Here is a 144,179-nt window from a genome sequence, read left to right as displayed (position 1 = left end):
TATATCTTAATAAAACTGTAGTTTCCTTCCCTTCTTTAAAATAAAAAAAGAAAAAGATGTGGTACACATACATACACACACACACACACACACACACACATACACACTGGAATACTACTCAACCATAAAAAAGGATGAAATAATTCCATTTGCAGCAAAATGGATGAACCTAGAGATTATCATACTATGTGAAATAAGCCAGATAAAGAAAGACAAATATCATATGATATCACTTATATGTGGAATCTTAAAAAAAAAAAGATACAAATGAACTTATGTACAAAACAGAAATAGACCCACAGACATAGAAAACCAAAGGGGAAAGCGGGGGAGAGATAAATTAGAAGTTTGGGGTTAACATATATACACTACTATATATAAAATAGATAATCAACAAGGACCTACTATATAGCACAGGGAACTATACTCAATATTTTGTAATAACCTATAAGGGAAAAGAATCTGAAAAAAAATACATATGTAGGTATAACTGAATCACTTTGCTGTACACCTGAAACTAACACAACATTGTAAATCAACTATACTTAAATAAAAAATTTTTTTAAAAAATCACCCCCCTTTAGAACTCTTTCTGTCCCTTGTATATATATCTGTTATTGCAGTGTCTTGCTGGACTGGATGAATACAGTTACATGATGATGGCCTTGAGAGGAGGGACTTTGTCTTACACATCATATTAGCAAATACTAATCACTTACTACTGTACATGTCAGGCACCGTTCTATTTGCTTAACCTGTATTAGCTCATTGAATCCTCACAGCACTCCTGTAAGATGGGTGCAATTATTATCCCTATTTTACAGTTGAAGAAAGTGAAAGGAGGTGTTATGTACAGATTGAACTAGGAAGCCTGATAGAGTCCCACATGTCTGCTCTCATTGTATCTCCAAACTCTACCGTAGTACAGCCTTAATGCATGTTATTGACCTAAGCCCAAAGTGCGAAAAAGTGCTGATGCTGAGGCTGTGAAGAGATCATACTAAGAGCTCCATAAATACTTGCAAAGGAAATGGCTAGCCATAGGCTCTGCCGAGACGACTGTTTAAAGCTGTGGCCCTAAAACAGAGGCTGCCGCCCACCTGGAGGTTACTCTAGGAAGAGGGAGAAGACCATTCATACCAGCTGCCTCGCCCACTTGTCACTGCAAATCCATCTCTGAGCTTTATCTTGGACCCCTCATTGGGGCATTTGAGTCTGCCCTGACATCATCCTTCCTTCCCATTCCTATTGTCACCACCTCCATTCAATTACTGATTACCTCTCCCTCAATGGGTGAATTAATGACCCCGTTCATCTCCCATCTCTCTAAAAGCCAAACCACCCCATGCATTGCTGCTAATCTTTCTAAAACATAATTCCAATCAAGTGGAAATTTGCGTTAGACAGTGCCTTCCCAATCCAGGCAAAGTCCTCTGCCCAGCGTATTGGCCTTCCACCCCAACACGTGAGGCAGCCTCATCTCCACTCCTCTTCTGACCCTGCGCCCAGGCCACTCCCCCTGCTCCAACCCTCTTTTGCATATTCGTTTCTCATCTCAGGGTTTTCCAACCTAGTGTCCCTGTCTTTAGGTCTCTCTGGCAGAAGAATAGAATGAGAGAAGCACGTTTAAAGTCAGACAGATCTAAGATTTAAACCCCCGTCCTGTCACTGAGAGTTGCGTGAACTTAAGCAACTTATTCAGTCTCTCTGAGTCCTAGATTCCTCAGCAGTGAAAGAAAACAAATCACCACTACCTTGCAGGATTGTTGAGAGATTCGAGTTAATTCATGTGGTCACTTTGACTAGTGTTTGTTGAGCACTTAGTATGTGGCAGGCATCACGGTGAGACTGGAGACACAGCAATGAACAAAACATGAAGCTTGCATTCGAGTGTAGGTGGAGGGGAGACACGAATGAATAAAAACACATATAAAGTGCCCAATGCGTGTCTGGCAGATCGCTGTCTCTCAGTAAATGGTAATCATTTTTCTTTTCAAATATTTCAAAAGGCCTAATAACAGATGTACCCAAGATAGTATGGGACAGAGATGTCTAGTTTCTTTGGTTTCAACTAGAAATCTCAGAAAGTCCCTTGAAGGAGGGCAGTCTCTTATCTATCAATGTATTTCAAGTACCAGGCACAGCACTATACACATAGAAGGTGCTAAATACCTGTTTTGTTGAATAAATGTTGGCTAATAAGTGATGATCAGGAGCTTTAATCGACAGCTTTATTGCTTTAATTATAAATAGGAAAACGTATTACTTAATAAATCTATTGTACTTTGATAGCACAGTCTTTCAAATGTGGGACCATTGCAAAAAGGAAAGTTTAGGCATCACAACTGTAGTTTCTGGAAAGGCCCTCTCAGCTCTCTTCATTCACCGATATCCTCTCCTCCCTCCAAGACCCAGGTCAAGGGGACTTCCCTGGCAGTCCAGTGGTTAAGACTCTGCGCTTCCACTGCAGGGGGCGTGGGTTCGATCCCTGATTGGGGAACTAAGATCCCACAGGCCACGCAACCAAAAAAAAGACCCAGGTCAAATACCTCCTTATCCTTTCTGATTCCTTCCACCACATGCATATCTCTTCATGATGAACCTCCAAAGCACCTCTCTTCAACATGTAAGCCTTATAGCCTAATCATCTGAGAGTTAGTTTTGTGCCACCTCCAGGCCACAAATACTCTGGAGGCCTATATCATCTTTTCACCCCAAAGAGACTAACAAGATATCTTGCTTTTAGAAGACACACTGTCACTGTCACCAGCTTTCTTTTTCCCTCTCCCTCCTTCTGCCCTCATGCACCATGACCTGCTCAGTCTCTTCTCTACATCCATAATGGTCCTCCCCTCCCCCACCAGACGTCTCTCCTCTTAGAACAAGACCACATAGAATCACTCTTACAGCTTCAACAAAGGAGGTGGCTGCTTTTGCAAAGTAACTGCAAAATATCATGGGGGTCAGGATGTAGGCTCTGAGTCTGACTAACAAAGTTCCAACTTTAACTCTACAGGCACACCTCAGCTATTGCGAGTTTGGTTCCAGACCACTGCAATAAAGAGAATACTGCAATAAAGTGAGTCATATGAATTTTTTGTTTCCCGGTACATATAAAACTTATGTTTATTAACCAAAGAGGTGAAAGACCTATATGATGAAAACTGTAAAACACTGATAAAGGAAATTGAAGATGATTCCAAGAAATGGAAAGATATCCTATGCTCTTGGATTGGAATAATTAATATTGTTAAAATGGCCATACTACCCAAAGCAATCTACAGATTTAATGCAATCCCTATCAAAATACCCATGACCCTTTTCACAGAACTAGAAGAAAGAATACTAAAATTTATACGGGATTTAAAAAACCACAAAAGACCTAGAATTGTCAAAGCAATCCTGAGGAAAAAAGAACAAAGCTGGAGGTATAACCCTTCCAGACTTCAGACTATACTACAAAGCTACAGTAATCAAAACAGCATGGTGGGGCTTCCCTGGTGGCGCAGTGGTTGAGAATCTGCCTGCTAATGCAGGGGACACAGGTTTGAGCCCTGGTCTGGGAAGATCCCACATGCCACGGAGCAACTAGGCCCGTGAGCCACAACTACTGAGCCTGCGCGTCTGGAGCCTGTCCTCCGCAACAAGGGAGGCCGCGATAGTGAGAGGCCCACGCACCACGATGAAGAGTGGCCCCCGCTTGCCACAACTAGAGAAAGCCCTCGCACAGAAACGAAGACCCAACACAGCCATAAATAAATAAATAAATAAATAAATAAATAAAAGATTCTTTAAAGAATAAATAAATAAATAAATAAAACCAAAAAAACAGCATGGTACCTGCACAAAAACAGACATATTGATCAATGGAACAGAATAGAGAGCCCAGAAACAAACCCATGCACCTATCATCAATCAGTTTATGATAAAGGAGGCAAGAATATACAATGGAGGAAAGACAGTCTCTCCAAGTGGTATTGGGAAAGCTGGAGAGCTACATGTAAATCAATGAAATTAGAACATTCCCTCACACCATCTACAAAAATAAACTCAAAATGTTTCAAAGATCTAAATATAAGACATGAGGGCTTCCCTGGTGGTGCAGTGGTTAAGAATCCGCCTGCCAATGCAGGGGACATGGGTTCAAGCCCTGGTCCGGGAAGATCCCACATGCTGTGGAGCAACTGAGTCCATGCACCACAACTACTGAGCCTGCGCTCTAGAGCCCGTGTGCCACAACTACTGAAGCCCATGCACCTAGAGCCTGTGCTCCACAACAAGAGAAGCCACCGCAATGAGAAGCCCGCTCACCACAACAGAGTAGCCCCCACTCACCGCAACTAGAGAAAACCTGCGTGCAGCAATGAAAACCCAACTCAGCCAAAAATAAATAATAAAATAAAATAAATAAATTTATTTTTAAAATAAATAAATAAATAAATAAATATAAGACGTGACACCATAAAACTCCTAGAAGAGAACATAGGCAAAACATTCTCAGACATAAATCATAACAATATTTTCTTAATCAGTCTCTCAAGGCAAAAGAAATAAAAGCAAAAATAAACAAATGGGACCTAATCAAAAGCTTTTGCACAGGAAAGGAAACTATCAACAAAACAAAAAGACAACCTACAGAATGGGAGAAAATATTTGCAAATGATGTGACCAACAAGGGGTTAATATCCAAAAAGCTAATAAAACAATATCCAGAAAAAACACAACTCAATCAAAAAAATTGGCAGAGGACCTGAACAGACATTTCTCCAAAGATACAGATTGCCAACAGGAACATGAAAAGATGCTCAACACCACTAATTATTAGAGAAATGCAAATCAAAACTACAATGAGGTATCACCTCACACTGGTCAGAATAGCCATCACCAAAAAGTCTACAAATAATAAATGCTGGAGAGGATGTGGAGAAAAGGGAACCCTCCTACACTGTTGGTGGGAATGTAAATTGGTGCAGCCATTATGAAAAACCGTATGGCGGTTCCTGAAAAAACTAAAAATAGAGCTACCATATGACCCAGCAATACCATATGTATACCCCACTCCTTGGTATACATCCAGAAAAAACAAAAATTCTAATTCAAAAACATACATGCACCCTAATGTTCATAGTAGCACTATTTACAACAGCCATGACATGGAAGCAATCTAAATGTCCATCGACAGATGAATGGATAAAAAAGATGTGGCATAGTTATACAATGGAGTATTACTCAGCCATAAAGAAGAATGAAATAATGCCATTTGCAGCAGCATGGATAGACCTACAGAATATTATATTTCGTGAAGTAAGTCAGACAAATACTATATTATATCACTTATATGTGGAATCTAAAAAATAATACAAATGAATCTATGTACAAAACAAAAACATACTCACAGACATAGAAAACAAAGGTTACCAAAGGGGATGGGGGAGGGACAAATTAGGAGTATGGGATTAACAGATACAAACCACTATACATAAAATGGATAAGCAACATGGATTTACTGTATAACACAGGGAATAATATTCAATATCTTGTAATACCATATAATGGAATATAATCAGAAAAAAAATAACTGAATCACTATGCTGTACCCCTGGAACTAATACAATATTGTAAATCAACTATACTTCAATTTCTTAAAAAGTTATGTTTACACCATACTGTAGTCTATTAAGTATGCAATAGCATTATATCTAAAAAAACACTGTACATACCTCAATTTAAAAATGTGTTATTGCTATTAAATGCTAACCATCATCTGAGTCTTCAGTGAGTCGTAATCTTTTTGCAATAGTAACATCAAAGATTACTCATCACGGATCACCGTAATAAATATAATAATAATGAAAAAGTTTCAGGACTTCCCTGACAGTCCACAGGTTCGATCCCTGGTTGGGGAACTAAGATCCCACAAGCTGTGTGGTGCAGCCAAATAAATAAATAAATAATGGAAAAGTCTGAAATATTGCAAGAATTACCAAAATGTGACATAGAGACACAAAGTGAGCAAATGCTGTTGGAAAAATGGCACCGTTAAACTTGCTTGACACAGGGTTGCCACAAACCTTCAGTTTGTAAAAAAAAAAAAAAAAGAAGAAGAAAAACACCTGCTGCAATTGCAATAAAATGAGGTACACCTGTACCTTCATCTCTTACTGTGATCTTGGGCAATTCGTTTCACCTCTCTGGGCCTCAGTTTCTTCACCTGTAAAATCGAGAAAATAAACAGTAGCACTTATAGGGTTGTTGAAAGGATTAAAGGAGATAAGATATAAAAGTCTTAACATGGTACCTGGTGTATTATAATTACTCAGGAAATGTTACCTATAATCCAAGGGCATCAAAAAGGTCACAAAGCCCAAATGTAATTCCCATGCTAGCTGGTACCTAAACTCTACATTGTTAAGGAGCGTGGGCTGAGGAGCCAGACTGCCTTGGTTCAAGACCTGCTCCCCTAATTACCAGCTGCGTAGCTTTGGGTAAGTTCCCAAATCTGAGAGTCCATTTTTTCATCTTTAAAATGGGGATGATGCTGATAAGGTGCTTCCTCTTAAGGACATTGCGAGGATCAAATAAATAAATACATGTAAACTTCTTAAGATGATGCCTGCTACACAATAAATGCTCAATAAATATTGGAATTCAAGTGCAGTCACCACAGCTCCATCCCATCGCCAGTGGTTCTGTCCATTTGTTCACACCAGGGCAGAGAGGACGTATTTGTTCTGGTCTGCTAATGAACCCACAGTGATAACGACTCTTCAATACCATTCAATCAGATACCCATAGCTGGAGTCTGAACGCAAAGATGACTCAGACATGATTCTTGTCCTTCAGGAATGTCCAATCTGGTCCAGTCGATATGGTCCATAATAGCTAAAAATTATGTAGCAACTTGCAGTTTACGTAGCACTTTCTCGTTTACAATTCTGTGCTTGTTCACAACTCTGGAAGATAGATATTATCAGTCCATTTTGCAATGGAGGAAACAGGTTCATTTAGTGTAAGTGGCTCACAAAGGTCACACAGCTAGGGAGTAGCTGAGTCAGGATTAGAATGTGAGCCATCTTCACGAGGCACGCTTGCAGCCCGCAGAATGGATTTAGACGGGTGGGAGGGGACCAAGACCCGGGATTCCTGAGGGAGCCCAGAGGCAGCTCAGACAGCAGGAAGGAGAGCGCGGATGCAAGTCACAAGTTCCTCTAACTTCATGCACCAGCACTGGAAGGCAAGTGGAATGGCCTCCGGGCAGGTGCTGGAAGAACAAGCAGGGAAAGATTTGTCTGCAGGATTCCCCTCCTCTGATTATGGGCCTTGCCCTCCTTCTTGTCTACCTCATCCTGGTTTTCTCAAAGGGTATTTAAGCCCCTCTCTCCTAACTGTCAGGGAGGCTGCATTTGTCATTCAGGTCTTTTCAGGTCTGCGTTCTCCTCCCTTGTTTGGCAGCTAATGAGTCCTCATCTAATTAGATTTTTACAGTCACCTATAATTAGGCCCCTTCAGTGCTTCTGAATAGGATACCTTTAACCTATTTTGCCTTGTAATTGGAGGCCTCCATCCAGGTGTACACACATGGGAGCAGGCACAGGTGAGGGCAGCGAGTAAGGGGGCTGGGCAGAGGCACACATGCATATATATACATATGCATATACACACATACATATATACATATATGCACATACATAAATGTACATTAAAGCACACATATTCACACACGGGACTCTTGTTGGGTACATGCATGAGGACTCCTGTGCGTACCACAGACGCATGGCTGCCTTCGTGTGCCTAGCTGGGCCTGTGGTACGAGAGAGAGCATTTGCTCTACGTTAACTGTTCAAATGCACCTGTGGAAGGAAGGGGTATGTGTGCAGAGAATTCTAGTTGTGAGTGTGTTAAGGGAGGGGAGTAGGGAATAGTATATTGTTGGTGAGCTCCTACTATCTCTTTCCAAGAAAGGAATTTCTTTTTAATAGATAATATATGGACATGGACTTAAAAAGTACAAAAGATACACAGTAAAAGGAGAGCTCCCTCCCAGCCCCGCCCCCAGCCATCCAGTTCTCTTCCCCAAAGGCAGTCTTTGTTACCAGAGATATTCTATGCCTGTACAGTATATATTTACAACAGTGATAGCTAAGTGGACACATTGTTCTGAACCTTGCTCTTTTCCTTTAAAAATAGATCTGTTGCCTGTTACTATTGGTCAGTGTTCCACATCTATATAGAGAGATTTTTTTCCTATCTTTTTGATGACTATATAAAGTGTTTTGTTTTCATACTATTATCACTTAATTAACAATATGCTTGTGTAAGGATACCAATGAACTTATTTACAAAACAGAAATAGACTCACAGACATAGAAAACAAATTTATGGTTACCAAAGGGGAACGGGGGAGAGGAATAAATTAGGAGTTTGGGATTAACAGATACACACTACTATATATAAAATAGATAAACAACAAAGGCCTACTGTATAGCACAGGGAACTATACTCAATATCTTGTAATAACCTATGTAATACCAATATAATGGAAGAGAATGTAAAAAAGAATATATATATTTATATATATATAACTGAATCACTTTACTGTTCACCTGAAACTAACACAAAACAATAACTCAACTACATTTCAATAAAAATAAAATAAAATAACCTAAACTGGGCAAAAAAGCATGGCCCATATCTAAAACAAACAAACAAACAAAAAAACCAATATGCTTGTGAAGTAAATCTGTTTCTTCCCACTTTAAAAAAAAACAGATTTTTCTCTCATCTTCCTCCTAAGGAAGCTTAGTTTGCTCTTTTTTTAAATTAATTTCTATTGGAGTATAGTTGCTTTACAATGTTGTGTTAGTTTCTACTGTACAGCAAAGTGAATCAGCTATACGTTTACATATATCCCCTCTCTTTTGGATTTCCTTCCCATTCAGGTCACCACAGAACACTGAGTAGAGTTCCCTCCACTATAGAGCAGATTCTCATTAGTTATCTGTTTTATATAAAGTATCAATAGTGTATGTGTGTCAATCTCAATCTCCCTAATCCTCCCACCCCTCCCAATCTTAATCTCCTGATTCATCCCACGTCTCTACAAATAACCCAGTTTCGTCCCTTTTTATCGCGGAGTAATATTCCATTGTACATATGTACCACATCTTCTTTATCCATTCCTCTGTTGATGGGCATTTAGGTTGCTTCCATGTCCCAGCTATTGTAAATAGTGCTGCAATGAACACTGGGCAGCATGTGTCTTTTTTTTTTTTTTTTAATTTATTTTTGGCTGCATTGGTTCTTCGTTGTTGCGTGCAGGTTTTCTCTAGCTGCAGCGAGCAGGGGCTACTCTTCGTTGCGGTGCGTGGGCTTCTCATTGCAGTGGCTTGTCTTTGTTGTGGAGCACAGGCTCTAGGCGTGCAGGCTTCAGTAGTTGTGGCACACGGGTTCAGTAGTTGTGGCTTGAGAGCGCAGGCTCAGTAGTTGTGGTGCAAGGGCTTAGTTGCTCCACAGCATGTGGGATCTTCCGGGACCAGGGCTCGAACCCATGTGCCCTGCATTGGCAAGCAGATTCTTAACCACTGTGCCACCAGGGAAGTCCAGCATGTGTCTTTTTGAATTAAGGTTTTCTCCAGGTATATGCCCAGAAGTGGGATTGCTGGGTCATATGGTAGTTCTAATTTTAGTTTTTTAAGGAACCTCCATACTGTTCTCCATAGTGGCTGCATCAGTTTACATTCCCACCAACAGTGCATGAGGGTCCCCTTTTCTCCACACCCTCTCCACCATTTACTGTTTGTAGATTTTTTGATGATGACCATTCTGACTGGTATGAGGTGATACCACATTGTAGTACTGATTTGCATTTCTCTAATAATTAGTGAGTTGAGCATCTTTTCATGTGTTTGTTGGCCATCTGTGTGTCTTCTTTGGAGAAGTTCAATATCAAAACAAACAACCCGGGCTTCCCTGGTGGCGCAGTGGTTAAGAATTCGCCTGCCAACGCAGGGGACGTGAGTTCGAGCCCTGGTCTGGGAAGATCCCACATGCCGCGGAGCAACTAAGCCTGCGCGCCACAACTACCGAGCCTGCGCTCTAGAGCCCGCGAGCCACAACTACTGAGCCTGTGTGCCACAACTACTGAAGCCCGCGCGCCTAGAGCCCGTGCTCAGCAACAAGAGAAGCCACTGCTATGAGAAGCCCGCGTACCACAACGAAGAGTAGCCCCCACTCAGCGCAACTAGAGAAAGCCTGCATGCAGCAACAAAGACCCAACGCAGCCAAAAATAAAAAATAAATAAATAAATTTATTTTTTTTAAAAAAACAACCCAATCAAAAAATTGGCTTAGCTTACTCTTAAGCTCGCTCACCAGAGCGGCTCGGGCAACTCTAGATCCTGAGAATCCAAGGCAGGAATTCCAAGGAGGGGATGCGGAAGGGCAGGGAATTGGGCAAAAGACCCAGAGGATCTGTCTTTAGGGAGAGTGAGGCTGCCTGCTCGTCTGAACTCTGGGATGCCAGAGAATAAAGGGGCTGAGGTGGCCCACGTGGTGGTCACGCTCTAGGCAGCCAGGCAGTCCCTAGACATTTGCTGCGCACTTACTCCATTAGTGATATTTTGCTGTGTAACAAACTACCCCCAAACTCAGCAGCTTACAGCAACGATAATAATGTCTTGTTTCACGATTTCTGTAAGTCCGGAATCCGCGAGCCGCTGGTTGCGTGCTTCTGCTCAGGATCTCCTGTGAGGCCGCAGTCAGGATGCTGGCTGGGGCTGCACCTGAAGGCTCGTCCCCAGGTGGCAAGTTGACGCTGACGCTGATTGTTACCTGGAGGCCTTAGCTCCGCCCCACGAGGGTCTCTCCACAGTGCTGGCTGAGCGTCTGTATTAGGTGTTTATTGCTGCATAGCAAATTACCACACACTTAGTGGATTAAAACAGCACCCACTTATTATCTCACAGTTCTGTAGTCAAAAATCCAGGCAAGCTCGGCTGGGTTCTCTGCTTAAGGCCTTACAAGGCCGAAATCAAGGTGTCTGCCGGTCTGGGCTCCTATCTGGAGGCTCCGGGGAAGAATCTGCTTCCGATCTCATTCAGGTTGTTGGCAGAATTGTTCCTTGCAGGTGTATAGGACTGAGCTCCCCATTTTCTTGCTGGCTCTCAGCTGACAGCTGCTCCCAGCTTCCAGAGGCCAATTCCAGGCCCAGTTAAGTTGGCGATAATGCATCAAGTCCTTCTCATGCTCTGAATCTCTCTGACACCCTCTTCTGCTACCAGCTGAAGAAAACTCTCTGCTTTTAAAGGACTCATGATTAAATTGAACCCACTCAGATAATCTTTCTGTCGTAAGGTCAGCTGATTAGTAATCTTAGTTACATCTGCAAAATCCCCCTTGCCCTGCAACGTTAAGATAATGAAGGGAAACACTAGAGGGCAGAGTTATGGGGCCAGTAGAGCACTGGAGTGGCTCTGCTTTCCCACACATTTGCTATTGACTGTCTCTCTCATCTCCATCATTCTGGCTCCTGCGTAACAGCCGTCACTCAGCAAACGTTTATCGAGCCCCGCTACTACATGCTGTGCGTAGTGCCTAACAGCACGTCTAGCACGGAGCAGGAGCTCCGTAAACACTTGCTAGCTGATTTTCTAGATGGCGAAGATACAAAACTCAATTAGACAGGGATTCTGCCCTCAAGGAGCTTAAAAATACATATGTAGGGAAAGATTGGTGACCAGCACATAAATAAACACAACGCAGTAAAAAAGCAATAAGAGCCATGAGGAGGGTATGTCAGAAAGCTAGAAGAATTCAGAGGAGAGAGAAAATGTTTTCCAATTTACAGAGGACAAACCAAGGAAAACTTCCGGGAGTAGGTGGTATTTGACAGCGTTTTGTAAGAAGGAATTAGGGTTTAGACACGCAGAGGTGATGGAAAAGGATGGCTGTGGCTACCAAGCAGATAGAAGAGTATGAATAAATTATAGAGTAGCCACAGAACCTCAGACCTAAAAGAAACCTTAATGAAAGATTCTCTAGTTCACAAACTGCAAACTGGTGGCTTTCTGGACACGTTCAATGTCCAAATGTAATTTTGTTTGGTCTACTCAATGTTTTTTAAAAGTTTAAATATGAATGCATTTTAATAGGGCATGCACTTTCCAATTCAGCTTTACTTAGATTTATGTTATCCCTACCCCCACCCCTGGCTCCTGAGGGATTTGTGTTTAAGACCATGGAGTTCAGTAATCCCTCAATTTTACACATAAGAAAACTGAAGTCCAGGACAGCCCAGTGACCCCTTGAGGAGGCGCTGATAGTGGCGGAGTTCCTGCATGAATTCCAGCCTCTTGATGTCCTGGCTACGATTTTTTTGCAGAGAGGCTGACAGACCAAGGCCCTCAGTCACACTTACTGGGAAGGCCCCCGGCAGGTAAACCCATTACAGCTGTTAACTAGTGATAAAAGTTTGTTTTTCCTTGGAGGAAGTTTTAATGAAAGGAAAAGGGAAGGAACCCACGGTTTCTAGGCAGAGACAGGACAGAGACTAAATTGTGGTTCTTGTGTTGTTTTGCCAAGAGCTGAGCTGAAGACCTAAACGGAAAGAAATTTTTTAACTAAATTAAAAATGCAATGAGAATGTCCCTCCCCCTTCTCAGGAATGCAATCACTTCCTACAGCCAAACTCACCACTCCAGAAGCGGACTCTTAAAATGGGACTGCAGTGGACTCTGAGGCGCCACCTGGTGGCCTCCTTCAACTCAAGAGAAAGGAAAGAGGGGTTGAATTAAGAGGTTGATCCAGGTAGAACTGATCCTGGGTATGGAGAACTCCCCATGGATGAAGGTGGTGTGACAGGTATCAAAAGGTTTTACTTGGGCTGAGGCCAAAGCACTGGGGCGTTCAGTGAAGGTGGGCTGGATTGAAATTCAGGACTTTTAAAGCACTTCTCAGAGCATTAAAGAAACAGGAAATAGGGAATTCCCTGGCGGTCCAGTGGTTAGGGCTCCACACTCTCACTGCCAAGGGCCCGGGTTTGATCCCTAGTCGGGGAACTAAGACCCCACAAGCCACGTGGCACGGTCAAAAAATAAATTTAAAAAAAAGGCGATACAGGAGCAGAGAAGGGCATTGGTGAAAGGAGTAGGGCAGGAAGTGATCAGGGTTTGACTCTCCCTACAGAATAACCTGCAGGGATCTCCCTAGGAGTACCTAGCCTCGGAATATTTCTCCAGGCCTTCCGGGTTATGAGAGAGAAACAGTCCATATACACTGTTTTTCAAAATATTTTTACAAATACTATTCATTTTTAAAAACATGTACTGGCTTTATTACAAGTTAATAACGAAACCACAATAAAGGGTGTGAAGAAAAAAAGAATTAACCTAAGTAACTTTAGACAGTAATTTACAATATACACTCTAAGGCTAAAGAGTACACAGTATGGACAGATTCTTAGAAATGCACAACCTGCCAAGACTGAACCAGGAAGAAATAGAAAATATGAACAGACCAATCACAAGCACTGAAATTGAAACTGTGATTAAAAATCTTCCAACACACAAAAGCCCAGGACCAGATGGCTTCACAGGCGAATTCCATCAAACATTTAGAGAAGAGCTAACACCTATCCTTCTCAAACTCTTCCAAAATATTGCAGAGGGAGGAACACTCCCAAACTCATTCTACGAGGCCACCATCACCCTGATACCAAAACCAGACAAAGATGTCACAAAGAAAGAAAACTACAGGCCAATATCACTAATGAACATAGATGCAAAAATCCTCAACAAAATACTAGCAAACAGAATCCAACAGCACATTAAAAGGATTATACACCATGATCAAGTGGGGTTTATTCCAGGAATGCAAGGATTCTTCAATATACGCAAATCAATCAACGTGATACATCATATTAACAAATTGAAGGAGAAAAACCATATGATCATCTCAATAGATGCAGAGAAAGCTTTCGACAAAATTCAACACCCATTTATGATAAAAGCCCTGCAGAAAGTAGGCATAGAGGGAACTTTCCTCAACATAATAAAGGCCATATATGACAAACCCACAGCCAACATTGTCCTCAATGGTGAAAAACTGAAACCATTTCCACTAAGATCAGGAACAAGACAAGGTTGCCCACTCTCACCACTATTATTCAACATAGTTTTGGAAGTGTTAGCCACAGCAATCAGAGAAGAAAAAGAAATAAAAGGAATCCAAATCGGAAAAGAAGAAGTAAAGCTGTCACTGTTTGCAGATAACATGATACTATACATAGAGAATTCTAAAGATGCTACCAGAAAACTACTAGAGCTAATCAATGAATTTGGTAAAGTAGCAGGATACAAAATTAATGCACAGAAATCTCTTGCATTCCTATATACTAATGATGAAAAATCTGAAAGTGAAATTAAGAAAACACTCCCGTTTACCATTGCAACAAAAAGAATAAAATATCTAGGAATAAACCCACCTAAGGAGACAAAAGACCTGTATGCAGAAAATTACAGGACACTGATGAAAGAAATTAAAGATGATACAAATAGATGGAGAGATATACCATGTTCTTGGATTGGAAGAATCAACATTGTGAAAATGACTCTGCTACCCAAAGCAATCTACAGATTCAATGCAATCCCTATCAAACTACCACTGGCATTTTTCACAGAACTAGAACAAAAAATTTCACAATTTGTATGGAAACACAAAAGACCCCGAATAGCCAAAGCAATCTTGAGAACGAAAAATGGAGCTGGAGGAATCAGGCTCCCTGACTTCAGACTATATTACAAAGCTACAGTAATCAAGACAGTTTGGTACTGGCACCAAAACAGAAATATAGATCAATGGAACAGGATAGAAAGCCCAGAGATAAGCCCATGCACATATGGGCACCTTATCTTTGATAAAGGAGGCAAGCATATACAGTAGAGAAAAGACAGCCTCTTCAATAAGTGGTGCTGGGAAAATTGGACAGGTACATGTAGAAGTATGAAATTAGAACACTCCCTGACACCATACACAAAAATAAACTCAAAATGGATTAAAGACCTAAGTGTAAGGCCAGACACTATCAAACTCTTAGAGGAAAACATAGGCAGAACACTCTATGACATAAATCACAGCAAGATCCTTTTTGACCCAGCTCCTAGAGAAATGGAAATAAAAACACAAATAAACAAATGGGACCTAATGAAACTTAAAAGCTTTTGCACAGCAAAGGAAACCATAAACAAGACCAAAAGACAACCCTCAGAATGGGAGAAAATATTTGCAAATGAAGCAACTGACAAAGGATTAATCTCCAAGATTTACAAGCAGCTCATGCAGCTCAATAACAAAAAAACAAACAACCCAATCCAAAAATGGGCAGAAGACCTAAATAGACATTTCTCCAAAGAAGATATACAGATTGCCAACAGACACATGAAAGAATGTTGAACATCATTAATCATTAGAGAAATGCAAATCAAAACTACAATGAGGTATCATCTCACACCGGTCAGAATGGCCATCATCAAAAAATCTAGAAACAATAAATGCTGGAGAGGGTGTGGAGAAAAGGGAACACTCTTGCACTGTTGGTGGGAATGTAAATTGATACAGCCACTATGGAGAACAGTATGGAGGTTCCTTAAAAAACTAAAAATAGAACTACCATATGACCCAGCAATCCCACTACTGGGCATATACCCTGAGAAAACCATAATTCAGAAAGAGTCATGTACCAAAATATTCATTGCAGCTCTGTTTACAATAGCCAGGACATGGAAGCAACCTAGGTGTCCATCATCGGATGAATGGATAAAGAAGATGTGGCACATATATACAATGGAATATTACTCAGCCATAAAAAGAAATGAAATGGAGGTATTTGTAATGAGGTGGATGGAGTTAGAGTCTGTCATACAGAGTGAAGTAAGTCAGAAAGAGAAAAACAAATACAGTATGCTAACACATATATATGGAATCTAAGGGAAAAAAAAAAAAAAGGTCATGAAGAACCTAGTGGCAAGACGGGAATAAAGACACAGACCTACTAGAGAATGGACTTGAGGATATGGGGAGGGGGAGGGGTGAGATGTGACAGGGTGAGAGAGTGTCATGGACATATATACACTACCAGATGTAAAATAGATAGCTAGTGGGAAGCAGCCGCATAGCACAGGGAGATCAGCTCGGTGCTTTGTGACCACCTAGAGGGGTGGGATAGGGAGGGTGGGAGGGAGGGAGATGCAAGAGGGAAGAGATATGGGAACATATGTATATGTATAACTGATTCACTTTGTTATAAAGCAGAAACTAACACACCATTGTAAAGCAATTATACTTCAATAAAGATGTTTAAAAAGAAAAAAAAACAAAAGTGTCAAGGTGATGAAAGATGAAGAAAAACTGAGACACCTTCCCTTCAAGAAACTAAGGAGATGTGACAAAGAAATGAAATGTATGATCCTGGATTGGATCCTAGACCATAAACAGGACAGTAGTGGAACAGTTAATGAAAATCAAATAAGGTGTATAATTAGTTAATATAGTTGCAATGTTAATTTCCTGGTTTTAGCATCGTACTGTGGTTATGTAATATGTTAACATTTGGGGACGTTAGGTAAAGAGTCTATAGGAATTCTTTTTACTATTTTTGTAAGTCTTACATTAATTTGACATGAAAAAAAAAAAACTTCTAACTAAACAAAGATTATTGATCATCTGATATGTATAAAGTACTTTACCAGAACATAAGTTCTTGAGACATGTAACCAGCAAATTAAAGATCTTTTAACATAATATCAAACAATTACCAGAGCACCATTGTTCCACCAGCTAGAAACCCCATGACTCTCCTCTTGTACATCTCACATGTGAGTATCAAAATTAATTAATTGCTTTGTTCATTCATTGATTTTTAAAATTAAAGGACTAGGGACTAAGCCTCACGCTGGGAATACAACCATGAGTAAGCCTGACATAAATCCTTACTTTCAGTGAACTAAAAGTCACATGGAGATAAACAGTCAATTACAAATTGTATAATAGGTGCTGTGATGTATTAAGCAATTGTGGCAGTGTAACATCATCACACACAAACTCTAGGGCTGTATTTTCTGGATTGAAATCCTGGTTCTACCACTAGCTGTGTGACTTTGAGAAAGATACTGAGCCTCTCTGTGCCTCTATTTTCTCATCTGTACAATGAAGGTGATAATACTATATCTGTATCCTATGGTTGTTGTGAAAATTAAATGAGTTAATTTTATAAAGCACTTAGAACCATGCCTGGCACATAGTAAGCTTTATAAAATAAATGGGAACAATGGGTAGGGGGCATTTAACCCAAATACGTAAAGAAGGGGAGTATTTAAGAAAAAAATGTTCCAGAGCGAGTGACATGTAAGCTGAGACCCCAAAAGCAAAATGACTACTAGTCTTTGCAAAGGTAGAGAAATGAGATAGGGCAAAGAAATTCACAAACCTGAAAGAAGATGTAAATGTCTGGAGTTATGAGTGGTGAGTGGTGAGAAATGAGGATAGGGAGATAAATAAGCAAGGACTAGATCATGCAGGGCCTTTTATGCTGGGTTAAAGAGTTTGGACTTGATACCTTTAAAACTATGGAAAAGAAAAAAAAAGAAAAGAAATAAATAACTAAAACGATGGGAAGCCAGGACAAGATTGAGGCAAGAAGCAATGTGACCAGTTTGCCCTTTAGAAAGATTTCCAAGGCAGCAGAGTGGAGATTTACAGAGGATCACACTGGAGCCAGGATAGTCAGTAGGCTTTTGTGGTGATCCAAATAGGAGAGGGTGGCAGGCTGGAGAGAGAAATGGACAGATTTGAAAGATACTTAGTAGGCTGAATTAATTTACTTTTCACTAAGATATGAACACTATGAGAGGAGAACTTTATTTTTAATATTTATTTATTTATTTATTTTTGGCTGCATTGGGTCTTAGTTGTGGCACGCAGAATCTTTGTTGCGGCGCGTGGGCTTCTCTCTAGTTGTGGCATGCAGGTTTTCTCTCTAGTTGCATGGGAGCCCATGGGCTCTAGTTGTGGCACGTGGGCTCCAAAGCATGTGGGCTCTGTAGTTTGCCATATCCGGGCTCTCTAGTTGAGGCACACTGGCTCAGTAGTTGCGGCATGCAGGCTAAGTTGCCCCACGGCATGTGGGATCTTAGTTCCCCGACCAGGGATCGAACCCTCGCCCCCTGCATTGGAAGGCAGATTCTTTACCACTGGACCACCAGGGAAGTCCTGAGAGAACTTTTTAAACATCTTTATTGAGATATAATTCACATACACACAATTCACCCATTTAAAGTGTACAGTTCAATGACTTTTCAAGATGTGCATCCACCACCACAATCAATTTTAGAACATTTTTGTCATCCCATACCCTTTAGCAATCACTCCACGTTTCTCCCCAAACCTCTTCCCAAAACCCCTCCCCCAACCCTAGACAACCACCAGTCTTCTTTCTGTCCCTATAGATTTGCTTATTTTGGATATTTCATATTAATAGAATTATATAATATGTGGTCTTTTGTGACTGGCTTCTTTCACCTAGCACAATGTGTTCAAGGTTCATCGATGTTTTAGCATGTATCAGTACTTCATTCTTTTTATGGCTGAATAATATTCCATTTATGGACATATCACATTTTATTTATCCATTCATCAGTTGATAGATGTTTGAGTTGTTGACACTTCCTGGCTATTATCGATAATACTGCTATGAACATTTGTGTACAGATTTTTGTGTAGACATACATTTTCATTTCTCTTGATCATATAAGTAGGAGTGGAATTCCTGAGTCATATGGTAACTCTGTGTTTACCTTTTTGAGGAACTGCTAAACTGTTTTCGAAAGTGGCCACACCATTTTATGGGAGTTCCCTGGTGGTCTAGTGGCTAGGATTTGGCACTTTCACTGCTGTGGCCCAGGTTCAATCCCTGGTCGGGGAACTGAGATCTCGCAAGCTTCATGGTGTGGCCCAAAACAAAGAAACATACAAAAATGGCTGCACCATTTTACATTCACACCAGTAGTGCATAAGAGTTCCAATTTTTCAACATCCTAGTCAATATGAAATGGTATCTTGTGGATTGGAGTTGTATTTTTCTGATGGCTAATGGTGTTGAACATTTTTCTATGTGCTTCTTGGCCATCTGTACATCTTCTCTGAAGAAATGTCTATTCAGATCTATTCCCCATATTTAAATTGGGCTATTTTTCTTTTAATCACTGAGCTGTAAGAGCTCTTTATGAATTCTTGATACAAATCTCTTATCATATGTATGATTTGTAAAATCTCTCTCCCATTCTTTTGGTTGTCTTTCACTTTCTTGATGATATATTTTAACATGCAAAAGCTTTTAATTTTGATGATGCCCTGTTTGTCTATATTTCTGTTGCTGCTTCTGTTTTTGGTGTTATATCTAAGAAACCATTGACCAAATCCAAGTTCACAAAGATTTACACCTATGTTTTCTTCTAAGAGTTTTATAGTTTTAGCAGTTGCATTTAGAACTTTGATCAATTTTGAGTTGATTTTTGTATATGGTGTGAAGTAGGGGTCTAAATTCTTTATTTTGTATGGGTATCCAGTTGTCCACCTTGATGAGATTTTGATAGGAATTGTTTGGAAATCACTTCCAAGAAGAGTGGGGAGGGAATTCCTTGGCGGTCCAGTGGTCAGGTCTTTGCGCTTTCACTGCTGAGGGCCCAGGTTCGATCCCTGGTCGGGGAACAAAGATCCCACAAGCTGCGCAGTGCGGCCAAATAAAAAAAGGAAGAGTGGGGAATGGAATCTAGGAACGTTCCTCGAGTAACACTATTGGTTAAGGAACAGCAGAGAAATGCTGGCATTTCTGTTATTCTATAGATAGAATACAGAAAACACAGGAGAGCGTGATGTCAGAGAATCCAAGGGCAGAAAAATGTTCGTAGAGAAGAGAGACATAAACAATGTCAAAATTCTCAGAGTTCAAGCAAAATAAGAACTGAGAATATCCACTGACTTTAGTGACCAGGGTCACTGGAAATAAGGAGAGAGCAGTGTTAGTGGAGGGTGGGGTTCAGCAGAGTCGAGAATGAAGGCGAGGAGGAAGGAGAGATGGCAGAAGGAGACAAGTCTCTGAAGTCGTTTGACAAGGATGGATTTGAAAGCCTAAAGTAGAACGACTAGTATTTATCATGCATCTACTATGTGCCAAGAACTTTCATAAATTTCTGTTATTTATTCTCTTCAACCACCCTATTACATCAAGACTTCCTGTGTCTAGAGCATGGCCCTGTTAGATAACAGTCAGAATGGAAATTATACCTCATTCTTAGTGACCCACTATCTTCTTTCAAAGGTATGTCTCCTTTCAAAAATGTCAGAAAACATGTTTTTTTCATGATTTATTCTATAACTTTGCCATGATCAATTTCATTATTGGTCTATAGTTGGCAGAATATATCTTTCCTCTGCCATATTTACCTATTTTTTGCTTTCTGACGTCAATTTTTTTTTCATAATTCTGTAGCCAGGACTGATATTGTTTCTGTGATTAAGTGGATTCAAGAATATAGCTTCAGAAATACACAAGACCTAGAATAAATAGCCTTATGTCCTGCTTTCTTTGCTTCCCATCCTCTATAACTTCTAACCTGTCCCCCGTCAGCTCAAAGAACACAAATGTCACTTCACAGACAACTCTTACAAAAGCTCCCCAGCTTCCTCCTAACATTAAAATACAGCTTGACATTAAACCAAAACCAAGACCAAGAGAAACTGGGCAAATTTTGTTACTCAGTTTTATCCACTGCCTGCCTTCCCATTTCCTTGAGCCTCACTGCCTGGTTTTTAAATGGGGCCCACTCTGATTAGTTTTAGGCATATGGGGCCAGGACTGATTTTCTGAACTTGTTTTCAGCACAATAGGGCATTCTCACTTCAAACAAAAAAAAAAACCGTCATGCTTTCTTCACCTGCTCAAAGATGCAGCCCCGCCATCCCCATCTCCTTAAAAGCTTTCTGCAGCCCACTAAAAATATCCAATGTTGACAGATGCAAACTATCAATACAGAGACTCAAGATCCCAGGGTGAGAAGTGGCCAGAGGTGAAGTCTTGATAAACAGCTCAAATTGGCTCTTACTCCACAGGTGATGCCTAGTTTATCTGGGTAATTGTAAAGGGCATTTTACAGCAAATCAATTAAATGAAAATCTTTTAAACCCTTTTTAAATGGGGGAGGAGGGGGAGGGTGGAAAGGGCCAACCTTTGTAAGCTAACAGGTGATTTTAATTGGAACCAGCAGTGTTATACCATGGATTTGACCCATTCGGTAAAGGCAGAAAAAGAAATCAATAAATTTCCATCAGCATTTGCCCTCCTGGAGTCTTATAAGTAGAATGGAGACACAAACCCCAGTTAATGGCTTCATCAAGCACCTCACTGATTCTCTAACAGAATTAAATAGGTTGCAGGTCTCTCACCACTGTCTTCCACCAATGAGACTCAAAAGGCCCCAGTGTGCTGGGTGCTGCTAGGTGACAGATCGGGTACCATCCTCCTGTTTATAAGCACAGGTTCCCCTGCCCTCCACTAGGCCCAGTCATGGCAGAATCTCCTAAAGCAGCCCCGTGTCAGGGATGTGACATCCACATGCTGATCCTTTATTAAAAGCAAAACACTGACGCTCCAAGTTTCACTCCTGGAAATAGATCCACAGAGAATCCACAGGGCCTGACTGTCAGGAGCGTGACTTCAGCCACACATTAGCTGTGTAACCTTGGGTAAATGACTTAACCTCTCTAACCTCTCTCTAGGCCATTTTCTCATCTTTATAAAGGGAAGTAATGATACCAGCCCCCTACCTCATTGGTGGTTCTGACATTATCACTGTATGTCAATATAATACTTAAAAGTCCATGCGAAGATCTGAACAGGTAGAAAAATGAACACAGTCATCCAATACATGGGAAGACTCACTACCTCACTCATAATAAGGGCAATGCAAAATAAAACTATATTGAGATACTGCTTTACATCTATCAGACTGGCAAAAATCCCAAAGTTCAAGAGTATATTCTATTGATGAAGTGGTGGGGAAACAGGCACTCATTCGATGTTGGGGACTCAAAAAGGCATCACTCTATTAGAAGGGGATTTGTAAATATTTAGAAAAACATGTGCATTAACCCTTTGATCCAGAAATCTCACGACTAGGAATCTACCCCAAAGATACACTAGCAAACATTCAAAACAACTTATATAAAGTTAATCTTTGCAGCATTATGTATAATTGCAAATGATCGGAAACAATTCACAATCCAAATGTCCATGGATGTCTAGTTGAATAAGTATGGTACATGTATGCAATGGATACAGTGAAGCTGTAAAAAGTAATGAGATAGATCCGTATATGCTGATGTAGAGTGATCTCTAGGATACACTAAGTGAAAAAAGCAAGATGTGGAACATATATGTATACAGAATGTCACCTTTTGTGTAAAAAGGGGGAGGAGGAACCAAGTGCAAATATGCATGTGTATTTGCTTATATTTGCAAAAAGAAACACTAAAAAATAGATCAAAAGCTAATAAAAGTGAGGGAGGATTGGCAGGATGATAGTTGGAAGCAAGACTTCTTTAAATATAACATATCAATTTGACTTTGGAAACATATAAATGGTTTATATATTAAAAAATGACAGTATGTATGTTAAAAAGTAATTGCTAAAAGTTAAAGTGAGCAAAATTAACTATAAATCAATTTGATGAATAAACACTCAGAGAAAAGAATTAGTCCAAGTGACTTTAGACCACAGTAATAGAGAAATGTATTCTAAAGGCAAATAAAGCTAGAGAGAAACTTTAAACTTCATTTGGTAGTTCAATTGTTAGCAATAATATTAATGCAATTATTTTAAAACTATTTTATGTATTGTAGAACAATGCTAATAAGTAATTATACTAATGTCAGAAACCAAGATTTTTAATGTAAGAAAAAAGATGTAAAGGGTAAATTTTTAAAAGCTAGTAAAGATCTTGGCAAATACAGATTATGCAATAAATCCTAATTTCTTCTTTTTTTTTTTTTATTTTGGAAAGAGACCCTCCACCTGGATTGGGTATGGACCAAGGGGTCCAGAATACACTGAGTTTCTTCCCTTTGCCTGGGGTTCTCTTATACTGAGTATTCATTACAAGCAACAGACATAGCCTCTGACTGCCTTGAGGGGAAAAAAACCTATTAGCAGGATAGTCACAGGATCAAAGGAAGTGCTGACCAGTCACACTTTGGGGACAGCCCTTCGAGCAGGGTAGGCTGGGAGCTGTTTTATTTTTCTACTGCAGCAGAGCAAACCAGCACAAAACTTAGTGACTTAAAATAATAGCGTACTACTTCTCATTCCCCTTACATGTTGGCTGGAAATAACTTCGGTTGGTTTCTCCTGGACTCACTCATGTGACAACATTTAGCTGGTGGACAGACTGGGGCTGGGCTCAGCTGGGAAGGCTGTGAAGACTGGCCCTCTCTTTCCATGTGATCTTTTATCTTCAAGGAGGCTAAACCGGCCTCTTCACCTGGCGATGGGAAATGCTTCAAGCGGGTGAGAGCGGAGTTGTAAGGCCTGTAACTTCTGTTATGTTCTGTTGGTCGAAGAACCTCACCAGAATAGCCCAGATTCCAGGGTTGAGGAAACAGACTCCACCCCTTAATGGGAAAGACCACAAAATAATTTGTGTCCATTTTTAATCTGCCACAGTCCATCCTTGGGCCACAATTGTTTGCAGCTCCTCCCATCAAGAAATGGAGTTCAGGGACTTCCCTCGTGGTCCAGTGGGTAAGACTCCACACTCCCAATGCAGGGGCCTGGGTTTGATCCCTGGTCAGGGAATTAGATCCCGCATGCATGCCACAACTAAGATCCTGCGTGCCGTGACTAAGACCCGGCACAGCCAAAATAAATAAATATTTTTAAAAAAGAAAAAAAGAAATGGAGTCCATGTCTCCACCCCTTCACTCCAGACTGGCTTGCAGCAGGTTTTGAATGGTAAAACACTGGGGAAGACTTGGGCTGCAGTGTCTTGCCTTTTCCCTCTTGGAACACTGTCTCAGCATGTGAAGAAGCCTGGTCTAGACTTCATGAGGATACAAGACCACATGAAAAGAAAGCCACCCCAGGCTCAGTTCCCAGTCAATCTGCCGCCTGAATGCAGCTGCATGAGTGGGCCCAGAAGAAGAGCTGCCCACCCAGCCAATTCACAGAGTTATGGGAAATCATAAATGTCTATTTTAAGCCACTACACTTTGGAGTATTTGTTACGCAGCAATAGATAACTGCTACAGGGGCTCTCCACAGCAGGAGTGGTGCACAGTCTGAGTTGTCATTATGTGACTGCTCCAAAACCTGGTGTCCAGGTCTCCTGGCTCCAAGTTTGAGTCAGGAGTCTACCTCTGAAGCAACCAGCTGGGAGGTGATGGGCCAAGTCTCCTGGCACAGATGGGTGCCCAGGAGTCACCCAAGTTGAAAATCTCCCATCACCTCCATGGTGTATCCCAAGGAGGTTGCTATCTCTGCTTTTAACCTTCACATCCAAGCCCAGGTAGGATGAGTGTCCTTCCTTGCTTCCCTTTAGCACAACTGAAAAATGCTGAAACTTAAAAAAAAAAAAAATTGCCAAAACCTCAAGAGGAAGCAAAGAGACCAAAATAAAGGGAAATGAGAAGTATCTAATAATGTAAATAACAAGGTGTCTGATGTGCACAGACTAGACATGGCTGTCATGATGAACTCTATCAGTCCTTACATCTCACATGCTGAGAACTGTTCTGTCCCTGTTGCAGATCGGACAGCATATCAATATCTTGACCATGCAATACATGTCTGTAGAACGTGGGTCTATTCCAGAAACTTTTCATTCACAAATTCCACTAGGGGAAGTTTTTTTGGGGGACATGGTATTGCACAGTGTTTAATATTATGGATTTTAAAGAATTAGACTAGTCTTCTCATTTGTAAAATGGGAATAAAATGTATTACCCAAGATTATGGGGCAGACTAAAAGAAAAAAGCATGTACAGGCATCCCTCGGCATCTGCGGGGGATTTGTTCCAAGACCTCCACAGATACCAAAATTCACAGATGCTCAAGTCCCTTATATAAAATGGCCTAGGGTAGCTGGCTCTCCACACCCGCGGATGCAGAACCCCCGGCAAGGGAGGGTTGACTCTTACAGTATTTAGCATAGCTGGCAAACAGAAAGTGCTCAATAAATGCTTACTGTTAATAATAAACTGGAAACAGCTTTGAGCACCGGGGCTTGCCCTTCATCTTTGTACCCTCAGACACCCTCAGCATCTCCTAGGGGTACAATAAATGTTCACGGAATGAGTCACTGTATCTAGGGGTTGGGGAGCATCAAGGACACCCAGCAATAAAGACATTTGCCACTCCGCCACTTCAAAGCAGAGTTTATAAATCTCTCCAGTGTGGGTTTCCCTTTAAGTCTCTTGCTTCCTGCGTGTTTAGATCCTACCTGACTGAGCATAAGTCTTGGGGAGAAAGATTCAATCAAGGTTCCAAGTCTGATTCTATTCCAGCCAGAGCTGAGTGTCTGTCTCTCCTTTTCCCTGGGCCTGCGACAATCTTGACAAATAGGTTTTTAAATTAAGTAGTGATTTGGAATGTAAGTGAGTGCATTTAAGATGATAAGAGACAGAGAGATCCTAATGGCTGAAATATTTGTCATATCACAAGTAAACGGAGTGTTTCGGGGAGTCACTAATGTAACTAATTTTTTCCAAACCCTCCTATGCTCTGTGTGAGAAGATGAGGTCAGCGTGGGTTGAGCCAGCCCGCAGTGAGCAGCTGTCGGGGGACTGAAGAGAATACTGATGGATGGCCGAGGCACCCGGACTGTTTTCCTCGGGAAACCAGGGCCCAATTGCGCAAATTAAGCTGCGGCTGCCCAACAACCAGCGGCAGGTTGCTGCAAATGAAAAGGTAGGGGAATGAGCGTGCAGCCCAGACGGCCTCCCCCCAGAGAGCAGACATGCTGATGGTTTGGGCTTAGCTGAGAGCACCATGCTGATGGTTTGGGCTTAGCTCCATGCTGGGGGTTCTGAAGGGAAAGTAGAAATAATCTCACGCAACTCCCTCCTCCTCACTCCCACCCCTTACTCTTGATTCTCCTCTGCAGCAAACCCAAATCATGTTCGGCAAACCTCTTCTTGACTGCTCCCAGAGCCTGGGGTCTCACTACCTCCGAGGCAGCCCACTTCAATCAGCATTTTCAGCAGAACCCAGCAGTGTCCTTTACAGCGGCCTTATTAACATTCTGCTTGTGTTGGCAGTGAACCCAAAGGTGGACAGCCCGGTCAGTAGGGCTTGGTGCTTGGAGTGTTTACACTTCCAGCCAAAAACCTGAGTTCAGGTCTTGACACCACCACCAAATTTGCTGTCCTATCTTCAACTAGGAACAATGCTTGCTGAGACCCTTCTGGTTTGTAAAAATGGGGATGACATCTACCCCATGGACTTTCCCAATGGGAAGTGTTGATGGAGACAAAGAGTCATTTCACCTGAGTCTCACATTAATGAAGCTCCCTAAATTTACATTTTGACATTATCTCAAGATGAATATACATTCAACTGCAGAGAAATACTGACGAGAGTGAAAGACGTTCATCCTCCACTTTCAAGCTGATGTGTCACACAGCGTCACCACACCTTCTGCGGCACATTCTAAAGGATTTTTTAAAACAAATTTTGTCTGGGACAAGCATATGGCATTGCATTTTTAAAAGTATTCATTTATTCCATGTAATAAAAATGTTAATATACCACAATTTTTAAAATCTGTTTCAGGTTTCTTAATACCTTCACAGCCTAAAAAAAAACAATGGAAATGGTCCAGGACTCTCTCTAAAAGGCTCTGTCCTACCTGCTTATAAGATTATTGTTGTAGGACTTCCCTGGTGGCACAGCGGTTAAGAATCTGCCTGTCAATGCAGGGGACAGGGGTTCGATCCCTGGTCCGGGAAGATCCCACATGCCGCGGGGCAACTAAGCCCGTGCGCCACACTACTGAGCCGGCGCTCTAGAGCCCGAACTCTGAAACAAGAGAAGCCACCACAATGAGAAGCCCGCACACCGCAAGGAAGAGTAGCCCCTGCTCGCAGAAACTAGAGAAAGCCTGCGCGCAGCAACAAAGATGCAATGCAGCCAAAAATAAATAAATAAACTTATTTTAAAAAAAGATTGTTGTAATCAAATAAGATTAAGAATGTAAAAATCAGTTGGCTATAAAAAGGTCTTACATATTATATGAGGTTTCTAGAATAGTCACTGTTAGAAAATATAATGGTACTTCTACTTTCCCAGGGGCTGGGGGGAGTGGGAAACGGGGAGTTGTTGCTTCATGAGTGCAGAGATTCAGTTTTATAAGATGGAAAAGTTCTGGAGATCGGGTGTACAACACTGAATATACTCAACACTACTGCACTGTACACTTAAAAATGGTTAAGATGGTGACATTTGTTATATGTATTTTACCCCAATTAAAAATATTTTAAATCTTAAAAAAAAACTTTAACGTTTAATATAAATATTAGGTGTTGCTGATAATATGAATACTATCAGTAATTATATACCCAGCCTCTCTTTAAATACATCTTTGAGTATCTACTCTGCACAGTGCCAGACACCATGCAAGGCCCTAGGGAACTTTTAACTATAGGTGGTGAATCAATACAACATAGAACTTCTTGAGGTAGGTGACAGGAAGTTTATAAAAAGGTAATATAAATTAGTATCCGAGTGTTGGAAGGCTCACCAAATGGAATTCCAGCCTAGAGTGGCAACCTGCCCTACCATCAGCATGGCAGCAGGAGAATGCTAGAATGAAGTCAGTTGTCCTAGACTCTAATCTGGGCACTACTGCTAGATAACAGCAACAGAGAGAAAATGGGTAAAAGTAGGAACTCAAGCCGGAAATCTTTGGTCCAAACCTCAGCTTTGCAATTTATTATCTGTATGATCTTGGGCAAGTTACTTACCCAGTCTGTATTTCGGTTTCCCACCCTAGGAAAGGGGGATTTATGATAGTACCTACAGGAGAATGTGATTATGGTTTAAATGAGCTATTTATCAAAGTGTTTAGAACAGTGTCTTCTATATAGTAAGTGCTATATGTAAGTATCAAATGAAACTTTCTTGATAGTAATTAAGTCAGGGTCCAGTGAAGAAACCAGAAACCATACTAGTGATTTCAGTGGAGAGAATTTCCTGTAAGAAACTAGGTATTGGATAACTGACAAAGCTAAAAGGGGACACTGAGGTAATACAGAGATAATAACTTCAGTCACCTCATCCAAGGCTGGGGCACAAAGGGACGAGGAGAGGCTATTGGAGCCTAGAAGCTTAGATGAGTCCCCAGTAAAGCTGGACCCAGACCTCTGAGGAAGGGCGCTACCTCGTTATTGCTGGGACCTCAGGAGCTTGGAGGAGAGCCCAGTAGAGCTGCGATTCAGACCTCTGAGGGGGCAGTTTTACCCAATGCTGATAACCTCTGAAGGGCCACAATGATATTTGCTCTGGGTATGCTGAAAAACAGCTGGACACTAGAACAAATTGCCACTGTCATGGGTGGAGGGCCACTGCTGGGTGATGCTATCAGTAACAGCAAACCAGAATATGGATGTCCCTTATCCTTCCTTCTGCTCCCCAGGCTCCCTTTGATGCCCCCTAACTGGCGAACTAAACGGGGATCCAGCTGGAAAGGAGAAATATGGTTTTCAGAGTCCCAGGCCCTACATCAAAAAGCAGAGTCTAAAAGAATTGGTTTGGCACTAGAGAAAATAACTTCATAACTGACAGCCCCCAAATTGCTTCCTGTTACTTCGACTCAGCCACAGATGCCGGTTCTGACCTCCAGAGTAACCCTGATATATTCACACTCTTCAACTATCAAGAGTAGGTAGTCCACAGATTCAATGCAATCCCTATCAAATTACCAATGGCATTTTTCACAGAACTAGAATAAACAACTTTTTAATTTGTATGGAAACACAAAAGACCCCAAATAGACAAAGCAATCTTGAGAAAGAAAAATGGAGCTGGAGGAATCAGGCTCCCTGATTTCAGACTATACTACAAAGCTACAGTCATCACAACAGTATAGTATTGGCACAAAAACAGAAATATAGATCAGTGGAACAGGACAGAATGCCCAGAAATAAACCCACGCACCTTTGGTCCATCAATCTATGACAAAGGAGGCAAGAATATACAATAGAGAAAAGACAGTCTCTTCAATAAGTGGTGCTGGGAAAACTGGACAGCTACATGTAAAAGAATGAAACTAGAAGGCTCCCTAACACCATACACAAAAATAAATTCAAAATGGATTAAAGACCTTAATGTAAGACCAAATATTATAAAACTCTTAGAGGAAAACATAGGCAGAACACTCTTAGACATAAATCGCAGCAATATCTTTTTCAATCCGTCTCCTAGAGTAATGGAAATAAAAACAAAAATAAACAAATGGGACCTAATTAAACTCAAAAGCTTTTGCACAGCAAAAGAAACCATAAACAAAACAAAAAGGCAACCCACAGAATGGGAGAAAATATTTGCAAACCATGTGACCAACAAGGGATTAATCTCCAAAATTTACAAACAGCTCATACAGCTCAATATCAAAAAAACAAACAACCCAATCAAAAAATGGGCAGAATGGATGGGAGGGGAGTCTGGGGGAGAACGGATACATGTATATACATGGTTGAGTCACTTTGTTGTGCACCTGAAACTATCACAACATTGTTAATCAGCTATACTCCAATATAAAATAAAAAGTTAAAAAAAAATGTACAAAAAAAATGTACAGAAGACCTAGATATTTCTCCAAAGAAGACATATAGATAGCCAAGAGGCACATAAAAAGATGCTCGACATGGCTAATTGTTAGAGAAATGCAAATCAAAAGTACAATGAGGCATCACCTCACACCAGTCAGAATGGCCATCATCAAAAAGTCTACAAATAATAAATGCTGGAGAGGGTGTGGAGAAAAGGGAACCCTCCTACACTGTTGGTGAGAATGTAAACTGGTATCGCCATTATGGAGAACAGTATGGAGGTTCCTTAAAAAACTAAAAATAGAGCTACCATATGATCCAGCAATCCCACTCCTGGGCATATATCCGGTGAATAACATGGTTCGAAAGGATACATGCACTCCAATGTCCATTGCAGCATTGTTTCCTGAAGCCAAGACATGGAAGCAACCTAAATGTCCATTGACAGATGAATGAATAAAGAAGATGTGGTACATATATACAATGGACTATTACTCAGCCATTAAAAGGAATGAAATAATGCCATTTGCAGCAACATGGTTGGACCTGGAGATTATCATACTAAGTGAAGTAAGTCAGAAAGAGAAAGACAAATATCATATGATATCACTTATATGTGGAATCTAAAAAAAGTGATACAAATGAACTTATTTACAAAACAGAAATAGACTCAGAGACTTAGGAAACAAACTTATGGTTACCTAAGGGGGAAAGGGTGGAGAGGGATAAATTGGGAGTTTGGGATTGACATATACACACTACTATATTTAAAACAGATAAACAAAAAGGACCTACTGTATAGCACAGGGAACTCTGCTCAATATTCTGTAATAATATTCTGTAATTCTTTTCCCTAAATAGGAAAAGAATCTGAAAAAGAACAGATATATATGTATAACTGATTCACTTTGCTGTACACCTGAAACTAACACAGCACTATAAATCAACTATAGTCCAATATAAAATAAAAATTAAAAAAAAATAAAAATGTTGGGAATTCCCTGGCGGTCCAGTGGTTAGGACTCCACGCTTCCACTGCAGGAGGCACAGGTTCGATCCCTGGTTGGGGAACTAAGATCCCGCATGCCACATGGCATGGCCAAAAAATTAAAAAATAAAAAAATAAAAAATAATAAATAAATAAATATTTTAAATTTTAATTAAAAAAAAAAAAAAGAGTAGGTAGCTCAGCTGGCCCAGGCTTTCCTTTTCCAGCCTAACAGAGACTTATGCTGATTTCTCCACTGTGGGCTCCTAAGACAGAGTCTCTGGGACTCATTTCTGTGCCTCTCTGGAGTCAGCATAACACGACGAACATACCAGGTGCTTTCTCAGCGTTGATGTGAATTGTCAGATGGCTCTAAATGTTGGGAAATTAGTCTCTATACTCAGCCCAAATCAGCCTGTCCTCAAAGCAAGTGGCCTATGCAATTCAGGACACCACCTCACCCACTTAAGACCCTGGCATGATTACAGTTCAGGACTCCCCAGATGAGAACTCTCTGCGTGCCCTTTGCACCTTCCCCTGTCACTTGGCCTACCTGCCCTCTCCTCCTCAGATCATGCAAGCGCTCTAGAGCATTAGCCAGTGGAGATCCTTTGTAAGAGTGGTGGGCTTTCAGGGGGGATCAATTTTGGCCAATTTCAGGGATAGTCTTGCCTGGCACTGCTCATGGTAGGCTCAGTACAGCATGGAGGGGAACCAAACAGGCTTGGGAGTCACCTGTGTTCACATTTCTGCTGTGTCCCTTCTTATGTGACCTTGGGCAAGTAACTTGGGCCTCACTTACTCAACTGAAAATTAGAGTCAATAATGGCACTGAACTCAGAGCGTTGTTACTACTCATGACATATAATAAATGTTCAATATATATTAGCTATTTCTGAGCACTGGGTACTTGATACTGTACAGAGTGTCATTTGCTACCCTGTCATTTAAACCTTTGCATGCCTTGTGACTGGGTATATTACCCACCTTTTACAGATGAAGACACTGAATGTGAAGTGGCCACATAGACAAAAAGAGGCAGTGCCAGGGTTTTTGAACCCAGGGTGATTTCTGAATGTCTTCCAGATATTCATGTAGATGAAAAAGCTTTCTATAATGTTGTACAAAAATAACATGAAGTCTTTTTTGCACAACTGAAAAATACACTGAATTTTTCCAGAAGGTAAATACCATGTAAAATAAGAAATGAATGTCCTTACTTCATTTGGGACAATACAAAGATTTGGTCAGCATTTCAGAAGAGTCTATCTTGACAGCAGTGCCACTGATGTCTGAGCCACCAAAACAGCGGCCTGAATTCTGCTTTCACAAGGATTCTGCAGAAGGGTTGAGCAGCCCACTAGTTATGTCTTCCAGTTTAACTGAACTTGAGCATCTACTGAAACACACATCATTTTATTGCAAACTTTTCCTTTCACTCTTTTTCAGATTTATAATTAGAATATTAAATAGAATATTTTGATTATCTATGAATTTCATTCCAGAATAGTAAAGAGATATTATAAAATATTTGTTATAAAAAAGAAATTCAAGTTCTAATTGGATTGGGAACTCCACTGCATTACAGTATACACTTTCTAAAGCCTGGTAGGATTTAACTAAGTTTCCACTCACCCTGTGTCTGGGATCATGCAAGATTGTCCATTTGTTCATCTCTAAGCCACACCTCTGTTCCAGTAAAAGAAACTGTGTCCCTCGATTCAACACATATGCACTAAGTGCCTACCCCCAAAAAAGAGCAGGTAGCAACTACCTCTAAGATAGGTATTATTATTCCTTTCTTTTTAAATGAGAAAATGGAATCTCCCATGAGTAAGAAACAACTTAGGTACAACTTCTTAGAAGGAAATTATATTTTAAAGAAAAGCATTTTCAGAGGGAAAACTTGTTGAGGTTTGCACAGCTGGAGGAACATGCTACGCAGACCCCAGAGCTCTGACTCTGCTCCGTGATTCCCAGGGAGGCAAGGCCTCAAAGGGGTGGGGGGAATATGAAAATGAAGAAGCCTCAGTCCCTACCTCAGAGGATCTCACTGTCCAGGGGGAGAGAGCCAGCCACACAGACAGCTCCAAAATGTGTGAAAAGTGCTCTACTAAAGGTATCAAATGTATAGGGAGCACTGAATGGGGGCGTCACCCACTTTGCCCAGGAGAATCCCGAGAGGGACTACTTCAGCTTTTGAAAAATGAATAGATTGGGACTTCCCTGGTGGCACAGTGGTTAAGAATCCGCCTGCCAATGCAGGGGACACAGGTTCGAGCCCTGGTCCAGGAAGATCCCACATGCCGCGGAGCAATTAAGCCCGTGCGCCACAACTATTGAGCCTGCGCTCTAGAGCCCGTGAGCCACAACTACTGAGCCCGTGTGCCACAACTACTGAAGCCCGTGTGCCTAGAGCCCGTGCTCCGCAACAGGAGAAGCCACCGCAATGAGAAGCCCACCCATGGCAATGAAGAGTAGCCCCCCTCTTGCCACAACTAGAGAAAGCCCGCGTGCAGCAACGAAGACCCAACGCAGCCAAAAATAAATAAAATAAAATAAATTTATTTTTCAAATAAATGAATAGATCAGCAGGTGGAGAGGAAGAAGGAAGCCATTCTAAGCCCACAAATCCCATCTTGAGGATTTTATTCTCTCTTGGCCCTACCTATGTCCATTCTTCCCAGGCTGTCTCTGAAAACCACATTTTGCAACACTTCCTGTTTTCAGTTTCAGTCATTTCCTTTAAATTGTGAGCACCTACATTTCTTGCATTAGTCTCCTTCCTCCATCCTGGTCTTTGCTGGCAGTTTTATCACAGATAGGCTGCCATGCTCAAATTTACCCTTAATACAAGCATGATACCAAAACCCAATTTGTTAAAGAATATCTATGAAAAACCCAAAGTTAATATCATATTTAATGGTGAAATATTAAATGCTTTCCTCCTAAGATCAGAAACAAGGCAAAGGATGTCCACTCTCACCATTCTATTCAACATTTTACTGATGGTCTTAGCCAAAGCAATAAGGAAAGAAAAAGAAGTAAAATATGTACATATTGGAAAGGAAGAAATAAATCATCTTTCCTTGCAGATAACATGATTGCTTATGGAAAAAATCTTAAGAAACTCTTCAAAACCAGTACTGGAATTAATAAGTGAATTTAGCAACATCACACAATACATGGTCAACATTTAAGTTCCACTGTATTCTTACAAAGTAGGAGCAAGTAATTGGAAAATGAAATTTTGAAAACAGTTCTATTTACAATAGCATTAAAAAATGTAAATGAAAACCAATTTAACAAAAGGCAGAAGCTTTCTTCATTCTAAACTACAAAACATTGCTGACAGAAATTAAAGAAGACCTAAATAAATGGCAAGCTATGTCATGTTCATGGATTGGTATTCAATATTGTTAAGATATCAGCTTTACCCAATTTAATCTATAGTCATTAAAATCCCAATTATAATTCAAGAAGGCTATTTTCTTAAAAGAAATGAGTTGATTTTTTAAATTTACATGGAAAAGAAAAAGATCTAAGAGTCAAAACGAATTTGAACAACAAAATTGGGGGACTACGCCTGCCTGATTTGAAGACTTACTATCAAGCTGTAGTAATCAAACTTAATCAAACACAAACTTTATCAAATTTAACTGTTCCAATTACATCACCGTTTAACAGATCACCCTAAAACAGTAGCTTAAAACAATAACAATCATTTATTTTGCTCATGAATCTGAAGGTTGACTGGGCTCAGCTGACCAATTCTCAATCAGGGGCTCTCTGAATGAAGATGTAGTCGGTTGATGGCTGGGGCTGGAATCAACTCCAAGGTTGCTTCACTCATGTGTCTGGTACCCAGACTAGGACCACTCAACAATGAGGCTCCTCAAGCATCTCTATGTGGTCTTTCCACATGGGGGACTCAGGGGACCAGACTTCCTACAGGGCAGCTGAAGACTCTACAGTGAATGTCCAGAGAACCAGGTGGAAGCAGCAGGAATTTAATAATCTAGACTTGGAAGTTACCCAGAGTTGCTTGCTCCACCTTCTATCCATTAGAGGTCAGTCCCTGAGGCCAGCCCATATTCATGGGGAGAGGAATTAGACTCCATTCCTTGATGGCAGGAGTGCTCAAAAAAATTGCAGACATGTTTTAAAACCACCACATGAACTAAACAAGTGAAGAGCCTGAAATAAAAATCACTCTTGGCCTAGAAGAAAGTATGGTCGAAACAAGAAAGCATCTGACAAAATGATGGGAAATACCATCCGGGACTTTTTGAGCTTCCTAAAGCTCCTGACGAGCTTTATCAGCATGACAGGCAGGTAGAAGACAAGAACCCAGGTTGGGAGAGGGACCTGTCCCCACCTCATACAAAGTATTGGCCTCAACTAGAGGAGGTCCCCAAATTTCTTGGGCCTTCTCTTTCATTCCCAGGCCTTTCCAACATGCTGTTCCACTGACTAGCATGCCCTTCCTCTTTCCTATGACTACCTCCTACTCATTCTTCAGGTTCAGTTTAGGAATTTGTCCCTCCAGGAAGCTTTCCTTGACCCCCAAGCCTGGGTCAAGGCCCCTCCCATGGGGTGCTATAACTTCCTATACTTTGCCCCTTCTCAAGGCTCATTAGTGTCTTGTGGCTACTTATTTACTTATTGATCCCTCTACTGCTTACTAGAGTTGAAAATCCCTGAGGGCACAAGGCAGTACTTTACTCCAGGAAGACTGATGAATGACTTGAGGGTGTGGAATAGTCCTGAGCTAAAATAGGACACAAAGCTACACAAGGAAGTGGCTGCTCGATCTCTTGCTTTGTCCCGAGATATTGTGCATCACCTCCCTGCATAGGCAAACCAGAACTGGGCAGAGCAGATCTGACGGAGTGATTAGCTCCCTCAGTGTGAACAGCTGACACTGCAATCTGCTCAACCATGGCCTCCCCTCCAGCCTCCCCAAATCAGCAACTCCCCTTCCCAGCTCCTCTCTGAGAGTAGATCGACCTGCTTCCCACTAAAACCATAGACGCGATAATAGGAAGAAAAAAAGAGGGTTGAGGGTAGGACAATTGGTGGCAACGAGATGAACACAGATTAATGACGAGGACCTCGCCCTGGCCACCCCAGCCTGGGCTGGCGAAGGTTCATAGTTGATACCCATTAAAGGGCTTAATGAAATAATTATAATTCACACCCCAGAGCATCAAAGAATCAATACCGGGGAACTTTGGGCCACTCTGGGGGTGGCATCCCACTGGCTTCACAGTTCAGCACAGCAGGCAGAGCTGGTGGAAGTAAATGCAGTTGACACGGAAGTTGCATTAAAAGAGGGCAATAATAGATTAAAAGCTGCCGGGATCCCGGCGACTGGCCAATATCCTTTATTCCCTACCTCGCCCCAATTCTGCCCCCTCCACGCACTATTAGCCCAAATCAATGGGCTGTCAATTGACATCACCAGCTCCAGCATTAATGCGAGCTCACAAAAGAAGCCTGGCCCTATATTATCAGTTCTCTTGCTTCCAAATTACCACATAATGCAGGCCGCGGGCAGCTTGTGACATATTAACACCATACACGATTTGTTGGGATTGGACTAAATATTTCATGGCTAAAGATTTCATCAGAGACTTGATGACAGAAATAAACTGCTGCCCACAGGGAAATCACTGGAAATAACAGAATTAGGCACTGTTGGAAAATCCAGAGGGACCAAGGGCTGGTTAAGGGATAGAGAGGAACACTGCCCACAACTGGTGGCCTGCGCTTCAGGGAAAGAGACTGCAATGAAAAGGCCTTTTTATTGGTCCCACAAAAGAACAGGTATTTCGATTTCGTCTAATTTACTTTCTATTCTTGTGCAAAAGCTGGGGAGGAGATTCCTCTTCTTTGATAACAGGGAATGTGATTGTCATGGGTTGAACTATGTCCCCTCACCCAATTAAAAGGAAAAAAGTTAAAAGTCTTCACCCCCACAACCTCAGAATGTGACCTTATTTGGAAACAGTCTTTACAGGGTAATCTAGTTAAAATGAGGTCACTAGGGTGGGCCCTAACCCAGTACGACTGGTGTCCTCATAAAAAAAGGAAATTTGGACACAGACGTACACAGAGGGAAGACAATGTGAAGACACCCAGGGAGAAGACAGCCATGTGACCAGAGTGCTGCATCTTTAAGCCCAAGGACACAGGCCACCCGAAGCCAGAAGGGAGGCACAGGACAGCTCCCTCCCTGAGCATGCAGGGAGCATGGCTCTGCCAACACCTTGATCTCCGGCTGCTGGCCTCCAGGACCACAACACGATACACTTCTGTTGTTTAAGTTTTTGGTACCTTGTTATGGCAGCCTTAGGAAATGTTAATATTATCACTTAATTCATTTAATTAATAGTTAATAACCCTTACTAGCACGTACTCTATGCAGTCAGGCACAGAGCTAAACTCTCCACATACACTGGCTCACTTAATCCTCTAACACACCTAATGGCTGATTATTATAATCCCCATTTCATAGGTAAAGATAATCAGCTTCAGAAATAATTCACTGAAGGTCACACAGCTAGTAAATGACACAGCAGGTCCCAGACACACGAGAAACACTAAACCAACAAATAAATAAGGCTTCTGATGAATATTTGCAATGTCTTTTTTTAATGCGGCTTGATCTAATTTTTTTTTTAATTTAGTTATTTTTGTTTGCATTGGGTCTTCGTTGCTGCGCGTGGGCTTTCTCTAGTTGTGGCGAGCGGGGTCTACTCTTCATTGCCGTGCGCCGGCTTCTCATTGCGGTGGCTTCTCTTGTTGCGGAACACGGGCTCTAGGTGCACAGGCTTCAGTAGTTGTGGTACGCAGGCTCAGTAGTTGTGGCGCACAGGCTTAGTTGCTCTGCAGCATGTGGGATCTTCCCGGACCAGGGCTTGAACCCGTGTCCCTTGCGTTGGAGGGCGGATTCTTAATCACTGCGCCACCAGGGAAGTCCGTGCAATGTCTTTTCAAGTGGTTACTTGCCTGCAGCCTGCTTTCTTTTCAGCCCAATCTAATTTTTTCAACTCCTGGGTTTGGAAGCTGTATCAGCTTGGTTTGAGAGTCCACAATGTCTCAAAGGGATGTGTAGACATTAGAAGGCAACAGCATAGGGCAGTGGAGAAATGGGAGGATTTGGTGAAAGGGTACTCGGGGGATCTAATAATGTACAGCCTGGTGACTATATTTAACAATACTGTATTGTATACTTGGAAGTTGCTGAGAGTAGATTTTAAATGTTCTCACCACAAAAATGAAAAGGGTAATTATGTGAGATGATGGAGGTACTAATTAACCTCATTGTTTTTTTAATTGGAGTATAATTGCTTTACAATGCTGTGTTAGTTTCTGCTGTGCAACGAAGTGAATCAGCTATATGTACACATATATCCCCTCCCTTTTGGATCTCCCTCCCACTCCCCCACCCCATCCCACCCATCTAGATCATCACAGAGCACCGAGCTAGCTCCCTGTGCTATACAGCAGGTTCCCACTAGCTATTTTTTATATGGTAGTGTATGTATGTCAATCCTAATCTCCCAATTCGTCCCACCCTCCCCTTCCCCCACTGTGTCCACATGTCCGTTCTCTATGTCTGCATCTTTATTCCTGCCCTGGAAATAGGCCCATCTGCACCATTTTTCTAGATTCCATATATATGCGTTAATATACGATATTTGTTAAGTCAGAAAGAGAAAAACTAACCTTATTGCTGTAATCACTTCACAATATGTAGATATCAAATCAACACTTTGTACACCTTAAACTTATACAATGTTATATGACAATCATGTCAATAAAGCTGGGGGATAAAACGGAAAACCACCACACAGCCAACGTTATTACTTAGTTCCTTGAGAGTAGGAATATGGTTTCATATTCACATACATTCTCTCTCCCCCCACTTTGGGGAAGCCAGCTCTGCAGCCTCTTTCTTTTCTAACTCAAAAAAGATTTTTAAGTGCTTTATTGAAATACTATTCATATACCACACTATTAATTCACCTATTTAAAGTGTGCAATTCAATATTTTTAGTATATTCACAGAACTATGCAACCATTGCCACAACCAATTTAGAATGATTTCACCATCCCAAAACAAAACCCCATACCTGTTTGCAATAACTCTGCACTTTTCCCCCAACTGTCCTTTCCCCCAGCCCTAGGAAACCACCTCTATCTCAAAGGAGGCGCCTACTCTGAACATTCCACATCATACAATATGTGGGCTTTTGTCACTGCCCTGTTTCCAAGGATCATCCATGTTGTAGCATGTATCAGTACTTCATTCCCCTTTACTGCTGAATACTATTCCATTGTATGGACATGCCATGTTTTATTCATCCATTTGCTGATGGACATTTGGGTTATTGCCACTTTTCGGCTATTATAATCCTGCTGTGAACATTTGTGTATAAATGTTTGTGTGGATTTATGTTTTAATTTCTCTTGGGTATATAACTAGGAGTAGAATGCCTGGGTCATATGTTAATTCTGACTTTTGAGGAACTGCAGGCTGTTTTCCAAACCTGCTGCACCATTTTACATGCACACCAGCAGTGTATGAGGGTTCCAATTCCTGCACATCCTTGCCAACTTGTTCTTGTCTAGACGTCCTAGTGGATATCAAGTTCTGCCTCATTGTGGATTTGATTTGCATTTCTCTGATGGCTACTGATGTTGAGCTTCTTTCCATATGATTTTTAGCTATTTGTGTATCTTCTTTGGAGAAATATCTACTTAGATCTTTTGTCCATTATAAACATTGGTTTCTCTTTTTTGAGTTATAAGAGTTTTTGTAATACATTCTGGATAGTACTACTTCGTTACATATATGACATGCAAATATCTTCCCCAATTCTATAGGTTGTCTTTCTTCACTTTCTTGATGGTGTCCTCTGAAGCACATTTTTAATTTTTATGAAGCCCAATATATGTGTTTTCTTTTGCTGCTTGTGTTTTTGGTGTCTAATGCAAGGGTCAAGATTTGCAGCCTTTTTCTTAGGGCCCTGGTGCTGGCTGCATCCTGAATGTTCTGTGGCCCAGCTTCTTAGGACAGGCTTCAGTTCTCCTGGCAGGCCCTGACTGTCCTCTCATATTGCAAAGACTACGTACACTACTTCTGCTCATCCCACTCACTCCACATACTGCCCAGATCTCAGGGGCAATCTGAAGACTGCAGGTGGTCCTTTAGGTCAAAGACTTTGACAGTTCTGTTACTGCCAACTTTCATTTGGCTAGAGCTGCTCTGGGCTTGATCGTTTCCTCATCTCATGCAGCTCTAATGTTGGCTCCCCCACTCTGCAAGGAGGAACTGTAGCGGAAATCTGCAGGGAGCCTGAACTCAGCCACTCAGCCAGCCTCTCACCACTCCAAGAGCCATGCCCATGACCAAAGCAACATAAAGCCCAAAGGGAACACATTCTACCACTAACTTCTTGGGTGCCTGGCTCCACCTCTTTTCATTTATTCACTTAACATTATATGTTTATAATGGGCCAGACACTGGTTGGAACTGTTAAGAGTGCGTGGATATTCTTGTACTCATGAGTTTCAGTTTGGTGAGGAATTCAAACATTTCATACAAGTGATGAGTCTCAGGAGTCGGAGTCAAGGGTGATGAGGGAAATAACAGCGTTTTAAACTAGGAAGAGCGGATCAGGAAAGACTGTTTTCTCTTCCCAGGGAGACTCATCTTTTTTCCCTGCATATTTCAAAGCTCTGTCTGTATTTAACCTGTCTGTCGCAAGTACCCTAAAATCTCTACTCAAACCCATACCCCCCAGTCAAGGCACTTGCTCAACTTACTCAGCCGGGAATGATTTGCCTGGAACGTGAACATGAACATTTGGAGCTTTCTTTCCTCAGCATTTACTGTGCTTCTAGTTAGGCAACTTGTGAAACAAAAAGCACAAACCTTAGTGAAAATGTTCCAGCAGCCTCCCTCAGCGACCCAAGTAGTTTTCTAAATAGCTTACTGCCATCTAGTGGATACAGATTTCCTTACAGCCATAGATAAACCACAGAAAAGAAAATCCTCAGCCTTTCCTATTTATGTCCCACCAATCACCCCATTTCACCTTAACAGAACCCAAAAGGCTATTTTTCCTATGAGAGTATATTATAGGTACTCAATATTGTTTCAGCAAAGGATTGTTTGCAGGCATCGTTTTCTTTACAGTACATTTTAAGTACATAAATATCTACAGTAATATTATTGGGAGTAAATGTGCTGCTGTGGCTTCTAAGACGAAAATTATTCCCTTAGTAGTTTAAAAAGTACAATTACTGTTACTCAATGGGCTATGGTAATAAAAATACATTTGTAAACATAACCATGTTATTAAGTCCAGCTAAAACCAGCATGTAACTCTTAAAATTGGACATGGAGATTGAGAGCCACTGAACTATTTTGCTCTCACTTCCCAATCCAACGGTGCCCTGTGCAAAATTTAAAAGCCAGGCATCCAAGGACCATGACCTTAGATTTATAACCACAATCTCATTATAATAATCCACACAAAAGTGAAATTGCTTTTGTCATCACCCTATACAGACTTACACATGCACAGCCAGACGACCCAACCATCATTCTCTTTTAAGGTTGTTAGGATAATCAAATAGGGTTAAGACAAGCGAAAGCCATTCAACTACCTAGACTGAATGGAAAACTGTAAATGCTGTTCTTATGGCCACCTTCTCCACATGTTCTTCTAGGCTGTAATAAACAATCAATCTAACTTACACTTACTGCCAGTGTTTCCCAGCAAAAAGGGTGCCATTTTGTAACTGTCTTCATCTTGTGAATGTCAGTCTCTCCTATAAGGCTGGAACACATCTTCACCAGCTTCTGTATCTACTCCTGCAGTCTGGGCTTAGCCCACAGCAGGAAACTAAAAAACAATAAGGCAAAGTGAAAGACAAAAATTGACTTGAGTCATTGGGTTCAAATCCCCAGACTGCTTAGACTTCTCACAAAAGGTAAGTCTCCAAGTTTGAACACCCAAAGGACTGAGGGGATAAAAAAAAAAGACAAACAGGTAATTATCTGATGGACATTGGGGCCAAGTTATTAAGTACATAATTCCAAGTGTTTTCAGAAGCAAGATTACAAATCCCCTTGGTTTAAAGAAACCCCTTCCAATAAACATGAACCCCACGCTCTGCACTGAGATGAGCCAGCACTTCATAATTCACTACACTGGGATGCAGGAGCAAACATACAGGTCTTGGAATAAGTCTACCCCAAATTCGAATGCCTGGCTGGCTCCCCTCCCCTACTGTGTAATTAAACCTAGCAAATAGTTAATCTAATCCATAGCTCCTCCCTGACCCCACTTATTTTCTATCACACAAGCCCAGCAATGCATTGTTTCTCCCATCTGTGTAAAGAAAATAATTTTATTTCAGTCTCACTGATGAAACTTACATCTTACGTAACTGTTGAAATTCAACAACTTCCAGTAATGGCTACCACTGATAACCTTCCACTAGGCCTTGTGCTAATTTTCACCATCACATGTGATCTTCAATTTTCTTACCAAGATCCCATGGTTCATGAGACATGTTATGTTGCTTCCTTGAGAGTGGTCTCAAAAAAAAACCACATGGTTTGCTCCAGGTTCACAACAATGCAGTAAAAACTAAAACCCAGGTCAGATTCCCAGTCACTTGAAAACAGGTGGAAAAAAAAGTGCATAAACTATGCTTTCATTTGTAGCCCTTGGAGAAAAATTGGGTGCAGTGCCATAAATTCCTGGAGAGTTGTCAAACACTTAACACCTAAGGCACTGAACTTAGTCAATTTGATGTATTTTTAGAAGAAATGTCAGCTGTTTTACGAATGACAGCCTTTGGCTATACCCACTAACCTGAACGAGGGAGGGTCAATGCTGGGTAGTTATTGGGGAAACTCTTATGAAGCCCAACTGTCATCTGTATTGTGCTAGTTGGGTCATCCAAGAACAGCTACAGAAAGGTGGAAGGAGAGCTAAAGCAGAAACTAAGATTGGGTCATACTGCTGAGAATGAACTGTGACCCAAGACATCCCACCATACCACAACTGAGATTTTTCCTAAGTGACCACTAGGTGGCTGGTTGGCACTAAGCGGGCCTCATGAGCAAAGCTTGAGGTTTAAGCAGGCCCATCTCAAAGATGACTTTACAGGATTCACTCTCAGGTGCAATACCTTCTGGCCTGTCAACTCAAGCTAACGTACCAATAGCCCAATGAACAAAGAACCAATGAGAAAGCCTTTGCTCCTAAGCAAGCTTACCTAAAGACAGTCCAGCGTAATTAGGCTTGGTAAGCACAACTGTTCTGCCTGAAGTTGCTGAGTTAAGGTTGGCTATGATTTAAGATGAAATCAGAATTAGACACTCAATTTCTTTAAAATCAGTTACAAAGGGGGAAAGGGCCCTCACTATGCCAACCTTACAACCAGCTCTATTAACTCTCAGCCCTTAATACTCAGGTGAGAAAACAGAGAAGCTTCTGCCCACAGATTAAAGAATTTCAGACGGACACTCTACCTGAAGTCGCCTGTGTATACCACATGTTGTTACTTCTGACTTGGTATATTTCCTTGTCCTAATTTTGGCCTCAAATTTATCCTCTTTTGAACCATCAGATGGTTTCAGTAAACCACATGGAACACTAAAAAATATCTGGGATGCCCCTTCCCAGTCTAACACAAACACTGGAAAGCACAATGATCTGCAGTTCAAACTACACTAACACTTACGTAGACTCAGTACTAAATGAGCCTAGCTAGCAAAAGGTTTACACATTTTCCCACTCGCTACACCTTAGAAGATTCAGGCAGTTGCTTAGACTGAACGATCTGTCATTGACAAACCAGATACTGCCGTGACACTTAGGCCAGAAAGTTCAACCCCCAAAACCGAACACTACCTTACTGCCCTTGTAAACAGAGTCAAAACAATTTTATGGTGCCAATTTTAAATACAGTTTTATTTAAGACATTGCATTTTCCACTTACAATACAGTGCTTGTAAAGTGCAATGTTATTTCCTTTCCCTGTGCACACATTCCACGTTCAAGTATCAAGAATGCCCAGTTTACTGCAGCAGCTCAACTTTAAAACTGCCATGGAATTTGCTACAAATTTGGGTCCTTCAATGTTGTGTGGAACAATGCTACACCTATGCTAGGCTGGCTTAATCAACCTCTTCAATGGTGGGCCCAGAGGAGGCACCACCAGACGGAGGAGCTCCACCACCAGGGAAGCCCCCGGGCATCCCTCCTGGCATTCCTCCTGGCATGCCTCCCGCGCTCTGGTACAGCTTGGTAATGATGGGGTTGCAGACTTTTTCCAGCTCCTTCTGCTGATGTTCAAATTCTTCCTTCTCTGCAGTCTGAGGAGAAAAACATACTTTATTACAAGTTCTTCAAACAGAAGACTCTTTAAGCCTGATGTAATCAATCTGACACACTAGACACACAACAGCACATGAAGTTACGTTTAAGATCTTGGGTCACTCAGACATCCAAGGAAGGAAGTTGCCAACATCTGTAGTTCTGGTGGAAACCGCGAATGTTTTGAACCATTCATCATCGTGACCCTACAAATTTGTAAAACCCACCTACTCACCTAAGCTTTTGCTAAAGCCCTACACACCCACCACCACACCCTCAACAGAATTACAACAGAAATTACAAACCTGGTTCTTATCAAGCCAGTTGATTATTTCATTACACTTATCAAGAATCTTCTGTTTGTCCTCATCATTAATCTTGCCTTGAAGTTTCTCATCCTCAACAGTAGCTTTCATGTTGAAAGCATAGGATTCAAGAGAATTCTTCGAAGACACCTTATCCCGCTGCTTCTCATCTTCAGCTTTATACTTCTCTGCTTCCTGAACCATGCGTTCAATGTCCTCCTTGCTCAAACGGCCTGTAAAATTAACCAACCTTTTAGGCAAGACAATCACCTGCAGTTCTGCACCATCACCCTGCAACTCCATTTAGCAACTAAGTATGATCTCTTGGCTAAATGCCCTTGGAGTAGGAGCAGAAACACGTGGAAAATAAAACCATTATGAACCAAATTCTGCCTCTAAAAACAGCAGGTAAGAGTGCCACAGGGTCCAGGGTGCCACGGAACAAGTCAGCATTCGAGTCTTCAAATCAGGTATGGGTAACAGATACAGAAATTGACTCCTTCGTAGAGGGACTCAATCTCAATACTGGCCTGGGTGCTGGAAGAGTGCACGCTTAGCACGCTCACAAAATACTGCCCAAACTTACCCTTGTCATTAGTGATGGTAATCTTGTTCTCTTTTCCTGTGCTCTTATCCACAGCAGAGACATTGAGGATGCCATTGGCATCAATATCAAAAGTGACTTCAATCTGAGGAACACCACGGGGGGCAGGAGGTATGCCTGTGAGTTCAAACTTGCCAAGCAGGTTGTTATCCTTGGTCATGGCACGCTCACCTTCATAAACCTGGGTACGAAATAAGAAATAAATTCAAAATTACAATAAAAACACAAAAACAAGAAAGAAAAATCACAAATATCTGTGCTACTTCAGATTTGTATAAGCTTGATTAGGAAAGACTGATCGCTCAGACATCCAAGGAAGGAATTGGCCAACACAGGATTTCTGGTGGAAACTACGAATGGTTTTGGAATCCATCATCACCGCGGAACAAGTCTTCCCCAGTTTTATAGGCCCTCAAGTAACCTAGGCCACAGAGAAACATACCTGAATGAGTACACCGGGCTGGTTGTCCGAGTAGGTTGTGAAGGTCTGCGTCTGCTTGGTGGGAATGGTGGTGTTGCGCTTGATGAGGACAGTCATGACTCCACCAGCAGTTTCAATTCCAAGGGAAAGAGGAGTGACATCCAACAGTAGCAAGTCTTGAACATTTTCAGATTTGTCTCCAGATAAAATGGCTGCCTGGACAGCTATATGATTAAAAAAAAAAATTTAAATAAAACACAGTACAACTCATTATGTAACTAACTATTCTCAGTCGCTCAGACATCCAAGGAAGTTTTGCCATCATTAGCTACAGCTTTCGGTGGAAACCACGAATGTTTAAAGATCATTCATCACAGCGAAATCAGTTTGCTAAGGCCTCCCAACAGGCTGCCTGTTAAACTGCCTAACTAGGATATAGAAAGATTACCTGCACCATAAGCAACAGCCTCATCGGGGTTGATGCTCTTATTCAGTTCCTTCCCGTTGAAGAAGTCCTGTAGAAGTTTCTGAATCTTGGGGATGCGGGTTGAACCACCCACCAGGACAATATCATGGATCTGAGACTTGTCTAGCTTGGCATCCCGAAGGGCTTTCTCCACAGGGTCCAGTGTGCCACGGAACAGGTCAGCATTCAGTTCTTCAAATCGGGCACGGGTAATTGAGGTATAGAAGTCGATTCCTTCATAGAGGGAATCAATCTCAATACTGGCCTGGGTGCTGGAAGAGAGAGTGCGCTTAGCACGCTCACAAGCAGTACGAAGGCGACGGACAGCCCTCTTGTTCTCACTGATGTCCTTCTTGTGCTTGCGCTTGAATTCTGCAATAAAATGGTTGACCATCCGGTTGTCAAAGTCTTCTCCACCTAAGTGGGTATCTCCAGCTGTAGATTTGACCTCAAAGATTCCATCCTCAATAGTGAGGATTGACACATCAAAAGTGCCACCACCTAAATCAAAGATCAGCACATTTCTTTCTGCACCAACCTGCAATTAAAACACAAATTATTCTCGTACCTATTATTTGTGATGACTCAAACCAGTCTTGAGTGACGCATACATAAAATATGGTACTTACCTTTTTGTCTAAGCCATAGGCAATAGCAGCAGCAGTTGGCTCATTGATAATTCTAAGTACATTGAGCCCAGCAATAGTTCCAGCATCTTTGGTAGCCTGACGCTGAGAATCATTAAAGTAAGCGGGTACTGTGACAACAGCATTGGTAACAGTCTAGGAAAAAAAGAGATTAAAACTTAACCACTTAAGACAGGAATAAAGACACAGACCTACTAGAGAATGGACTTGAGGATATGGGGAAGGGGAAGGGTAAGCTGTGACAAAGTGAGAGAGTGGCATGGACATATATACACTACCAAACGTAAAATAGCTAGCTAGTGGGAAGCAGCCGCATAGCACAGGGAGATCAGCTCGGTGCTTTGTGATCACCTAGAGGGGTGGGATAGGGAGGGTGGGAGGGAGGGAGGGAAATGCAAGAGGGAAGAGATATGGAAACATATGTATAACTGATCCACTTTGTTATAAAGCAGAAACACCACTGTAAAGCAATTATACTCCAATAAAGATGTTTAAAAAAAAAAACCACTGTATCTACTTGGACATGCAAAGATACATCCTCAAATAACGTTCTGGTTTTACCACCCATTTTGATAGCTTTATCTACTGCTCACTCTTACTCCGCATTATCAGGAAACCTGGTAATCCCCATCTACATCCTCCCCCTGCAGTACTGTGCACTACTCACCTTCCCAAGGTAGGCTTCTGCTATTTCCTTCATCTTTGTCAAAACCATGGATGACACCTCCTCTGGATAAAAACTTTTTGTCTCTCCCTTGTATTCTACTTGAACCTTAGGCCTGCCTGCATCATTCACCACCATGAAGGGCCAATGCTTCATATCAGACTGGACGACAGCATCATCAAATCTTCGTCCAATGAGGCGTTTGGCATCTGCAAAAGGTATCAATACAAACGTTACCTTGAATTTCATTACACTACATCTTTCCACTAAGAACTTGGCCCACCATTCCAAGACCAAATGCCTATAGATTCAAATTCTGAATGACCAACATGCCACAAGCCTTAAGCCTTAAAGGGATAATCACTGAAGTTTCCTACAGATAACTTTTCCTATTCTCAGGGCTTTCGTGGCCGCCTCACATTTAACAACCTTCGAAGACAGCTTCTCAGATTACATACTGCCGAAATCACTTAAACTCATACCATGAAGATTTGCTGGCTTACCAAAAACCGTGTTGGTGGGATTCATTGCAACTTGGTTCTTTGCAGCATCACCGATCAATCGTTCGGTATCAGTAAAGGCGACATAGCTTGGGGTAGTTCGGTTCCCCTGATCATTGGCAATTATTTCCACCTTTCCGTGCTGGAAGACACCCACACAAGAATAGGTGGTGCCAAGATCAATGCCAACTGCAGGTCCCTTAGACATGGTTGCTGGGAGAGGGAAAAAAAAAAGCCCATTGTTTGAAAGGCGGATCAAGCACCTAGAAAACGTTTACCAAGTCAACGCTACCAGATACGACCACTCTGCAAATTATGCTTAGAACCTCGCCCCAGAAACTGCTCTCGTCGGAAATAACCACGCGGGAGGGTCAGAGCAGGCATGGCGTGCCGCAGTAAGGTTGCCGTCCGAACCGCAGAGCCCACCGCAGAGCCCGCCGCAGACGGAAGCACGCACCTGCCAGGAGGGTCTGCGCCACACCTGAGCACGTGGTCCCATGCCCCGGGCTGAACCTTAGCCCTCCCCCACCGCCATGCTCAACACAGCAAGGCCTGCAAGGGTCCGAAGCCCCCTCCCCCACCTTGGGCGCGTACCAATTATGATTTCCTCTTTTAAGAAGAATGGGTCCTGAAACAAGGAAACAGGGAACGGCAAGCTCTAAGGCGCCGGTTCCACGCCCCGCAAACGGGCGCCGCCTCCTCCGCCTCCGGGCGGCCCGCCCTCCGCAGCCCACTCCTCCGTCCCGATTGTACCCCAAGGAGGCTGCCTCCCCTCGGAAACAAAGCTCCCCAGCCGGGCAAAGGAATCGCCGCACGCACCCTGCCTGACACGCTCAGAAGGCCCCGGGCCGCTGCAAACCCATGTAGCCTGAGCCGGGCGGCAGGCTCCCGAGAAGCCGCAAAAGCCTTGAAAGACAGAGGCCTTAACTTACCTGGAGCGCAGGTCCGGGTCCACTGGAGGAGAAAACAGCAACCTATAAAGGTGCCGCCGCGTTCAACGAGACCGGTTTCCGTCCTCCGCCCCGTCTCTTATACCCTGCCTCAGAACCTTCCAGAAGGGGCCCGCCCCTACCAGTGCCCATCACGGCTCCTCGGCCAATGGGCGCGCGGCCACCTCCGCAAGCCCCAATGACGAACCCGGCTCTACCTTTCGGGCCTCCCCTCTCCCGCCCCAGCCCGCCCCGCCTAGCGATGACGCACTCACCGCAGCGTTCTGGAACTTTCATTCTCGCCCCCGCTGTCCGAAAGGCCCCGGGGAAAGGGAGGGTGGGGCCGACGGAGCCCGCGCGCGGGACTCCTCAGTCACCCCGGGCGCGGGGGAAGGGCTCGTCTGCCTCTGCGCATGCGCCCCAGGAAGCGCAGCCGGGTGGGACGAAGGAGGGGGAGGAAGAGGGGCGGGCCAACTTGGAACCAACCAATGAGAGCAGCGCGATCGGCGATCTGGCTCCTGCGGAACCCCCGGGAGCGAGAGCGCAGGGCCTGCAGGGAGGGGTCCGGCGCCGGCAGCCCTGGAGAGAAGGCGGAAGTGGAGCGAGGACAAGATGGCCGCGAAGGTGTTTGCGCCCCTCCCCCACCATTCTCGTTCCCCTACTCCCACCCCAGCCTTGTAGATGGTCTTCTAGGCCCTCCGGGGTTCCACACACCCACATAGTCAGCGTGGCTATGTCCTAGGACTGACCCCGAGCGACGGGGCCGAAGTTTCCGCCCCCAGGGTGCTGCGAGGGTAACTTGCCCAGTGGCACCCAGATCTGGGGATGGAAGGAGCCGGCCGGCCGCCGCGGTGTCTCGCCTCTGCGCGGGATGCGACAGGTTAGCCGGGCAGGCCCCCGGGACCCTCTGTTCATTGTGGTAGCTGGAGGCCGGCTGACCCCGACGCAGAGTGCGGAGGGGCCCGACTTCTCAACCTCCAGGGTCCGATGCTGTGTCTGGATCCTCAGCGAAATAGATGGCTAAACCCGCTTCTTGGAGCCCGGATGCCTCCGTCACCCCCCAGCGCCCACCGAGAACAGACTCGGCTTCTTGGCTCGGCCCCTTCTCCACCCGCCCGGGCCCCCGCACTTCTCAGTTATTTGTTTAATAAAAAAGAAAAGCTAGGGAGCTCTTTCATTGTAAGTGAACCAGGCGTTAGGAACCTGGGTTCCGGTAACCCTGTGTCCTTGATTGAGACTTCCTGAGCCTCTTACTTTAAGTAATTCGAGGTAATATCTTTCCTGCCTTGACTTTCGGCAAAAACTAAGCGAGAAACCAGGCAGAAACGCCTTGAGAATATTACTGAACGAGTGGAGTGCACAAAACAGTGTACCTAGAATTTCAAATTGCGGCGCATGATGCGGTGTTTGGGGCCTTGTCTTCTAAACCTTTCTCAGCACGTTGAATGCTTTCTAGTGAGCGCTTTCAAACAGGCTGGGCAGGTAGTATTCCTATTTAGTAGATGAGTGGGCACAAATAGGTGAAAAGATTTTTTTTAAGACTACCTAGCAGAACTTTTAGTGGCGTGGCTGGAATTAGAAAGGTCTCCAGACTTCGAGAAAGGCTGTCAGACGAGAGATACCTTGTCCTTGTCAAAGCCAGTAAAGCCTAGAGACAGATTCGAATATTGGATCAAAGGATGTCCTTTCTGTATTTGCCTTCTGGGGGAAAATGTGGGCTTGAGTCCTTGAAGGTATGTACCTAAATTCTCCCCACTTCCCAAGGAGTTCGTTTTATATGATGCTTTCACGGGGTACAAAGTGCTTTCATTTGTTATTTCATTTAATCATCAAAACGATTCTCTGAGCGAGAGATCATTCATTCCGGTGTTAGGAGAGAAATGAGGTTTAGAGATGTTATTTGTGGGAAGTTAAACATCTGGCTGAGCTACAGTAGAACCTAGCTCTTGATTCCAGAATCTTTGGTCTTTTTTTATTAGTAATTTCCTTCCTGAAAACACGTGTAACTCGAACTGCAGAGAAAGATGTATACTTCTTGCAATTTTCTTTAGCATCTGCAGACTTCCTCTCCCCACCCAATTTATCGAGTACAATCTCTGAACCACACCCTACATTTTGCAGCTTTTTAAACTAACCTCTGAACTACCTACAAGATTTGAACCGGTGGAAAATAGAACGGGTGCCCAAATCCACGGGTTTGGGGTATCCCACCTAGTAGCAGTGATTACAGAAAGCTGAACAGATAACCTTCCCTTCTGGTCACTTTCAAAGCGCATTTTAGGATTTGAACTATCTTCTTATCGACTAGAATGAGTCAGAGTTTATATATTTAAAGTTCAGATTATGATAAATGTCCTGTCTCCACCTCTTTAAATGCACAGGGTTTCAAACCCACTCAGGATCTAAAGTTAAAGTTTGGGTGCCTGGGTCTCCAGTCTGAGGCCTGGGGTTTCTGACTAGGGAAGAGGGTCACGATTAACATTTTTTGAGTGCTTGTCACAGGCCAAGCACTGTTGTAAGTGCTTTGCATATATTACCTCATTTAATTCTGTGAAATTTTTTTCAGCTTTATTTAAATCTCATAGTGTTTACTTTTCAGATTTCTTTAAACCCTGTAGTGTGTACTTTTTTACTGGCACTTCACCTTGATATAAAATACTTGCTTAGTAAATATTATTTGTTATTTTGATAAAGTCCTTAAGGTCAGAAACTCTGTCATGAACTTTGTCGTCACTTGGTTTGTCCAGGACTACTTAGTATCTCGCCTTGTGAGAAAAAAGTGCTTGGTATATTTGTGACTGGAATCAATAAATAATAGATCATATTCAGTCTGAGTTCTTCTGTTCTTCAGTTGGCAGCAAGCTAATAAATAAATTTCCAATGCAGGTTATATGAGCTTCAGCCTCTCCTACAGTATCACCTTTACTTATTTATTTTTAAATTGCCGACACAGATGCACCTGTAATAAATACTTGGTTTTTGTGATCAAACACAGTCCCATTTACAAGGCAACTTAGAAGTTAAAATTGAAATATAAACAGCTTAACACCAGAAATGAAGCAGAATTATATATGTCTTTTTTGCAATGGCAGTTTTGAAACTGTTCTTATACAGTGTAACAACAAAGGCATCACTTCATTATTTTACAGTTCTAAGTGTAGGGTATGCATTTTATTGAAATGATTATTTTCTAAACATCCACATCATTCCATCTGTATCTTCTTCCTACAAACACTTTTTCTTCTACCATCTATTTTATCCTTTTTTGTTTTATATTAAAGAATCAAATTTGTTTGTCTTGCAAGGTTAATGGAATATGGTTTGAAACCAATAGTGGCTCAAACTATATCTTAAACCCAGAGCCTGTCATATCTGAACCCAAAAGCCTGACTGAAAGAGAAGCACACTATCACTACTAAGACTTCAGCACCTTATCTCTCAGAATCTTCAATTCCTAGAATTTCTCAGATTTCAGGTAATAATTTGTTTTGTGACATTTTTTGTAGATATCCCATATGAATGGATTTCCAAAATAATATGGATATTCAACTGGTATTTTAGTCTTCTAATAACTAACCTGTTTAAATAATCTAAACCTTTTCACGCAAAGGGGACTGAGGCCTGCTTGCAGAGGCATAGGCAGGAAACCTTAGGTTCAAAGGTAATAAATAATGATAAGAGCAAATTTCTAGTGATGGGACAGCTGCAGCTGCCATAGCGTACTCATTTGGCTCAGGTACTCTAGGAATGAGAATTCTCAGAATTACACAGCAGATGTGTTATGTTGCCTGGACACCACACTACCAGAAGAATAAGGAAGTGGAGTAAGGAGTTTATATCTTACAATGAGGCAGTGTTAGTATAAGAAGCATTCCAAATGTGCTAGCCCTCTTAAACTAATGGCAGGCATTCTTTACATTACTTCCTCAATGTCTCTTATGTTCCAACTTTTTTGGCGGGGGGGCGGGCCGGGGGCCGTGCTGCCTGGCTTGCGGGATCTTAGTTTCTTGACCAGAGACTGAACCCATGCCCTCAGCAGTGAAAGCATGACGTCCTAACCACTGGACTGCCAGGGAATTACCCCCAATTACCCCCCAAGCCACCCCCATGTTTCCCAATTTTTTTTTTTAGGAAGACAAAACTCAAGATGAAACTTTCACTCAAGGATAAAACCCTATTTCTTAAAGGACTTTGGAAGGAAATGCATTTGTACTATGTGAGAATTAGATGTAAAAATGAAAATCAGAAATAGGACAAAATCCCAGATCAACTTTTTCTCTTTAAGCACCTGATTCCCATTTTAGGAACAGGGCTTTCATTACCACATTCAGCACTACTTTTTCTTTCCTATAGCCTGCTCCCTTTTTTTTTTAAGACTTTATTTTATTTTTATTTATTTGTTTGTTTATTTTTACTTTTGCAGGGCCTTAGTTCCCTGACCAGGGCTTGAACCCTCGCCCTCGGCAGTGAAAGCGCAGAGTCCTAACCACTGGCCTGCCAGGGAATTCCGTGTCCTTTTAATAATAAGAAATATTTTGCTCTACCACTGGTGATCTGTTGACACTTGCTTTAGAGTCTTTGAAGGGCTATTTCAGGTTTAGCATTCTTGCCATAGGATGAATTTGACTAGCAGAGTCGTCAAAACTATTAAAAAGGCAAGTTGTTGTATTGGAGGCTGCTTTCTTTTTATTTCTCAGACACCTTTCTTCTCCCATGAGTCAGCTCTTCTGAGAGCTATCCTGGTAAATCATTTCTGCTAATTCTTTCCAAGATGCCAACAGTATTTAACAGGCACTAACCCAGATCCCTCCTGCCACGCACTAGTTATCCTCACCATCTCTTCCCTAAATGTTAGTTTCCTATCCTTCCAGCCCAGAGCTAGGCTTCCTGAGAGGCTAAACTTGGAAAATACTGAATTTCTCTCTGTCTCAACCTCTCAGGAGGGAATGGTATGATGTCCATGCAGTGCCATCAGGAAAGGTTGTCAATCCCTGAACTTTTTGATAACTTAAGGCCTAGACTCAACAAAAGTCCCAGGTGAATCTTTCTCTGAAAATGAAAGAAATGGAGGAAGCTCCAAGTTTGGTACAATGCTGAACTTCTGATGCCACTCCTTGACATATTAAGAGAAAGCTGATCTAATCTCCCTTTTTAGTCTAGTCAGTCTTGAAATCCTGATTTCATATGTTCACTGAAAGAAGAGACTGTTGTTGGATGATCTTCCAGCATTCTGAAAAGCTCTCTTTCTCTAGAAGACTTCTTTCTAAGGAGATTGTTAAATGATACCTAATGATTGTTTTCTTGCTCCAGAGATATCCAGCAGGGAAGTCCTTAGAGACATCCAATTTGAGGGAAAATCCACAATTATTCCAGCATATATTTCTGATATTTGTCAGTGGCCCTCTGAACATCAAGATGGAAGGTTTTTCACAGTCCCTTGTTACACATTTTGGACTCCCTTTTTTTAGTTCAATATAAGTAGGAAGATTAGTAGTGAACAGAGTGGGAAAATCTCAATCATTCTCCATCTCCCACTATTTCTCAACTCCTCTTGAAATTAATATCCAAACTTTATGGTAAATGAAGTCAGGTCAGGATGGAAGAGACATGTTTCCTTTTTTGGAGTTTTTCATGGTGCAGATAGGTGTGATATAAGGCTGTGGGTTCTGCTTGACTCTGAATAATCATAGCAATCCAGTAGGTTTGCAGAAATGCATAGAAAATTTATGAACAACACCTCATTTCTTAACAATGGTGAGTCAAAGTGTTGATACAAAACAGCCCAAGTGAGGAATTCTAAGTGTGTTCACTTCCCCTCTCCCTAGCCTTTCTCACCACCGGTCCTGGTCCCCAAATGCACAGATTTGGCCCCCACTCTGGTCTAAAGGCACAGTGAGATGCCTTTTTGGAGACGATCAGCTTACATCCTTTTCCTTGTTTAGTGTCATATAAGGAAAGTGTTCATTTGAATCTCTCCCATGCAATGGTCACTGCTACTTAAATGACCTCTCGTTTGGTCCGAGGGGGTTGTGTGGCTGGTGACTGGGCGTCAATGACGAGAAGAGTCCTGACTCCTGGGAAAGGATGGGAGTCAAGTCCGCTGGAACTCAGACAGTTTGGAAGGCTCTGCTCTGGCTGGGGATCGTGCCAGGAGTGCTTTCTGCTTTGGTCAGGGTAGCGTGGTGGACTTTCTTTGGTTCAGACCCTCTTGCCTCCGGCCCCACTGGACCGTAGGTGTGGGTAGCCAGCCCTGGCCGGGGCCCCGCTTCCGTGGACGGTGTCCGCTGGCTGCGGGAGCCGCTGTTTGCCGTGGAGCGCGTGGAGGAGGAACCCGAGCGTGAGCTCCGCGAGCCCGAGGAGGAGGAGCTGGGTTTCACAAGGCGGGCTTTCGGGGCTTCGGCATCTTCTCTGAAGAGGAAAAACAGCAAAGATAGATTTTAGGACCACAGGACTGTGAAAGCTTCCGCTGCGGCTGCTGCTTTCTGAGGTTGCCCGATCAACTCCTCAAGGTGGAAACCTCGAGCTACCACGTAGGGAAACAGGGACTCCCCCTGCGTCCTGAGCCCTTGCGGCGGGCTTGGGCGGGTGCGCGGCCCCTTGGCCGGGAGGTCCACCCTGTTACTCTGGGGGAATGGGCACTCCCCACTGGATGCCTAGACAGCAATCCCCTTGACTGGGAGTTTGTCTGCAGAAACCCTTTCATGGCCCATAGGCTAGGCCCATTCTTTATTGCATGCCCTTTATAAGTGGAAGGCAATGAGATGGAACGCAAAGTTTATCTAGTAAGTCCCTGTTGCGGATAGTTTCACAAGAAAGTCAAGGTAAACCAGTCCTCCTGCCCCTAGGCTGGAACTCCTTACCCACCAGAATAATCCTTTTAACAGATTTAAGGTTAAGAGGAAATGGGACATTTTTGTTGGCTGGTCACTATGGAGCTGGCGGTAGAAAGGCAGCCTAGGTGAGGAAAGGGATTTTGCGGGAGGTTTACCGAATTTCATTAGGTCTCTCTTCCTCCTCGTATCTCTCTTTGTCTTTCCGTCGGATTAGCAGCCACACCAAGAGGAAAATCAGCAGGGCTCCAGCCACCATACCTGTCACCGCTCCTGCAATCATGCCGATGCTTTGTACATCTGTTTTCTCAGAAACAAAAGCAAAAGTAAAACCAAACATAAGCTAAGCAACACATGGACTTAAAAAACATAAGCTCTGGACAAGATGAGTATTTCCAGATCTTTGTATCTATCTTCCTGAGTTCCCCATATACCCTTTCTTGGTGTATGACTGTCCCTCTTGATATTGAAGGGGAGAAGAATATGACACCCCAAAATATGCCTCGTTGACATTAGGATTATTTTTAGCTGATTATTTTTGAGAAACAGCAGACACAAGAGAAGCTCTGTAAACAGAGCAGAAGTTACCCTTTGTAAGGGAAATTTATATCTATAAAGGAAACCTCCATTTGGTTTTGGTCCCCTCCTGGATATAATAAATTTCTTTAGGGGGCTGGAAAATTCACACATACTATAAATACAGAGTTAGCTACAACTGTTGAACAGTCCTGGGTAACTACTGAATTTATTTCAGTGATAGCCATGTTCTTCTGGAGATAAAGATGTTGACCTTACTCTTACTTGTGATCAAAAACATTTTACACTGAACCGCAGTGCAGAGACAAAATGAAACCAACCCTTTGGGTACTTACACTGAACAGTCACTCGCACCACACAGCTCTCCTTCCCGGCCTCATTGCCCGCTGTGCACTGGTAGAGCCCAGAGGAGGACATGGTGAGATTCTGCAGCAGGACGCGTCCAGGGTGGTTGTAGTCTACACAAGCAGAAAGATGACTGTAATCCCCTAGTGACAAGGTCTATATTTATCGTTTATTGTGTCACTGACCTAAGATTCTATCAATATAATACGGTTTGGTAAGGATGAGGTGAGAGAATCGATCCCTTTTTGGAATGTGGGAAGAAAGGTGACCATTCCTTTAAACTGCAGTGCATCCTCAAAAGTTACAAAAGATTCTGAACATTTAAGGGATACTAAACACAATAATTAGAGATAATGGATTTATAGAGTACATTTATTCCTAATCTCCTTACCACTTTTATTTTTGCCATTTGAGGAAAGAAAAGACAGATTTTTCTGTCCCCGTTTAGGGATGAAAAATGGAAGTTCAAAGAGGTCCAGCAGTGTCTTCAAAGTCACCTTGTGAGTTGCTGACAAAACCAGATTTAGAATTCATGGAGAGAGTACTGTCCTGCTATCAATAGACGGGTAGAAAGATGACTTACCAATCCTAGATTTGGGAGGCAAACGTTCATCCTCTCCCTCCTTCTCCCGGATTCGCTGCCAGTAATACACAATGGGCTGTGTGCCAGAGGATGACTCACACTGTAGAGTCAGGTCACTTCCTTCTGTCAGCTCTCCTTCCAATTCACACTTGGGCTTTGATGGTCTCACTGGCAGAAAAAAAAAAGATCCCCAAACACCCAATTCAGTGGAAGAACTACATCCTGTTGACTTGTTTTTCCACCCATATGGTCAACTTTTGAGTGTGGATTCAATAGCACTTTGTTACCTCGCCATGCTTTACATCACCCTCCAAAATATACCCACTTCCATCCCCTGCACACATATACACCCAATTCCAGCTGTTTCCAGCGGTGCTGTTGTAATTTTTAGAGGCTGCCTCAGAAACTCTCTCATCACTTCTCAAAGAAGAGAAACTTTTATAATTGGAAATTTTAGGAAAGTTGAGTGTGATTTTACTAATACTGAAACAGGGACAGAAGTTCATTAACTTGTAAGCAATTAAGAACTTAGTAGCTCTCGCTATCACAAAACAGAGAAATGGACTTGAAGCAGATCTGAGAGATTTGTTAAATATGAGGATACTATTTAAACATTAGAGGATATTTAAATTTTGTAATGGGCTACCGTGGAAAACTGTGATTATTTTTTCTTCTTTCATTACGGCTAAAATACAAAACATACACACTTCTTCCCAGGGAACTGGACTAGGTGACGTCTGTATAATACGAAGGATTGAACAAGAAGTTTTGTACCAGTGTGACACATTTGCCTATCCCTCACCGAGACCTTATTAATAAGATGTAGGCATTTACGAGGGCACTCTATCTTACCTAAGACTTTTAAGATGACGTGGCTCCACACATAGCGCCCTGAATTCTTCACCTTGCAGGTATACCGGCCCTCATCGCTGGGCTTCAGAGGCTCAATCTGCAGGGAAGCATCTCCCGCTAGGAAATTGGAAGCAAAGGCCACTCGGCCCTTCTGTTCCTCAGTCAAGTTATTGTAAACATGACGACTGGAGTAAGTGATCACCTGTGGGACAGACGGAGGCAGAGTCAAGCTGTGTGGCTCTCAGCCTTGCCCTCCAGCTGAGGTCAAGATGAAGAAAGGATGGGAATTCCTGGCGGTCCAGTGGTTGGGGCTCTGTGCTTCCACTGCAAGGGGCGCGGGTTCATTGGGGAACTAAGATCCTGCATGCAGCCACGCGGTGAGGCCAAAAAAAAAAGACGAGGAAAGAAGAGGAAATGGAACAAAGCAGTCAAGCCTGGGGGTGATTCTAAGAGTCCAAGAGATCTCTGTTCTAAACAAACTTAAATACACTATGTTTGTCTAGGCCTTCCTTTTTCTAAGAATACGAACACCTCATATTTGTGTAGCATTTTAACTATAAAGTAGTAATTGTTGCATTAAATGCTCAGAACTTTTCCATTTTATAGGTAAGGAATTTTATTTTTATTAAAAAAATTTTTATATGTGTATTTTTTTATCGAAGTATAGTTGATTTAGAATATCATGTTAGTTTCAGGTGCACAGCACAACAATTCAGTGATATACATATATATATATATATGTATGTGTATATATACACACATATATATACACATATATACACATATATACACATATATACACATACACACATATACACATATACACACATATACACATATACACACATACGCATATATACACATATATGCATATATACACATATACGCATATATACACATATATGCATATATACACGTATACACACATATATACATACATACACATATATACACATATACACATATATACACATATAAACATGTATACATATATACACACATATAAACACATATATACATATACACATGTATACACATATACACATATATACACGTATATACACATATACATAATACACATATATACACACACATATACACATATATACATATATACACATACACATAGATACACATATATACATACATACACATATACGCATATATACACATACGCACATATATACACATATATGCATATATACACACATACACATATATACACATATACACACATACACATATATACACATATACACATGTATACATATATAGATATATACACACATATATACATAATACATATATACATACACATATATACATATATGTACATATATACACACATATAAACATATACATATATACACATATATACATATATACACATATACACATATATACACATATATACATACATATATATACATATATATATATAAAATCTTTTTCAGATTCTCTTCCCTTATAGGTTATTACAAAATATTGAGTATAGTTCCCTGTGTTATAAGGAATTTTAATTTTGAGTTACAGACTCAAGTTCTCACAGCTGAGTCCAGGAAAGAAGTAAATGCACAGAACAGTCCCCAGAGTTGACTCTGAGGGGAATTGAGAGAATGGAGGCTAAGGAGGGGAGGAGACTTACCTTTCCCCTGCATACCTTCCTCACTTTTGCATTTCCTACCACTTGCACATGATCTGGTCAAACTACATACACTCCTTGTGCTAAGTGCTTTTACATCTAGTTTATTTCTCACAGTTTTTCCAAGTAGGCGTTATCTATCCCCATTTCACGGGCACATAGAAGAACCAGGATTTGAACACGGCCATCTAAAGCCATCCAGTTCATTGTTTTGGTTACCACAGTTACCTCTCCTTGTCCCACCTGCACTCATTTCGCTGCTCAGAAACTGCTCTTCCAGAAAGTTTGGAAATGAAGGAGAAAATGTGAAATGAAAAAATGTGTTTTGTTTTTACAAAAGTTTCGAGTCCAGCTGAAGTTAAGGAGTAGAAGTTTATGGTTAAAATCTAGGTTTGATACTGAGGGATTCATTGTTGGCTTTCCTTCTTTGTCTGGCTTCACTGTGAAGTAGTAAGTTAGGTGGGAAAACATTGTGTCCTTTCCTTCCATAAAATACACGTGAGCTTCATGTCTTTGTTTTCCCTGGTAGGGAGACCAAACTTTAGATTTCCCCAACAGGAAAAAACAATCATGATTTTTACTGGATTTTCATCTGCCTGCAACACTACCTCTAGTTCTTGAAACTTTTCCTGGTTCTCTTAGTCCATCATCTCCTGGTAATCACAAAAACCATGCTGATCTTGTCTACCAAGACCTCAAGCCATGTAACTTCAGTTTTGTCCTCCCCGCCACTTAGCAATCATATTCCTAAACTTACTTGATTAAAACATCAGCAAACATTTATGGAATGACTGCTCCCCATCAGGTCAGGAGGAGGCTACACAGATGAAGTAAAACCCTCTTCTCATCATCAAGTAATTTATAATCTAGCAGGATTAACAAGGAGAGAAGTATAAACATAGAAAAAGGAATGATTAACTTGAAAGAGTATCAAGAGAGAATGTCCCAGAAAAGTTGGTGGCATTTGAGTTAGGCTTTGAAAGATGAGTAGACTAAATAAGAGATGAGAGAGGCAGGGAGAAGCTTGCTGGAGGGAGCATGCCAGATACACAGAACAGCACTAAAAAAAGGCAGCAAGCATATGGGAGTCCCCCAAGCACATTTCTGGATGCAGCTGTTCCAAATTGTTTCACTCTACTTTAAGCCCTTAACCCTATTGTCAATCACGTGATGCTCTGCAGCACAGGAAATGCTTTCCTGAAAAGATATGAAGCCATCCAATAAAATGTCCATAAATGCTCTCACCATTATATCAAAACTTTTCAGTATCATCCATTTTGCCCTTACCACCTCTCTGGAAAAAAAGTGTTTCCTCCTTTCTCTGCATATTCTTTTCCTTCAGCAAATATTTATTGAATGCATCTGCCGAGTGCTTTGCTGGGCACTGGAAAACAAGCAGGAATAAGACAGTTCCTACCCTGAGGGCCTCACAGTTTTGTGGGGGGAAAAAATGGGGGAGCAGCAGGTAAGAAAACTAAGGTAAACACTGTAATCGATAATACACTTAAAACGTTTTCAGTATTCGATTTTGTCCCCTCACTTCAACCAACACCACAGTTGTGTTAATTCTGACATCTTTGTCTCTATCGCCAACATATTTTTGAGCTCCAGTTTCATATTTCCAGCTACCTGGCCCCTACAGATGTCTGTCTTCTCCAGTCTACCTTACATAATAATGTAAGTTAATGCCAAGTTAATATTAATGTAAAACTCACGCTAGCTCTTTCCCAGATCAAAAACCTTTCATGGCTCCGCGCCACCTCTGAATGATGACCAGATTCAGACCAGGGACATCAAAATGATCTCTGCATTACCTTCCCAGCCTCGTTTCCTATTTAGTCCCCCTCACATTCCTGGGTGTAGACATGGTACATTTCCCTTGCTTTCATATGAGGTGCGTTTTCTTTGTGCTCACATGCCTTTGCCCCCTGCATTTTTCCACTTAGAAACTCCCCTTTCTCCATCTCTCCACATAAAGAATCCCTATTCATTCTTTTAAACCCCAAATCAATGTTAATTCCTTATGAAACCTTCCCTGACAGGACACTCAGACTAAGAATGCTGTCATCCATAGCATGTCTTGGCACCATTTTTATGTGAGGAGAAAGTGTGAAAGACAAGACATTGGGCAAACAGGTTGCTGGATCCCCTTTCTATAATTCTGGGCATTGTCTGGGAGATCCTTCAGGCCGCTCTGATTTTATGTATGTCTGTTGCCATTGACTGTCTTTGGCTAGGCAATTTTGCAACCCGGCAATAATTTATTTAATAAACACTAATTGAAAACATACTCTACACTTGGCACTGTTCTAGAGATGATAACAATACAGGGAAATGAATTTTATAAGTGTTGTCAGGGACCAGGACATGCCACCCCCAAACATGCCACTTTGCATATGCATAAGGATAAATTTCAGCTGAAGTCACTTGAGCTCCTGAAATCCCTTCTCTGCCTAAAAGCAGAGCCTCCCCAAAGTATTTGTGTCCACAAATCCCCTTTCCCAGGGCAACTCTAACCTTCCCTTCTGGGAGATCAGAGGTGGGCATCACGCCCAGACATTGTCACAAACTACCACATCTCCCATCTATTCTTCTAAGGGCCCATTTATCTTTCCAAAAGGTCATTTGCTTTTCCATAAGTGCCCTTTCTACCCCTCCCTTCCCACACTAAATTAGGTATACTCTAACCGCCTCTCTGAGTTACTCATTGCTGGGTACTCCCAGGTGTTACTTACACAATGCATGGGTTAATAAAATGTTTGCTTTTTTTCTTATTAACCTGTCTTTTGTCAATCTAACTGACAGTGCCCCAGCCTGAACACCTAGGAGGGTAGAGGGAAAAAGATATTTTTTTCCTCCCTTACAGTTTGAAAGAACAACTTTTTTTTAAAAAGGTGAAATCGCGACTCTCGTATACGTAGAAAATAAACACGTATCAAAGATTTTACTTAACTCGTTAATTAATGATGGAACCAGAAGCTGTTACAACAGGTTCACAGGAGAATTGGACTAAAGAGTTTACATTCTCCTTTGGACAAAAATTCATTTGCATGTCTATGAACAGGAACATTTCCATCCTATGGATAGGAAGCTTGGCATCACCATCAGCATTCCACAAGTTAATTTCCATTTCTGCAGAAGTTAATACATGAGGAAAATTAGACCCTAATTCATCTCCAGAAAACTTGGACTCTAAGCATAAAGCTGATGTTCAGGAGGCACCTCCCTGTGGTGTATGGCAGGGAAGGGCCAAGTTTTCAGGCTCGGTATAGAGAAAGCCACTTTGGTATGACAATGAGGGGAATTAGATCCCTTGAAGGCTGTTTCCGTGCGCTCCCCACTCCCCTACAGCTGCCTCCCTTAGGGTGTGGTCTCCAGGTTCAACTCGCTGAGTCTTTACATTAGAGAACCTGAAAGGTTACTGGGAACAGCACTATGGGGGTGCCTCCTTCTTACTGGGATGAGGGTGGAGGGGGAATTGGGGCAGCTTCGCTAGGACAGCACCATCAGGCTGCTCCCTAAGGCTGAGGTGAACTCTTCAAAGACGTCTTAAAGCAAACTGGGGGAGTCCCCTAACCACGTGGTCCAGTGGTTAGGACTCTGTGCTTCACTGCAGGGGGCACGGGTTTGATCCCTGGACAGGGAACTAAGATCCCACAAGCCACGTGGCACGGCCAAAAAAAATAAAGCAAATTGGCAAGCATGGCCAGTTAGAGAATATTTAGGAGAGCGAAGAGAGGATAGGAGGGAGAGTCATCCATAGGTAAGGCTGGACATGTGACCAAAGGCTGGACTTGAATCTTAAGCTGAAGAGATCCAAGATGACAGTCATTTATTCAACACATTTTGAGCCTCCACTATGTGGCAGCACCTGTTTTAGACACTGGGGGGATATCAGGGAACACAACATGTAAAAATCCAGCCCTTGAGAAGCATATATTCTAGTGATGGAAAACAGACATAGAAGAACATTATATGGGAGATCTGACAGCGTGAAATACTATGAAAATAACAGAGCGGGGGAGGGGGGTTGTGGGCCAGGGAGACAGACTGCAATTTAAATAAGGTCATCAAGGTAGACCTCACTGCAAGGTGAAATTAGAGCACACACTTGAAGGAGACACAGACCTAGCCTTGGAGTTATCTCGGGGCAGAGAGTTCTAGGCAGAGGAAAGAGCCAGTGCAAAGGCCCTCAGGTGGGAGGGCGCCTGGCATGTTTGAGGAACAGCAGGGAGGCCAGGTAGCTGGAGGACAGTAGATGAAGTCAGGCGCTGGGGCCTCATCACGTAGGGCCTCGTGGGCCACTGTAAAGATGGCTTTTACTCTGAGGGAAATGGGGGGCCACTAGAGGGCTCTGAGCAGAGGAGTATCAAGACCGATTAATGTTTTGAGAATAGGCTGTAGGAGGCCAAGGGTGGATACAGGAAAACCAGTCAGGAGGCTACTGTAGTGAAGATCCAGGCAAGAGATACACTGCCCGGAAGGGAAGCAATGGAAGTGATAAGAAGTCATCAGATTCTCAATGGATTTTGAGATAGAACCTACTAGATTTCCCAATAGACTGACTGACCACCTTATTGAAATGTTTGTGGCATGAGAGTGTGAACTAAAATTCATATTTATGGCAAGACAAGAACGATTTAAACATAAAGATTCTTCTTTGCCCTTTGCCCCCAGCCCCCCCACCCCACTCTGCATCATGTGTCTGCATTTTGCATTGACCACACCCCCCATCAGCAGGAATGCCTGCTCAGCCGGAAAGAGCAACATTCTCCTAGCCTCAGCAAGACAACTCCTTAGAGATCTTGATCTTGTAAAGGGTCACACGACCCACCACGATGGTGCTTAAATCTGAATTATGTTATGTAACCTGTCGATCATATGTCATTTAACGTACAGCCCTCTGGCTCAGAAAACGTATATAGGGCTTCCCTGGTGGCGCAGTGGTTAAGAATCCGCCTGCCAATGCAGGGGACACGGGTTCAAGCACTGGTCCGGGAGGATCCCACATGCCGCGGAGCAACTAAGCCCGTGCGCCGCAACTACTGAGCCTGCGCTCTAGAGCCCGCGAGCCACAACTACTGAGCCCGTGTGCCACAACTCCTGAAGGCCACGTGCCTAGAGCCCGTGCTCCGCAACAAGAGAAGCCACCACAATGAGAAGCCCGTGCACCGCAAGGAAGAGTAGCCTCCGCTCGCCGCGACTAGAGAAAGCCCGCGTGCAGCAACGAAGACCCAACGCAGCCAAAAAATAAATAAAAATAAAATAAATAAATAAATAAAAAACGTGTATAAACTGTGTCTTGACTTCTAAGGGGCAGAACAGTTCTCAGAGCTTTCTGAGATGCTCTTCCCGGGTTACAATCCTCAAATTGGGCTCAAATAAAATGTTCCAATTCTTTCTTAGATCGACTGATTCATTTTTCTCGACAAGAGAAAGAGGAGTCCAGGACTACTCCCAGGTTTTTGGCATGAGTCCACGCAGGGAGAGAACTGCCCTCGACCAAGAGGGGGAAGACTGCACAGAGCAGGTGTGGGGTCAGAGCGTGGGGACTGGGGAGGGGTCAGGAGTTTAGTCTTGGACTTACTCCGTTTGAGGTGCCTGCTAGACACCCAGAGGAGGTGTGGAGTAAGCAGCTGCATACATGTGAGTCTTCTGTGCCGGGGTGAGGCCTGGACTGGAAATAGGGATTTAGGAATTATAAGCATGTGGTTGGTGTTTAAAGCCAGGAGACTGGGTAGGATCGCTGAAAGCATGAATAAGAGACCAGGAACACAGAAGGGAGAATGAGGCTATTCATATAGTGGATATGGAAACACAAGAACGAGAACTCCAGTAAAATACCAACAACCTCAGAGTAAAACGAATGACTGTCATCTTGGATCGCTTAATATTCAAGTCCCGCCTCACCTCTGGCTGACAGCTGCTCTTCCTCCCACCCTCTCTTCCTAGAGGCTCTCTGAGTCACTGGTGAAGTCTCCGTGAGACCACAGACCAGGAAGAGGCCTTGGAGGCATGGGGGCGGGGAAACAGCCAACTGGAGAGCTAATTCTCCTCGTTATCATACCAGTAGAGGCTCTCTCCCCACTCCAGCCTGAAAACTGCCACCTCCACAACTTACCCTCTAGGGAGGTGCCTCCTGAACACCGTCTTCAAGCTGAGGAATATTCTGCAAAATACAGGAAAAGCATGGGGGTGGGGGGGCAGAGGGCTTTAACTCTAGGAATCTTGGGTTCAGATCCGAGCCCTGAAATCTATCGGGCAAGTCCTTCATGTTTGCAAGTCCGAAAGGTTTAGAGTCCAAGTTTTCTTGAGATGAAGTAAGGTCTCATGTTCCTCACATATTAAAAAGAAAACTACTATAACAATCCTTACCCTACCGACGTCACAGGCTTATAGGAAGAATTAAATTTAAGATGGGAGTTCCCTGGTGGCCGAGTGGTTAGGATTCCGGGCTTTCACTGCCGTGGCCCAGGTTCAATCCCTAGTGGGGGAACTGAGATCCCACAAGCCGTGCGGTATGGACAAAAAAAAAAAAAAAAAAAAATTTAAGAGACGACATTTGAGAATGGGCACAGTTCCTTCCCTCGATGACCATTTAGCAACTCCTCTGCCAGCACAGTGCTTGGCTCTGGGATCAAGCATGTGAATTAGATGTAGACATGAAAATCCATCAACACAATACAATACACCCACTCAGGGTTTTTTGTTTTTATTTAACAAACATGTATGTGGTATTTATTTTGTGCTGGGCACTGTTCTAAACACTTAACAAATACTAACTCCTTGCATTCAAGAAAAAAAAAAAAAGGCAGCATCATACAGTGAAAAGTTTAAGACAGGATGAAGGAGGTTAAGGAAGTAGGCTCTCCAATACACTGCTTAGATTTAAGGCCATTCTTTTGTTTAATAAATATTTGTAGAGTGCCTTCCATGGGGTGGGTACATATATCTTTAACCTGAAACTGGGGCCCTGCAGTTGAATCCTGCTAGAATGGGGTAGTTCTTTTGGGCCCTCCTGTAGTTGCTAATTAATAACTGCATTTCCCACTGAGGCTGGGCATCCCTGGGAGGAGTTCTTAGGGCCAGGGAGAGGTTTCTATCCTATTCTTATCCCTTAAAAGGCAACCAGCCTCATGTGCCAGGAGGTGGCCAGCAACATTTCTGAATAATTTCTTCATCCCACCTCACCGCTTTTTGTTTTTCGCCCAATCAGATAAAACCTATGAACTCTGACCCAGAAAAATGTACATGACATCTTATTTTGCAGATAATTCCTTAGGGTTCCTGGTGTTCAACTTAAAGCCCTGTGCTTTAGACTCAGACCAGGAGGACCTAGGACCACATCCTCCCGATATGGTACTTGTTCGTTTTAAACGTTTGCAGGGCGTTCTTGCCCCACCTCCTGTTGCACTCCATGGGAAGAATAGGTTTCTTACAGGGTAGAGGAGCTGCCATAGAAATGCCAAACCAGGGGGACAATGGGGAGAGGATAAAACACATTAGCAACAGGAAAAAACTGGAAGCTTTAGAGCTCACCTCCTCTCTAAGAGGGAATAGGGGGGGCTGATGTTTGGAGATAGAACAAGTAAGCGTGGAACACTTAATAGGCACTCAATTAATGTGATTTTCTTTCTTTCTGACTTTTTCATATTTGTGTACATTTATGTAGGTGCACATCACCTATGTGCTTCCCAAGAAGAACAAAGAGACTCTAAACCTAGAAATCAGTACAGAGCTGGGTGATTTTTAGGGACTTTTGGGTTTTGTGGGCTGTGGGAGGTTGGTGACCCTTTGTGGTCCAGGGGATTTCTTCCTTGTTCATTTTAGTATTTGGACTAATATCAGGAGATACCTTTGTCTTAAAAGGTACTTTTAACTTCGGAGAGCCTTAGGAGGTGTGGTCCAGAGTTGAATCTGACTGCTTTGGACTGTTAGAAGTTCACTACCGTAGGAGCTTTCTAACGTTTTGAACAGGCGCACAATAAGAAATACATTTTTCCTCCTGACCCAGCACACACAGAGCATACACATATATAACTGAAACATAAGTTTCATGAAACAGTGTATGTGCCATTTGCCCTGATACTTTCTAGTCTACATTAAAACAAAATGTCTGGTTGCTTAGGATCCACTACTGAGTCTTACTTTCGAGAAACGCTACTGGCTGGGTAGTCGGTAGTCCTCTGTATTCAAATGAGAGCTCCTCCACCTACAGCTGTGTGCCTGGGCTCAACTAATGAACTTTTCTAAACCTTAAGGTCCTCAACTGTCACACAGGGACAAGCTACTTCATAGGACTTTTGTGGGATGAGATAGTAAGTGTTCATGATCACTTTTATTAGGCAGATTCTGAGTTCAAGGAAGCCCCTAAGGTTTCCAAACTGTTCAGCCCATTCATTCCATTCATTTCTAGAGTGAAGCTCTCCTGGCTAAAAGCCTCCATTGTTTCCCATCACCTGTGCACGCTGTGGTCTACAGTTTGACCCTCTGAATGTGGCCCCTAAGGCCAGTGCAGCCTGGACCACACCTCAGCTTTGACCCCTGCCCTCACATCTCTGAATAGCCTAGTCCCCAAACTTGAGTCCCTTGATTCCGAACAATGTCCTCTGATGTGTCTTTGTCTTGAATCATACAGTCTTCTCCTTCTGAAATGCCTCTCCTTTTAGTTTCACCTAAACAACACCTACACAGGTCTCAAGATCAAGCTTGAGGGTCACCTTCTGTGTATACAGGCTTTCCTGGTATATTGCTTTTCCCTCCCTTTCCCTCAAATCCTGTTCTAATATTAAATGAAGAAAAAAGAGATAACTACAGGTAAGTATTTAACATCTTTGGGAAGCAGAGATTATACAACTTCAAAATAATTTTTTTTTTTTTTGGCCATGCCACCCGGCTTGCAGGATCTTAGTTCCCAGATCAGGGATCGAACCGTGCCCTCGGCAGTGAAAGCGCGAAACCACTGGACCGCCAGGGAATTCCCCCAAAATAATATTAATAGGGACTTGCCCAGTGGCGCAGTGGTTAAGAATCTGCCTGCCAATGCCTGCCTGGTCCGGGAAGATCCCCCATGCCGCAGAGCAAACCCGTGAGCCACAACTACTGAGCCTGCGCTCTAGAGCCCGCGAGCCACAACTACTGAGCCTGCGTGCCACAACTACGGAAGCCCGCATGCCTAGAGCCCGTGCTCCGCAACAAGAGAAGCCACAGCACTGAGAAGCCCGTGCACTGCAACGAAGTGTAGCCCCTGCTCGCCGCGGCGAGAGAAAGCCCACGTGCAGCAAGGAAGACCCAACACAGCCAAAAATAAATAAATTTATTAAAAAATATAATCTTAATATAATTAAATAACCTTATTTAATATGAGAATTTCACAACACTTCTGACATGGGTTGGGGCTCAGTTACAGCCTTGCAATTTGACTCTTTTTTTTTTTGTTCAGACACACATTGAATCTCAGATGCTTGTGTGCCTCTCTGTTTTATTTTGTTTTTTAATTCTAGGGGATGTAGTGCTGAGACTAAGCCATGGATCAACAGGGGTGTGATGGGGGAACAGTGAATAAATTTAATCCTTCTGCAAACAAACAAATTAAATGTATGAATCGCAGTTGTTGTAGGGCTGTTTGTCTTATGACATTCCTGGTGGACCTGCTCCGGATGCATTTTTAGGGAAAGAAGGCAGGACAATTTGTTAGGACTCCAGTGGAACAGCGCAACTTTCTGGCAGTTGCTCTGCTGTGCCAGGCCCTACGTAGCAGTTGTGAAACTGCCTTGAAGGAGATGGATGTAGGCCCCTCTCTCTATGTTTTAGATCAGGACTTTTCTTGCTTAAAGCCAAAGAGAAAGGGGAAAGGGTGAAAGAGTGGCCAAGAGGGTTGGCATGGGAATTGGAACATCTCTGTCCTGATTTCTCCAACTGAAAAATAGAGGGGAAATGTTGTGAGTTCCTGACTGACCTTGGGGGAGGTAAGCACTCTTACTTTGGAAATTCTACCGTGTTTCCATCCTAGAACCAGGAGGAAAGCTCCAGATTTCTAGCGGCCATGCTCTCTAGGTTGAAATTCAAATATTCCTGAGGTTGGCTACCCACCCCTAAATGTTCCCTGCATATCTGAGCATCCTAGATAAGAGGGATGAAAGTGTTTCTGCTCAGATTGAAACGCAAAGCTAACCTTGGGATATAGGTCATTGGTTAGCCTCACATCCGGGAATTCCCTGGTGGTCCAGTGGTTAGGTCTCTGAACTTCCACTGCAGGGGGCACAGGTTCAATCCCTGGTTGGGGAACTAAGATCCTGCAAGCCGCGCAGCACGGCCAAAAAAAAAAAAAAAGAAAAATAAGCACCGCGTCTGTTCCAACCCTTCCTGTATTTTCTTCCTTGGTCCCCCTTACTCTCACTCCCAGCCCCCTGGCAATTAACCAGCTCCGGCAACTTCACCCACTGCTTGGTATCCCAACTCCCCACTACTGTAGTTTAAGCCCTTATGGTATAGCCGGAAACTGTTCAACTGACCTTGTTTCTACTGGAGTCCCGCTTAGATCAGCCTCACAGAGCCAGAGTGCATGCTCTAAAATGCAAAGATGCCCTTTTCACTCTTAAAAGCCTTCAAGAACGCCATGACCTTGTAGGAAAAATTCTCAGCTTCCTGGTATGGCAAGCAAGACCTTTCAGTTTCTGGTCCTGCAACCCCACAGGCTCACACTTGCACTCCTTGAGAAGCACACATTGACCTCTCCCCTCCTCCAAGGGCTCTCAGCCAGCGGCTCCTCCTTTGTTTTCCTCTAGAACACTCTGCTTATCTCTATCATGATATGTATCTCTTCAAGTAGCTCCTTTATGAGAGAGAGTATGTGTGTTTAGTGGGAATCCAATATTTATTATATTTAACTAAACTGATTTTTGATATTTCAGAACTTCAGCTTTTTCCAGCAACAGAGTCTCTGCATAATTAATTCTGTCTGGAATAATTTTCTCCCCGTATTCTCCTTATTTCCTATATAGCAGCATATTTTCTAATTTCAAATTATTTATGAAGGTGACATAGCTAGTGGTTAATAGCCCAGGTACCGATGTCAGCGTGCCCAGTTTCAAAAATGGGTGACTTTAAGCAATTTTCTCACTTTGTATGTGTATATGCACGTGCCTTAGTTCCTTATTTGTGAAATGGCACCAATAATCCTGGTTATGAGGATTAAGTTAAATGAGATAGTATGTGCTAAACAGATTTGTGCCTGGCATGTAGCTAATATTTATTGCTCTGTCCTTAAAAAAAATTTCTTGGGGGAGATTGGGATTGACATATATACACTAATATGTATAAAATAGATAACTAATAAGAACCTGCTGTTCTTATTAGTAAAAAATAAAATAAAAAAATAAAATAAAATTCAAAAAAAATTTTTTTAAATGATTGAATGACATTTCGCTTTAAGCTCCAAGAAGGCAGGGATGCTGATATCTTCTTCACTATTGTACCCCAGTGCCTACCGTAGCATACAGTAAGTGCAAAATAAATTCATGCCATGTGAATGACTGAATAAATGGCAATCCTTACTTCAGAGCATTCACTGAAGATAAGTAGGGAACCGTGCCTGCTTATCAGAGTGATAACAGAAGCCATATCAGTGGCCTTCTTTAATCAACCCTTATGTTCACTTGGCTACATAACCAAGCAACTCTTTTTTTCTTTAGTTTAAATGAAACCGCTTGGGTGAAAGTTAGATGAGTGGCGTCATTCTTGGATTTTTATTAGAGGAACATGGACTCTTATTTACTTCCTTCAGAACTGAGAGTATCATGTCTAGGATTGATTATGAAATTATTGGAATAAACATGCACAGGTTAAGGTGACCTTGCTCTCGAGAGAACAGAGTGAGTCTTGGGATGATGTACTATGAGAACAAAATGACAAGCAGTATCAAAATAACAAGGTGATGTAGGCAGCTCTGTAGGCAAGTTAAACTCCAACCGTGATCCTGAATTATATTTTCAGCGAAAACCTTTGCTTCTCCCTGCATAAACCACCTTATGAAATTAGTAGTATAGACAGAGGAGAGGAAAGGACAACTTTGCACTTTTTGTAGGGAAAGAAGTAAAGTTCTGAAAACGAAGGAAAGTCTAAAGTCAGCTTCCCTAGGTTATAGTTTTTTGTTTGTTTGTTTGTTTTTTGTTTTTTGTTTTTTTAAAATCACAAGACTTTCAACAAAAAGATTTTTAAAAATAAGTCAATGGGTAAAGAGAGTGAGAATAGTTATGCTAGAAAACCTAGGTTGAAGCAAGGTACAGTGGCTGAGTGCAGCCAAGGCAGAAAGGATGGTAACAATAGGTTACTTAATTCTCCTTCTCTAATGAAGACCAGACCAGGGGGTCACCAGGAGCAGAGTGTGACAAATTCTGTTCACACCGCCAGAAGCTTATAGAAACCAATGACCACCCTGGTGGTCCTACAGAACCTGAGCACTGCAGACCCAGGGCCAGCTCCTTTGTTTTCCAACTCTAGAACCAGTATCAGTTATTTTGCTAACCAGTTATACATGTGTTAAACATTTCCATTTATGTCCTGTACTTGTTCCTCTGTATCCTATATTGTTTATCATATTACACAATCTTAGAGTTCAGAAGTCATGACTGTGCAAAGCTTAAGCATCAGCAGGTGGTGATGGTTTCAGAGGAGGAAGAGGAGCAAGATTCCCAGTACAGGTGTGGTTCTGGCCTACTAGACTAGGCAATCTAGCTGCTTCATCCTAGCCCCCTTCATAGGAAAGACCCTACTAGTGCAGATTCCCTCCTTAGGCAAATGACAGATGGCTTTCTCGTAGTTCTTGCTTGCCCAGGAAACATAGAATCTCTTACCCTCGCAACCCAGTACCCTTTCTTGTTTATAGTTTTGCATCTGGAAGACTCTAGCCTTTTTCTAGCTAGAAAAGCAGTTTCTAGCCCTTACTGACACAAGGAGAAAGGCGAGGGAGGATGGGAGGAGAGGAGGCGGGGCTCTAGCCGGGCGCACACTCACCACTTTTTGGTTCCCTTCATGATCGGTGAGCAGCCATTCGATATCCAGGGTGTCTTTTTCTGGGAGCCCCAGTTGATGGTGACAGGGCAAAGTGACCTTTTCCTCTGCCACTCTCTTGATCTCAGTGTGAGTCCCCAAGGTTCCAACATAGCAGGAAACTGGAAGAGGAAAACCTCTGATGAACCACGCAGAAACTGGATGGCAACGTGCAGGAAGCAAATATCACAACTAATAGTTATTGGATGTTTCTGTGGGCAAGGGGCGAGTCAGAGTGTTGGAAGAATCCTGGACCAGAAGTAGTAGAAGTCCCGGGTCTCACACTGGCTCCTCCATATTAATTGAATTCATCATATCTTCCCTTAACCCCCCAAATTACACTCCAACTAATGCCCACCTTTCCTACCTTACTGGGTTTTCAGGAACAATGAAATAACTCAGGTCAACAACAGCTTTGTCTTTTGACCTTTCTCTCCTCCACTAGCAAAGGCTTCCAGAAGGACGGAACCTAAAAGGGAAGGCAGGGTTGGCCGCCTCGCAGAACAGGCTCCAGATACTGGTTCCCTCCTGAGAATCTTCCTTAAAGTCAGGCTGCCCTCACAGAACTCTGAGTAAGTGCAGCATTGCCTCTGGGAGCAAGTGGGCTCTTACAGGCAGTCACTGCTTCCTTTAGGGACACACATTCTCCTACCTTGCCACCCCCGCCAACTTCTATCTTTCATTCTCTGTAGTTTCTTTCTTTTTTTTTAAATTGAGTTATAATTGATAATATTCTATATAAGTTACAGGTGTTCAATATAGTGATTCACAATTTTTAAATGTTACACTTCATTTATAGTTATTATAAAATATTGGCTATATTCCCCACGTTGTACAGTATATCCTTGTAGCTTATTTTATACATAATGGTTTGTACCTCTTAGTCCCCTACCCTTTTATTTTCTCTGTAGTTTCGTATCATATGGCTTCAAAATACCAAGCAGCACTTTCTATCCAAAGCAGAATTCCAAGTTACCACATTTGGATCCTGTCCCTTCATCCATCCAATATTCCTTTGGCCAATAGGAATTCAGTTCCACTTTTGCTTTCTTTAACTGTCATCTTTTTCCAGGAATGGTATGGTGTCAGCAACTTTACATCCCAAGTTCACCTTCTCTCCTTCCTATTCATCTCTTAGTACCTGACTTTTTCTTTTTTTTTTTTTACTTTTTGGCTGCACCGCATGGCATGTGGGATCTTAGTTCCCCAACCAGGGATCGAACATGCGCCCCCCTGCAGTGGAAGCTCGGAGTCTTAACCGCTGGACCTCCAGGAAAGTCTCTCTTAGTACATGACTATTAAATCTACAGTATTGATGACCGATAAATTGATATGATGAAACCTCACCTGATTCTAGGTATGATGTGTCTGGCATTCAAAGTGTGCTTTAGCTCTGATCCTCCTTTATCTCCTTACACAGTGATAAAGAAGCTCAGCGTCAAAAATGATCTCTTTCAAGCCATTCACAATGGAACAGAATCACACAACCTCTAAGATGGAACAGCCCCAAGTGCCAGAGCTTGTGTGAAGCCCTCTCTCTGGCAGAGAACTCACTCTGCCACCTTAGAAGGGTTTTAAGCACTAAAGACCAAGGGTCGTGACCAACAGAAGCATATAAACTACCTGTCTTATTCCCCATTCATTTCCCCAAATTGATTAGCAGCAAATCTGTAGGAAGGAGAAGGGTCTGTCTTCTTGCCTGCAGGGAAATGAAACAAGGAAGAAGGGAGCAGAGGAGATTGTGGTTCTCGCTCAGGGGGGCTGATGGGCTGAAATGCAGGGGCCCTCGGAGGTAGACCCCAAGAGAAGCAGCGGGTGGATTCCCAAGCTCCATGGCCAAGAAAGGAGACTAGAGAAATCTGCTGAGCATCAGAAGGGGCCTCAGAACCAAAAGACAAGCCCCTCGTGGGGTCTAACTGACATTCTCAAGAAGGTTTCTGTTATTTCAGTTTAGAACTTGACACTGCAGTGGGCGTGGCCGCCATGTAGTGAGCACTTGCAATGGTGTGGCTCTACACTGAGAAGCCACTTTATAAAGAAAGGGTTATTATCCAAAATTACTGAGGAAATGTAAAGAGGGGGTTAGCAACTTGCCCAATATCATACAGCTAGTGCAATGTGGCAGTGCTGGGCTCCACCCAGATCTGTCTCACTGCGAAGCTCACACCGACAACCATGCTATGCTGCACGTGCCCTTTGTTTTTTGGTTTGTTTTTTTACGGCTTGTTGGTATTTTAATCATCAACATCTGAATGCCTTATTTGGTCTCTACACAGGTGACCATTTGTGTTTGATCTCTACACAAATGACCATTTCTCCAGTGCTTTTTCTGGAGAGACAACAGAGACAGCAAGGTCTCAGTTACCTGGTAGACACAGGGCAGTACTTGATGAACTGCTGGAAGAACTCTCCAGGACTTCTTCATCCTCCTCTGGCTGATTTTCATTCTTTTTTTTATTCTGCTGGTGGTAGAAGACTAGTATCATGGACTTCTTCCCTTTCTTACATTTTTCCACACTCTGCCAAAGGGTTGGTTTTACCTTCATGACTGTCTTCCGTACCTTCTCACTTCCATAGTCCTGGAGTTGATAAGGGGCCTTCCTCTTCTTCTTCCCTTTGACGCTTGGTGTTTGTTGTTTCGAACTCATGGTGTGTATCTCTGAATCCGAGTTAGGCTCCTGTGGTTTCTCAGTTACCTCTGCCATGTTGTAGCAACAGTGCGATCTCGTGCCCTTTGTTTTCTGTGGCTTCCTGGATGTCTGGTTCTCCCGTTAGCCTCTAAGCTCCTCGAGATCCAGTTCTGTTCACCACTGCACGCCCAGAGCGCTCAGCCTGGGTCTCACACACTGCAGGTGCTCCACAAATACGTGTTGGATGGATTTGAATCTAACCCACACAATGACTTTACCAATGAGCAACCTGAGGTCTGGGAATAAAGGAGTCGGCCCAAGGTCCTACTGTTAAGGGAACCACTGACCAAAACTGCCCTTCCTGGTCAGGCACGACAGTAACCACTTGCATGAGTTCTCTTACAACAGGAGGTCCTCGTAAGGAACTCGGAACTGACAAGCTACCACCAACCGGAAGAATTCAGGAAAGGTCAAAAGGAGAGAGGAGATGCCAGTCCGTATCTCCTACCAACCTCCCAGAATCCTTCTCGCTGGAATCCATCTTGGCTGAGTGATGCACATGTCACCAGGAAGGACCCTGAGTCAGAATGATTGGCCAGAGACAACCCGGAAACTAAAACCCAAGACTGTGAGCCACATGGCAGAGCAGTTCTCCTGGGTTCCCTTACCCTGCTGCTCTCCGCCCGGGGACCCCTTCCCCATAAAGTCTCTTGTTTGGTCAGCACGTGTGTCTCTTCAGACTATTCATTTCCTAGGGTTAGACAACAGCCCACTCTCGGGCCCTGGAAGGGGTCCCCCTTCCTGCAACACTACAACTCATTTAGTGGCAGAAATAACCCATATAAAACCCATCCTCCCTCAGTCCCCATAAAGCAGAGGCGGTTTGCACTGTACCAAGCTAAGCTTGTAAGGAGGAGCTCTGGCTTCCATCCCCGATCATTCCACTGGACACGACAATGTTCAAATGAAGCACCCCTGGCAAAGCTAGAGAACCCAGTACCAATTTGGTGCATACAGTAGGCACTCTGTACATTGAATAAATAAATGCAAAGAATCAGCTATGAAAGTTGCCGATTTGAGCCACTAGAGGGAATCAAAGGCTCAGATTTGGTTGCTGTCCCACAAGGAAAGGAACAGAGTGGTGGGTGGTGTGCTTTGCCAGAGCACCAAGTTCTATTTATACCACACCCAGAATTAAACACAGCCGTGCAGGGACTGGCCACTCAGTGAATACAAGCGGCTTTACCAAGGCAGGGAGTCTCAAGATCAGGGTGCATTGCACCTTTAGTCTTCCCTGAACCTCAGTTCCCCAGGACCCCTGCAGATTTCTCAGGTCCTTCTGTGCTTTTTAACCCACACTCATGTTCTACAGTCTACACGGACAGGGGCCTGGGCTCTGATTACCACCCCCAGGCTCGGCAATGCTCATGGGGGCTGCCGAGCACGCCTGCCGCCTGGCCGGTGAGCAGGAAGGAGCAATCCCAACACCCCAGGGTCAGCCTTGGGTTCCCTGGACACTGAACGGTTTGTCTTCATTGAGAAAGACCTTAGGGATCATCAAAATTTAACTGCAGCTTGGAGATTTGAAGCGTCAAGTCACAGAGCTGGTTGGTGGCAGAACTGCAAGTAAGGGAATTACCTCTATTGTGTGACTGGGACTTGTGGCGTTTGACGGTGGGGACAGGTGCTGGAAGGCGGCAGTGGTAAGGACCCCCTCCATGTGCAAATGCAGTCATGGACGCCGCGGCCGCTCCCTAAGCTGAAGCCTTTGCCTACAGCTCCAGCACTTAACAAAGGACCCCTGTGAGCTTGGGAGAATTACCCTCTCTGAGCCTTAGTGTTCTCACCTGCAAAATGGGAATTAAACTAGACGCTGAGGTAAAGCACCTGGTGATGGCACATAGGGGTCTCCCCCTAAAATGTTCTTCTCTAGTACAGAAAGGAGCTTTTCCTCAGATGACTGCTGCCTGCATTCGTTAAGATTAGTTTAAGGTTTTATTCTCTAAAGGGCATTTACATTTATTAAAGATTCTCTTGAAACTTCAAGACCTCCTTCAAAGAGAAGGGGCAGGGGTAACTTTTTTTTTTTCAACATGAATATTTGTATATAACTGAGGGAAAATAAGCCACATACTTTGAAGATGAATCCACTGAGGAGATGAGTCAGTTTTTAAAAGGCGATTTCTATAACCAATTGACTGTTCACATTAAAACACTCAGAGTTGGGGCTTCCCTGGTGGCACAGTGGTTGAGAGTCCGCCTGCCATGCAGGGGACATGGGTTCGAGCCCTGATCCGGGAGGATCCCACGTGCCGCAGAGCGGCTGTGCCCGTGCGCCACAACTGCTGAGGCCCGTGCGCCTGGAGCTCGTGCTCTGCAGCGGGGGAAGCCACCGCAGTGAGAGGCCTGTGCACCGCGGCGAGGAGTGGCCCCTGCTCGCCGCAGCTGGAGGGGGCCCACGCGCAGCAGCGAGGACCCAATGCAGCCGAAGATAAATAAATAAATAAGTAATTTATAAAAAAAAAAAGAAACACTCATAGCTGACTATTCTACTCACAAAGAACATTCACTCTCAAATCGCCTTTCTAAAAATGTTATGTGTGAAGAGCTGGCATTGATTCAGTGGTCAGGTAGACGCCTTGGACGACCCTTTCAAGGAAGCTTACTTAGTCCAAGTAAGTGAAGCCTATAGTCTTCAAGCCCTGACAAAAACACTGTTTCCCTCATGTACTGAGGCCCTATTTCTGGATCAGACTGTATGGGTCCGAGAGATGTGGCAGGAGTGAGAACCCTGGCTGAATTTTCTCGGATGGTTCCCCTAGGGCTGCCGGTGACCCATCTTGCTTTCACGGATGCAAAAAGACAAATGGCCAGGGGTAAGTTTTAATAGAAACCAGGATGCTGCATATAAAATATCTATTTCTCTTTTCTTTCCCTAACAGAGAAATTTTCTACTTCTCAAATACTTAGTGAATGCCTACGGGGTACAAGTTGCCCAGGGTCTGCTTGCTACTCTCTCCAAAGAATGGATCCTCTATGCTGCCCTCATCAACACAGGTCATGCACACTATTTACTGTACAGCAGTAAATAGTACTGTACAGGGCACCTGCTAACAGGCGATGGAGGGGTGCAAGCACCCCCTTCCACTCGGTGATTACACTCTTTTCAATGGACCTGTGCTCTTACCTGAAGGGGAGGAGAATTTTCTTGTGTTTTGCTTTACATGGAATATTTGAGAAAGCCTCAAGAAAATCAAAATCATCGAATGTCATTTAGAAAAATTAAAAGGATTTTGGAAATTTAAAAATAGACTTCTCTTAATTTATAGATCAAGAAATCGAGGCTTAGAGAGAAGTGACTCACCCAAATGCCTCCTGATTTCTAAGACTAATATATATATAAATTCTGTAGGGGTGTGTGTGTGTGTGTGTGTGTGTGTGTGTGAGGGCATGTACCTTCCAGACTGTTTCTGGAACACTGTATGCAATTCAAGGTACAGCAGGATGAATAGAAGGAGCATGAGTTTGGAGTCAGACAGATGTGGACTTAACTGGCCCTAAGACCAATTAATTCCCTGACCGCTCTGAGTCTTTTTCCTTCTCTGTAAAATGAGCATAAAAACATCAACCATGAAAGGTGATTTTAAGGGGTACATTTGATGTATGTAAAGTGTCTGGCACTGGCACATGGTATACAGTACACACTCAACAAATGTTCATTGTTATTATTAATAGTTGTACACGGCATGCTTTGAAAGACAAGGAAAACCAGAAAAACATGCTGAGGAAGTGAAGAAGAATTGTAAGGAGTCTGAAAGTCATTTTGCTAGATAACTCTTAATATTTGGCCATATTTGCTCTCTCTCTCTCTCCATATATATATGTATCTGTATATATATGTATGCATATGTATACGTATATATACGTACATATATGTATGTATACATGTATATTTTGCTGCATATTTTGGCTGCTATGTTTCAACATCTTGATCACACCTAGGCAAAGTGATCATATTGTATGGAAGATCAATCATTTCCGACAAGAGTGGTTAAGAAAGACGCCAAAGAGTAAGTGGGATTAAGCTGGTTCTGGAGACGACAGGCTTTTCCTGCGCAGACCCCAGGGAAGGCAGAGAACATTCCTGGTGGAGGAGCAGCTTGAGCAGAGGCAGCCTCTCTCCTCTCGTCCGCCTCTCAGGCGCCCTTGCTGTGAACCAGGCAAGTTTCTCTTCTCTCTATTTTGCTCTCCCAGGCCAAACCCAGCATCTCTCCAGCCAGCTGCCTTTATGAGGTGTTCGGAAAAGGAAAAGCCATTCACTCTGAGCTGCTAGATTCATCTCAATGTCTTCTCAGAGACAAACGTATACTTGATATTTAGAGAAAGCCTGGAGCTGAAGGAACGCAGCTGTGGTTATCAGTGGAATTTCAGGCATCTGGGAATCAGTGTGGTGCCTTGTTATCTTTTTCCCGCAGGAGGTGAGCATTTGTTCCTGTAATCCTAAAATTAATGATGTGGGTGCAAGGACCAAGATGGCAGCCTTCGGCTTCAGTGGCGGGGTGGGAGGTGGGAGTGTATAGAACTTCCTCTGGCTTCCCAGTCTGGGGGTTGGTTTTAGAGGAGGAGAAGGAAGTGGGGAGGAAGATGGAGTAAAGGAGGAGGGAGGGAGGGAGGGAAGGAGCAGGGCTAGATGTAGGGGGGAGAGGAGAGGGGAAAAGGGAGAGCCTTATGCTGATAGGAGATAGTTGAAGAAGTTTCCAGACTAAACACAGGCTGATTAAAAATTATCAACTCATGGGCTTCCCTGGTGGCACAGTGGTTAAGAATCCGCCTGCCAATGCAGGGGACACGGGTTTGAGCCCTGGTCCAGGAAGATCCCACATGCCGTGGAGCAACTAAGCCCGTGCGCCACAACTACTGAGCCTGTGCTCTAGAGCCCGCGAGCCACAACTACTGAGCCCACGTGCCACAACTACTGAAGCCCACGCGCCTAGAGCCCGTGCTCTGCAACAAGAGAAGCCACTGCAATGAGAAGCCCGCGCACCGCAAAAAAGAGTAGCCTCCGCTCACTGCAACTAGAGAAAGCCCACACACAGCAACAAAGACCTAATGCAGCCAAAAATAAATAAATTAATTTAAAAAAATTATCAACTCACCTTCCTTCCCCTCTGTGAAAAACTGTCTCAATATGTACTTTGTGTGTATTTATCCACATTAAAAAATTGTATGGAGCTCTTCACCTATCAGGTATAAAGGGAACACATAAGATGATAACAGTTTCTCCCCCCTCCTCAAACCATTTGAAAGCTAATGATTAATAATACTTTACATTTATTTAGCAATTAACAATTAACTCAGCCTATTCAAATGCATTATCTCACGTGGCCCTATGAGCACACGATGAGCTCATGTTATCACCTCTGTTTCAGAGAAGAGAAAACAGAGGATCACACAGCTGAGGCCACATGGCTGATGGGTGGCACTGTGGGGACATGGGCCCACCTCCAGTATTTATTCTAATCTCTTTCCTACACCAGAGGTCATTGCCTTTGCCTTGAAATTGGTTGGAAACACAGAGGTCATGTTTATTAAATATGGGTGGCACAGAGCTAGGTAGCTGAGCTAATCTGAGTGAACACATTTAAGATATATAATCATCTTGCTAGCTGGGATTCTGAGCCAAAGGCTAGATGAAATTTAATAGAGACAATTGTTAGAAGTTATAGCTAGGCACAAGTACAGGGTGGGAAAGACCTGGAGGACCTGGGGGGCTACGAGATTTACACTGACCAGTAGTATGATATAACTGCTGAAAAAGCCCATGGAGTTTGGGTTGCAAAACCTCTTTGAGGAATAACTGCTTCATTGTCCTCTATCCTAGACAAATGAGCACATCCAGAACATCTGTGTTCAGTTCTTGAAGCTGCACATGAGAGGGACATTGACAAAAAAGTTGGCATCCAGGGTTGTAACTGGGAGATGATGGGATCTAAAAACATGTCATATGAGGAATAGTTGACACAATTATTGGTGAAAAGGTAGCAAGACAGAAGACTAAGGGGCAATATGGTAGTTCCTTTCCAACATTTAAAAGCCTACAAAACAAGTAATAGGCTTATTGAGTGTTGTTCCAGAGAATAGAATTAGGTCCAGATGGTGTAATAGATTCAACCATAAAAGGATAAACTGGGAGATCTCCAACACCTCTTTCCAGTTCTGAAATGATATGATTCCCTTACAAAGGATCTATTCCATTTGGGCTTAATATTTTTTTAATTGAATTATAGTTGAATTACAATGTTGTGTTAATTATTGCTGTCCAGCAAAGCGACTCAGTTATACATATATATTATTCTTTTTCATATTCTTGTCCATTATGGTTTATCACAGGATATTGAATACAGTGCCCTGTGCTATACAGTAGGACCTTGTTGTTTATCCACATTTGGGCTTAATATGCTGATAGACTTTCTAACAGTTAGTCCCTGCCTGATCGGAGAATGCACTGAATCATTTAGTGAATTTTCCATTCCTGGAGTCACTCAAGTGGGGGTATGTCAGGGGCTGTGAAAGGGATCCTTATGTGTGGATGTTAAACTCAATATTTCATGTCCTTCCTAACATTCTATGAAATATTTTTCCAATGCTTGATATAGTCAAGGCACGGTCCTCGTATACAAAGTGTAAGATACAGATGTATACTATTAGCTGTCAGTGTATTTTGTCATCATCTATCAGCTCTTACACAATTTATACAAATAGTCTAGTTTTGTTCCATTGTAACATTACTTTTCAAGATCACTGACGGACTCTTTGATAGAACTAAAAGGAACTGGCCCCATGCAACCGTAGCATTTCTTTCCTATCTGTGGATATTTTAATCCACAAGGGGGCAGAATTTGCTTAGCGAGATTAGCCGAGCCTCACCTTACATTTTTATAACAGTAAAAAGGATTAAAATTGACAAAGAATTATAGACGACCTTGGATTTAAGTTTGAAAAGCACTTTTTTGCCAGTTGTGGTTATATGCTAAATTTCAAACTGTATGCATTTAGTTTCCAAGGGCCATGGAAAAAACGGAAATCTTAGAAAATATGATCAGGCATTTGAGAACAACGTCGTTAAAGAAATAGAAACACACACTTTTAAAAAATAACTTAAGGTCACTGGTTTAACTTTTTCCAACTGAAATAGGTGTTTACTTTGTCTAAGACCAAAAAAACTTATTTTCATTGCAGAACTTCTTATGAAACAAGTCGATTACTCAGGTATTGTGAAGTATCATCTTCAGAGAGTCAATAAGGAAAGGCAAAGAGGGAGGGAACAAAAATCCATCTCAGGTGGCTTAGAGGGGAGGAATCAGCAGAAGAACCCTCAGGGTCCTTTAAATCTTGATGTTTAGCCTTTGTTTTAGGTTGGTAATTTACTGAATTTACAAAATTTACAAAATTTTGTAATTTACAAAACCCTAGAATGCTCTGGTTCTCTGTAATCTAGAATCTCAAGCTTGGCAAGGCCCAGAAGGTCATCTTGGTCATTATCCTGCCTTCAGGTCAATTTCACATTTAAAACTAATCTGCTAAAACATATGAAATTGTTCATAGTCTCTCATTATCACTGAGAATCTGAAATCACAGCAAAACTTTTATAAGTTCTTGACAGGTCTGTTAGTATCAAATTGTTTATTATTGTATATCATAAGATATTCAGGAATACTGATTTCTATAGCATTTCCTTAAACATCTTATCCACCATGCTTCAGATTCTGGGTGCCACAAACTAACGGGAACATTGACAAAATAGTTGGCAGCGAGAGCTGGGTAACCAGGAGTGCACAGTTGTTCAAGGAATATGAGTAGTCCTCCTGTTACCACCCTAGATGGTGCCGGGCTACAGAGATGAATGACATTGTCTTTTGTCTATGAAGACGTCCCAATAATAGAGAAACAAAAGAGGCACCCAACAAATCCAGTTCAAGGCACTGTGTGTGGTATGAATGTGAGGGTCAGAAAGTGCTCTAGGATTTAGAAGAGGAAGATCACCAAGGCGATCAGGGATGGCTTCATACAAAAGGAAGTATTTAACCTGGGCCTGAAGAATAGGTTGGACTTTTAGCAGCTCTAATTCACAGGTGATGACATTCCAAAGACTGGGAATGGCGGCCTGACTGCTTAGGAAATGAGTTAGTCAAGCTGACCTCAGTGTTTGGCAGATTAGAACATCACTGTGGACCCTCGATCCTGGTGAGGTCTCACAGACTGGTCTGTAGTATCACAAAATCAGCATGTAAGCTCTACCCACCACTGTCCTACACCTGGGGGTTGGCCATCTGGGAGTAATGGTTTACCCTGATTTCTCCAGTACTAGTTGTCAGGGGAAGGCTACCAATCTAGTCTACAGGGATCACTCTGCTACCAAAAAATACACCAGTTATCCCTCAGAATTCCGTTCTCAGTAGTATGATTGTACATGTTCCGTGCATGTATTCATGCCCACATATGCAGCACCACACACACACACACACACACACACACACACACACACACCTGTCTAGAGACCCCTACAAGCATGCCCGTGTCAGTATGCAGATCAGACAAGAATGTATGCCTTTGATGCTGAGATTCCAAGAGCTAACCTGTTTCATTGACATGCCTATTTATAGCCTCTATCTCATTCCAAATGCTAAGTCGCTTTCTAAATCTAAATCTTTTATTACCTTCAGCAGAGATTTGACCAGAGGGAGGAAATTAAAAATAGACACAGACTGGCTACTGAGAGAGCAGTAGTCAATTTTTAGGGAGTCACAGCAATGGAGACTTAAGATTATGCTTATAATTAAAATCTATTGATAAGTTAAAGCCTCATTTCAGCCTTTAACTTTATCCTTCCTCCTCTACCTTCCCATCAAAGCTAATTACAAAGAGAAGATGCCTGGTCTGAACTTCATCTGTTTCCCTCTCCATCACCCACTCTAGGGACAGACAGAAGAGCCAAGAAACAAAATGATAGTACAAATTGGTCACCCAATATATTTTTTAAAAACTCCCTATGGAAATATTTATCAATAATAGCTAACAATTTTTGAATGCTCACCTTGTGCAAAGCATTGCACTACTCTATATTTATTTTGGTTTTTTTTTTTTAATTTTTAAAAATTTTTGGCTGCATTGAGTCTTCATTGCTGCACGCAGGCTTTCTCTAGTTGCAGCGAGCGAGGGCTTCTCTTCGTTGCAGTGCACGGGCTTCTCATTGCGGTGGCTTCTCTTGTTGCGGAGCACAGGCTCTAGGTGCACGGGCTTCAGTAGTTGTGGCACGTGGGCTCAGTAGTTGTGGCTCGCGGGCTCTAGAGTGCAGGCTCAGTAGCTGTGGTGCACGGGCTTAGTTGCTCCGCGGCATGTGGGACCTTCCTGGACCAGGGCTTGAACCCGTGTTCCCTGCATTGGCAGGCGGATTCTTAACCACTGCACCACCAGGGAAGCCCTCAATTTATATTTATTTCCATTTTTAATCTTCTCAGCAATCCTGTGAGGTAAGCACTAGTATTATTCTCATTCTATAGACAAAGATGCTGAGACACAGAGAGATTAATTTGCCCAGATCACAGAGTTAGTAAGGAGTAGAGCCATGATTCTAATCCAGGCATTTTATCTGTAACACCCATACTCTTAACAGTGTATTATACTGCCTGTCAGTATATATGTATTTAACAAACATTTTATTGCTCTAGAGTTCTGCTGGGATTCTTGTGAATTCCTGCAGACCTTCTCATCATCTTCTTTTCTATTCTTGGTCATATACAGAGATGCTTCTCAATCTTTCTCTATTATGCTCCCATTTTTACATATATATCAACTCACACTCTTCTTCACTACTGTTTGGAATAGATTAAATACTGTGATTAAACAATGGCATTTTAGAGCAGGCCTTTAAAAACTAGACAAGAGGAATGTACTGCTGACCCAAAGAAGGTAGACACAAAAGAGTACACGCTACGTGCTTCTGTTTATACAAGGTACGGAAACAGAAAATTCATCTATTCTGTTAGAAGTCCAGATGGTGGTTACCCTTGGAAGAAGGAGGAATGGGTTGATGGGAACGTGGGGAGGCATCCAAGGGGCTGACTAAGTTCTATTTCTAGATTTGGGTGCTTGTTACTTAGGAGTGTTCATTTGTGAAATTCATCAAACTGTACACTTATGATTGCGCATTTTAGGTGTGTATCTTATACTTCTTTACTAATTACCTCTTTCTGCATAACAAATCGTTCCAAAACTTAGCAGCTTAAAACAACAAACATATTTCATAGTTTCTGTGGGTCAGGAATCTGGGCACAGCTCAGCTGGGTAGCTTTGGCTTAGCGTCTCCCATGAGGTACAGTAAAACTGTTGGCTGGGGCTGTGGTCTCATCTGAAGGTTTGACTGAGGCAGGGAGACTCCATTTCTAAGCTTACACACGTGGCTGTTAGAAGGTCTCAATCCCTCACTACATGGGCCTCTCCAAAGGGCTGCCTCACCCCAAGGCAGCTGGCTTCCCCCAGGGTAAGTGACCCAAAAGAAAGCACAAGAAAGTGTCAAAGATGGAAACTCAGAGGAGACACCTGTTGCCATATTCTATTGATATTTGTTATAAGTGATTACATTATTCCTGCCCACAATCAAGCAGCAGGAATACTAGGAGGGAGGAATTCTGGAGACAATCTTAGAGGCTGCCTACCACATCCTTTAATAAATGTTTAAAAAATTATGCATTAGCTTCCTCTACCTCCCCACTCACAATGATAATCACTGTCTCATAGAATTTAAAATGCTTTAACTATTCACAAGTTTTTTGGTAACCACAACAGCCCTAGGAGTGGTTTATGACATGAATTCTTCATTCTGTTTTATAAAAATGTAATGATAAGCTTGATATTACCACTTTTATGTCTGCATAGCACTTTTTAGATTTCACAGTTCTTTCCCATATATATTTTGAGTTTTGTTATGCAGAGTAAGTGGGACTTGTAGTTTAGTGTTAGTTTATCTGAAAGTACTCTGCAATCATAAAAATGCTTTATAATATTAACAATATCTAACATTCATTGAGTGCTTACTATATGCCAGTTACCGTATGCTGAAGAATACATACATTTTATATATATAAATTCATTTAATCACTTAACCCTATGAAGCAGGGTTTACCTCATCTTACAGAGCAAAACCTAAGACTCAGAGAGGTTAAGTAATTTGCTAAGATCTCAAAGTTAATAATTTCAACTAAGTCTGACTTCAGACTTCCCATGCTCTACAAATGATATAAACTATACTCTTCACATCATTCTGGTAACACATTTTCCTGGAATATGTCATGGGGAAATGTTTACAGAAGCTGTGCCATCCTAATATCATGGGGGCAAAAAGAAATCATCTTCAAAGATTATGGCAGGTAGAATGTGGAAGACAGTAATTCCCCCAAATGGCATTTGTATCCAACATTCAAGAATATAATCCTCCTGCCAATGCAGGGGACATGGGCTCAATCCCTGATCCGGGAAGAGCCTGCATGCTGCGGAGCAACTAAACCCGTGCGTCACATCTACTGAGCCCGTGCACCACAACTACTGAGCCCACGCGCCTAGGGCCCGTGCTCCGCGACAAGAGAAGCCACCACAATGAGAAGCCCATGCACCACAACGAAGAGTAGCCTCTACTCGCCACAACTAGAGAAAAACCCGAGCGCAGCAACAAAGACCCAACGCAGCCAAAAATAAAATTAATTAATTAATTTTTTAAAAAAGAATATAGTCTTTCTCCAAGAGGCTGATGCTACTGACCTATTATCATTTGGCTAAAGTGCTGGAATATATTCTTACTAATATGCTCATGAAAAGGTGACCATTCATACCATTTAACACAGACTCATTTTTTTTCTTACGCGGCTTAGTGTTTTTATTGTTTTTTAACATCTTTACTGGCATATAATTGCTTTACAATGGTGTGTTAGTTTCTGCTTCATAACAAAGTGAATCAGTTATACATATACATATGTTCCCATATCTCTTCCCTCTTGCATCTCCCTCCCTCCCACCCTCCCTATCCCACCCTTCTAGGTGGTCACAAAGCACCGAGCTGATCTCCCTGTGCTATGCGGCTGCTTCCCACTAGCTATCTATTTTACATTCGGTAGTGTATATATGTCCATGCCACTCTCTCACTTCGTCCCAGCTTACCCTTCCCCCTCCCCGTGTCCTCAAGTCCATTCTCTACGTGTGTAACACAGCCTCTTTTAAAAGGGCTTATAAATAACTACTGAATTAGATAAGTTCTTAGGGACTGCAATAAGCTTTGATATGCTTCCTATCAAGTATGTGAGCGGCACTATAATCAGGCTTAGCTCGTGCTTCACAAGAAACATCTCAGAGCTTCTCTTCTCCCAGAGGCAGAGAATGGCAATTAAAAATCTGGACCTTGATCTGCATGCTACTTAATGATGGTATACAGCTAAATCGGCTAAACCAGACTTCAACTTCTCATGTTGAGGTGGCAAGAAGAGACCTAGCATTGCAGTTTGGTTCCCTACACCCAATATACATCCCTGCAGAAAATGTCAGGTCTCAGCAAGGGAGGATTTACAATGCCAAACAATTTCCCCTAGCTTTACTTCCTTCCTCTCACTCACCCACACCCAAATGACTCAAATGGCTGCTTCATGCTCATTTATCCTTTCATTCACTCATGTATTTATTCAAATGACCTAATGATGAGTCTTGGCTTTGGCTCGCCAGAGGATTGACTTCCAGAGGATCTTTGCATTTTCACCAGTGCAGCAAACAGGTTCTGGCTGACCTCCCTTTCTCCCTGCCTACTTCATGCTTACAGCAGAGGAGCGGAGAACCAGGAATCATCCAAGGGCTTTTGGTGGTTTCCAAATTTAATTAACTATTGGCATCACTTAAAAGTGATTTTTTGATTCTAAACTTTTTGGAATAATGTGATAAGCATATGGTAAACATTCAAACAGAACAAAATGGTCCACAGTGAAAGGTAAGTCTGTTGCCCACACCTAGCCCTCCGTTTCCCTCCTACAGGTAACACTTGTTACCAGTTCCTGTGCATTCAGTGTCTCACACTTGACTCCTGGCTTGGTTGCTATGGAATATTAGGTTGGATACAGTTTTCTCAATTCCGGAAGGCATTGCTCCATTGACTTCTGGCTTCCAGAGTTACTGTTAAGAAGTCTGATGCCAGTTTTAATTCCAATCTTTCATAAGTGACCTCTTTTTTCTCTCTGGAAGTTTTTAGGGTTTTATCTTCATACTTGGAGTTGTCAAATTTTGCTAAGATGGGTTTTGGATTGTACGTCTTTTTTTTTTTCCCATTCATTTATTGTTAGTAATCTGAAAGCTCATTTAAATGTAAGGCAATGTTATTATACTATTTAAAAATAATTCCTTCCATTTTCACTTCTTCCTCTTTGTATACATATGTGTTAGATGTTGGACCTCCTGGGTTGATCCTCTCATTTTCTTACCTTTTTCTCATGTTGTTTAAGTTGTTCCGAGAGCTTTTTTCAAAGGATCTCTTAGAGGTCATTAAAATCAGTGATTCAAATACATTTAGTACACACTCCTTTCTGGTTATATAACCTTTGACAAGTTCCTTACCTTCTCTGTGCCTCAGTTTTCTCATCTATAAAATGGGGGAAATAATTGTACCCAACTCATGGGCATTTAATGAGGATTGTTGATTTATACACACTACTAAATATAAGATAGATAACTAATAAGAACCTACTGTATAGCACAGGGAACTCCACTCAATACTCTGTAATGACCTATATGGGAAAAGAATCTAAGAAGAAGAATAGATATATGTATATGTATAACTGATTCACTTTGCTGTACACCCGAAAGTAACACAACATTGTAAATCAACTATACTCCAATAAAAATTTTTTTAAAAAGATGTGGTATATATATATACACAATGGAATACTACTCCCTAACTATTAAAAAAAAACCATAAAAAAGAATGAAATTTTGCCATTTGCAGCAACATGGATGGACTTGGAGAGCATTATTCTATGTGAAATAAATCAGACAGAGAAATACTATATGATACCGCTCATATATGGAATCTAAAAAATACAACAAACTAGTGAATATAACATAAAAGAAGCAGACCGACAGATATAGAGAACAAACTAGTGGTTACCAGTGGCAGGGGCAGGGCATTATAGAGGTGGGGGAGTGGGAGGTACAAACTGTTGGGTAGAAAATAGGCTCAAGGATGTACTGTACCACATGGGGAATATGGGGAATATAGCTATTATTTTGTAATAACTGTAAATGGAAAGTAACCTTTAAAATTGTATAAAAATTTTTTTAAATTTTAAATTAAAAAAATGAGGATTAAAGCATGTAATGAGGATTAAGTTAGTTTAAATACATGCCTGGTACATAGTAAATGTTCAATAAATATTATTATTATTATTAATCTGTTCCTTTTGCATAACATTCTACAATTTCTTCCCTTATGTCCCTTAGGATATTGATCATAGGGTTCCTTGCACAGTCTCTGTTTCTATTTGTTTTCCTCTTACTTTTCTCAAATGTCTCATGTTAGGGAGAGAGATACCAAAAAGCTCTTTGGAAGTGCTGTGAGCCAACAGGGCTTTTTGTGCCACGGATTTCTCTGTAGGCTTTTTCACTGTGGGATTCCCAAATGTCAGCATCCGGAGGCTTTTTCTTTGAAGCTGTTCTCTTTCTCCGGAGAAGAATTCTCAAGTCACCCATCTGTCAGTGGGAGGTGAGTAATGGCTGCCAGTGATCTCTGAGCTGGGTGGCCAGGGGGTTGGAGAGTCCTGTTCAGAACGCAAATCCAACAGCCTCAGAGAAAAGGCCTCCAGACCTTGACTTTGGGAAGCCCCATGTTTACAGTTTGGCCCTTTGCTCTTTGCTGTGTCTGACGTCTCTGTTTCTCCAAACTCCCTTCTCCTGTAGGGTGGGGGAGGAGTTGGGGCTTCTCTGTGGAGGGTGCGGAAAGAGAAATTTAGATCTTTTTAAACAGACTGTCACCTGATCCCCCAGCTTTAAGAACATGACTCAGCTCATCTTTTTGCTCCACGAGTCGGCTGCCCTCCACAAGCAGCAAGTTTCGGCCACGGGGACCTGGTGAGTCAGTTCTCTCCTCATCTGCTGCCCTTCATCCAAATGTTTGTCGACATTTCTCTTTCCCCTCAATTTCCTCCCCTATTCTCTTGACCTTGGTGGATTTACAGCCGTTTTATTCTTTTACTTTCATCTTAATGGAATTTGGGGAGGAAACAGAGAAAAACACCTGTGTTTAACCCAATAGGTGATTGGGGGCGGGGAGCAAGCGTTGTCTTCCATGCCCTAGACATTTTCTCTGCTGCATGTTTGAGACCAACTAACAACTTGATAACACCTGTGGCTTTTTATCCTCCCACTTCTCCTGTTCAACAGATAGTCATCTTTGCAGGGTGTGTCCCTCAACTGTGACACTGATATCTAACCCTGTGCCTGATGGGACAGTCCTTTGGGAACAGAGCTGCGTGTCCTTGTCCTCAGGCCGCTCACATTGGCTTGGCGACAGGATGGTCACACCCCTGCTGGAAAGTATTTCTGCTGCAACCTCCTTTGTTCAGCCTGATAGAAAAGGAGAAAGGACGTTTCTGTCTTCTCCATTTGACCTTGCCTGAAGAGCAGGGTACCAGAACAATGTGAAAGCAAGTCTTATCTTGTTTTTTCTTTCCTTCCTCCCTCCCTCTCTTCCTCCCTTCCTACCTTCCTTCCCTCCTTCCTGTTCACCAGCCATGTTGTATTTCAACTATTTTGGTTCAGATTGGGGAAAAATGAATCAAGGTTTTCAGAACACATTGAAGCAGTTCAGAAACCCTGGGGATAAAGCCATCCTGCCCAACATAAATGAAGCCCTGTTCTGCCCAGCACCCTCCTTCCTCCGCCCTCACCTCTTTTGCTGCGTTTGCAGCTTAGAAACCCTACGAGAGGCCGAGGCCCTCCTAGGAAAAATATTTGTTTAAAGTTCTCATTTTCTCTGTGGTCTTTAAAAGCCACTGTGGTTCTTAGTCCCAGAATCAGCTTTTCTGGGCATATCACACTGGCCTCCATCTGTGACCTTTCTAGGGCCATGAACTCTACAGAACTCTAGCAGAGATCTGAAGATTTCTGTTCAGGAGAAATTGGTGGCGAGCCCTGCGAGGAGCTGCTTGGGACATGCAAGCAGATTTCCTTGACCGCTAGCTCCTGTGTCAACCAGGGAACCAACAGCGTGAGCATGTATTATGTCCCCACTGTGCACAGGGATTCTGTGAGAGATACGAGAATAGGATTAACACAGGATTCCTGATTCCTGCCCTCAAGGAGCATCCAATATAGTTGTAAGTGGTGTGAAAGAATCAGAATACCATGAGACAGTACAAAATGGGCAAATCCTGGGAATTCCCTGGCAGTCCAGTGGTTAGGGCTCCGCATTCTCATTGCCGAGGGCCCAGGTTCAATCCCTGGTTGGGGAACTAGGATCCCACAAGCCGTGCAGCAAAGCCAAAAAGAAAAAACAAAAACCAAAACAAACAAACAAAAACCCCCAAATGGGCAAATCCTGTAAAGTCTCAGGAGCTCAGAGGAAATAGTAACCCAGGGATGATGACAATCAGTAGAGGAAGTAACCCCTCTGGTCTGAAGGATCGCAGCATTTCAGCAGGTAGGACGGGTGACAGGTAGAGGGGAACTTTGCCAGGTAGAGAGTTGGGAGTAGAGTAGTACTGGATGTTTGGGTGGGAGTGACATGATCACTCAAGGTTGGGTTGCAAGAGAAAGACAAGAGGAGCAGAGAGGAGGGCACAAGTCATTTGCGGCGAGATTCAGGACACAGAAACTTCTAGAGAAATACTACTTAAACTGGCCCTCAGAGAACAGCTTTAATTTTTCTTTTGGTTGTTTTTAGTTTAACAGTAGTCTCAGGTTTTATCAGCAGTTTTCCCACCTGACCTGGTTTACTGTTCTTTGAGATTAATCCAGAAGCAGATGGAGACTTAATTTTGCCCGCTCTCCACCCCGCGAACCCCTCTTAAATCTCCAGGCTTTTGCTGGGCTGTAGTGTCACAGGTGAGTAAATCGAGATAAAAAGGAATTTAGATATATTTCATTCAGCACCACAGGCCTATCTGGCAGCAGAGGCCTGAAGTGTCCAATCCCCACTTTTCTGGATCGTGCCTCTGAAATAATCTAGCAGGCATCTGCCCATATCGCTTTTAGGATATCTGGGGGTCTGAACATGACAAAACACACCCCTTTCCATGACCCACAAGAAGTTGCTCACTCTCTATTGCCTCACCTTCCCTGCCTGGAAAATCTCTTTCCCTCTTTCATGGAAACAGCCCAGGTAGGTGGCTTTGCCTGAACAGCATGGCTTTCTCTTATCCCCTTTCCCATAGTACTCAACAGACACCTATTAGAGTCTTTATATTTTGTTGTGCCTGAATATTTGTTCGTCTTTTCTCCCACTAGACATTAAGCTTCCCAGGCAGGGACAGTTTTGTACCCATCTTTGTAGTTATACAATGCTTGTCACAAAATAGGCCTTCAGTGAAAGGGAGCTAATTTTTCAGAGGGACATGCAAATTCTCTGGGAAGCTCATATGAAAGCATTAATTTATTCATCATCTATCCATTCATTAATTAAATACTTGCCAGCTTTCTACAGTTGAGCCAGGTTTATGAAGATAATAGTAAGGAAAACAGAATTAGTCTCTTCCCTCATGAAGCTTATATTTGTGTGGTAAAGACTCACAGGAATAAAAGAAAAATACTTAATCATAAGTATTAAGTTATATTAAATGTGATCAATTAAATATAATTAAATAAAATCTGTAAAAGTAAAAAATGTTTTAAAGGAAAAGTACAGGAAGCTATGAACATATATAATTCCATTTTGAAATATACTTTGAGTTCTTAATATTCCACACAATTATATTGTTTGGATTATAGTGGAATTCTTCCTTTTAAAACCTTTCCTTAATTTGTTCAAGCACTTTTTGAACTGTATTTATAGACTGTTCTACCCCTTGAGATAATGACTTCTCTTCCATTTTGGTAAATAAGACTCTTGTGTAGGGAAGGGGAGGGTTGAGAGGAACATTTAAAAATCAGAGTTAAACCTTCCTGGAGAGGAGGAATGATAGTAATTCTACACAAACTCTTTTAGAAAACAGAGAAGGAGGGAACACTTCCCAAAACATGTTATCAGTATTACTCTGGTCCGGAAAACCAGATAAAGGTATTATACACACGCAAAAGAAAATCAGACCAATATCCCTCATGAACATAGATGCAGTCAGCTCTTAACAAAATCAGATCATGCAATATATACAAAGAATAATGCATCAGATCAAGTGGGTTTTATCCTCAGAATGTAAGATTGATTTAACATTAAAAAATCAATCATAGTAATCGCCCATATTTATAGAAAAGGAGAAAAGAAATGTCATTTCAGTAGATGAAGAAAAAGAATTTAACAAGTTCAGCACCCACTTACGATAAAAGAAAAAAATTATTGGCAAACCAGGAAAAAAGGAACTTCTTAAAAAACAAAAAGACAAAAACAAAATAGAACTACAATGGGAAGTCTGCAGCCCGAAAGAGGGTCCTCACCTGACCATGCTGGCACCCTGATATCAGACTTTCAGCCTTCAGAATTGTTAGAAATAAATTTCGGTTGTTTTTTTAAAAAATAGAACTACAAGTAAAAAAGTGAACATTACTTAAAAATTTAATCATCAATGACCTTTTTTGCAAATTGAGTCATAAAATGTAGAGGTGAGAGGAAACTTGTGGAACTTCTATGCTAATAGCTCTTTTTTTTTTTTTTTTTTTATGGCACCACGATCTTAGTTCCCCGACCAGGGATTGAACCCTCAGGAGTGAAAGCGCAGAGTCCTAGCCACTGGACCCCCAGGGAGTTCCCACTAATAACTCATTTTATTGATCACTTGCTAAGAACCCTACGAACATTATCTTATTTAATCCTTAAAACCACTCTATAAAATAGTTTCAATTTTTATTCTCATTTTACAGATGACGAAACTGAGGCTTGGAGAAATCAAGTAAAGTGCCTAAGGAAATGCAACTAGTAAATGGCACAGCCAGTATTTGAACCATAGGTCTGTCATTTGGCATTTGTGGTCAGTACTCATTTAGCCACTTTACCTTATAAACTAAGCAACTGAGTGTCGGGTCACACTGATGCAGGTTACTGGCAAATTTAGGACTAGAACCCAGGCCTTCTGACTCCAGGGGCACTATGTGTTATTTTCACACCTAATCCTCCCACCCCTTCCTTTTCAACAAAACACACGTTATTCCTCCTTGGAAGCTCCAGGCCCAAAATACTAGAGAAATAAATATAATTTAGAGAGCCAAGGATTGCATTTCATCTCCTGCTTTGTTTAGCATTCAAAACCACTAAGCCACATAGAAGACTCCGCCCATGGTCAGAAAAGAGCAACTTAAAGCAGGATCCAGTGGAATCCTCCCTTCATAGGAATGCAGATGGTGAGAAAGGAAATGTATTAAAGGGAAAAGGAGGTAAAGAAAGTTAGGGGTGAGGGTAGAGAATGCTCATGGTTTTCATCTCTCAGAGATTTGAAACTCTGCGCCCCCCCCCAACAGAGGAATGCAGGCGGTGTAAGTGCCCCAGGAGACCTCAAACTGGCCCTTCTGTGACAAAGATCAGTTCCCATCTTCCTACTCACAGCCCCCAGGACTTCTTAGAACCACCTGAGAGGTGCGGGGAAGTGGTCCCAAGGGCACCAAGGCTCTGGAGCTTTGCTCTGCCCTCTGGAAAGGTTTGGCAAAGATAAAAAGAAAGAAAAAATTCTTTGCAATTCCAGAAATGTGAATTAAGAAGAGAAATGGGGCTTCCCTGGTGGCGCAGTGGTTAAGAATCCGTCTGCCAATGCAGGGGACATGGGTTCGAGCCCTGGTCTGGGAAGATCCCACATGCTGTAGAGCAACTGAGTCCATGCGCCACAACTACTGAGCCTGCGCTCTAGAGCCCGCGTGCCACAACTATTGAGCCCACGTGCCTAGAGCCCCATGCTCCGCAACAAGAGAAGCCCCCGCTCACCGCAACTAGAGAAAGCCCGCGCAAAGAAATGAAGACCCAACACAGCCAAAAATAAATAAATAAAATATCATTTAAAAAAAACATAAAGGGAGAGAAATTTCACTTGCCCCATCAGTTGCATTAAGAAATATTTCCTGGGCTTCCCTGGTGGCACAGTGGTTGAGAATCTGCCTGCCAGTGCAGGGGACACGGGTTCGAGCCCTGGTCTGGTAAGATCCCACATGCCGCGGAGCTGCTAGGCCCGTGGGCCACAACTACTGAGCCTGCGCGTTTGGAGCCGATGCCCCGCAACGGGAGGGGCCGCGACAGTGAAAGGCCCGCGCACCGCGATTAAGAGTGGCCCCCGCTCGCCGCAACTGGAGAAAGCCCTCGCACAGAAACGAAGACCCAACACAGCCAAAAATAAATAAATAAATAAATTTAAAAAAAAAAAAAAAAAAGAAATATTTCCTGGTAGCCACAGAGGTTAGAAAATAAATATGGAAAAGAATATTTTGAGTCTTGGAGGGAATTCTTAACTCCTCTTAGTTTAATTTTATGTATTTAAGATTAGAAGCAAAACAAAACAAAGGACAGTAACAATAAAACAAGCCCCCACTTACTTCTTCCAAAGTCTTAAAATAGTAATTTTAAAAAACAGCGTGGAGAGTGGTCACCCAAGCGGGCTTGGGTCAGACTGAGTCCTGATCCTGCCTTTCGTTGGCCAATACTATATGGCCTTAAGATCCTTAAAATTGTCTAGACCTGACTTTATTATCTGTAAATTATATAGTAGTAGTCCCTTTTCCACAGGGCTTTTGTAAGGATTAAACAAAGGAACGCTTGTTTTAAAGCACATAGTATGAAATATGTCTTAGCTGCTATTATAAGTAGTACAAAAGTGGAAAGAAAGTAGTCATTCTAGGGAGAGGGAGGACATATATGTAAGAAACCTCTGGGGATGGTGGTGTGCTGAATTGGGCGATTGGGATTGACATGTATACACTGATGTGTATAAAATTGATGACTAATAAGAACCTGCAGTATAAAAAAACAAACAAAACAACTAATACTAAACTTTCATTGGGTTATTTGTATGGAAATATGTTAATATAAATGTTTCAGACATTACATGAAATTTCTAAAAATCTTATATGTTCTGGTATAATGTTATAAGTCATAATTCTAATTATTACTTTAAAATGTATATCTCAGAAATAACTAAATTTCCTTGTGAATTGCATTATTATGAACTTTCATCAAATCTTTAACCGTGGTCATTTTTAAGTCTTTTGTCATTTACAGACAGTTCTGGGTGTACTCTAATGCTTTTGCAAATATGTTCCTATAAAAGGGTTTCATCTTCAAGGAATTCATGGAAAAGACTCTGACAAGTACAGGTTTCTGGTAACTGACTGTACTGCTGAACTGAATGAATAAGCATTTTCAGAACTCTAATGAAAAACTGATGAACTCATAAAAGTGCTAACAAAAGATCAAGATGAAAAAAAAATTAATTACATGGGACTGGGTGAACTGATGAGGATGATTATAATTTTTGTGACTTTCTGTTTGAATTAAAAAAAAAAAACAAAATAACTAAAAAAAAAAAAGAAACCTCTAAGGAAGGAGCAAAATTGACCCTAGGTACTGAGGCAGGGCCTCTGCTAGGACAAACAGCACCTTTTTTGAGCAAATGGCAGAAAGACAATTTATATCTTTCTGTGAGCTGATTTGTTCTGACGCCAGGGCACACGGCTGGTGAGTGGGCAGCAGCTCTTATTAAGGGACTCAGCAAAGGAATGATTACTCTGGGGAATTGTCAAAGACAAATGTATCACGATCCCACTTATTTGTGGAATAGGGAAAGCTTTTCGTCGCGTCGCTGTGGAGAAGGCTATTTCCTAAATAACAGCTTCTCCAATATTTTCTATTTCTCTGTGGGCTCTCAGGTTATAATTGCGGACTAAGGAATTCCAGAGTTGTTGGGATGACCTGGAAATATGTTCAGGGTAAGATGAGAAATTTCCAGGAACTTCAGCATAGAGTTGACAGGACCTAATGACTGGAAATGAGCTGGAAAAGCAGGATAGGGCCAGGCCAGGAAAACTTTGCCTGACATGCTAAGATTGGAGTTTATCCTTGATGCATAGGTAATGGGAAGCCATAAGAGTTTTTAAGCAGGGGTGTTTCATGCTAAATTTATACTCTAGCATGAGAACTCTGTTTACTTGTGTGACAAATGGACCCTGCAAGGGGAGGGCTTGGTTCATGGAGGCTGGGTGCAATAAATCCATGAGCAGCAATAAATAAATTAACAGCTTTTGACCTTGTGAAAATTTTCCTTTCTCCTTATTCGCCTTGAGGACAACAGAATACCTGAGAAACTTGTCAAACATCCTTGTAATGTTTGTACTGACATTCTCCAAAGTAAAGTATTTCTATGAAAATGGCAATCCTGACTTATATTCGTAAACTACATGCATGTAAGGTCAAGGCTAAGGACTGAAAGTTAATGTCCCAAGAGGGAAGAACAGTGAAAAAAAAAAACCTGAATGAGGTGTCTGTCATAGATATTTTTCAGGAATGTGGGCTGGCTATTGAATTGTTTGAAGCAAGATGATTACCCATAGGTTTTCATTTCCAGTGTAACAGTTCATGGCTGGAACCTAGCTTATTACTTTTAAACAATACATCTGAAATGTAGACCCGAAATGTAACTTTAATAACTTGCCATAAGTGGAATCTTACTTATGGGCTGGCTAACAGCCTCTGGTTTTAGGTGTTACAGGCTGCCAACATAGACTGACAGGGTTTATCCTCATTCCAAATTGGGTAAGTAGACCTCCGGTGCTCAGTTGCCTGAGCCCCAGAGAAGTTTCCAGCAACTCTTCTTTACTAGAGAACCAAATTAACTTCCCATGTTGGAATGTTGAATTTTCCTTGCAGTCCTCTGTTTTAAAGTTCACTGAGTGGTATCAAATTCAGAGGAAAGCATCTCAGAGGGAGGGAGGGGGAGGAAGTGAGAGAGGAGGAAGGCTGACTGAGCCTGCAGGGTCCCAGAGGGGAGATGGCCATCTCCTAAGAATAAACTGTTTCACCAGAGGCTGCGCTGGGGACGTCCGCTGGCTGTTTGCTTTGGACAGAGCCGGCCAAGAGGTCTCCGGGTTAGTGGTCCCCAGAGATCCCGAGTGGCCCCAACCTAGCAGCCCGGCTCCCTGAGCAGCTGCCCGAGCCTGCAGCCTGTCGCCTGGGGCTGCCCTGCGATTTCCGGAATTTCACAGAAGGGGGAAGGCCGAGCCCCAAGACGGCTCTGAGGGCAGCCACCCTCGCACGGTCCAGCTCCTCGCAAACAAAGAAGTCAGATGGGCGCCCGGAGCTGGAGCTGCCGGGCTTCTGCTCGGTGATTGAAGCCACATGTGCTGTAGGTTTTCGCGCCCCGGCCCAGACGCTGGGGAGCCTGCGGCCTCCTTCTCTCTGTTTCCACAGTCAGATGCTCTAAGGGCTCTAGACCCCCAGTATCCCAGCAGAAAGAGCAGTAAGTTGCTTCCTCTTTTTCTTTTTTTTAATGTAATGAACGTAATGTAATTCCACCCCCTTCCCCACCCCCAAATGACTAGAAACCCCCCGGGACCCACGGGCCTCTGCCTCGAAGCACTCTCCTAGACTTCTCTACCTACAGGAGACCTCAATTCCCTCGCATAAACCAGCAAGGAGGGGTGGATTTTTGTTTTGTTGTTGTTGATGGTGTGGGAGGGGGTGGTGAGGCATATTTATCAAAATAGCATAAGATACACAATAACATTTTTAAGGTTTAAAACTTTATGAAGTTCTAAGACTAATACATAACTGTAGTCTCACTATAAAAAAAAAAAAAGGAAACGCTTCAAGGCTTCCCTCGACCCATTCTTTTTAATCCTCCTCCTCTCCCCCAGGTAATTCATAAAAACTATTACTTTGGGAATTCCCTGGCGGTCCAGTAGTTAAGGCTCCATGCTTCCACTGCAGGGGGCACAGCAGGTTCGACCCCTGGTTGGGGAACTAAGATCCTGCATGCCATGTGGCACGGGCAAAAAAAAAAAAAAAATTGCTAATTTTATGAATATTCTAGATTTCTTCTTTCCAGGTTGAAGTCCCACATTTCACCTTTGGGGTCTCCATAGATCCAGGGAGGGGCGTGTCGAGAACTCAGTAGAGGCTCCTGACAACCTATTCCCTGTGTGGGAGCATGGCTGAGTTCTAGGTGGTCTTATTTCTAGCTCCTACTCCCCAATTTTTTTGCAAGCTGCCTAAGTGTCAGGGAACCATTGACTGAAACTGCCTGCCATGGCCAGGCAGGATAATATAGTAACCACTTGCATGAGTTATCTCACAACAGGAGGTCCCTGACAAGCCGGAAGAATTCGGGAGGGGCCTAAAGGAGGGAGGCGATGCCAGCCCATAATATGCCCTGCCCACCTCCCAGAAACCCTCACGGTGGAAACCATCTTGACTGAGAGATGTGCACACCACCAGGAATCGGACCAAATATGGGCACAGGCAAGATGACTGGCCAGAGACAACCCAGAAAGCTAACCCCATTACCATAAAACCTAAGACTGAGAGCCACATGGCAGAGGAGTTCTCCTGGGTTCCCTTACCCTGCTGCTCTCCACCCGGGTGCCCCTTCCCAATAAAGTCTTTTGCTTTGTCAGTATATGTGTCTCCTCGGACAATTCATTTCTGAGTGTTAGACAAGAGCCCACTCTTGGGTCCTGGAAGGGATCCCCCTTCCAGTAACATAAGGGCAGGACCCATGTCTCACTGTCCCTATGTGGTAGAAGGGATACTGGCCATGGAATCAGAACACATGGACCTTAGTTCCCTACAACCTAGTCATTCTCCCCAACCCTCACTGCCCACCTCTGTGAAATGGGGATAATACCACTGTAGTGGACAGACCTGAAGGTGGCCCGCATGACCCCACCTCCTGGTGTTCATGTTTTTGTGTAATCACCAGCCCTTGAGTGTAAGTGAGACCTGTGACTTGCTTCTAACCAATAAACATGGCCAAGGTGATGATGGGCTGTCACTCATGATTACGTTAAATTACAAAGAACTCCCTCCTAGTGGACTGGAGTTAGAAACACTCCTGCTGGCCTTGAAGAACAAGCTGCCATGTCGTAAGCTGCCTATGGAGAACGGCCCATGATAGGGACCTGGGGGTGGTCTCTGACGCATAGCCAGTAAAAAATGGAAACTCTCAGTCCTCCAACCACCAAGAAACTGAATGCTGCCAACAACCATGTGAACAGGTACATACATCCTTCCCCAGGTGAGCCTTCAGATGAAAACCTAGCCCTGGTTGACACCTTTACTGCAGCCTTCAGAGACTAAGCAGAGGGCCCAGCTAAGCTGTGTCTGGCCCCCTGACCTGCAGAAATTATGAGATAATAAATGTGTGTTCTTGTAAGCAGCTAAGTTTATGCTAATTTGTTACATAGCAATACATAATAAATATACCTCTCCCTTTGGTTTGTGTGTGAAGAGCTTTGTAATCTGCTGGGCACTGTACATGCATAAGGTTTCATTGGATCCAGTATCTAGCACAGTTTCAGGCACACTGTACACGCAGTAACTATTTGTGCATGATGACATTAAAATGGAAACCAAGGTGAGCATCATGACAGAAAAGAAGTCGTACAGAGCAACAGACTGAGTTTTTTTTCGGTGCAGGGAGTGGCTGTGTGGGGTCTGTCCCCATTCCACTGCCTGACTGGAACCTGGAGGGACCCTGACCGTCTCTGCTGTCCCAGCCCCTCACACTTACAAGGCTCTAGAGCTGTGCCAGCCACCAAACCACACTGGGCACTTGAAATGTGGCTAATTGGAATTGAGATGCACCTTTGTATAAAATACACACAGATTTTGAAAACTTAGTGCAAATAAAAAGAGTGTAAAATATCTTGCTAGTAATTTTTTATATTGATTACAAGCTGAAATAATCATATTCTATATATTTAGGGCTAAATAGAATATATTATTAAAATTAATTTCACCTATTTCTCATTGCTTTTTTTTGACGTGACTACTAGAAAATGTTAAATTACAAGTGGGTTTGCGTTTTATTTCTGAATTTTTTATTGGACAGCGTTGCTCTAGAGCAGGGGTCCCCAACCCCAGGGCCACGGACCAGAACCGGTCCATGGCCTGTTAGGAACTGGACTGCACAGCAGGAGATGAGAGGCAGGCCAGTGTGGGAAGCTTCATCTGTATTTACAGCCTCACGTTACCGCCTGAGCTCCGTCTCCTGTCAGCATTATGGTGAGTTGTATAATTATTTCATTATATATTACACTGTAATAATAATAGAAATAAAGTGCACAATAAATGTAATGTGCTTGAATCATCCCGAAACCATCCCCCCTACTGCCGCCCCATCCGTGGAAAAATTGTCTTCTGCGAAACCGGTCCCTGGTGCCAAAAAGGTTGGGGACCGCTGCTCTAGGGTAACATTAAAGGTTAACTTTGTGCTCTGATCTAGACTGGCTGGTGGAGAGCTGCTGCCCAAGGTAAGGGCTGTCTTAGGTCTGGGCCAAGGAAACCCAAGTTAGAGGACACCCTTTCCCTTGTGCACCTCGCGCTGCTCCGGGAGTGGGTTCAGCTCCGTTAATGGTGTGAATGTGCTGAGTGAGCTGGGCTCCTGACCGGGTAATGCAGGACGACACGGCGTTTCCGCCTCTGAGCCCTAGTGAGCCTGATGAATGCGCTGAGAAGCAGCACCTACTGCATCGCCCTCGTTACTTGGCATATCCCCTCCTGCCCGTCAGCTCACACCTATAGCCCTCCCAGGGGGAGAAGATTCACGGCCCCAGCAAGCCCGGTTCTGGGGCAACCGCAGGGAGCTCCCAGCTGCTTTAGTTTCTCCCACTCGTTAAATGCACGCTCACCACGCCTAGGGGAGGCTCCCGGGCAAACCCCCAGCATTATTTCCTTTCAGTTCTAACAGTGAAGCTTCTAATTCTAGACATTCTTAAAGGTTTAAAGATTTCTTTTTCCCTGGGAGGGGTAATGGGTTCAGCTTTTGTCGATGGGCAGCATCACATAGTGGTTAAAAGCAGGGACACTGGAGTTAGACTGCCTGGGCTTGAAATCAAGCCCCACTGCTTAATACCTGTGTGACTTTGAACATGTTTCTTAACTTCTCTGTGCTTCACTTTTCTCACCTATAAATGCAGATAAGAAGATAATGTACTTTTTTTTTTTAAATTGTGGTAAGAACACTTAACATGAGATCTACCCTTTTAAATTTTAAAATGTTAAAAACCAAGGTCCTACTGTATAGCAAAGGGAACTATATTCGTTATCCTGTAACAAATCATAATGAAAAAGAATATACATATATTCAGTTACATATATATATTCAGTTATATATATGTATACATATATATAAGTGAATCACTTTGCTGTGCACCAGAAACTAACACAATGTTGTAAATCAACCATACTTCAATTAAAATAAAATAAAACATACAATAAAGTCCTCAACAATTGGTGCAACGTTGCACAGCAGGTCACCAGGATTTATTCATCTCGCATGACTGAAATGATGACTGTTGATTAGCAACTCCCATCTCCCCTACCCCCAGTCCCTGGCAACCACCATCCCACTCTTGGAGTCTATGAATTCGACCATTTGAGATACCTCATGTAAGTGGAATCATGCAGTGTTTGTCCTTCTGGGACTGGCTTATTTCACTTAGTATAATGTCCTCAAGGTTTGTCCATGTTGTCTCACATTGCAGAATTTCCTTCCTTTTTAAGGCTGAATAATATCCCATAGTGAGAGAGAGAGAGAGAGAGAGAGAAGAGCATGTACCTAATAGCATGGATGTGAGGATTAAGTCAGATTATCCAGGCAAAGTGTTTAGTGCTTGGCACATGTGTACACAGCAAGTGCTGGCTCTTCTCACTTCCTTACTCCTCTTGTATTACGTGCTTGCTATTTTGGGGAAACAGAGATGAATGAGGCCCAACCCTGTTCTCAGGTCACAGCCTTGGTGGGTAGGTGATGTGTAAACAAGAAGAAGTCAGCCTACCCCTCGTGGGTGACATGTCCTCACTTCTAGAACTCTGCCTTTAGCTTGTGTGACACACCGTCTCTGGGTTTCCCCCTTCCTGGTCCCATCATTGGGTCTTCCTCTTGGGGATGTCCCATGAATGTGGGCGCTGCCCCAAGGCCCCTCCTTCAGCTCTCTTTCGTCCCTCCCTGTGCACTTCCCTGGTCTTCCGGGGCTTCCACGCACCTAAGTGCCGATGACTTAACTTCCTATCCAGCCCTACCACCCAGACCTCTTCCCCAGGGCCTGCAGATGCAGCGAAAGGAGCTCTCCTTGCATGTCTCACAGGCTCCTTGAACTCAGAGGGAGGGTTCCAAACTCAGAGGGAGAGTCCCAAACTCAGCGCTGTGCCTCCCATTTTCCTTATTTGATTGAATGGCCCCTTACTTCCTGAGCCAGAACCGGGAGTCACGCTGACCCCTTGCTCCTCCTTTGCTTGACGTTCACCCCACCCCCGTCCTGTGGATTCTGCCTCCTGACGCCTTTGACTCTGACCCCTCTCCATCCTCGCTGCCCTGCTGTAGTGCAGCTGCCCAGGATCTTCACTGAGTTACCTCCAAAATGAACCCCTTGCTTGCAGTTTTGTACTTTCCAATTTATTCATTATTGTTTTCTGAAATGCTATTTTTTCTCTCAGGTTCAACCTCAAATTCAGTATGGTAAAAGACCCTTGGAGATCTGACTTTGCTCTCCAACGTCCTCCCTTGTAACCGGTCCACCCCCATGCGACGTTCCAGCCACACCGAACTGCTTCCTATTCTGCACGTGAACTGTGATACCTTGGTCTTTGTTACACCTTTGTCACTGCTTCCTCCATCTAGAGGGCCTTCCCTACCCTTCTATCCTGCCTGTGGCCTCGTGGTCTACCTTCCTCTGGTCCCGTGAGACTTAGGGGTCACATCTTCCTCTCTTGTTTCCCTAGCACTCCTCCTCTGTGTTCCCCTAGCGCTGAATGCACACCTCTGACCCAGCCCTCTGAGTTATGACATCTCCCCCTCTAGACTGTCAGTGCCTGGAGGGTCAGGGCTGTATCCTTCCTCACTGCATCTGCAACACCTTGTGCAGAGCTGGACAGAGACAGCGCTCAGGAAATGGCTGCTGAAGAAATAAATGAAGACAATGTACCTAGTGGGAATGTAAACTGGTGCAGCCACTGTGGAAAACAGTATGGAGGTGCCTCAAAAAACTAAAAATAGAACTACCACATGATCTAGCAATTCCACTCCTGATTTAGATTACAGTTATACCCCAGGGGAATATAAGAAGGCAGGTCATGTGATTCCAACCCACCTGGGACCTCTCGATAGATGCTAAAAGGAGAAAAAGTCACGCTGATGTATTTGGGTCCTTCTCTCTTATCGTACCACCTTTTTTTTTCCACCCTTCTTTTTTTTTTTTTTACTGAAATGTAGTTGACATACAATATTATTAGTGTCAGGTTGCTACATAGTGATTTGACATTTGCATACCTTACGAAATGATCACAAGTCTAGTAACCATCTGTCCCCACACAAAGTTACTACAATATTATTGACCCTATTCCTTACACTGCATATTACATCCCTGTGGCTTATTTATTATGTAACTGAAGGTTTGTACCTCTCACCACCTTTCTTTTACAGGTGGACTTGTTCATTCAGCAGGTGTTTTGGGGGCCCCGCTGATATGCAGCGGGGGTGGCAGCAGCAGGGAAGACAGGAGGTCAACCAGGAGCTTGTGGGGAAGGACCCTGGAGCGCTGATGGGCTGAGGCCATGGAGAGGAAACCCCTGGTTTCGGCCCATAAATCTGTTCTTTGAAATAAGTTATTTCACATCATTGGTGCCATCTCCCTAGCAATTCTGTACAATAAAGTCCATATGTGAAAAAGTCTGCTGCCTGCAGGGAGCTGGTGGGCAAAACCACTTCCTTGAAGTTTCTCAGGCTTAACAGAGAGGTCTGTTAGGTCCATTACCTGACTGCAGAGGAGGCTGTCCTGGGGACACCTGTGAAGTTCCGGACACTTGTCCTCAAGGTCCTTTGCCTCTGCTTTTCATGCTCTTTCCCGCCTCTGCGTCAGTGTTCACCTGCTCACTCTCATTCATTCATTCATTCAAAAAGTGTTTATTGAGCTTCTAACTACGGAAATGTTTTACTAGGTACTGGCTATGCAAAGATGGAAAAAATACTGTCACTTTCCTAGAGGAGCTCATGGTCCGGTGAGGGAGCAGATATATGAATATAATTATAGTGCAATGTACTAAGTGCTTGTAAGAGACACACAGGAACATAGCTGCACTTACGTTCTCCCTGCTCCTGCTTACCAAAGTCAGGGAGGAATCGGATCAATTAATTCATGCTGAGAAACAGAAGCCTGATGAAAACCAAATGCGTTACACTTCCCAGGGGCATTTTTGCTAATCTCGTAGCTTCTTCGTTCTTAGCATGTTTATTAATCAGAACCAACAGAGTATGTCTGTTTAAATTATTCCACTTCTGGTACTACTCCCCTAATTCAGGCTTTCATCACTTCACTCCTGTTCTGACTTCTAACAGCTCCCTGCCCCTGCCTCTTCGCACTCCAAAGCCTTCTTCACAGCCTGTCAGATTAATGTGCCTACAGCACAGTTCTGATCGTAGCGCTTACATCTGCTGGTCAAGCAATTTAAACTCTCGCCACCTCAATCTCCTCATTTATAGGATGGTCATAATGATGCCCTGCTGGTTTCGTTAAATATCTGTGGTGAGGAAATGGGATAATGTATATGAAAAATCTTAATAACTGTAAGAGGCTGTTCACATATGTTATTATTGTTCTCATTTTACTACCAGTTTAAAAGCCCTCAGTGGGAAACAGTCTCTCTGCAGCCTAGCCCTCCACACTTGGGTTTCAGCTTATGTCCTCAAGCTCTTCTCCTCTCCTCTCCTTTCCTATAAAATGGATGCTCCAATCTTACAAGACCAGTGTAGTCAACATCCTATGAGCACGTCTTCTTAGAGCCCCACCTGGACCATTTCCCATGCTATTCCACCTGGAATGCACTCTCCTCCACCCAGTTCCCTTCCTCTACTCTCATCCAAGCCTTACTTTCCTCTCTAGCTAGTTCAGTCCCATCGACACATGAATGGATAAAAAAGATGTGGCATACACACACACACACACACACACACACAAACACACAAAATGGAATATTACTCAGCCATTAAAAAGAATGAAATAATGCCATTTGCAGCAACATGGATGGACCTAGAGATTGTCATACTGAGTGAAGTTAAATACCATATGATATTGCTTATATGAGGAATCTAAAAAAAATGATACAAATGAACTTATTCACAAAACAGAAGCAGACTCACATAGAGAACAAACTTATGGTTACTGGGGCAGGGGTGGGGGACGGGTTGTGGGGAGGGATAGTTAGGGAGGTTGGGATTGACATGTACACACTGCTATGTTTAAATGTTTAAAATGGATAACCAACAAGGACCTACAGTATAGCACAGGGAACTGCTCAATGTTATGTAACAACCTAAATGGGAAAAGAATTTGAAAAAGAATAGCTACATGTATATGTATAACTGAATCACTTTACTGTACACCTGAAACTAATGCAACATTGTTAATCACCTATACTCCAATATAAAATAAAAAGTTAAAAAAAAAAAAAATAAAGGCCTCCTCAAACCACTCAGGCTCATGGCAATTTCTCCATCTCCTGAGCTCCTTCGCAGTAGCACACGCCTGGCAGGTAGCACAGCCGCCTAATTGATAGATTAACATAACTTTTCACAAGGTTATGAACTGTTTGCTCCTCTAACCTAAACATCCCTTGTTATGGACTGAATTCTGTCCCACCCAATTCATATGTTGAGGCCCTAACCCTCAGTACCTCAGAATGTGAAGGTATTTGGAGAGAGGGTCTTTACAGAGGTAACTGAGTTAAAATGAGGTCATTAGGATGGGTCTTAATCCAATATGACTGATGTCTTTACAAGAAGAGGAGGTTAGGACCTAGACAGGTACAGAGGGAGGACCATGTGAGGACACAGGGAGAAGACAGCCATCTATAAGTTAAGGAGAAATGCTTCAGAAGAAACCAACCCTGCTGACACCTGAATCCTGGGCTTCTAGTTTTCCAGAACTGTGAGAAAATCAATTCCTATTGTTTCCATCACCCAGTCCGTGGTACTTTGTTACGACAGCCCTAGCACACTATACTCCCATGTAGGAGCCCCTGAAGGGCAGCCACTTTTGATTTTCTCCAAAGCTCAAATTAGGGAAATATTTTCCAAGTACCTTGTCATTTTTCCTTTGACTCCATCTTTCCCTCTGTATCCTTGCATGTTGTATATCATGTATGTCCCAACCAGACTGTACATTCCGAAAGCTTGGGGCCATGTCTTTTATTGTACATACTCAGTAGGGCCCAATAAGGGACTTGGAGCACAGAGGTTGTGTAAGAAATGCCTGAAGGGGAAGCACGTTATAAGTATTTCACCACTGGGCTGATACAGACTGCCCTCAAAGGAAGCTGATTGAGGACATTTGTTCTTTTTTGTAAAGGTTTTCTCTAGGAAACGAAATCTCTTGCCTTGAAACGCATCTGGCTGAGAGAGTACAGAGCAATGACATTAACCGTAATTGACATTAGAGCATCTCCCTGGACCGCTGTTGATGGGGCTCCCAAGGTTTCAGGGCTCGTGTTGCAGGAAGCACTGACATTCAAGCTTGCCCATCGTCTGGAACACTGAACTCCTCTCCTCTCCCCAGGCATAGAGCAGCCTCCAGGGTTTGAGCAAATAAGAGCTTCAGCTATTTTCTCTTTATGGAGGAAGGCACAACTGAAAACTTTTATCTGATCTTTTTTCTCTGAAGTTCCTTTTTTCTCCTGCCAGCTTTTCTCCTTTGAGTCCTATTGCCATGACCACATCTGTCCCCAGAGATTTACCTCTCCCACTTAAAATTTTGGCCCAAGTATGGAAAATAGAACATCTTCTCTCTTTATGTCCACTAATAAAGCGGAGGCAGGCAGGAACATTCAAAAGGAACTTTACTGTGAACTAACAGGGGAGTGAACATATGTGTTTATATGTAATACATATATGCAATAACATACACGTGCATATGAGCATAACATCATTTATGAAGTATTTGTTTTTGAACAATTGGCCCACTTAACATGCTCATAGGCATTATTCTTTCCACCTCTAAGCTGAGGAAATTCCTCTGTAATTCTTTGGCTTTTCTTCCTTTGGTTCTTTTCTTTTCCCTTTCAGAGAAGGTACTGGAATTAAACAGTTGTCACATACTGACCTGCTGGTCAAAAAGTGGGTCGCAGGAATTCCCTGGCGGTCCAGTGGTTAGAACTCCACACTTCCACTGCCGAGGGTCCGGGTTCCATCCCTGGTTGGGGAATTAAGATCCCGAAAGCCGTGTGGTGTTGTAGTGGGTCGCAGGCCCACCCCAGATGAATGCGGAACCCTCCCACTTCTCAGCTCTCATTCTCCACAGCAAGACAGGAGGCATGCCGAACGGTGCCCTCCCACCCCCCTCCTCCATGCAGGTATTGTCAGGGATGACGTCACTGCCCCATCCTGACTTGACTTCTTTCTTTAAAATATTTTATTTATTTATTTATTTATATTTGGCTGCATGGGGTCTTAGTTGCGGCGTGTGGGCTCTTCGCTGCGGCGTGTGGGCTTCTCTCTAGTTGTGTGTGCAGGTTTTCTCTCTCTAGTTGTGGTGCGCGGGCTCCAGAGCACGTGGGCTCTATAGCTTGCAGCACGCAGGCTTTCTAGTTGAGGCGCACGGGCTTAGTTGCCCCACAGCATGTGGGATCTTAGTTCCCCGACCAGGGAATCGAACCCGTGTCCCCTGCATTGGAAGGAGGATTCTTTACCATTGGACCACCAGGAGAGTCCCCCTGACTTGACTTCTATATGTCAGTGAGAAGCTAGTTTCTCTTTGTGATTGGAGTGTAACAGAAAACTTGAAGACACAAAACTAGCTCCCTATCCAAAAGCTCTGATTTAATAGCCTGAGAATTTACAGGCATATTGGCTAGTGAGGCAGCCTTCCATGGAGACCACACAGGCAATAGCCTGTTCTGGGGTTATTTACGGGCCCACAATGGTGGGTTTGGTGGTCTTGCTCATTTGTGCTATTCATACAACCTGAGCCTTGAGAAGGTTTTTTTATCCTGGATTTTTATGTTAGACTGAAAGACACCATAGATCTCTTATCATGTCAGATATCATGAACTATAGCACAGCACATCAAATAAATAAGGTGACAATTTAGAATTAGGGGACGATCATTGGTTTGGAATTAGGAGGTCCAGGCTTGAGTCCTAGTTATATCATTAACTAATACAAATGACCTTTCATCTCTCTGGGCCTCTAAGATGATAATTGCTTTGCTTTTCACTGAAATTATCACAACTCAGTGTGGAAACACTGACGGTCTCTCACTGATCAGAAGTTCTGATGGGCAGTTATATATGCCTTTGATGAATTTAATGGGAAATGAAATGTGTAGTTAATGTAATTTGTTTGGAGATCAAAAGTATTTCAAACTATGGGTCTCACTGGGAGAAAAAAAATACAACCTTGGCAGTTAAAAAAGTTGGGATTACCAGACTAGATTATACAGAAGTCCTTCTAACTCTGACAATCTAGAATTCTTGTCTGTATTGCCATTGTACAAGAAACGTATGTGAAGCCTGGGCAAGCGTTGGAAGTGGGAATAGCAAGGTGGTGAGAGACAAGAGAAGGTTGGGGAGGGAAAGAGTATTTACTTGATAACCACAATTTGTGACTCAGCAAATCTATTCTCTCCTTTAAGACAACCATCCTATGAGGAAAGGTATTATTTGCCTATGATGGAGAAACAGGCTCAGAGAGGTTTAGTGTTAGCATAGCCCGCAAGTGGTGGAGCTGGGATTTGACTTCAGCTCCAGGTCTGCTGGTTTTAAAAACTTATGTCCTTTTTTCGATACCATCATGTCTTTTCATCCAGAGACATGGCAGCCAGTCTCCAAGATGGCCCCAGTGACTCTTGCCTCCTGGCATTCGTGTCCTTGTATAGTCCCTTCTTACACTATGAATAGGATTCATCTTTGTAACCATTAGGATTTTGCAGAAATGATGGTGTGTGACTTCCAAGACTAGGTCATAGACACATTGGGGCTTCTACCTTGCTTTCTTGGATTGCTCTCTCCCAGTGATGCCAGGCATCATGGCATGAGGATGATAAAGCAGCTCATGGAAAAGCCCACACGGGGAGGAACTGAGGCCTCCTGCCTATAACCAGCATCATGTAAATAAGCCATCCTGGAAGCTATTGTGGACTGAATGTTTGTGTCCCCCCAAATTTATATACTGAAGCCCTAACCCCCAGTGTGGCCGTATTTGGAGATGAAACCTCTCAGGAAGTAATTAAGGTTAAGTGAGGTCATACAGGTAGGGCCCTGATCTGATACAACTAGTGTCCTTATAAGAAAAGGCACCAGAGCACTCACACCTTATCTCTCTCTCCCTCTCTCTCTCTCTCTCTCTATCCCTCTCCCTCCCTCCCTCTCCCTCCCTCCCTCTCCCTGTACCCATGTACCAAAGAAAGGCCATGAGGTCATAGTAAGGAGGTGCCATCTGCAAGCCAGGAAGAGAGCCCTCAGAAGCAACCAATTTGCTGGCACCTTGATCATGAATTTCCAGCCTCCAGAACTGCGAAAAAATAAATGTCTGTTTCTTAAGCTACCCAGTCTGTGTCATTTTGTTATCACATTAGCCTGAGTACACTAATACCAAAGAAACAGATCCTTCAGTCTCAGCCAAGCCTTCAGATGACTGTAGCCCCAACTTGACTGCAAACTCAGGATCCCAAGCCAGAACCACCTGGCCAAGCCTCTTCTGAATTCCTAACCCACAGAAACTGTGAAATAATAAATGCTTGTTGTCTTAAGCCACTTAATTGGAGGGCGGGATAATTTTGTACGCAGCAGTAGACAACTGATGCGAAAGTGAGGGAGAGGGCCGTTGATGGCAAGGCAGTACCCGTAGGGCGTTTTGCATAGCAGAAGGAAGGAAGCATCATTTGTGAGACTTTACCTGTGGGACAGAGTCCAGCTACGCTTTGTCGCACAGGCAAAGTCTCAGACGATGCTTCCTTCTGTAGCTATGCAAAGCGGTGGAGAGATGTGGGAGAGAGATGGCCAGCTATGCACCATCCCACAAATAACATCTCCCAAATGATGCTTCCTTCCTCTCAGAAATATTTGCTAAGCATCCCCAGCAGCAGTGCATACAGCTCCAGGGAGAATCTCCCCAAATATCACCACTTGGACATTTTCTTTCCTGGACACTGTCTTTTATTTTGCTAATAAATTATTTTGGTTAATATTTCTATTGAATGCTGAAGCTTATGACCAAATTAATGTTTAAGAGTTTTAGGAGCAGAAACACTGAGGGATACAGTTACAGTACTTCCAGGAGAATGTTGGAATCATGGATGGTAAATACCTGGGAACAAATTATCAGCTGGCTCTGTATTCCAAAATAAAATTCAGAGGAGCTGGGAGAGGTGGTCACAGTGGCGGAATATTCTGAGAAGGTTTAGGACATCAGGCCTAACCTTAAATCATCCCAGTTCAGGAGAATCCGAGAATTTCAGAACTAAAATATCTTAAAAATCACCCAAGATAAGCTCTCTATTTCACGATAAAGAAGAAATGAAGGCCCAGCAGCTGAGTCACTTGCCCAAGTGTACGTGATGTGCGTGTAAATGATGCAGCAGAGCCTGGGGCTCTGGCCTTTGGATCTTAGTGCAGGCTGTTCTGTCCCAGGGTTGGGAGGAGAGTGCCAAACCACTGCTTCTTCTAAGGGGGATCTTGATCTGACTCAGCTCTGCACCACTTCCCTCCCTGCAGCCATTTCCTCATTAGATGATTTTTTCCTGCTCCTTCCTACGTGATCCCTTCTACACAAACCCCCCCAGGTCTGCTCTCGCAGGTTTCCGCACACAGATCACTCAGCCCACCTGAAAGTACCCTCTGCTGCTTTGCTAGAACTCTGATAGCCAGCAAGCCTTTGTCAGGTAGGAAGGTAGGGGGAAGGGAATGTGCCCTGGACGGCAGGGTGAGGGACTGGGGCTCCAATATCGATCGGCCACCAAAGGATCGGCCCTGGAAACTTAGGCAAGTCACATACCGCTTCTCAGCCTTGAAGTGCCCTTCCAATTATAGCCCGTCGCCCCATCAATCAGAGAGAGCCATCCCTTTTAATGAGCTAGCTAGCTCTCAGCGTGCCTACATAATGGAATGCTGCAGTCTTGATGAAATGCCTCTCTCCTGGAGAAGACTAAGAGAGAGAACAATGGTGGAGAATTCAGATATTGTGGAAGCTGGAAGTGCCAGTCTCCTCCGCTAGAAATCAGCCTCGGGGACCCCAGGGACAGTGCTGCCTCAGCCTGCCTGCTTTGGACGGACCCGGGCACCGATGAGCTGGGCCTCATCGTCTCCCCCTTGAAAAGGCACTGCTCATTATTTTCTCATACATGTTATGCCGTTGCGTATATGATTTTAGTTTTGCAATAAATCACAAAACCAGTAGCGTACTTGAATATTTCAGTCCCTAAAATCAGAGTTAGTTCAACTCTAGTCCTCATGTTGTGCGGTATCAAACACAGGGGCTTTGGAAACAGACAGACATGGATTCAAAATTGGCTTTACCATTTCCTGGCTCTTGGACTTGGGCAAGTTACTTTCCCTCTCTGAGCCCCATGCTGTTTCCTTCTACCATGTGTGGGGCTAGTAATCCACAGCCCACCAGGTGGTTGTGAGGATCACACTAAGATCATCACATAAAGGTCTTCACAGTGTGGCACCAAGAAAATGCTCAGTGAGTATTAGCTATGACTATTGCTATTCTGTGTCTAATTCTCTGAGCTCCTTTATGTGCCAGGAATTATACTAATCACTGGGGATTCAAATAAAAAAGATAGTCGTTCCCTCAAGAAGTTCATGAAGTAGTTGCCATGCATGCCTGGTTCTAAGACATTTGGAAAATGTGGAAAGACCAAAGATCTGTCAAAGCATTAAAAAAATGAATGTGCTTAAGTATGGACAGGTGTGTGTTATTTAAAAAAATGATTACAACAGTGTCTGGAAAGCCCAGCAAAAACCCAGTCTCTCCAGGGAACCATTTAACCTCTATTTTGAACGAGAAGATAAATATCAGGCTATGAACCTTCCAGAAAGTGCTCCTATCAGATTCCCCATGGGCCACTGTGCAAACAGAGCTGCACGGCCCCCATGGGGTGAGCCTGGGCAGGAGAGGGAGGAGCAGGGAGACACCAAGACCCAGTGGTGAGACGGGTAAATGGTGTCCCTGGTGTCTCATTTGGGTCCCCACTCTGCAGGCAACAGATGATATGGGGATCACCTGAGTGTGTGTTGCATCTGGGTGAGAACATGAGAACGTGGAGCATGCTCGATGCTGAAACAAATGCTGAAAATTTGTGGGCTGCATCGATTTTAATTTACATTAGCTTCTCTACGCTTCAATCTTGAGATAACTGTCTCACGCATAACAGAATAGGGGCTGGTCAGCTGACATGACGAGACAGTGAGGTAAGTGCTATCATGGTGGCAAGAGCTGGGCTGTGCTGGGGGCACAAGGTAGGGGGGCACAGCGTGGGGACCACAGAGGAGGGCTGGGATGCCTGCCCCGAGTCTGCGAGGAGGTGTATCCATAATTCTCCGCAAATCCTCTGGATTAAGAATTGTTGTTCTAAAAAATTATTTTAAATTTCTAGCCCAAAAGGGAAAAAATGAGGAATTCATCCATTTTTTGCTTAAATTTGCCACGTTTGTTTGTTATTAAGACCTCCTGCCTAATGGTGATGATGGTGATTTTATAACAAGCTATTAAATGTTCTGAGAACCACAAAACAGACCCTGGTGATAAGAATTTATTTCAACCATCCAGGTGTACCCTCATGAACTTAATTTTTTTCCCGAGGAGGTAAATAAATACTGATATTTTGGGAAGGACAGTCCTTAGAAGCATGTTTTCCTGAGTGGCTTCTCTACGTGTTTTAATGATTTCCTAGATGCTGGCTCACATGAACACTGACGGTTTATTTTAAGGGAAAATCAGAAAGCAGATAGGCAGCACCAGAACCACTGCAAGAGGGGCTGAGTCATGCTGAATTAGTTGGGATGGTGTGGGTTAGAGACATGTCTCTGGTGCGCTGATCTCCTCAGATGCATAGAATGCGTGGGCCTGCTGTAGTTCTCTTGTTTAGAAACCTTCTCCCCTGTAAACACCTTAGGCATGAGCACTTCAAAGAAGTTGACAAGGAACTTGCCCTCCTCCTATTGATTGATTGAAATGGGGAACTTGAGGTTTCCTTGGCTTTCCTGTGACAGTATACTGAAAAGGAACAGGAAAGGCTGCTATTCATTCAAAGGTATGTATTGAGTGCAAACTTGGGGCCTAGCCCTGGGCTCTGCCTGATGGAATTTGCAAGAAGTAGTTGAAGACTTGGTCTCTAACTGCAAGTTACTTGTATAATCTATTTGGTGAGGAAGGACTAAGGTAGATGGAGCAAAGAATTTAATCCATGAAATATTTATGAAGTCCCTACCATGTGGTAAGCCAGTCACACTCAGCCTGTGAAAAGCTCTGTGGTTTCTTCTTTCTTTTTTTTTTTTTCTTTTGCAGGATCTTAGCTCCCCGACCAGGGATCGAACCCGCATCCCCTGCAGTGGAAGCGCATCTTAACCTCTGGACCGCCAGGGAAGTCCCTGTGGTTTCTTTTCTTTAGATACACAATGGCTGGGCCTCACCCCCAGAGCAGTGGTCCAAGAGTCATTTTCAGAGCAGCATCAGTCATCTGGGGACTTGTTACAAATGCAAATTCCTGGTCCCATCCCACAGTCTCCAGGGTGGGGCCCAGCAATCCACGTTTTAACAAGCCCTCCAGGTGCTTATGACACACACACACACACACACATCTGAGAACCGTCTGATTCAATAGGCTTGGTGTGGGATGGGGGGGTCTGGGCTCCTGAATATTTCCAAAGCTGCACAGAGATACTGATGTGAGGCCAGGATTGGGAACCACTGGGCTGGTATGAGAGACGCAGGGGTGCTGAGAGCACGGCCCCTGACGTGAAGGAGCTCACAGTTCAGTGGACAGTACTAAACTAGATGCTACTGGAGGCCACGGAACAGCCCCACCTTGGGTGGGGGGGAATTCCTGGAGGAGCTGGAGCTCACCCTGCACCTTAAAGTTGAACAGGATTCCAAAGAGCTGCAGGGGGACCTTTTAGAGGGACAGATGAGCAAAGGTCCAGAGGCAGGAAGGAGTGGGAAGACCAGACAGCAACCTGCTCTTCTGCTACTCGGCCCTGAAGAAAGCATCCATTTATTCATTTTACAAACATTTCCTGAATGTCTGCTCTTACGGCTGATTATTTATGATCTCTAGCTCGCCAATTTCCAAAAGGATTTGAGGTGGTTTACAATGTTAAAACACATCTAACACAGGAGCATAAATAATGCAAATGGAACAGAGTCCCATTGAAAGGAACTGGGAAACAGATCTTTCAGGCACTAGGATGTATTAATTGAGGGCTGGCTGGGAGCAAGGCCCTGTGAGAGGTGCTATGGGATTTGCTGAGAGAGATGAAGGACCTCACCAGGGAAGATGAAAGTGCACATGAATGACCATATTTTAGCCAAGAGCTGTGGCACTTTCGAGATCATTCTGAGCTGGGGAAGTGGGTGTCCGTGCCTTGAAGGAGGGAGAGGATTTGGGTGCTGAGATTAGGGCCACAGTTGGAAGCGGGAAGGGGCATCAGTGGGAGGAAGAGAATCCACAAAGTCCCTGAGGCAAAGAAGTGATGGAGAGAAAGAACAGGGTAAATCAATGGGAATCATGAGATTTCTCACACTAAAGAGGCTGAGGCTAAATTCGAGAAGGTCTTAACTGCAGCTGGAGAAATCTGTGTCCCGTCTCCTAGTTAGTGGGGAGTCACGGAAGGCGTTTTAGAGGGGAGCAACCTGGGGGCAGTTATGTAGGATGGAGTGGAAGTAGAATGTATAGGTGGGGAGACCACTGAGGAGGCTGGGTCTAATCTAGAGGAGGGAGGATGGCCTGAGCTGGGGGTGGCAGCAGCAAGAGAAAGGCCGGTCGTTGAAAGAGAGGCTTTGGAGTTATAATGGACAGCTCGCTACTCCTGGGACCTGCAGTACCAGCATCACCCGGGAGCTTGTTAGAAATGCGACCTTAGGCCCCTCGCCCGACCTCTACTGAGTCAGAATCTGCATTTTAACAAGAGCCCCAGGTGATGTGTATGCACAGCAATATTAGAGAAGCAAGGGTTACCAGGACCAGGCAAGTTCCTTAATGCAGGGAGTAGGGGAAGGAGAAGATTCGAAGATATCATCAGATGTTTTGAGGACTGGACCATAAGGGGTTGGGGGTAGAGTCAGAATAAGTTTGACTTGAGGCTGAGAGGACCAGACTACTGACCGGCTTGTGGGTTCAAGGGCCCGTAGCTGAAGGCATATGTCGGGAGCCAGAGTATTTGCTTAATTTGTTTACTCCAAATCATTGTACTGTGGAGCCACTTGAATCATATTTTGTAAAATTTTCTCTGTAAAATGGAGAAATAACAATATCATCCAACTTCTATAAATTATATAGGAAAAGATCCACATTAATTCACCAAATGTTTGCTAACAACAACAATAATAGTGATGATAATAACAGCAACATATACTAGCATTTATTAAGTGCTTGCTCTGTTCCAGGGAAAATACTAACTCATTTACTACTACGCAAATCAATAGTAATATGCCTACCAAATGTTGCCCTTAATTGTTATAGATTTTTACGTCCTTTGTACCATATAATTTATCTATTTATTCATCTGTCTCCCCCATTCAACTCTTCTTAGTTTTTCTAGTACTTAACGTAGCGCCTTACAGTGAACTCATTGGGGTTTTTTGGTTTTGTTTTTTAATGAATGAAAAACCAATCGAGTGAGACTAGCTATGTGTACGATGCTTTAAACATCTTGATGTTTAGTCACACATTACATTGCACTTGATAATGCATCTGCCTCGTATAGGAAGAGACAAACTTAGTCATTCTCCTGTTCCCAGTATTGAACCACTGTCAGGCACATAGCAAGTACTCAATAAATTTGGATGAATGAATGAATTTTGTTTGCACTAAAAGGTTTTTAACATGTGATAACAAACCCCTAAAGTTAATAAAAACAGGACCTCAGAATCCTCGGATTTGAAACTAACCAAAGAATGTTGTAACATAACCAAGTATGTTTTCATTTAGCCAAGGAAGAAAGGATGTCATCACAGAAGGGTCATGATTTTTACAAAGTTCTAGAAAAATGAACCAGAAAAGTGAGGTTGTGACAGTGTCATTCCACACTGTGTGGGGGACAGACTGTTCTCATAAAAACAGACACCTCTTCAGACTGGAGACAGTGTCTCATCTCCTTCAGCCTGATGGAAGGATCCTCGTATCCACTACAGCAACTTCTGGTCTGGCCTCTGGCCTCCTGAGCACGTGTAACTCCCACTCCCCCTATGGGAGTGTCCTGAACAAGTAACTAACCTTCAGCTGCTGAAAAGGCCTGACAGAGTAGAAAGAAGTTTGAATCCCAGCTCCATCATAGGTTAAGTCTGAAACCTTTAGCAATTTACTTGGCCTCTATGAGACTTAGTTTCTTCATCTATAAAATAGATTGAAACTGACCTCTCAAGATAATGAACACTAAAAAATAAATTAGTGGACTTCCCTGGTGGCACAGTGGTTAAGAATCCGCCTGCCAATGCAGGGGACATGGGTTCGAGCCCTGGTCCGGGAAGATCCCACATGCCGCAGGGCAACTAAGCCCGTGTGCCACAGCTACTGAGCCTGCGGTCTAGAGCCCGCGAGCCACAACTACTGAAGCCCGCGCACCTAGAGCCCATGCTCCACAACAAGAGAAGCCACCGCAATGAGAAGCCAACGCACTGCAACGAAGAGTAGCCCCCGCTCGCCGCAACTAGAGAAAGTCTGTGTGCAGCAACAAAGACCCAATGCAGCCAAAAATAAATAAATAAATAAATAAATTAGTGTATGTAAAGCTCCCAACCCAGTACCTGGTACCTAGGACAATAATATCAATGCTCCTGTCCATCCCCTGCCTCTGCCCATCCCTCACCCCCGCTTCCCCCATATTCCTATCATGGTGAACAAGGACATTATTACTATTTTGCGTTCCTACACATGCACACAGGCCCATGGTGACTACCTCAAAGTACTGTTTTCCTGTGGCCTCAGCCCCCAGTAAGCCTTCTCCTTTTATCACCATTACTTGGAGTTTCCCATCTTGCTAGCAATTCACCCGGCTGGCTTTGAGGACAGTGTCCTTTTTACCCAACTCTGACTCTGCAGGACTGTTCCTAAACGCACCTCTTAATCTTTCATCATCATAGGCACTGAGAGCGCACAGGGTCCACCTAGGACCCATGTAATCTAGTGCCCTCTCCCGAAGCAGATGCCATGGGAATCACAGTAATAGCAACCCCAGTTCACTGTCCAGACTGAACTGTGGATGCTGTCAAGCCATCTTTCCCTTTCCCAAGCTTCGTTAAAGGTGTGCTACTTCCAGGAAAAGGGTCTTGAATTACATTTAAGGGAAAAATCAAAGAAAACTTCAAGGGGCATAGGGACTGGATCCCCTGCCACAAAACCATATGGGCTTGTCCTGCATTAAAACTCGTGTGGCCACGCTCCTTCGATCCTTCGGTCCCTTCCACCGTCCGACCTCCCTTCGGCACCGGCCTGCTCTTACATCTTAGGCCTGAAGAAGGAACAGTAGAGCACAGGTTCTGGGAAACGTGTAGCATGTGGAGCTAGGGAGGTGTCTGTAGTGACCCCCAGCCTCCCCATGGCCAGGTGCCTCTCCTCCAGCTTCATCATTTTCGCCCAAGCCCAGGGCTACATTCGCTTCAGAGGGATTGACTATAAATGGTCATCAGGGGGAAGCGGCCAGAATGCCAAGAGCTACAAGCCTGACAGAACTTGTGTATCAGCCTGACAGCTTCAATAGCCCAGAGTCTACATGGAATCCCAAACAGCCCTTGTTTCTTCCTCCCCAGCCACAGGCCTCCTGCCTGCCTCCCTGGCCTTATTTAAACAAGATGAGAGCAGGCTGTGTCTGGACCAGAAGACCAGGGACCTTCCCCCAGCACCAGAGGGCAGGTCAGCAAGTCAGGGTTCAGACTTAAGGTGAACCGCTCTCCTGCTTTTAGGTCCTCTGACTTGTATAAACTGGAGACCATAGGAGTTCCATCATCTCAGAATCAAAGGTGAGGCATGTCCAGGACCAGTGCCGATGGCTGGGGTCTGCGTGTGGTAACAATTACGGCGCCGGGCTCCGGGCGGGGCGGGGGCGTGGTGATGCCCGTCCAGTGCTCAGCACAGCACATGGTATACAGTAAGTACTCAGTAAGCGAGAGCTCTTACTATCAATAATCTTATAGATCATCCTACAAAGACGTATTGTTATTCATTATTACCCTTTTTTCTTTTTTTTCTCTTTTGTTTTTTGGCAGCTGAGGAAACAGACCCTCAGAGATGTTCAATAACTTACTCCTGGTTTCATCGCATTCAAGTCAGGGTGTAAAGCCACACATGGTGCTGTAGCCTCTGTTCCGTGCCACTTCTCACCGTGGGGACAAGACGACCACGTATTATACTCCAGCTCTGAAGAAGGCCCCTCCTCACTCTGTCCTTGAGGTCTGAGTTGAAATTAATGACCCCTAAGGAGCCTTCCAGTGTTACCTGCTGTGACTTCAAGTTGAAGATCTCAGGGGCAGGGGAGCTCCTCCCTAGCTGAGAAATCTGTCTCCTTCCCCGTCCAAGAGAGGCTGCTGTGATGGGGAGGCTGATTGCAGTCCACGAGAAGCAGATGCAGAGCCTGGGCTCTTTTAGGCCCAGGGAAGAAAGATGGACAGAAAACTAGGGTGAAGGATGCTTCAGAAAGCAGGATGCCTGTTCTTAGCCTCACTGAGGGACACTAGGTCAGCAAAGGAAGTGGGACTAGAGAAACCTCGTCCAAAGAATCTGAGCTAAAAATGCTGTCAGAGGTTGGAAATCTGCCACCATAATTTCCTCCTTCCACTTCATCTACTGCCCTCTTCTAGTCCTCTAAGGGATACGTGTGCTTTCTTTGCAGAGCAAGCTGTAGAGGGAGAGTCATGTATCTGGCCAGGGCAGAGCTATGACACCACATCCCACAGCTGGGGCCAGAAAACACCGAGGCACAGCCACCCACACCGGCCTCTCCCATACATATTGGGATTCCACTGGCTTCATTTCATGGCTTTTCTCTGCAAGCCCTTCTTTCCTTCCAGACTTGGAAACAATTGAGGTAGTTGGGCTAGTTACTTTGGAATGAGACGGGGCTGTTTTTGGGAGTCCGCGAACCTCTGGAGCTGCTGTCTCCCTGCCATTCCGATTGCCCTTCAGCACCCCTGGGTGGGGGAAGGGCAGCCGATCAGCTGTCCCTGCCCAGTAGTCAGTACCCTTCCCAACTCCATCCTTTTCCTGTCAAAATTCACCTCCTCCAAGAAGCTCTGAGGTTGGATGGAGCCAGACTTCCTTCCTGCCCTGCCCCCTCCTGGGAATTTACAGGCTTCACACACTGCTGATCATCTTCTCATTTACATCTCCCTGCAGTTGGTACTATGTCTCAGGTTTCTACTTTTTGATTTTCCTTCTCTGTTTTGTATATTCCATTAGACTGGGGGCTGTTTAAGCACAAAAAGCCCAGAGTGTCCTTACTCCCTCAGCTCTGCATTTTACAGCATCCAGTCGGGGCTCTGCCCGGGGCTGTGCTGCATCCATGCTGTGGGTTCACTTTGCCTTCTAGTGTCCAGGATCCGGGCTGTGAGAGGGACAGCAGGGAAACCCCTGGTCTTCAGAGACCTTGGACCACCATGAGGGGGGGAGGGGCAGAACAGAGCTGGTCTCCCAAAGGGCCAAGTGTCTATTTTTGCACCCCGAAAATGAGCTGTTGGGCCCCTGCCAGGGAATAGCCACACAACACTGGGCTCCCTGGAGGCAGCTGGGCTCAGAAAGCCCAGGAGGAGATGCAAAGGGGGAGAGATGTTACTTTGGCTGCGAGGGCCTCTGGGACTCCCGGGTGAATCCACAGGCCTCATATATATTTAGGTGAACTTAAGATGCTAATGAGTGGTGTGGAGCCAAGGGCCCTGCTGGGCTCTGTGAGCAATTGGCTTCACTCTTAGCAGTCTTCTTTGTCTGCGGGCCTTTAGGTTCAAATTGCAGATCTGGGTTTGGAAGTGCAGCTGACACGGAAACCTGCCCGGGGCTTACAGCAGAATCACAGCGGGCTGGGGAGAAGCGGGGAGCCTCCCCCCCCAGCTTCTTCGGACAATTCGCTGAAGCCCGGGTCTGGCTGAGGTCCCCTTGTCCACCTTGCAGTCACAACCCCTCTTAGACAGGAGGTTTCTACCCTCTTCTGAAGGCATCTCCTTACCCCAAACATTCATCTGTTCCAGTGATGGCAAACTGTGCAACTTTTTTGGCTAACTTAAATCCGTTTGGCTGCAGTGGAATGAAGGTCAGTTCGCCGCCATATTACACAGATGACCTCCTTGGCTTTAGAACCCCCTGCTGCCTCCTCTGGTCCAGCTCGGTCACCGGTTTCCTTACCTACCCATCCCTGGACAAGTACACTGTGCCAGTCACCGGGCACACCAAGAGGAATGAGTCTCAAACTTGACCCTCACAATCATACGGGCTTACATAGGGAGGAAGTTGAGCGGGGAGCAGGAGATATTAAAATACATTTATTATGATAAATTATATTTGCTAACACAGAGCTATAGGCAAAGTCTTTGGGAATAGAGCCAATAGCAACCAGCTCTGCTTGGGACTGATGGGTAAGATTTCAGAGGGGCTCACCTCTGAGCTTGGCCTTCGTGGCAAGTAAGACTTTCCCAGGTGGAGAAGGAAGGAAAAGGGTGTTCTAAGCAGAGGGAAGACCATGCATGAGGCCAGAAGATCTGAGAGTCTGGTCTGTGTGGTTGAACAGCAAATCATACAAAGGAGTTTGAACCCTACCTTCTAGTCTAAAGGCAACAGGTAGTCAGAGTCTGTATTAGACCAAGGGTATTAAACCTGATCAGCTTGGAGTCAGAGAGACGACCCTGGAGACAGTACAGGCTGGGCTGGGAAGCGGGTAGGATGGGAGGAAGGGGTGGCGGTTGGGAGGCTGGCGTACTTATTTAAGCAAAAGAGAAAGCCACTTAAGGACGGCACTTAGAGATTTCAGCAATTCTAAAAATAACATTTAAAAAAATAGAAGTTATGTGTACTTATTATACAAAAATTGGAAAACAGGGACAAAAATAACACAGAAAATAACAAACACCTGTAAAATTTCCTTCCAGTCTTTTTTCTATGCATATATACATATACATACATACACACACACACACACACACACAGAGTACAGATTTTACTATATACATAGTTCTGAGGTCTTTTTATTGCTTTTTATATCATGAACATTCATACAAGTCATGAAAGTTCTTTGTTACCTGTTTTACTAACAGTATTATATTCAATTGTATGGATTCATGAATTGTAATTTACTAGTCACTTTCCTATTCTGAGACATTTAGCTTATGCCAGTGTTTTTACTGCAGTAAACATTTTAATACATAAATTTTTGTACATTCTATTCAATTATCTGTTTAGCATAGGTTCCTAACAATGGAAGTATTGGTCCAAGGCTATGAATGGCTTGAAAATTCCTGAAGCAGACTTTTAAACTGCTCTTTAAAATGGTTTGTGTTATTAGCACCCCACTAATTATGCATGAGCATTGCACCCTTGGGTGCAGACCAGGAGTTCACTCACTCTTTATCATTTCCTCAAAGTCCACGTTCTTTTTCCCAGACTTCCCCAGAAGAGTGATCAGTCAGAGCAGATATGGTGTTTGCTTTAACCTCTTAGAAAGAGCTCATTTCTGAGGCAGGACGGTTGGACGAGGCTCATCCCAGAGCGAGGGGAGTGTCACTCATGCTGGGAAGATCAGAACTGGCATTAGAGCACGAGCAATCGTCTGTGACCCAGGATTGCTTTTCCTGTGGCTGGAGCCACCGCCAAGCCTGGATTTCTGGGACAGTCCCTGGGTTTGTCCATTTATTCTTAAAGTATATTCATGCTGGTCAGAGCACAAAATTGCTTCTGTTTGTAAAGCACAGTCTGACATGAATGCCTTCGTGGACACATGTAGAAGTGGGCTGACATGTCTGTTTGCACATGCCAGGTGGAAGTCTGTGCCTAATAGCCACCAGGGATGATTGCACAGTACCTGGCTCATTGCAAACATTTCAGTGCCTATGATCTCATCTTGGTGTGGTTAGGGAAAATAGCACAGGCTTCACAATAAGATACCTACTGGCCTGTGACTTTGGCCAAGTTTATGAATCTCTAAGATCCTTACCTTCCTCCTTTGTAACATGGGAACGAGTATCCCCATTCTGCAGATAAGGAAACTGAGGCTCAGGGGTAAGTGACTTACCTAAGGTCATAGAGCTGATAGAAAATGGAGCTATCACTATCCAGGGCTATCCCCAGCTCCCACCAGATTTTAAAAATTCCAGCCCTATGAGTCTAAACTTCCATGACATGGAGGCTAGGACTCACCCTTCAGATTAAGTTCTTCTTACACTTACTTAAATGTCCTTTCTACTACATTATGCTTCCTCACGTTTCCCTCCAAATCTAGTTCTTTGGGAATAAGAAGTAGTTTGAAAATTTTTTGTTGCATTCTATCTATAATAGGAAGTTCCAACTGTGTCTTTCTTTCCTATTGGGAAGCAAGATGGTTAAGGGGAAGGGATGAAACAAGCAAAGATCGTCTGGACATAAACCACATTCTATCCTGAATCTGGCTCCTTTTCCATCTGGATATTAAAGCACTGTCTCCGGAAATGTAATATTTCACATCTAGGTCTGACACTGGGTCTCCTTGAGCTGATTTGTTAAGCACTGGAAAAATAAATAACAGTGCCTCCCACTTGCTTCCTCCTTTTGAAGATGTGTCTGGTCTCCGGGGAGACTTAGCAATGGATGACCTTGCTGGCCTGCCCATCTTCTGAAGAAGGCCCTTAAGTCTAGAGGCAGCATCTTAAGGTCCTTTGTATTCTCTTTCTATTTCAGGCCTCCATGAATTTCCTTTAATCCAGAAATTGGGAAACACTTAGGAATTTTTTTTTTACATGGTTGTTTAAGGGTTATTTAATTCATACCCTGTTACTCAACCTAGCATTTTTTCCCTTGGCTTAAGCCATCTGGTTTGTATTCATTGTGAAACATGATAGTGGGATATTAAGCTTTTCAAAGTACAGGCAAGGAAAGGGGAAAAAGGCTCTATCTTGCAAAAGTGGTAGCTTTTCCTTCGTCTCTCATGACCCAAAAATGTAGTTGGAAGCATTTTATCTTTGGCTGGATTGTGATTTACTTGGGTCATTGCATTTGTGGATAAAAGCTGCAAGCTTGAGAGTCTCCGTTGCAACTGGGAACAGAACTCGCTGGGTCACACATCTCAAAGAAAACTTCAGAGGAAGATCTTTGTCATCTGGATCCTGCATCAAGCACTCACCCTGAAGGATCACGTCCTGGCCTGTGCATCAGGCGGAAACTTTAAGGTTCATAGGAGTTTGATTCCTAGGGCTGTGAGTTACCTCTAAAAATTCTCTCAGCTAGTGATTCCCTAACTCTCGGGTATAAACTGGTGCCATTGGTCCATGATAAAATTTTCATGGTTTCACAGGGAAGGAAAAATGTAGATGATATCACATGTATGGAGTAAGATGAGATAAAAGTAAAATATTTAGAATGGCGTCTCGCATATTGTTAGCACTCAGTAAATGTTAGCTGAGATAGACAGCTGTCCGTGTATGGTTGTCAACTGTCTTTTTGTTTCTATTATTGTTTTTGTTGTTGAAATGCCATTTCTTTTTAGGAATAATTGTAACAGGATGGTAGTTTACATTTTTGTTTAACGTCAATAGTCAGCAATATTTAAAAAGTGGGCACCTGATTTCATGTCCAGATTTATTTTTGAACTTTCACTGGTCCCTGAAATCTAAAAGTCTGAGAAACGGTAATCTAGGCGCACCTATACTTCGAATCAAATTTTGTCTAAAACATGAATGGATTCCTTTCCCAGTGACCTAAGGCATCTAATCACTTGGGCCTTGCCGCATCTGTCCACAAGGAACGGCTGTCTCTGGACAGGGAATTGGACAGGCAGCCCACAGGTACCAGGACTCTGTAGACTTCTTTTCAAATGGGATCCTAGTTGCTGAGCCCCCCACCCCGCCTTGCTCAGAACTACTCTCTCCCACTTCAACCACATGCCTTCCCCAGGCTCATCAGTACCAGCTGGAAGCACGGAGGTGGGAGCCACGTCTCCCTCCGAGACAGCCTCACCAGCGACGGCAGACTCCCCAGTACCAGCAGCCCATTTCCTTCTGTGAGCCAAGCCTGTCAAGCTAAGCCTCACCTTTGCTGAGAATTAACAGTGTGTGCAAAGATGGTGTAGGCATCTTTCCGGCTCTATTTATATCACCCGAGTGAGAATCACATTTTGGGTGTAATATACCGCTACTCCATGTGTGACATCTGATGCGAGAGACACCGGGATAATGCTAGGCTCAGCTCTGAGTCCTGCCTAAGCAAAGCGACACAGCTCTTCCCTGAGGTTTAGGACAAGGTGGGTCATTCATTCATTTGTTCAACGAGTACCATGTGTACTATGTGTCAGACACTGCAGGGGATGCAAAGATGGATCAAACCAGGATCATGCCTGAGAAAGCGTACAGTCCAGAAAGTGAATAATTATATTTCTAAGGGTAGAAGGTGATTGGTGACATAATGATAGTTTTGGTAGTTTAGAGCAGACAAAGATTACTTCAACTGAGGGAAATGAGGAAGGTCTTAGAGTAAAGAGGGTATTTAGGCCATTGAGCTATCCCAGAGCAAGCCTCTGTCTTTGCATTCAGAGTCCTTCCCTGGAAGGACTTAGGGTGTCTTTGCTCCCTTTAATGCAGTGTGTATTTGGGGACGGGGTTTCAGGAGGCAAGGGTGAGGTAAGAGGGGCAGCGGGGAGATAGGAATTGGACATTGACCCGGTGCCTCCTATCTCCTGGAGACTCAGATGGGCCATCTCATCCTTACTGAATCCAGAACCCTGAAAAGACGGGCCCCTGAACTGGAGGACCAGCCCCACTGGGTTCCATTTTACTTAATTTTTCAACCCCGAGAACTTGATAGTTAACTTATTCCTGAAAGGTTCACGGGAATCCAGAGAAGCCAAACAGGGCTGGAGATGTGGGCTCTGGCCTCAAGGTCAAAATAAGTCGGAAAACTGCAAAGTAGTATGAACATCTAGAAGCAAAGGGAGATGGAGGGTCCTGCAGATCTGGACTACCGCTGACCTCAGGTCTAAACCTTCCGCAAGGCTTTCCAGGGATTGGAGATGGTTTGCGTCCTTCCTGGGTCCATGTACTAGACCCTCCATGAAGATCAGAACCCCCAAAATTCATAAGTAGGCATGCCATCCTTTTGGATTTATGACATATATTTAAAATATCTTGATGGTGGTGATGGTTTCATGGGTGTATATATATATATATATATATATATATATATATATATATATGCCAAAACCTAACAAATTATATACCTTAAATATATGCAGTTTATTGTACATCTCAATAAAGCTGTTGGTTTTTTTTTTTGAAGTACTTAGAATTGGTGTGAAATAACCTTCTCAATAACAAAGCCCTCAATAACTCTCACCCTGCACAGATTCGGCTCCCCTGAAGGCCCAATTTAGTACATGGTTATTCTTTATTCTGCCAACACAATAAAGATAGTTATGATGGGAGAATGTCCAAGTTTGCATCATTTCTCACCCGAATCCCACTGTCCTCATTGCATCCCTTCACCCAGCATTCTTCTCATTTTCACAGTCTACGAGGCCCAGGCTCAAATCCTCGCTTTCTGTCACTTACTAATTAAGTGACATTGGACAAATTACTTTTCTGAGTTTCAGCATTTCGCTCATCTACAAAATGGAGATGTCTTAAGGTTCTTATGGAGATGGATTCAGTCTACATACTGGGTCCCTGGCTCATAGCATGGCTTCAGTTAATGATGGTTGTAATAACTGGGGAGAAAGGTTAAAGGAAACAGGAGTGTTTAGTTTGTAAAAGGAGAGAGCAGGATAGGAGACAAACATGAAAGAACGTTCTTCAACTATTTATAAGGAGGATGGGCAGCTATGATGTAGTAGAAATGACATCGGCTGTCTGTCTTGAGGTGAGTCACTTAATCCCTCCCTCAGTGTCCATATGTCAAAGGGGGATTGATCACTACATACTTCAGGGTGTGCTTGTAGTATTACATGAGGTGACGTGTATATGAAAATGTCTAGCACAGTACCCATCACAGATAAATGTTCTTAAAACATCACTTTACAAATTGGAGGGCCCTTTACTTGTAAGATTATGGCAGTCCTAATCTTTGTAGCCTTGGGAGGTGGCAGTTTCAAGTGTCTCCAGCTCAGAGCGGAAAGTCCCTCCCAGGGTAAGAGCTGTCCTGGAGCGGATGGGGCTCTGCAGGTCCTGAGTACCCTGCGGTGTGTTCCACTGGAGGATGGACGGTCATCTTCCAGAGGGACTTCTGCTGGGTGGGAGGGGGAACAGACCGATGTGTAAAAGTGTTCAGCAATTGAACCTTCTGTGTCAGGAAGACAGGAACAGGGAAGGCTGGGGAAGGGTGGAGGCGGCTCAAATGACCTGATTGCTCCCTGTAACAAATACTACTGAGGTATCCGCACACCTTAGAGCAGCCAGTGGGAGCTTGGTAAACCGGAGATAATGGCACTTTCTGTCCTGGGCATGACAGTTCTTGTTTGTTTTGAGAGACATGAATGGTTCCCCAGAATTTCCAGACCTCCTCCAAGCACACACACTCAGCCGCCAAGGTGTGTGATCTCCACGTACCCCCTCCCATGCCCTCTGCCTCGGGGACGGAAAGAAGCCCTGCAGCAACCAGGTATCCTGGTCATGATCAGCAGGGGGCACGGGCCAGCATCATGGGCCCCTTTGCAATCTCTAATTCAGGTGGCTATATTCCTGCGAATGGTCTTTGAAGATGTGTACATGCTTTAAAATCCTTGGGGTTGCTGAGCCATTGAAAAAGCGTTAGGCTAGGAGCCAGGACACCAGGCTGGCCATGAACTAGCTACATGATCTAAGGAAAGCCACCTGGCCTCTCTGAGGCCAGTTTCTCTCCCTCCGCCTCTCCCTTCCCTCCTGAGAGGCATTTTCCATGGGCCAGCAGCACCAGCTGGAAACTTGCTGGAAACACGGAATCTCAGGCTCCGCCCCAGACCTGCTAAGTCAGATCTTGCATTTTAACAAGGTCCCCAGCTGATTCATAAGCACCTTAAAGTCTGAGAAGCGCTGGCTTAGGTGACCTGAATAGCACATGAACTTATGGCACCAGCTCTGCAGTCAGACTGCCTGGGTTCAAACCCAGACTTCACAGCTCACTAGCTGTGTAACTTTGCCAAGGACTTCACCTCTGTAATGATCCATGCCCTCCTCTGTAAAAGGGGATCCTGATAGTATCTACATGGTAGAGTTGTTATGAGGATTAAATGAAATAACATATACAAAGAGCTCTGCACAAATAAGGGCTCATTGAATAACTTTTTTCATTTATACAATGTCTCAGTTGCTATGCACACCATAGAGAAAAAAAGCAGATGTTTATTTATCGTCTCTTTACTGAGTAGCTATCTCTGTGTCAAGCACTGTGGGGATACAGAAGGCAGCGATACAAAGTCCAGACTCTTGTAGAAACAGACAAGAGACAAGTGCATGAGCAGAGGTAAAAAGAAGACTTCAGACTGTGATAAATGTTAGGGGGAAAATATAGCAGGGTAATGAGAGGTGATCAGGCCAAGGCTCTGGTTAGAGGGGAGGCTGAGTGGAGCTCAGGGAGGGTCTCACGGAGGCAATATTTGCACTGAAACCTGTAAGGTGAGAGCTAGCCTTGTAAAGACCAGGGAGAGAGCGCTCCAGGCGAGGGACAGACGTGCAAAAGCCCTGGGATGCGAGCCACTTCGGCATCTTCAGGGGCAGAGGCCTGGGCAGGTCAGACTGTATGTGGGTCTATTCTAGTGCCAGGGAAAGCACTGGGGGCAGAGCCAGGGAGCTGGGGGAGCAGGGAGACCTGGGGGGGCACAGGTGAAGCATCAGCTCACAATGCCTGCACGGGGAGGACGGCGAGGGATCGTTGGGGTCTGAAGCCTCCCGCTATGGAGTACAGCAGAGTGTCCTCCTGCTGCAGAGTGGGAAGGACCTAGAAATTCTCCCCTCTGATCTCTCCTGGTGCAGGGTGACAACTGAGACCCAGAGAGGGAATTGCCCAAGGTCCTTCTCCACACTGCCTGAGGTAGGTCCCCAAACTGGCCTGTAAACTATGACTGTGTGTTATTTCCAGAGTGAGGCTGAGTAACTGTTTCACAACTATCCCCACGTGTCCGCCCTGCCCCCTCTATGCCCCCAGCTGCGCGCCTCCAGGCTCCTGACCCCTCACCCACCCCCTGACGCAATATCTTCATCTCACATGACACGTACTCTTGCTCCACTGTTTGCTGAAGATCTTACACCTTAATGACTCTCCTTTTCCAAATCCCGCATTTCACTTCCTGTCTGTACCAAACATTCTGGCCTTTAACTACATTCTGTCTGACATCGTTCACCATTTCCTTTTTCCTCTGTCAGTCTGGTCCCCTGATAGGACTTGGATGAGCAAGTATCCAGCACACAGGAGTTGCTTCATAATGGAAATCTGTATCTTCTGATAAAATCCACCCACAACCAAGCCCTCGGAGATCCCAGGGAAAACAACATGCACAGACGAAACTGTTACAAAACCAACCTAGGTCAGAGACATCTCTCCCTATTACGAGAAAAGTGATGGTTTGATTTCTCGGTGTCAGGGTGGGATTAAAATCGCAGCAGAAATCAGCTTTGTCTGAAACAGCTCTAACTGAGCAGATGAGCACATCCACCTCCAGGCCTGCCTGTCATCCCCTCCCTTGAGCTGCCCTTATTTCAGAGTCCCTACTGAGCATGTGACTTGGAACAGAGAGAAAGTTGACAAATGTGGGTTATGCTTCTTTCAGTTTGAGGCTGCTCCGCCACCCCAGTCTTACAAACGTCTTTTCCTACCTTGCCTGGTACCTGTGATCTTCACATGTGACAGTCAGGTTTGAGAGCAAAGAAACTAACAGAAGATGACACACCACCACCATCACTCAAAGGACGGAACACCTGCTTTGACCCAGGTTTACTCTAAGATAAGCCAAGGCCTAGAGGAGCCCATGAAGCGTGTGAAGTTGGCCAACCACCTCCTCACTGGAGCACAGGTTCAACGATAACTTCTATTTACGTCCCAGTGAAGTGCTCGCCATGGGGAAGGAAGGGCCAGGTAACCGCTGCCAGCTTGCTCGCAAAGCTGGGTTAGGATCTTGTGACGAGGAGCCAGGCATCACACAGGAAATGCTGTAGGTGTGGAGCGCTGCTTGAATAGCCTACTATTCCTTCAGTAACTAACTTGGAGAGTCTGCTCTTCGGCAAGCATGGCTCAATTAGAGGCTTTGCCCTCTGTGCTCTCATTTCCCGTGTCTCCAGGCCCCAGGGGCATAGGCCGTTGCTGGCCCCAGGCAGACCCTGGGTAACTTGCTGTCGGCCACTGCCCGCTCCAGCCTCGCCCCAGTAAAAGGAAAGGAGAATCCAGGAAACTTCAGAATCTTTATAACATCATCATTCCAAGGACAGACAGAAAAGCTTAACCGCGAATCACTCATGCCCACACAGCACCAAGACACCCTCCAGCCTTCTCACCACCATGTGCTCAACTCTGGGACCTGTAACTCCTTTCCTCTCAGCCTACAAGCCTAAGTCTTGCGTGTCAATGGACATCACCTGAGGTTACAGCAGGTGACGGTCCCAGGTCAGGGAACTCAGGTGCACGTCTTCCATTTCCCCAACTCCTGCCAAAGGTGCCCGAGGTCCTGCTCTGGAGCTTCTCAGATGTTTCTTATGTTCTTCAGGGATCTTGCAGATCCTGGTTCAGTGGGTCTGGGTGGGACCTGAGATGCTACATTTCTAGCAAGCTCCCTGTGCTACCCCTGCTGCTTGTCTGAGGATCACACTTTGAGTGGTCTACTACCTGGGTGACCAACCAAATGGTTTTCTCAGGATTGTCCTTGTTTTATCATTGAAAATCCTGTGTTCCACGTCCTGAGAAACCTCCCAGTCCTGGGCAAATCAGAACGGTTGATCACTTGAGACAAATCTCAAGCCTTCCCAGAGTTGAAGGCAGCCATATCTGGCAAGAAAGCTTATTCACTGCCCCCTCCATGAGCTGGTAATGAGACACTGGAGGATGAGAGCCAGTGAGGAGCCCTGCTGTGGGGTGTTGCTGCCAGGCATAGGGAGGCTCATGGTCCAGTGGAGGAAGGGGATGAGCAATGGTTTGGAAGCCAGAAGACCTGGCTTCTCCTTTTGATTCTGCAACTAATTAGCTGTATAACACCAGGAAAATGTCTTAACCTCTCTGATCCTTTTCGATAAAATGGAGGCTGACACTACGTGTCTCACAAAGCTGTCATGAAGATTAAATGTGCTAACATACACATAAGTACTGAGCCTGGAAATAATATTTTTTGAATCCCACCAACACTTCCTGTAATCATTGACTTGTGTTTCCTCTGTTTGCCCTACCTCGGATACCCTAGTGGAGTTAGTGATGTGCAGGGTGAATCCACCAAGACAAAGGAGAAAGAGGGAGGAAGAGGACCTTTGACTCCACATGCCAGGCGACACAGGAAAGACGAGCTGTACAGAGTTCACACTTGCCTGCTCTGCATGTGTGTGTGTGTCTGTGTCTCACTCTGTCCCTCTCTCTCTGTTTCTCTCTCTGTCTCTATCTCTTTGTGTGTCTTTGTCTCTGTGTGTGCATGTCTGTTTCTCTCTCTGTCTTTGTCTCTTTCTTTGTCTCTTTCTCTGTTTTTTCTGTCTCTCTCTGTCTCGCTCTCTTGTCTCTCTCTCTCTGCTTCTCTGTCTCTCTCTCATTAAGTACCAGATCCGAGAGCAGCCACACTGGGTCCAGAGAGAGAGGGGAAGAGCAAGGGGAAGGTCAGGCTCAGGTGGCAGGCATATGAGGACGGTCACCTGGATTCCTCAGGGCTTGGGAAGCTGCAGGACTCCGGGAACAGGGAGGGAGAGGCAGTGGAGCAGAGACGGTGGCTACGGAGAGGTGGCCCCATTTCCGGCTCTCCTCCATTGAGGATGGAGAGGCTGCAAGGCGGGAGCCTGAACTTTGTTATTGGCTGGAGGGATGGGGGATGGACCTCCAGCCAAGGAAAGCAGATGGAGACCAGGCCTCGGCTGGAAACCCAGACTCTACCCGCCTGGGCCAGGAATCCATTCTAAGTGGGAATTCTAGGTCTGCGGAAATCTGGGACACCCAGTTTAGCCCACACTCTTTGCTGTTCAGGTCAGTGGAAAAAAACAGACATTTTTCTTCCCACCTTGAGGTTTGCCTTTCCTCCCAAATTTAAACAGGAAATACAATTCAACATGTCTTGAGTGTGGGTATTGGGCTCACTGGATCTGATTTTGGTCAGGGCAAAAGTAGAGGATGCAGGGCCTTGCAGCTCCATCTTAGGCCAAATCCTCAAAGACCACATGGTGGCCTCCCATCCATGTGTCCCCATAGGTATGCCATCCGTCTGTCTCTCCACTCCTGTCTTCCCCAGATCATTACTGAAGCAGAAGGCAAACTCAGCTCCAGTCTGTACAGCTGTACAGCCTACGACAGAACACCTGACCTCTTCAGTCTAACTTTTCTGACCCAAAGTAGGGATGACAACAATACCGGCCTCACAGACTTCCCTGGTGGCGCAGTGGTTAAGACTCCGCGTTCCCAATGCAGGGGACCTGGGTTCGATCCCTGGTCAGGGAACTAGATCCCACATGCATGCCGCAACTAAGAGTTTGCATGCCACAACTGGGGAGCCGGCGAGCCGCAACTAAAGAGCCCATGAGCCGCAAATAAGACCCAGTGCAACCAAATAAATAAAATAAAATAAATATTAAAAAAAAATAATACCGGCCTCACAGATTGTTGTGAGGATACCAGAAATTTCTGGTATGAAAGTCCCTAGCATGATGCCTGCTACATAGTAGGTGCTCAATAAAACATTACCTGACAGCGAAAGCAGAAATTAACCAGCCCGTGTTTGCCCAGGCTGGACAGCCCAAGAGGGCACAGGCCTTGGGGAGTGTGTGATGGAGAGGGCAGAATGGGGAACAGAAGTCCGGCCCCCTGTGATTCAGCTTCAGCAACCTGCAGACAGTATGCAGGGCAGCATAAGGAAGGGCGCCTCTTGCCCGGGGCTGAATAACAGAAAAAGTTACTCTCCTAGAGCAGTTACAGACAACTGGGGCACAGACGGGGTTTATGCACCTCTTGGGATCCTGGAGCAGGGCGACATTCCCCGAAGGACATCTGGGAACTCATCTGCAGGATGGAGGGGCAGTGGTGGCCGGAGCCCTGAAGGCTGGCCCTGCTGGCCTGGTGTCTGCTGGCTTCAAGCAGACCCTCCATATACCTCCGGGCTGAGCCTCTTCCAGCAAGGACAGTCATGGGAATCAGGACAGCCATTTATTAGCTTATTATGTACCAAGCAGGATGCTAAAATTCTTTGTATGCATTGCCTCATTTAATTCTCAAAACAAACCTATGCATTGTTAATAGATGTGATTACTGGTGAGAAAACTAAGGTCAGGAAGGTGAAGTGCCCAAGGTCACACGGTTATAAAGTGGCCCAGCCAGGACCCCGGGGCTGAGCTCTTACAGAAGTGGCTACCCGGCACATCCACATGGCTGTCTATGTGCCCTCCCCCACTCTTCCCTTGAAGAGTGATTGGAAATAATTGGAACTGTCACTGGAAGTAATGAGAAGTGACAGAGTCTGGGTTGGAAGGCTTATTGCTCCAAGTCAAAATGATCCCCACAAACCCAAGCCTAAATTTAAACGATGAAGTCGCAAAGCACTCTCCCTCTCCAGGATTTGACACCCCCTCACCCCCAACCCTCCCAACAAGAAAAGAAGTAAAAGGTTACGTCAGGGGCTGAACCTGTTCCATACAACGGATTTCTTCTGGAGCAAAAAATTCCTTTTCGGCTTGATCCTATTCACTTTCCACGTGGACAAATATTACTCAAACCTCAGGTGACCAGACCACCGTTCTTAATTAAGAGATCCAAATTCACTGATGTATTTCTTCCTCTTTTTCTTTTCTTTTCTTTTTATAAACATCCCATGAGGGACGAGGAACCAGAGGCAGCTATGTAACTGGCAGGTTGTGAGGGAGAACGAACCATAACTTTCAATAGGCAAGGATGTCGGGAGGTCCAGTCCTTCCAGAAAGCACCTGGCTGAAGGCCAAGGACACACAGCACTGAATCCGTCCCTTCTGATGACGATGGGGGTGATCCATCAACCCACCAGCTGTTTATTTAGCACCAGCCCCACTAATGTGCAAGTGCTGTGGGTGACAGGGGAACATGAGCCACCGTCCTGAAGATGCACGTGGGAAGACACAGCCCATCTCCGTGAGACGGCACAGGATTGAGTTGCTACCTCCCCGGGACTCCTAGAAACCTTGGTACCTTCCTTGATGACAGCACTCTCATATATCTTGCAATTCCTTGTTTATGACTATGTCGCCCCACTGGGCTGAGTTCTTAGATGGTGGAAACTGTGTTCCGTATCAGTGGCATCTGAGAGCCTAGCACAGGGCCTGAACTACAGAAGGAGCCCCCCTTCTCTAATTGTTTTGTGAGTGAGGGTGCATGAATGATGTCGAAAATGTTATGGGACACACATGAGAGTCCCTGGAAGCTCCTGAAAGCTGCTGCCGCTCTCCGTGAAATAGAAAGAGCTCAGAGAAGCTGCTCTGTGAATGCCAGGAGGGCCAAGCTTTTAGCTGTTGCATCCTCTGCTTTCTATTTCTACGCCTTCCTCTTCCTCCTGCTCCCCTTTCTTCTCCCCTGTCGTCTTTCGTGACCTGAACTCTCCAGATCCCCTTGCTGCCTTGCTTCAGAAAGACCTCCCATATTCCACACCGACCTCGGAAGACGCTGCCCATGTTCCCTTCTCAGTGTGGGCACAAAGGCAGCGGCTTTCTCCCCTGCGGCCCGTGGAAACAAAGTAGCCTTCAGTCTTATCACCACCAGACTCTGGCCGAGGCTCCACACACAGTGATCCAACCACTGTCACTAACAAAATAAAGGTTGTTTGATTTCAGCATTCTTCCCCATTCTGGTCTATGTGGTGCCAAAGGAAATAAACTTATTTTCCCAGAATCTAGACAGTTAGGAAGCTCAGATAACCAGATTTTTTTTTTTTTTTTTTTTGGTGCAGTCTGCATTCTTCTTTGGGAAGAAGTCAAAACTGCTGAAAAGAGGAATTTAATTACAAAAGGCAACATATAGGGTGAGTTGTAGCCAATACACTCACCATCCATAGCCTCAGGACTAATAAGGAGCTCACGCAACCAACCCCAAAGCAAGGCGAGGTCTCCACAACTTTGAGAGTCTTCTGATTCGTTAGAAGGAACTAGTAACCCATGTACGACATACATAGTAATTCTGGGTTATAAACAATAGACATTAACCCAAACGAACCATTTCTTAACAATTTGAATGGAGTGGGGGGTAGGGGGTGATAAATGTTCTAACCAAATTTTCCACTGTGGGATTTATCGTTTGGAATCCTGTAAATGAAGCCTTGTTTCAGCCTGATCCTCTCTTCTTGGTAACACAGAAGCCTTGATTTCAGAATAACTATGTGCCTCCTGATAATTGGAAAGCAAATAGTTTTTGGAATCCAAAATGTTGGGTCGGTGTCCTGGCTCAACTATTTACTAAGAGGGTAATCTCGAGAAACTCACTTTATTTCTCTAGGCCTCAGTTTATTTACCTGTAAAGTGGCATAATAATGACATATACTCTCAAAGAGTGATTTGAGAATGAGATAAGGTATGTTAATATATTTTGTAAACTGTGAAACTTTGTGCAAATGTTAGCAATAAATTCTACTGCCATAATAATCCTACCCACATAATTCTCTCTCAGGTACTACGAGTGAGCTAATAATACACAATTCATATTTCAAAACCCAACCACAAGTTCAAATCCATGCAGGGAAATCATTAAGTTACACACTTAGTGGGTGCACTTTACTGTATGTAAATTATGCCTTAATTTTAAAAACTGAAGGAAATGCTAATGCCTGCAAACAGTTTCATACAATAGACCCTCTACTCAGAAGTCTACCCTGGGTGTCCATGCTTGGGGTTGTTTTGTAGGTAACTCTGCTCAGGATGAGGTCCTTTTGGTGAATATTTCAGGTACTAAACTTCTAGGGCAGAGGTCTCTGGCCATCTACCCTGACCTTGAATGATGCTGCCTGGCTAACAGTGCCCCAGTGCAGACCCAGGATGGAGTCACTACTGCTCTCTTCACATTAGGCAGCCAGCCGTTCTGGATTCATAATCATATGCTACCTATTGCCATGAGGGCTCAGTGCCTGAAAAAAATCAGATAAGCATGGTAACACCCATGTGTTCTGATCACAGCCACATCTGGACCAGCCGGAAAATTCTCAGAATTATAAAAAAACCAGAGAATGTTAATGGTATAAGGAAACATAGAGATAACCTGAGTCTAGTAATCTCGTTTCACAGAGAAAGAAATTGAGGCTCAGAATAGTAATGACTTGCCCAGAATAACCCAGCAAAATTATGAAGGAGCTAGAGCTATTGATTTCCCATTCTAGTCCTTGTAGGCACACCTACATCTTTAGGACTTTGGGTATAATCCCTTTTTCCTGAATATACCAGACATTATACAAGGCACTGCAGAAGTTTCCAGGATTTCTATTTATGATGGCTAAACTGAAATGTTATGACATCGGCCCTATTTTTCAGGCAATTTCTCAACGTAAAACCAATGGCAGTTATTCAGCACTGACTACATTTAACTGAAGCATCTGAAGAGCAACTGTGATCTTGGAGCTTAACTACATGAGCTGAAAGGGAGGGAGAGAGATTTTCCACTTCGAGAATGTGTGATAGGACAGATTATGGAGTTAGGGGGTCTTGTCTTGGCCCTTCTACTAAGCTACCTGTTTAACTTTAGCCAAATCTCTCTGAACTTTGGTTCTTTCTTCATCATAAAAGAAGGGGTAGGTTTAGATCAAGGATTTAATTGGGTTCCAAGGAACGGTATCAGGAGGTCAATGAACCCCTAGAAGTTATAGGAAAATTTGATGTGTATGTGTCTTATTCTAAGAAGTGGATTCAGGGTTTTCACTGGATTCTCAGAGGGGTCTGGGATTAAAAATTTTAAGAACCACTGATTTAGACAGTATCTTAGCTTTTCCCCATGTCTGCTAATCTTTGATTCTACCTTTTAAAAATGTCTGTCTAGTTCATAATCATTAGGTACATTTATGAAATATACTCATGTGTACTTTGCCCAGCTGGGCAAAAGATAAAAATTGAATGAGACAAGATATGAGCCTACCGGGAATGTTTCTATATTATAACAATCACCATTAATGTGGGAAGATGAGGGAAGGACATGGAATCCTACTGAGACCCGTCATTAAACCACAGGCCAGTGGACCAAGCATTCAGGCACTCCTCAAACTCATGTTTTTGGAAACAAAGCTCTTTCCCCATCCTGGCAAAAGTTTCGATGAATTCTATTGTTAATGTCTGGTACTAACGTACTTGATATATTAAGTTTGTATAACAAATGTATTATCTGGTCCTTGTCCGTGTAATGTTCTATGTACAATTTTTTAAAAAACAGTACTCATTGTGTTTGCATTAATGGACAAGGCAGCACAAAAGCAAACAGTTAAAACTGGGCTCCTCGCAATTGTGTTGTTCCACAGTCAAAAAGTAATAATACTCCAGATCTTTCACCTCTCTTGACCTTAAATGTTCCAAATGTTTCAAATATCCAATTATTTTAACAGATACTTCGCAAGCTTTTAGTTTCTGCTAGGTACTAAAAGTGGTACCCAGATGAATGAGGCATGGACCTTACACTCTAACTGGAGTGTTAGGTAAGTATTCAGATCGCTGTAATACAAAGTAGCATAATAGAACGGCTATTGGGATTCAAAGGAAGGAAAAAAGTATATTCTGTTGGTGAAATCATGGACAGGTGTATGGAGGAAGTGGTACTTGAGGTGAGACTTGGAGAGTGAACAGGATTTTGATCTGGAGGGTCAACAATCTGTAAGGGTGGAGAGTAAGAGGGCATTTTTGGTGGAGGGATTATCATAAACGAAAGCATAGAGCCAGAAAGAAGCACGGGGCATGGTTTGAGTACAGGAAGTAATCCAGGTTTCTTGGAGAGTTGTTGGGGGGGAGTTGTGAATGATATTGTGTAAAATCTTTAATATGAGAATGAAGTGTTTATACTTGACATTATAGGCAATGGAGACTACTAAAAGTTTATGGAAGAGCAGAGTAAGATCATAAAATCAGAGAGAATGTGAATTCAAAATCCCTCCACCCCCATTCTGCAGTCAAGGAACCCAGAGAGCTTGCCAGATTCCTAACCCAAATTCTTTGCCTTATACCAGCTGTTTCACGAGGTTACTCGGGTAGCAGTATGTAGGAAGGGAAGAGTGAGTTTGGGAAGGAGACCACGTGGCAGCTATTACAGAAGTCCAGGAAGAAGTTCAGGTAGGATAATGAGACCTGAGCAACAGGGGAAGGGGAGAGGTGGTGGTCAGAGGAGGGGCTGGGGGAACCCATGAAGTCCCCCTTGTTTCTCCACCATGGGGCTCAGAGCATTCCTTTTCCTTCACACCAGAAAGGCGGGACATTTGATTTCACTCACTGGCGGGTCCAGAAAGCAAGGAGTCAACTGGCCCATCCTTGTTCAGACTACGAACTCTTAGCCCTCCTGACTCCCCTTCAATACTGTGCTTTCTCTAGAAAAAAGAGGCCAGAAATCACACTAGCAGTGGCCAGAAGCCACCCTGGATCTGTTCCTTTCAGGGAGCAGAAGATGATTTTAGGATTCGGGCAACACTGAGAGCTTTCCTTCTGGCTTTCCTAAAGAGTGCCCGCCCAGGCATCCCAGGGCTCAAAACCACTTTGCAAATAAGGCTAATCCAGCCCACGGGAGTGGTTCCCCAGGGACTGCTGACCCATGCAGGGATTTCAGCTCCTTCAGCGCTGCTCCCCTCACATGCTGCTCTCTGGCTCTCCAACCTCATCTCAAGTTTCCTGCCCTGTCCCTTGTCCTGACCCTTCAACTCATCTCCACTGTGACTTCTTACTTGAACAGTTTATTCAATTGAGATGTCATGTGTCTGAGTACATCTGACAAGGGCATTGATGTGGCAAAAGCTTAATAGTAGGTGAACATCCTACTATTAGGTGAATAGTAGATGAACATCCAGTTATGGAGAATTTCTAAGTCAGTGGTCCACTTTTTCTCTTCTACATGGCATTTGGTTTGTAACAATTTTATAAAGACAGAACCCTCCCAAAAAAGATATCATGAGAGACAACTTCTATGAGAAAGACATCAACCCAACAGATGATATTCTCACCAGAGGAATGATACACATAGTAGGCACTCAATAAAAAATGGCTAAGGAACCAATGACATCTTTTGATCCATGTCTTGGTCTGTTCCTCTTTCTCACGAACTAAGACGTTGACCATCATCAAAGCCAGCTGATTTCAACTGACCATGTGGGCCAAAGTCACTTTCCACCAGAAACTGTGCCCAGATGGGGCTGGTGTAGAGCAGGTGCTCAAACACTCTTAGTTTTGTTTCCCTTTCCCAGGCTCCTCCCACGGGGCAGGATCTCGCTGACATTTCCTGCTCCATGAATAGGACTGAACTGGATCTCAATGCAGAGAACATCTTTAAGAGTCCTTCTGTGGTGCCGGAAGACTCTATACATGGCGGTTCAGCAAGCAAACAACCTGCATTCAAATCCTATCTCTGCTAACTAGGAGCTTACAGCTTTGAGCAAGTTACCTGACCTCTTTACATCTGGTTTTCTTCACCTGTAAAACCGGGGTAATAATAGTGGGTGGCCAGTAGGGTTGGCGTGAAGAATAAATGAGTTAACAAGATAGCCCGTATAACATGCTCAGCATAATAAGTACTCAATGAGTTCCAGCTGCTTTTAATAAGGCTGCTCTGCCGTTTGAGCCTACTGACATCGGGTGGTTGGTGGCTTAGGGGTAGAGGCCGGTAAAGGTGCCATCCAGATATGCCAGCTGTGCTCAGGAGTGGTACTGCAATACTTGGCTGGTATTTAAAAGAGCTTAGAAAATCGTGGCTCCTCACCTGCCCTACTTGAGCAATAGTTTAGGTTAATCCACCTCTTTTATTCCTCTAACCTGGGTGAAGAGTTATCGTTGGCCTGAGGCTGGCCTAGGCAGGCATGTATAAGGCCTAGTTGGTTTGTAAGGTTTCAAAAAGAGAGACAGAGAGCTCTAGACATCTAATTCAGAGGGAGTTTTTAGTGCCTCTTCACTTTTGTTTGGGGGGTTTTCTATCCATTAGGTCCCTGACAAACTCCTGGTGTTTAAGGCTGTCAGAGCCAGAAGGGACTTAGGAACCATCTCATTTGCTTGTTTTGGAGCTCAGGGAACTGAAGGCCTGGTAGTGGGTAAGTGGTCCAAGATCACCCAGCGAGTCAGTTCAAAACCGGGACCAGTTCTCACCTGGCCTGGGCTCCAGGGCAGCGCTCACTTTACCACGCCTGCTGGCTCTTTGGTTTTCTGAACTCAGGCTCACATTTGGTCCTGGCTCTAGGTGTAGCCCACGCTTCCCTGGTGCCTATCATGACTTTTCTTCAGCTCCGCAGTCGGCCTTCCCTGCCCTGGTGCATCTCCCTCCTGTCAGCTCTTGCCCACACGTCCTTGATGGGCACTGTCCTGCCCTGTCCTGTAAACTTGCCTGCTTCCAGCCCGGGTGAGTCTATGCCTTAGGGCCTCTGAGGCCTCAGGAGTCCTGCCTGGGTGACACCCAGAAGGGACACGCAGGGCAGCACTTCTCTTGGCCCCAGAACCTGTTTCCCTCTATTCTCTCCTCCGCTCCATTTTTCTCTGTCTTGATCAGTCTCTCATCAGTCTTGCTGTTCTGCCTCACATCCCTCCTCCTCTCTCCTCTCTCCCTCCCAGCCCTTTCCCTTCCCCTCTTCGTCCCTCCCAGTCTGTCCGCACCTTCCTGGTCCTCCTGGTGCTCTGCCCTTTCCCCTCTCCTGCTTTCCTCTCCCCCTCTCTTCTCCCACTCCCTTTCGCTTACCCTCCATACATCTGTTTCTAATCTGCGCCCTCCAGGCGCCTGTTTGAAACGAAAAAGCTCCCTCCGCCCTCAGGAACCTGGCACAAAAATTCCTGAATAATACCTTCCCTCCCCCAATTCTCCAGTTTCCCCAGATACTCCTGAAACTAAACACCACCCCCAAAAGCACCCGCCACACCAAGCGGTTCTCGGCCAAACTCAACCAGGAAACAACCCAACGCCCAAGGCTGCTCCAGGGCCCAGATGTGCGAGACGTTTTCGATGGCCGACTGGGCGGCCCTGCGCTGCCAGATGTATTCCTCCCTGGCCGGGAGGCAGGGACACAGGCGTCCGGCTCACTCCGGGGGCCGCGGGGACAACCGTTCGGAGCCCGCGTCGCGGCCCGGGTGAGGGACAGTGTGTGCCCGGGGCCGCCCGCCCTCCCCAGGCACTCACCTAGCCCGAGCAGGACCAGGAGGATCATCCCGATCCCCGGGCGCGGGCTCCTCCCCGCTCAGCCGCTGCTTGGCTCCGGGGCGGGCGGGCTCAGCCGACGGACCTCGGGCGAGCTGGGCGCGGCGCCTCGGGGTGCGCGCGGGGCGGCTGCAGCCATGTGCCGGCGCGGGAGCGGCCCCACGCCTCGCGCCCCGCGCCCAGCTCCGGGATCCCCGCAACGGGCGCAGAAGGGCTTCCAGCGCTCGCCCCACCAGCTGGCACTCGGACGGGAGCGGGGACCCGGGTCAGCGGGGAAAAGGCGAGGCGGAAAGACCCTACCGCTTCGTGGAACACTTTTCCCTGTTTGGAAAGAAAAAGGAGTGAAGAAAGAGACAGGGGGTGGGGGGGGAATAGAGTGAGCTGGAACCACATGGTTGCCTCCCACCGGCAGCCCCTCCCTCCCTCCCTCGCTCGCTCGCTCGCTCGCTGCTCCCTCCCTCCCTCCCAGCGCTCGGGGCGCGCGGGGCGCCGGCCGGGCAGCCGCGGGGGTCGGGCCCGCGGGGCTCCGCCGGCGGCTGGAGGGAGGAGAGGAGATGCGGCCGCTCGGAGGCCGGTGGTCGCGCCCGGCGCTCGGTGTGGGGTCGACGCTGTAGGAGAGAGCCGGGGACACTTGGCCACGAGCGAGGATGAGGCCTTGTCAGCCTCCTCAGTCTCCGTCCTCACTTCGTCCTTCTCTCCGCTTCTCTCTCGCATCCTTTTCTCGCGCACACACGCTCTGCTTCCGCACAAATCTGCGCTTCCTCCTCTTCCATCTCCTCTCTCCATTTCTCTCGCGTTTGCATTCTCCTCGCCTCTCCTCTCTCACCTCCTCCCTCCTCTCCTTTCCTTCCTCATTCCTCTTTTCTCCTCTCCTCCGCCCTCTCTGCCACGTTTAGTCGGGGTGAAACTCCAGACCCACCGTGCAGACAGCCCAGCCTGAAGGTGACAGTCGGGACCGTCAAGCAACGGGTCTGCTCGGGCGCTCCTGACTTCACGGCCTGTTTGGGGTCCACAGCCTTTCCGTCGGCCTTTCGCCCTCGCTGTTTCTCCCTCGGCGGTAACCACAGCAGCCCCCCCCCCCCACCTCGGATCCGGCCGAGCTAAGCGAGCCATTCCCCCGGGGGAGTGGGGTTCACAACTCTGTGGAAAGGGGTCCGTCAGGAAGCCCTGGAGCTGACCTCCCTGCACGTGGCCCTGGACAAAACAGGCATCACCTCCTTTCAGAAGAGAAGGCAGAGGGCACGGGTTCCCTCCTCCGTGCGAGGGGCCCCGCCAAGGAGGCCCGCGGAGGGCCGCCCGCGAGCTCCCGGGTCGGCGCCTGGGGTTGTGTCTACCAGGACCCTGCTGCTCGGCGGTGGCGGGAGGGGACTAGAGAAAGAAAGGGCAGCGACAGCCACGCTCAGGTCTCAACTGTCCTGAGGCCCCTAGAAAGCCTGGACCAGCACTCTCTGGTGCCCGGGCTCCGGACGTCCCTGGAGCGGGGGCTGCTGCTTCAGCCAGACGGAGGCACGGCCTGACCCGTGCCCGCGAGGGGAGCTGGGGCCAGCCTTCAGCGACGAGGCAGGCTGCGCCATCACACTTTAAAGCCCGTTTGCCCAATCCTCGCTCCAGGGGCCTTAGATGCCGGAGCTGTACGGTCCTTTCTAATTAGCTAGTCCTTTCCGGTGTAATGAAA

General features: G+C 44.0%; 2 protein-coding genes across 2 annotated transcripts; both read right to left on the bottom strand.

Moving 5' to 3' along the window:
• Window positions 1–43,825: 43,825 nt before the first annotated feature.
• Window positions 43,826–48,908, bottom strand: HSPA8 (heat shock protein family A (Hsp70) member 8). The gene is made up of 9 exons (XM_061203279.1): window positions 48,806–48,908; window positions 47,877–48,086; window positions 47,377–47,582; window positions 46,692–46,844; window positions 46,045–46,600; window positions 45,618–45,820; window positions 45,158–45,356; window positions 44,572–44,804; window positions 43,826–44,265 (listed from the first exon to the last, which is right to left on the bottom strand). Exons 2-9 carry the CDS (start codon window positions 48,079–48,081, stop codon window positions 44,068–44,070), a joined length of 1,953 nt encoding a protein of 650 aa, XP_061059262.1. The 5' UTR covers window positions 48,082–48,086; window positions 48,806–48,908; the 3' UTR covers window positions 43,826–44,067.
• Window positions 48,909–51,938: 3,030 nt separating this feature from the next.
• Window positions 51,939–143,480, bottom strand: CLMP (CXADR like membrane protein). The gene is made up of 8 exons (XM_061202457.1): window positions 143,424–143,480; window positions 142,487–142,825; window positions 72,606–72,763; window positions 57,950–58,151; window positions 57,098–57,265; window positions 56,505–56,627; window positions 55,791–55,932; window positions 51,939–55,210 (listed from the first exon to the last, which is right to left on the bottom strand). Exons 2-8 carry the CDS (start codon window positions 142,512–142,514, stop codon window positions 54,910–54,912), a joined length of 1,122 nt encoding a protein of 373 aa, XP_061058440.1. The 5' UTR covers window positions 142,515–142,825; window positions 143,424–143,480; the 3' UTR covers window positions 51,939–54,909.
• Between the last annotated feature and the right edge of the window lie 699 nt (window positions 143,481–144,179).

Source organism: Eubalaena glacialis, chromosome 10 (assembly GCF_028564815.1).
Source record: "Eubalaena glacialis isolate mEubGla1 chromosome 10, mEubGla1.1.hap2.+ XY, whole genome shotgun sequence".
Taxonomy (NCBI): Eukaryota; Metazoa; Chordata; class Mammalia; order Artiodactyla; family Balaenidae; genus Eubalaena; species Eubalaena glacialis.
This window is presented reverse-complemented; position numbering and strand designations above follow the sequence as displayed.

Coding starts and splice junctions, on each gene's coding strand:
- HSPA8 (XM_061203279.1), bottom strand. CDS start 48,081: ATGTCTAAGGGACCTGCAGTTGGCATTGATCTTGGCACCACCTATTCT. Junction 46,601..46,691: donor CCTATGGCTTAGACAAAAAG/GTAAGTACCATA, acceptor TTTTAATTGCAG/GTTGGTGCAGAAAGAAATGT. Junction 44,805..45,157: donor TACCATCACTAATGACAAGG/GTAAGTTTGGGC, acceptor TTAATTTTACAG/GCCGTTTGAGCAAGGAGGAC.
- CLMP (XM_061202457.1), bottom strand. CDS start 142,514: ATGATCCTCCTGGTCCTGCTCGGGCTAG. Junction 55,933..56,504: donor GGTGCGAGTGACTGTTCAGT/GTAAGTACCCAA, acceptor CTGAGAAAACAG/ATGTACAAAGCATCGGCATG. Junction 55,211..55,790: donor GAGAGACCTAATGAAATTCG/GTAAACCTCCCG, acceptor TTTCCTCTTCAG/AGAAGATGCCGAAGCCCCGA.